The following is a 144,179-nucleotide window of genomic DNA, read 5'->3' on the forward strand; positions in this document are numbered from 1 at the left end:
ATAAAAGAAAACATTTACCCGAATTTCTAAAAAGGCAATGCAACAGTCAATGATAAATGGGATGCAGTACAGTCAACTAATGATAAAATGTGGATTTCAAATGTTAAGTGTTAGCAGACTAAAACATATATTAATTTTCAGTGTAACATCAGGAATGGCTAAATAACAGTGACTATCTCTTGTATACCTTAATATCAGCAACAGCTTGTGAAATTGGTTCTTTGGGATTTAAAAATGCAAAGGAACACACAGAACCGCTAAAATCAACAACACCAACAGTATCTTTCTGGCTGCAAGCTTTACAATATAGATGCATATTAAAATAGAAACTCAAAATGGAAGAAGCAATTCATGGAAAAAAAAAAGAACTTAACAGGAAAATTAATAATGCCTAAACAAACCTTCAGTATCTTTCATAAATGGTAGAAGCAACTCGACTTCATGCAGACCATCCGATGTGCATAGATCATCGTTAACAACCTAAAGTTGTATGCAAAACAGAGAAATCTGGATGAGAACTTGAAGCTAAAAGACTCAACAAGGGGATAGCACAATTCAAACACTCTGCTTTAAGCTGTAAATATGATTAATGATTTAGTCTGCATCAGTTAAAAAATGTAAAATTAACCACAAGGTTCAATCAAAATTGAATTTGTGCAGTATAGGCAATTTGAGAGGGACTTGATTACATATGTGATGTTGGTGTTGAAATTGGTTAGTATCGCATGCAAAAATTAAAAGGCAGAAACTCAGGGAAAATTGTAGCAAGCAAGCTTAACTCAAGGACGATAATAATTTACTCAAAAGGAAAGGTCATATTTTGTTTAAAAAAAGTTGAATCTATGACTAAAAGTGCACCACCTTAAGACACAGATCAAGGTTTTATTTATTAATTTTTTCTGCTGACTGCCTTTTGATGAATTTTTGTTTTATTTTTTCCACAGCTAGAATATGGTTAAATTCCTCATATTTAGATCTGTAATCATAGAGGTAGCAATAAAATTAAAAGAAAAAAGTTACTCCACAAACAAGAACGTGGGTTTCTAATATCACCTATAAAGGTTTAAATGATAACGAAAACTTTTAAGAGTCCGGCTGATTGCTTTAAATATAGTCCCTACTCCCTAGAGTAGCAAGAGAACACTAGTACACCTTGAATTTGTCTTCGAGCCAAATTAGGTTCACCTGAATAGAAGAAAAAAATATATAGGCTCGAACCTAGTGGTAACCAAGATTCTGTCAGCCTACTAGAGATATATTGAACCTCTGTGGCAATTGCATATATGTCAAAGCCAGGTCCAATAAAGCACACAGGAACTTTTTATCCGCAAAATGATGAATGTTTATTCATCACTTTGTGGATAAATTTGTGTTTATGATAAGTCTATTTGCTAATAGATGAAAATCGTCGTTAAAATCTGGCTTAAACCTAATTTTGAGAAGCACAAAACAAAATTCTAATATGACGAGCTGTATCAACTTTCTCACCTACAACGACTTGAAATAAACAAAACGTACCTTAAAAGTCTTGAGATATTATAGGTAACTTTCTACAGCACATTCCTACAGGCATCGCTACCAGATTTAGAATACTTCTATCAACTTGCAACGAAAACATCAAAGTTGAAAAGAAGAAGTTGCGCATGCAATGAAGACTGAGAAAACTTTTACTTTGGAATTTAAGACATATATGGTATACTATTACATCACAGATATCATCAACATACAAATCAATAGAACCAACCCATGGTAATCCAGAGCATTAACAAAGACTCCATCCAGTGCACTAGCTTACACACAAGAATCCAGCACATTAACAGGCATTCGAGGTACCACAGTTTTGCATATTAAAAAAATGTGCACAGTAATTTTCACTTTCAGAGGAACAAGTCAATGGCCTACTTACCAAATTTCCATCAAACATGGCTTTTGCACTTCTTAAATCTTTCGCATGAACTGAAATACCATGACAAAGGGCTTCACTAAAAGTTTGGAGATTTGATGAATTCTTGTGAAATATGGGCAATCTGGGAAAGAATAACTACCATGAGAAAACCCAAATACCACTATAGTACTAGTGTTGTAACAAAGCATCAATAACCAAAAATACTATTATTAAATTGGATAGACCACCAGTACTATGAGAATGCAATCTATCAAGTGGGAGAGGTAGAAGCTCAGTACAAGTTACATTCAATTTAGGATTAGGCATAACCGGACCTGCCATATCTCTCGTTATTTAATGCCAGAAGGTCAAGGAAGTGGGTGACCAAATGACAGGGGAGCCGGTGACCGAAGCCCCAGTGAACGGTGGAGCAAAATGAAGGTTGCATTCATGATAAAGATCTCTGGGGAAACCGCTAAAATAAAGATTGAACATGTGGGAGGATCGTAGCTTAGATCTGTGCCAAGGTTTTAAGAAAAGAAATTAGAATTGTGATCTAAATGTCGTCAGTTAACCAATTTTTTGGAAATTCTTTATTATGTGGATTCTGTCCAATCCATCTGAATGTCGTCTGTTAACCAGTTTTTTGGAAAGTCATTATATGTAGATTCACTCCAATCCAGGATAACTGTCAAAGTGCTTAAAAGAAGGGTTATACTGACATAGGTCTGCTTCTGGCCGGTTTAGCAATCTAAAGTCTTGAAAGCTCCTATGAATACTCGAGCGCCGCAAAAGGCAAAGGGTTTAGATTTAAGGTTCAACTTCAGTGTTGGCTTTGGATATGACTCAATAGTGGATAAGAAATCAACTGAGATGATAAATAAGGTATGCCACTAAGATAGCATCTTGGTTAGATATTGATAGTTTAATATACTTGACAGTTAGATAATCAGCTCACTGTTTGCTGTTGCTTGAACTGAGTTCATCGTTTACTTTATGTTTGACGGAATCTGTATCCTTTCATGTTCTTTTGATCAACAAAATTGGGTGTTTTCAAAATCAAAATAAATGGCATCGGTTGTTTTAAAATTTCAATCCATGATGAAAAGGGGATTTCAAAATTATCCTCAATTGGGCTACTGAAAGGAAAAGTAGATTAAAAAAAGGGTCCTAAATTTTAGGTGTGTGTGAAAATCACAGGAAAATTTATTTTGAAGTTTTAAGAGAATATAAATATAGCACAAGAGCACTCTGGTAGGCAGGACTTTCAACAACCTGAACTATTGAGAGGAAAAACAAATTCCTACATATTCAGAAGCCATAAATAAAAGAAATCCTCTACTTTCAGTTAAATAAAGATCATTAAATAAGAAAAGCTGACAGTACCTGATATCAAAGTTGTACATGCACCTAAAATGTTGAAGGGAATTTAGGACCCTTCCCATTTTGAAGTCACAAGGCCTTAGGCTACTTGACGTAATATTTGAAGCTACTGCACAATTTCGACATGTCCACCTACAGAAATAACCTCTTTAGTCAGCCTGAAATAAAATTTGACAATTTAAGAGGGAATAATTGGGACAATTCAGGTTGGAAGATACCTCCTTGGACTATAACAAATGTGAATAAGCAGTCTCTCATCCCAATCAATCTCTGAGAAGGGCGCTGCTTTGGCAACTCCCATTACAGTCTGCAAGGGCCTTTTCCATTAATAAATAAAAAAATCATTTTTTTTCCACAGATTTGCATATGTTAGCTACAAGTTTAAAATGAATATAGGCAGTCCTGTATTGATCATAGCTGACCCATTATAACCAGCCAAGATTTCTTTACTACTTGATTTATGATAACTGTAAAATTTCCACATGTTGTATAAGACCTAATTTCATGAATTCCAGCTTTACTTGATATGCCTAACGGATCGCATCAACATCCAACAGCCAAAAGCTCACTATGGAAACCAAGCCTTCACCAATCAATCTCATATTTATCCTTCCAACATATTTCACCGTGACTAAGCAGGGATTTACGCACAGTTAAACCCACCATCCTTTTGATGCGGAACCAAAGTGGAGTCTGGCCTAAATCAAAGGGTGTTTTAATCTTTTAATCTCTAGGCTTTTAGTATTTTAATATTTAGGGTTTTAGTCTTTTGATTTCCTAAAGAGTCAAAACCAGATATCTTTTATTTTTGTTTTAATTTCAGTTTTTGGCGTTTTCTCTTCCGCTACACTACCTAAATTCGCTGCCCAACTGTATCCTACATCACCTTCTACACACAACCAAGCTCAGAGAGCACAGTCCACAAAGTAATGCTTGATCAACATTTTAGCAACCAGAATCAAGCTCTACAAAGAAACATCCATATATCAAATAAGACCAATCGAATTCGGGACAAAAGAATACCTGGCAAAGCGTGATGTTCGAATTCTTAAAAGCGCTATCACTAGCCCAAATGTATATGCCAACCACTTTCATGCCACCCACTAACATTCTAGACACCTGAAACATCAAATAAATTGCGCCGTCACAACCCTTATTACAAATACACAAGCACAATGAGCAAAACCCAGAAACCAGATCAAATATTGTAAATTACACAAACGCACAACACAACACAACACACACACACAAATAGGAATATAAATATGCAAGCATAGATATATACAGGAACATTTTTTCTTATATGTTATTGTTTACCTGACGGGCATGTTCAGCGACCCAGTCCTTGTCAATGGAGAGAGAGAAGGAATCGGAGGGCTGAGATTTGGGTTTAGGCCCCTTTCTCTTGTCGTCCTTGGCAGGCTCGAGGACGGAGCAAGCAGGCGCTCCGGCGTCGTTCGGCGGCGTTGGGATCAAATCGAAGACGAAGCCTCGGTCTAGAGAGGAGCTGAGCTTGCCTATGAGGAGCCCCACCTGAATTTTCATAACCAACAAATCAAAAACCGTAAAACTCAGAAGCAACAATCTTTAGAGAGAGAGAGAGAGAGAGAGAAAGAAAGAGAACCTGCACGGGGGTGGAGGATTTCTCGAGGCGATCCTCGGCTAGTTTGAGCTGGGTTTCCTCGCCGACGACGGCTTTCACCATTGTTGCACGGACGCTGTGATTTTGTGGCCGAACCAATGAGCTTCATCGGACTCGGTACAGGAGTCGTTTGTTTTGTGTTAATGGCCGGGCCGGGCTTGCGAGTCGCGCAAGTTAGAGCATGATCACGGGTCGGCCCATTAAATCAAAACCAGGTGGTGACATAAGATTTTACTAAATAACATCAAGACCATTTTTCGTGTCAACCATGCAATAGTTGAATTAACTTACAAAATTATCATTTATATGCCAACAAAAAAGCTTCAACCGAAAGAAGAGTAAAGGCAACGCTATAACTCATTTTTACAAATGAAAAACACCAACAAATTTCAAGTATTGTTATTTAAAAATTTATACGTAGCTTTAGATAATATGAAGTGTAGTAAGTAATATATGGACAAGCGAATATGGACTATAAATCATGTTAAGTATGGGTTGACATGGGAGGCAAGGTACAACTAGCCCCAACAAACAAAAGATCGAGTTGAGATCGCGTTGTGTGCATATGAGTTTTTACTTCATTTTAACCAACCCAATTGAATTTAAAATAGAATTTGACATGGCGAGTTAAGTTGATCCAACCTAAACTACACCCCTAAGCGTACAAGATTTGCTCAAGCCTAAAAACTATTATGAGTGTGTATATATCAAAAAGGTTTTTTTGGAGCTTCTACCTATACCCAAATTCTATTTCTTCCTACTAAGCAAACTTTTGATGCTCAACAAAAGTTTAGGGCCTGTTTGGTATCCTATTTGAAATTCTTTATCATTTCTCAAAACATTTCTTAAGAACATTTCTTGAAAACAATTTTCTTTAAAACTTAAAAACTTGATTGGTTTGTGATTTAAAAATTTTAAATCTTATGACTTAAAATAGACAAAGAGATCTAAAAAGAGGGGTCGTAGGAGGGGGAGAAAGAGGAGAGAGGATGAAAGAAAGTAAGAGATGATTGAAGGAAAGAGAAAGAAGAGGGATGATCGGACGAGATAAAGAGGAAAAAGAGTGAGAGAAAAAACCGAAAGAATGAAGAGAGCGGATTGGGGAATAGACGAAAAAGGTAAAAAAAAGGAGAGATAAAGAAGAAAAGAGAGAGATATATAGATTTGGAGTGAGAGGGGAGGAGGGAGAGAAAAGAAAAATGTGAGTTTAAGTTAAAAAACTCTAAAAACTCACTTTTTATGTTTTTAGATAATAGACTATATTTTTTAGTTAGTCTTGAGTTCATTTTTTGAAAATAGTCCTACCAAACAAGTTTTTAAGGCTTAAAACTTGAAAATTGTTTTTTAGTTTAAAAAGTTGGATTCAAGTAGAGTACCAAACAAGCCCTTAATGTTTTAAAATTTTACACTTTTTATCTAACCACTCCTCTAAAACTACTCATAACATATCGCAAACCAAACTAAGGGGTGAAGTGTATTGAGATTTAGATGAACTTTTGTTGAGTTTTTTAGTGATAGACTCTCACAGATTTGATAGATTTTTACTCACCAGTAAAAGCTCTATAAAATTTCATACTTTTAATGATATACTTTTGTGAAAAAGAAAGAGTTAAATGATAGACTTTTGCAATATTTTTAAAGAGTTGCTTATGTTGTATTAAATTGATTGGTAATGTGGTTTTGTATTGGGATCAAATCAAATCAAGCAACTGAAATGAACAAAGTTTTGGTGATTGGAATTGGGGTTTTGGTTAGTTTACTACTCCATTGTGAAGAAGTTGATGCGGTAGAATATATAGTGGGGGTGAGAAAGGATGGAGCCCTCATGCTAGGGATGGCAATTTAATCCGTCAAACCCAATCTCCATAGGTAACCAACCCAAAAAGTTTGATTTCGGGGATCAAATATTGGGTTTTTTATGGTTATGGGTAACCGTTGGGTAAATTGTTCGGTTTCGGGTTCAATTATGGTTATAGGGGTATTCGCCCTGAACCCGTACCATAACCCGCCCCGTTTTCATTCTTTAATAAAAAATATAAATAGTTATTATTTATATTTTTTTTATAAAAGAATGAAATCCCCTTTTTTTTTTCTCCAGCAACTTTTATCATCAATTGAGGGATTCTGGGATACTCCAAAGGTCTTAAGCGTGCAAGACTTCAAGGGTCTATAACACTAACTTTATTCCAAAAATTGTAATGCTTTCAATCAATCATGGAATCTGGAAGAACTCAAAGGCCAGAAAAGATGGTTCAATACTTCAATTTTGGGGAGAAAAACCTATTTGTTTTCTCTTACAAATTAGCAGCCGCAGATATTGCTTCAAGAATCAAGCCTTCAACTTTTTGCAAATCTCGAAGTTTCTGAATCCATCAATATATATGTTTTCTTCAAATTATTCTTCTTTGGGGTTGAAAATTTCGTAGCGGAAAATTCTATGTTTTCTTCAAATTATTCTTCAAATAAAGGTCTGCCCGATTCTATGTCCCTTGATGAGGTAGCGGAAAAATCGGTGAATGACTTGCTTTCATCTAGCAACCTCGAGATAGCTTGCATGATGCATAAATTTAGTCATGTCCCTCGGATAGATCATCTTGAATATTAAAGTTTCATAACAAAAAAGTTATAGGTATAATCAACATACCTCAATTCTGAAAATAAGAGTTGCCTTCTCTGAGGAGAGGGCTTTAACCTAGTATAGGGTTTAGGTAACTAGACAAAACCTCTCACTTAAATGACCAAGGGAATTAAAAACAGGGTTCGAATGACAAACCTGGGCTTGTTTATGAATCAAATGGTCAGTCATCTAAGCAAACCTTCGCTTGAGCTCAATTTCTATATCTATTGGATCAAGTACTTTGAAAGTCATGGCATTCCTAATATTTGTGTACTTGTTAAAAACACTTGTGTACTTGTTTAATTAATTGGTTCTTTCTTGTTTAATTAATTGGTTCTTTCTTGTTTAATTAATTACTTTGTTGTTAATTTTTATTCTTTTAATTTTGTTTGCAGTAATCCATTATGACTAAAAGGAAATTTCGTTCTCAACAATCTGATCCAATTGATTCTAATCAAGAATCTCAACCAAATCCAATCGTTCAGATTCAAGAAGTACCAAATCACACTACTCAGCCCCAAAATATAGCAACTCCGAATGTGGTTGATACTCAAGATTTAGAAGGTTAGGGTGAGAAAATGGTTGAGGAACTTGGAGGTAAATGTAATACATCGAATCTCCGAAGTGAGGTATGGAAACATTTCACTAGACAACTTATTGATGGAAAAATGATGGCAATATGCATGTATTGTAAAAAGAAACTTGGTGGAGCAACCGTAAACTGCACCAACCATTTGCGAAATCATTTAAAGGTATGTGTGTATCATAAACAAAAAAGATTGAAGCAAACATTGACACAAAATAGAGGAGATTGAAAAGTAGAGCTCTATGCATTTGATCAAGACACTGCAATGAGAGAGCTTGCTATAATGATAATATTACATGAGTATCCTCTTTCCATGGTGGAGCATTTTGGATTTCGAAGGTTCATGACTGTTGTTCTACCATTGTTTAAGTTGGTGTCAAGAAACACAATCAAGAGTGATATTTTTAAAATTTTTTATTATGAGAGGTCCAAAACAATGCAATTGTTGGATAAGATAAAAGGCAGAGTTGATATAACTACTGATATGTGGATTACAAATAACTAGAAAAGGGGATACATGGTGATTACAACACATTTTATTGATGACTCTTGGTTGTTACAGAGCTAAATTATAAGGTAATTTTTTTTTTATTATTATCATGTTCATTTAACTTCTAATTTTAGGATTGTTTAGAGACAAAAAAAACAAAAACTTAGACTTTTAATTCCAGAAACATAAAACCATAAATTATAGGTAGATATAGTACAAAGTATCTAAAACAAAAATAAGTCCAAAGTTTGAAGAAAAAAATATTTCATATCTTTTTCCATCATCCTTGCCCAACGTACCAACACCTAATCTAAAACAACTAAACAACCTAGCCAATTTACTAAGATAGTGATAATTGTTGTACCATATTTCAGAGGGGTTCCCATGTCAAGATTGGTAGTTTCATAAGGTGTTTTTGAAATTTTTGTGTGATTGCAAGTCTGAAAGGTAGATGGCATAAAACTTGATTGGATTCTTTTTAATAATTATTTTTCTTGTAATTTTTTCGTCAGGTTTATCTATGTCGTTGTCCTCATACCGCTGAGACACTTACAAATGCTTTGATGGATTGCTTGCTAGATTAGAACCTTAATCGTAAGTTTTCTACCTTAATTGTTGATAATTGCACTACGAATGATTCCATGATCTAACAAATACTTGAAAAGCTTTCTACTAGTTCACGTTTGCTAGCTGGAAGAATTTTTCATATGCATTGTTTTGCACATATATTAAGTTTGATTGTTAAGGATGACTTGGAAATGATTGGTAGCGGTGTTGAGAGAATTCATGATCGTGTTGCTTATTGGTCAACAACACAAAAGAGAGGAAAAGATTGAAGAGGCAACACGTCAATTGAAAATTTCAACCACAAAGAAGTTGGTGCTTGATTGTAAGACTCAGTGGAATTCCACGTTTTTTATAATTCAAACTACCTTGATCTACAAAGATGTTTTTTATCGTTTAAAACAACAAGAATCACAATATAAGTGTTTACCGGAGGAGAAAGATTGATTGATGGGAAAGGAAACTTGTGAGAAGTTGTAATTGTTTTATAATATCTCAGAGTTGTTCTCTGGAACTAAATACCCCACTGCCAATCTTTATTTTCCAAAAATATGTGAGATTAGAATTTCATTGTCACGGTGGCTTAACTCTCCATATGATGAAATAAAACATATGGCTATAGCAACTGTTTTGGATCCCAGATTTATAATAAAGTTGATTGAGTATTTTTTTTCCTCTCATCTATGGAAGAAGTGCTTCAAGTGAAATTGAGAAAATTCGCAACATTTGTTATGAGTTGGTGAAAAAGTATGGGTCCAATCTCAACTCCAACGTGGGGTCTCAAACATTATTTGCTTCTTCATCACACTTGAATTTGTTTGAATTTGAAGATATTGATCTTTTAATGGACAATTATGATCGTTTTGTCTCTAGTACGACGACCACATATAATGTGAAGTCAGAACTTGACCACTAAAATGAGACTATTTTGCCTAGAACATCTGACTTAAACATTTTTTGTTGGTGGAAATCAAATGTCACTAAATGTCCAATCTTGAGCTCTTTGGCCAAAGATATTTTGGCTATTCCAATGTCTACAGTTGGGAGGTTTGTAAGTCCTCACCGTAATGAACTTCATCCAAAAACGTTAGAAGCCTTAATATGTGCTCAAGATTGGTTATGAAATGAAATTAAGGGTATTCAAACTCTTAATATTATCTGCATTGTATTATATTTTTTGTTCTTATATACTAAATCTACTTTATTAATATACTTTCAATTTATAAGCTAATGTAAGTTTGCTCTTTTATAAACAACTTCTTCTTCCGATGAGCATACTAGTTGCTGCTCCAACTTTGAGGATGTGGATGTGGATGAGGTAAGTATTGGTAATCATGCATATTATATTTTTGTTACTGAATAGTTACATACATTGGCTTATTTCTTTTTTCATAGTTATATACACCGAATTGTACATACATTGAATTATGCATATTAAATTTTTGTAACTGATTATTTTTTAAATCATGCTTATTTATTTTTCATTGTTTTCATTGAGTTATGTGAAGATGGTTGTGAGGGAGGAACTGGAACATCATGAATTATAGTTGCTTGTTTTGTGGACACAACAAAAATATTAGTTGTTATTATGTTATGTGAGCAAGGTATTAGGTGGAGCATTTTGGATTTCTTTTCTTTTTTGCAACTAAATTTCTTGTTTTTGCTGGAGTATATTGAATTATGATCAACTTTTCCAGAACATCTAAGTATTGTTGTTATGCTTTTAAGATTTCCATTTGAAAGTGGTTGATGTTTTGGATATGATCATTTTAGTATCCATTTTGTTTGTTTAAGAATCACCGTTTAATTAGTTAAATTTTAGCAAGTGTGTTGTAACACTTGCTTCATTTTTCATAACAAAGAAATATCATAAATTCATAATGGGAAAACTGTTATCCAATGAGTTCGGTTACGGTGAATACCTGTTCGGGTTTTTTATGGTTTCGGGTACTGGGAAAACAAATGGGTTCGGTTATGGGGATGGCACATCCGAACCCAATCCGCCCCGTTGCCATCCCTATCTCATGATGACTTGTCTTATTGGACTCAAGGCAAGAAGTTCAAGGCTAAAGATGTTCTGGATAACAAGACTTGTTTTCAATTTGTTTTCATGCATCATCAAGTTTATTAGTTGGTTTTACTCAATTTATTTTCTTTATTGTTTTTGGAATAGTTTTCAAATATACCGATCATAATCTCTATGTAGTTGCTATATTGAACGAAGATAGCTTCGAGCATTGTGACCAGTATGCTGGGCGGATGGATAGATATCATTCAAGAAACGATCATGTGGTGTTAAAGAAAGGCATAAATTATTTCATACCTAGTGCTAGTGGATCTTATTGTGAAAAGGGAAAGAAAATTTCAATTGATGCGGAGTGACTATGTAGTTATAAACACGATTGTTAATTGTTATGCTCCATGGCTAATTATCTTTACAAGATCATGCTATGTTGAAGTAATAATTGGAGTTATATTTTCAATCAAGTCGGTCATTTTTCATTTAATAAATTTTATATTTTCGAACAATCAAAAGAGAGTGGGTTCAACATCAGATTGAGAATATTAATAACACAAGGACACGGTTATTTAAATTCTCAAAGAACGATATAACCGGTGTAAGTTGACTCAACCTAAGTTGCACCCTTTAAGTGTACAAGGTTTGCTCAAAGCCTAAAAACTATTATGAGTGTGCGTATTTATCCAAAAAAAATGTTAGCTTGTATCTATACCCAAATTTTATTCCTTCCTACTGAACAATCTTCTGATGCTCAAGAAAAGTTAGTGCTTTAATATTTCTCTTTTTATCTAACCACTCTTCTAGAACTGCTCATCACATATCAGATCAAGTTTTACCTTCTATTATTCCTTGCCCAACAAATCCCAACCAAACTAGGGGTGTAGTGTATTGAGATTTATATTGACTTTTGTTTGAGTTTTATATGGACTTTTGTTTTCAATTTTAAAAGTGATTGACTTTCACGAATATGATAGATTTTTACATACTATTATAAGGAAGACTTTGGTTCCATTACTTGGTTGATCAAAATCTTAGATTGAATCATATTATTTTGAATACCTTACTTGAGGAACAAAATGTTAAATTTCAGTATTAGTAAAAAATTTAATAACAAAAATTAATAATTCCTTCTAAAAGCATGCAAAGATTAATACCAAAGGGGCTTTTAATTTTTCCCTCAATTTTAAGTTGTGTGAAATCTGATCAGATTTTTTTAGGAAAAATTACACATAGAGTATACTTTTAATACTTAATTTTATATTGAGATAACACTTTTTAACATTTCAAGGAGAGATAAGAAATAATAAATGTGAAAGATGACATCATTTGCTCTTTTTTTCTCTAGAGTTTAACTTACAAAAATACTTTTTATTTTTGGTATCTTTTCACATTTCTCTCTACATCATTGAAGTTGTTCGTGCCACCTAGGCGCCTTGTTTCTCGGGGTTCACACTTCAAAGAGATGATGTAGTATGTAGAGGTTGGGCATCTACACCTTTTTGCCGCAAGAAAGAGCTTCCCATCATTAGGTGAAGCTAACTAGTACAAAAGCTAAAACAATTATATTTACACTTAGGAATAAGACTTTAGAAAACCTAATTCAAATTTATTTGTTTCAGGTACATCAAATATGCCCTCCAACTTTTTAAAAGGATAAGAAAAATTGATCCAAGTGAACAAAATACCAAATTACAAAACAAGCATCAATCTTATATCCTTATACATTTGGACATCGTTCAATCAACTTTCAAAGGATTGAACACATGATGGAGCCTGCACAAGAGAAATTAAATTAATACACAATGATTAATTTAATTTGAAGGAGGATGTTACTTAACTTTGAAATTAATTTGATTGATAAAAAAGTAAATTCTTTGGAACTTACAAGTACCAAGTAAGAATCAATCTAACCCAACTCAACACAAACTAAGCTTCCCCTTTACTAATTCTTCTAAAACTATACAAATTGATTCTATTAAAAAATATATAAAACTGATTCAATTTCGTGCTCTACGATGCTCTTGATTCTTTTGTAACCTTCACCTCCCTTGCATGAGTAAGAAAGTTGCATATATATTTTTTAAGTATTAAAGTCAATTAAGTTGCATATATATATATATATATATATTTTTTTTAAGTAAAAACAGTATACAAAACTAATTTTACATGTATTTGAAATTAATTTTGCAAAAATGGTCGAAGACAATTTGAACTAGTTCTGCAACAATGGTCGATGACAGGTTAAATTGATTATGCAAATATGATCGAAGACAGGTTGAACTAATTCTGCAAAAAAGGTCGAGGATGGGTTGAACTGATTCTGCAAAAATGGTCGAAGATAAGTTGTTCTGATATTGCAAATGATCGATGATGGGTTGAACTGATTCTGCAAAAATAGTCGAAGACGGATTGAACTGATTCTGCAAAAATGGTATGGTCAAGGACTGGTTGAACTGATTCTGCAATAATTGTTGAAGACAGGTTGAACTGATTCTGCAAAAATGATTCAGGACTGATTGAACTGATTATAGTAATAAATGAACTAAACTCAAACTACTTATAGTTTCAAAACTTATTCTGCATCAATAGTCGAGGATTGGTTAAGCTTATGGCACATATTAATTTTGTTGGAGTTGTGAAGGCTGGGTTCTATTAAAAGCCTAAAATCTTAGGGGTATGGTTGGTATTTTAAAACATTGTTTTCATGTTTTTGGTAGGGCTTTAATTGTTTTGATACTTTTGTCTCTCCTTGACATGGTTAGAAACTAGTGGAGTTCCTTGAAATATAGTAAAAATTGTTACCTCTATATATAGCTTCCATTTTTTTATATTTTAAAATAAATTTTTTTTTGTTTTTAAATATGATACGTTTAAATTAAAATGGGTACGCTTTAAATTAAAAAAGGGTACATTTTTATTACAAAATATATGTATTTAATCGATAAAATAAGTGAATAGATTTTTCATAAAAAAAAAATACATTTTACCAAAAAAAAGTGATTATTATTTTATGAAATATGGGTACAATATAGATATATGAATGGGACCAATGGATACATTATAATTTATTGGTATAAAAAAAAATTATGTATGGGTACAAATAAAAGTTTAAAATATGGGCACAAAAGAAATTAAATATGTGGGTACAAGTTAAAACTAAAAACGAAATTGGTACAGATTAAAAAATTGTTACAAATTAAAAACAGAAATATATGTACACAATTTAGCCATAAATATATCAAATGTAACATTCTAACAATAAATGGATATACTTGAAATGGTTAAATAATTTTTAATTATAAAATATAAAATATGCTGACATGTAAATCTGTTATTAGTGGAATAATTGTGTGGATAAAAGTCAAGGGACCTTAATAAAAAAATGGAAAATGAATAAGGTTCCAATTAATGAAATAGAAAACTGAGGGATGAAAACCTAGTTTCTCCCTACTATAGACTCTATAAAATACTATAAACTTTAATGATAAACTTTTGTGGAAAACAAAAAAGTTTTTTTTTTTTAACAAACGATATTATCTACACTACAAGGTGGGTGAGTGGATTGAGCTTCATAATGGACTAGCAATGATTTGGTTCAAATTTGCTTTTGGCAAGAATCAAACCTAAGACCTCTCGCTTACAAATGAATAGGAATACCACTATAGCGTAGTATTAAGTGGCGTGGAAAAGAAAATAGTTGAACTTATAATGATATACTTTTGTGGAAAAGAAAAGAGTTAAATGATAGCCGTTTTGTAGAATTTTAGAGAGTTCAATGCTAGAATGTTTTTGTTTCCTCTAGACGTTTTTTTTTGTGCTCACGAATTTTAGTAGTGTGACTTTTTCCTCAAGTCACCTATGAATCTTGAAATTACAAGAATGCCCCGATGACGGAGCACACGTGATACACACTACGTTTGACAAAAATTCTCCATTTTGGGAATTTGAACCACATTATTACTAGTTCATTGTGAGGCTTAGTCCACTCTCCCACCCCTTAGTGTAGATAATATCGTTTGTTCAAAAAAAAAAAAAACCTCATTTTGGGTGGTTAATTGTCAAAAGAAATTGATTTCGATAATCCCTTCTTTTCTTGAACTTTGTTATTTTGGAAACTTTTAGGCCCATAAAATGGTGCAGGGTGGGTAAGAAGCCACAAAAAGCCCAAGGTAAAGTCAAAGTCCAAGGTCCAAGAGATTTAGGGGGTGTTTGTTTTCCCTCACTAAAGTTCACTGGACTGGACTAGACTAACTCTTAGTGTAGTCCAATGTTTGTTCCAAGCAGGGACTACTTTTAATGGTACTACGAGGGACTCGCCTCGACTAAAACCCTCGTTAGGTGGTCTTAGCGAGACCCCCCAAAAACATCCGGATTGCTAAGACCTGCTTCCTCTGCATCTGCTTCACTACTCTGCATCTGGTTAGCTCAATGACTCCGCCATTAAAGCCTTGACTTTCACGCTAACGGATTTGGGGCCTAGGAAGATGACAGCTATTTGATTTTTGATACCGTATCTGATAAAACCCAAATGACAAAACCGAAGTTATATTTTTTAAAAATGCTCGAATTGCATCAAACATGCTTCTGGTTTGGAATTTTAGCATCCAAAATGCTCGAATTGCCAGACCCAGATGAAAAAAAAGCTCTGAGAAATCCAGATGACAAAAACCCAACCAAAATATGATTTTGAATCATTTAGAGAGATCCTGAAGTTTCCACTACAAAGGGAAGATTGTGGAAAAATACAGAGGATTTTTTCTGAGAATGAATGAAAATGAATGGACTTTATTAATGAGGAAGAAAGTTAGAGAGATAGATAGAGAGGGAGTTCAACAGGAAGACAAGAGAAAGAGAGAGAAAGCATTAGGAGAGTGACAGAGAGTTCTAGAAAAAGAAAAAAATAGATTTGTTTGTTTGTTATTATTCTAGTTGATAGTCTGACACTGCATTAAACGCTTCACTAAGTCAGTCCAGCTTAGTGTAGTCTAAGCCAGTCTAACTTAGTCCCTGAAACTAGTCCAATCCGAGATAATCCGGTGCAACAAACACACCTTTAGAAGATAATACTTTCGTACGCTAAGAATCGACCATTGACTAGCTCAACCCAACTAGATTATGTAAAGTGCTTTCCGACCGGCAGAGGCACGTGGCAAACCTGATAACTTTATGGTGCAATGTTTCAGGAGCAAGTCTACTCAGACGTCAATCAGGCTCGTGGGCAACTCGCAATCAGAAGCAGAGGCCTATGATGGGACGCAAAAGTGGTTGTGTGTTGCTCAGAAAGGCAGGGTTGGATAACTAAGACCGAGCAAGTTGCTTGGCTGCATCACTATGAAAATGGGTGCCAACTCGACTAAGCATATGTCATTTCATTGCTGAATATCCTTTGAATAGGTGAAAATGTGTTAGTACTCTACTCTACATAGGTGGCACATTAAATGCCAGATTGGGGAAACCCAAGGCTTGGAAGTCCACTAAGAGCCTATATAAAGGGGTAAGAACCTTATGCAAGGGGGTCGAACAACTGAGAAAATAGAGAGCTCATGTAATTTGCCGAGCGTTATTTGTAGTCTTGAAATCCATACAATTCGAGCAACATAATGTTTATTGGATATGGATAATCAAATAAGTGATCCGAATAATTCAATCATAAATGAATTTGAATACGATTTAAGACTAATTTGTTTCCAACTTTTTTTTTTATATAACAAACGATATTATTTATACTTAAAAATAAAAAAAATCTTAAGTTCGATTCCCCTCGTATACTTATTCAAACTCAATATGTTTACGAGTTTATTTGTACACACCTCCAAAATGGATCTCGCAATTTTTCCAAATTAAAAAAAAAATCAGTGTCCTAATCTTGTGTTTCCAAAAAAATAAAAATAAAAAAATAAAAAAAATCAAGAATTGTATTGTGAAAATTAAAAGACAAATTCTCACCTCTACGTAAACCAACCAAATCACGCCCGAAAAGAAAATTCTTTCCATTTTTTCTGATTACTTTCAACCGAATCCAAAATCCCCCACCAAAAACCCTAACCCTTTTCATTTCCAATGGCTCCTTAATCCCCAACCCTAATTTGATTTCCTCGCTCCTCCGTGTTCTCCCTCCTTTCTCACTTTCCGATGGAGAACTACTCCAACTACTCCAACCACTCCTACCCGGACTCCCGCGACTCCTCCCCTCGCTCCCGTGAAATCGACTGCGACACCCCTTCATGGGACGACCAAGCCTCCTCCGCCACCTCCACCTACAAAGTCAAGTTCATGTGCAGCTACGGCGGCAAAATCCAGCCCCGCCCCCACGACCACCAGCTCGCCTACGTCGGCGGTGACACCAAAATCCTCACAGTCGATCGCAATATCAAGCTCTCCGCTTTCATCTCCAAGCTCTCCTCCCTCTGCGACACCTCTAACGATGCCGTTTGTTTCAAGTACCAGCTCCCCGGCGAAGATCTCGACGCTCTCATCTCCGTCACCAACGACGAGGACCTCGACCACATGATGGTCGAGTACGACCGGCTCTACCGCGCTTCAGCTAAGCCCGCCAGGCTCCGACTCTTTCTCTTCCCTCTTGACAGCAACACTTCCGCTAGCTTCGGCTCCAGCGAGACCAAGTCCGAGCGCCAGTGGTTCGTCGACGCTTTGAATTCGGTTCAGATCGGGTCTCCCGATGGATCCTCTCCGACGGCTCCGGTCACGGCCTCGCCGACAAACCCCGATTTCCTGTTCGGATTCGATAAGGGTTACACGGCTGTGCCGGTTGCGAAATTTCCCAACTCGGTCACTCCGCCGACGGTTCCCGATTTGCTTGTGAAAAGCACTCTGGTTGGATCTGGGGATCGCCACACCGGAGAACCGGTGATGTCTCAGGCGGAGATTCAGAGGCAGATCCAGGAGTTGCAGAGGATGCAAATCGTTGCTGGTCACGAGCCGACCACCATCTATCACCGGAAAAGCGACGAAATGGGAAACCCTATGGGTTACACCGGCGATTATTACACACAGAAACTGCCAGAGAACATTCAACCGGCGCAAGGGTCGTCTTCGGTGGGAATGCCACCACCTGTGCCATTTCCAACTGCGTATATGCCAGAGAGGCACATGAACACTGGGGGTTATCCGGTGACGACTGCCCCATCTGGACCGGAGCAGCCCGTTTATCTCATTTCTACTCCGACCGGTGTATACCAGGCTCCCGCCCCTAGACCGGCGACCGGTCCAGTTGGTCAGGCATACTATGGAGTACCGCAGAGGATGGCACCAGAGGTGTACCGGGACGCTCAGGTGTACAATACTGCCGTGGCAGCACAGCAAGCACAACAAGCTCAGCAGGCACAACAAATTCAGCAGGCACAGCAGGCTGCAGCTTATAGTGAAGGGTTTGCACAGGTTGGGTATGACGCCGTCGGGAGGCAGGTATACTACACTGCAGCAGGAGGTGTCGTTTCTTCATATCAGACGGTTGCTCCGGTGCCCGTAGATGGGAGACAAGCTGCTGCTGGTGTATTGAATCAAATTCAAGATGGTAAGGTTGTTGTTTCCATGGCACCCCAAGCGTCTGCTATGTGACAAATATAAATAATAAAATTCATATATAATGTGTTTGTTCTTTTGTTTTCTAATGGTTCTACAGTTTAAATAAGAAGAAATAAGAATTTAATTGTATGGGTTTGTGGTGGATGCGTCTCTGGTTTTGAAATTGAAAACCTTTATTGTTATGACAATTAACATTGTTTCTTGTGTATATGAGGAATTGTTTTAGTGCAAAGTATTGGGTTTCTTTGGATTTTAGTTGTTCCTGAATCGAAAGTAGTAGTGAAACACTGAAAATACTTGATACAGATATTGTGATTGAGCCTTTTGCGTGAAATGTAGCTGCTGTAGTTACCCAGAAACGTGACAAGAGCCTCGATAAAGATTGTAGCAGCGTTTTCTCCTGATATGTTAGCAGCTTTCGTTACCTGAAAAGTTGATTAGTATATCGATATAACTGTCATTCAGAACGTATGGCATCTGTTCATAATTAATCTGCAGTTTTGGTGTAACTTCTGTGTTTGCTCTCTTTTCTATATTGCTCTTAAATTGGTAGTAGAAGAATACAAACACATGAATGTTGTTATTGAGCTTTTTGATTACCATGCTGCTACTTTGGGTACAAAGAATGGTGACAAGAACAAGGATAAATATGGTGGAAATATTTTAGATGTTAAAGTGAGTAGTCGTAGTTCGGGTTATGATGCATATATGTGTAGACCATGTGGCGGGATCTGCATCAAAAATATTTTTTGACCTCAAACGAGATATCGCTTGATAGTTTGTTTATATTAACTTAATGTGAGGTCTAGTCTACTTTATATTGTAATAAAATGCAGTAATGTGTGCTATGATGTATTAACTTAATACAAATGAAGTAATTGTTGATTCTTCTTATCCAGCCTGGTTATCATGTGTATCCGAGGAATTTTTCTAGTGTATTTATTTCGTCAGTTTTCGGTTTGTTGGTCTTGAGTTGAGGATTGAGATCCAATCTCCGTGTCCGGGGCACGTGGAGGAGGAGATCTGAACTGTTCAAGAGAGAAAGGGATGTGAGTTTATGAAGTTTTTAGATTTTTGTGAAGTGGGTCAGTGGAATGGGCTAACAAGGCGCGTATGGTTGAAATGGAGTTGTCCGAAATTCTTGATCCGCCTGTTCCGGACACAGATTCAGAGTGGATCTCGATCCTTCATTTGAATGCTGACTTCATGGATTAACTACAATAATGTGTGGATCATGGGAAATTGGATAAGAGTGCGGCGTGGGTTTGGTGGAATCTGTCTGCATCATATTTTATATGCAGTTAATTATTGGTGAGTGTTAATTATTGGTGTTTGTTTTTTGTTTATTGTTGGTCTTTGAATTGGAAGTGGTGTTGTAAAGGCTTAAAAACACATGAATTGTGTGATTTAGTTTTTCGAGTGAAACAAGTTGTTGATTTGGTTATTAAGAATGGTGACAAAATACAAGGATTAAGGACAATACCATTGTTGTTAAGTTTAATATTTGTAGCTCGATTATGATTTATGTCGCGCGGTGGCTGAGGCGGGCGTATTCTTGCAAGCACGTGTATAGCACTCACGTGACCAGCCAAGTTGTTGCCATTGTGGTGGATGTAACTACTTTATTTTTGGCCTTTCCGTTGCAAATTGCAACCAAAAGGAGCTGCAACTTACACGTTATTGTAAAGAGTTTTAACAAAATATTTTTGGTATTGTTCATTTTTAACGAAAATAATATTTTTACTTTAAAAAGTCATTAATGGTATTATTTACTTACAATACCTTTTTGCTATTTTGATTAAAATTCAAAGTTTTCAAATTTCTTTCATTAGTTTTTCTTTTAAATAAGGGAACTTTAACGAAAAACATCCGGTACTGTTCACTTTAACGAAAAATCACATTTTTACACTAAAAAGTCAATCTTGGTATTATTCACTTTACCATTTATTTTGTCCTTATCATTAAAACTCAAAGTTTTCAAGCTCTTTTCATTAGTTTTCCTTTTAAATAATTGTTGTTGGTTTGTTCTTTTCCAGCCTGGTTTTTGCACTTTTGATTCTGTCAGCCATTGTTTTGTTATCCAAGTGGACTATTATTATATTCATCATCATTATTATCATTCTAGATGTGGAACTAGATTCTTTAATATGAGATGGACTGATTTAAATAATACGAGTATATTGGTATCGTATTTTACATGTTCTTATTTTATTGACACTGAAGACAAGGGCAGAGATATGTGGAGCTTTCGTTTGTTTATAGCACAGCCCAAAATTTGGTAAAAATGATATAATAAAAGGTCGTTTGATTGTTTTATTATTATTGTTTTTAATAAAATGTATTATCTACAATAAAGGAGCAGAGTTGGGCTTACTCTCGTAATGGATTAGTAATAAGGCGGTTCAACTTTGCATTTAGCGAGAATCTAATATAAGATCTCTCACTTACAAGTGATGGAATATCATTAGACCGTAATATTAAGTACCAAAAAGGCTTGGGTTGTTAAGTTTAGGAAAACATAACTGTAAATATTTTGACTTAAGCTAAAATTAACATTTGACGAGCCACTTAGTATTACGATCTAGTAGTATTTCTCTTCACTAGTAAGTGAAAGATTTTTTGTTCGATTCTCACTAAAGAAGAATTTAAACTATATTATTATGGCTAGCCTATCCCCTTAATATAAATAATATAATTTGTTCAACAAAAAATTAATATTTGATGGGACATTACGTGGTAGTGTACATTGTCATGTAAGTTAGTGGTGCGTATCTGCATCCAAAAGTTGGTCAACAAAGATGGGACGGAAGAATATAAGAAAGGGAAATGAAATGGTTCTCAAAAAAAAAAAAAAAGGGAAATGAAATGATGAAGAATTTGGTTTTGGTTTTTATTTTAATTTTTTTTTACCTATATTCTCCCTTTTGTTTTGGCTAGTGATTTCTAAGTATTAAAATAAGAGTGTTTCCCCCTCGGCAAGCAGAGTGACCTCTTCCGGTAAAACTTTTCAGTCAAAACTAGTCAGGGCTCTGGAGAGGAAGAATCTGAATCGCGAATCATTCCTTAGTGCAAGCACTGAGTAAGCAATTTTACTACGTCAGTCTCAGTTTTGGTTCGAGAAAGGAGTTTGTTTGATAAAAATAAATAAATAAATAAATAAAAAGAGTTTGGGAATGCGCTGCTTAGTTAACAAACATCTGAGTTTGGAGTTAGGGCAGCATGGGTACAAGACTATTGAAGTGAATTTGGAAAAGTTTTGGTTTTCTACGTTCATATTACAAAATTGGAGACTCCACCAAGGCCTTCCAGCAATTCGACGCGCCCCATAAGCTTGAGTTTCTTTTGATTTGTTGAATTGAATTGCTAAATAAGAGGGGTGTGTGGGATGAGAAAATTGGTGTCCACAAATTATTACACTTTGTTTTCTTAGCATTAGGATCAAATAATCAAAGAAGAATTAAGGTACATAAACAAAGAGACGATAGACACTGAAGGTGGGAGGAATCAAATCTAGGACTTCACATGCACGAGTAAATACCTATAACCACTTGAGTTACAACGTTTTAATTCCAATACTCCGATGCTAGAAAAGGAAGTTTTAAACTGAGGAAATGCATTCGGTTCGGTTACAGGAGGCGCAGTCTTGATCATCAAAGTTGAAAAAGCCCGACTGCAACCTGACATTGAGAGCAAGAAACTGGAATTAACAATGTGCCTTCCGGTAGGGGGCTAATGGTTCCGATTCGACGGAAGTTATGTGAAAATGGTGGAAGCTTGGAGTACAAGAAACAGAACACAAAGAATAAAAGTCTTGGAGAAGAAATCGTTTATTGAAAGCTTGTCATTTTCTGATACATATGCATTACAGAAACTAGATTCAAGAGTGAAAATACAAACATTATTTTTGCTAAAGACTGACGCAAGTGTAGGAGGAGGTCTTCACTACCATAGCTGCCGTCCATTGGCTTTTCCATCCACCACCTCCAGTAGCACACCATGACCCAATTTCTCCGAGGCACTGAATTGGTTGGCTATTTTCCTTTCTCATTGAACTGAACTAGATCTTCCTTCAAATCATTCTCCATCGATTCCTTTTTCCTCTCTACATTGGTACCGAAACCACCATACCCCTCCTTTGTCAACTTATCAGCAAGTATAAAAGCCAAGGTGATCCCAGGCAGTATCAGCCACCCTTCCTTGATCTGTTCATCAAACAACCTTAGAATCGAGCATAGCTACCGCTTTCCCATAGGGATGTTCTGCAGAGAATTCGATAGCTGTCATAAAGTTCTGTTCATTTTTCTGCTTAGAGCAGTTCTTAGTTTCATACTCTAGTTTTTTGCCTGGAAGTGAAAGTACCTGCACCACCAACATTCATGAGTTAGTGATTAATGTATATGAATTTCAATAACGGTTCACTAAATTCATTTTACTATCAAAGATAACGCAGATACTCACCTTTCGGTTACCAATGAGTTCAAAGCTGTGGTCTTCTTCATCAAACTTATCCCGGAGCTGAAAGAACTAGTCGTTGTTCATCAAAGACCATCCAGTTCCAACAAACTCAGCTAGCACATGGGTTGCACCTGGGGGAGTAATGCCAATTACTTCCTTTCCGGGGAGATGATTCGTTCTTGTTTCTGCTACCATTGGCTCCCTGTCATGCATAATTTCAGGATCCTGACTATGGATCATAAAGATCGAAGTTCCATGAGTCATTCATATTTGTAAGATAAAGGGGAGCATCCTCATTTGCATGCTCATCCACAAAACATGTCCAGCTTTTAAAATTTTGTATCCTTCCAGGGAGTGAATTAGCAAGACTTTGAGAACGGACCGTCTGAACCATGTGCAGTGCATATGGCAATGGAATCGGAGTAGTTGAAGTGAGAGCAATGCGTATGGTGACAGGCTTTGAACCCAGAACTGCAGACGTGGGAGTCAACTCAAACCATTTCCCCACTTGCAGTTTAGAAGCTGCGTTGAGGAGGTGCTCTAAACTGAATGTTGAAGTTCCCAACAGTATAGGAGTCTTTGACATTGACAGAATCGAAGGGGAATACGACATAAGGAAGCACACAGCCAAGGCGTTTAAATTACAACCAACCAATCTCCAGAGGCACTTGAATACGGACTTTGCCACCCTGCTGGATCGACATGCTCGAACTACTTTGGAATATCACTTCCACCGAAAAAAGGCTCACCAAATAAACAAATACGATGTATGAAATAAACAAATTCAATGTAAGAAATTAACAAATTCATTTAGCTACCAAAGAATACAGAACCCCTTTCCTAAGAAAATACCAATGCAATTCATCTGAATTAATGCAGATTTAAAGAGAATATTAATTTGAATAATTATTGTGCATATATATATATATATATATAGACATACACACACCATGTATGAAGATCATATCCATCACACAACAACAAAATCAAAAGAAAATGGTTGGAGCTTCTTGGCCTCATTACCCACCTTGCGTCAGCGAAGGCTGTACAAATGCTGCATGTTGTGGTCAAGGTTTCATATTTCTCTTTCTCCACTACTTCTATATTTTATTTATTTATTTATTTTATATATCAAATACGCACCTACAAATTTGAATGTTGATAATTTTTACTATTTTCATAATTCAAATATGTTTGGCCGGAACTAGTTGGAAAGCCTGGGTCGGAGGCTGCAGCCATAATCGAGAAGAGCAACCCATCAGTTACAGTTCTCATCTTAAAGCCTGGATTGATTAGATTGGACAATTTTTGTTGCAACCGTGTGTATGTTTTCAGTGATCAAAAGGGCAGAGTCTCGGCGGTACCTACAGTCGGGTAGATACTAGAGAATGATCCAGCGATGCAGACTTCACCAATAATATCTCAATCATCTCAATGTATTCATAATAATTGTGGAAAATTCTACTACATCCACTTACGTTTACTTATTTTCAAGCTTTCTTTCAAGATGGGACTTATGATGTACTTTGTCTCATGTTCTTCCTTATTTTGAATAAAAGGATTAGAATTCCAAAAGATTATGGATATGATTTCTTAGCCTTCCTAACTGAGGCAGGGCCATAAACATTTGAAGGGCCATCCAGGTGAGAGTGTTTCCCCTGGCAAGGGGGTGAGGGACTAGTCACACACTATTCATGGCATTTCAAGATCAAGGGGTCCCAACGTAAAAGTTAAAAAAAAAAATAGATTAATTTTGTTCCATATCACTGTAGACATCGAAATTTCGGTAAATAAATGTTGACCGATAAATCAAAGTGTCAACGCTCATGTATTGCATAAATTTTACACGTAGCATGTGACTCAACGAAAATTGAAATGAGTTGGAAAAGTCATCAAATAAGACACGTGTCAACACCTGGCAGAAACGACTTATTTCATCTGGGATATTATATTCAAAATTAGGCCTTGGAAAATTCTATAAATACAAGCCCATTTCATTCATTTGGAGGGGGGAATTCATATTACACCTTGAAGCTCTGAAGCTCTGAAACTCCGAAGCTTTCAAGCATCCAGGTTCTCGAAGAATCAAGAAAGCCTTCTTCGTTCTTCGTTCATCGTTCTTCTAAGATCAAGCCCCGACGGCCCTTTGGATCAACAATCATCCACCTTCAAGCCCAAGCCTCAACGGCCCATTGAAGAAAGCGTTCATCGTTCATCGTTCATCAACTGTTCATCCTCAAGGATCAAGCCCCAACGGCCCCTTTGGATCGACAACATCAACGAATCCGCTCATCCGCTGTTCATCAAGCCCAAGCCTCGACGGCCCTTGAAGAAAGCGTTCATCGTTCATCGTTCATCAACTGTTCATCCTCAAGATCAAGCCCCAACGGCTCCTTGAAGATCCGCTCAAATCCACCTTCAAAGATCAAGCCCACGGCCCCTTTGAAGAAACTTCCAACTGTTCATCCAAGATCAAGCCTTGACGCCCCTTGGATCAACGAAACACCTACCAATCAACACCTTACGGAGATGGAATCAGAGGATAAATTTGAGAGAGATTGTAACCCAAAATCATCAAATACAAATATTTGTTTGTGCACGTTTGTTCTTGTCTCTTTCGTTTCAGGAATTTTCCGTGTTCACAATCACTATTTTCTATTGAATTTTGGGTCATTGAATAAATCAAGATTAATCTTAATGGTAATAAAACTAACAAATTCTCCTCAGCAATATAACACAATTAGTGACTACAAAGATAGAATTTGACACGCCCCGATTCCGATATTCCCTGAATACCAAGATAGGCACGTGCTGGCCGACACCCGAGGGTGACGAAAGCCATTAATTGATACAAAAGCTAAGAATAAGAAATAAATAAGAGTTAGAAATTTAAAATACAATGAATTAATAATTTAGGAACGTGTTCAGAGCATACAACTAAACATAATCACTAAAAAGAATTAAGATAAAATTGAATGAATAAAGAAGTGGGTCCTACATCGAGAGGATTCAAAGATGCTGCTGCGGAAGTGTCTTGACGTTGGGATTGTATGCCTTGATCCTAAGTCCTGAATGGGGGCGCAAAACAAAGGTGAGTGGACCAAGTTCATATATACAATAATAATAAAACAGTTATCAATGTACTTACCCCCACAATTTATATATAATGAAAACTACTAGCATAAAAAGTGATGGATTTAATAAAAATCCTAGAATGGCAAAAATATCTCAAAAGTCATATCGCGGAATAATATCGCAGAAATCAAAACAATAAACGTCTCATAGATCGTCTCGTAAACGTGGTATGCTGCTAGAAAGATCACTGAATAAATATAACTCCCGGCCCAATGCCTGCTCCGTGGTCTCTGCGCCCGTAGCCAGATATTACCAACTCCCGGCCTAATGCCTGCTCCATGTCCGTCAGCCCGTAGCTAGGGATTATTTCTCCCGGCCTATCTGCCAACACCAGATCCTCGCTGCAGGCGGCATAGTGTCCACTAGGTACGCACAAATAGTTGCGCATCTCATAAATAACAATTTCATAGTATAAAGTCATCCATCATCTATACTATAAAGAGGGGTTTCTAAAACATGTTCTAGCATCCTATCGTCATCCATCAGATAGTCTACCAGTTCATGGTTTTTATAGAAAATACGATATATTAAAATATAGCTCAATATAGGCCAACAATTAATTCCTCACCAAAAACACAAGACGAAATCAACATATTTAATAAACATGCTTATCATAAAATCAAATCATAAACTCGTAAGGCATGCTATTCATTTATGCAATTGAACTATAAAATCATGTAATTTTAGAAGGGGTCCACTCACAGTACTTAGCCGCCGAAGAGCCACGCAAACTAAAGGAGACAGAATGCCATAATAATTGCCTCTAAGCACATAAATGGTACATTTAGTCAAACTCTACTCAAATGACTGAATTTGAGAAAATGGACTTCAAAAACGGATCCAAGACGTCGAATTACCCTAAGAAGGGTCCAGTTAAATTTCATAAACGTCGATAGCATATTCCTAGAATATTCCCTGACAGAATATTCCCTTACAAAATATTTCCCATAAAGGGTTTGGACCGGCTAGAGTTAAGGGTTTAGGGTAATGGGGTTTCAAGGGTTGGCTTAGGATGTACGGGCCTAAGGCCCTAAAGGAAAATGGCTTAAAGGCCTTTAGTTTAGTAAATAAAAATAAAAACAACTTAAAGTAAAGAGTTTTTGGGCTTTAAGGAGGACGGGCCTAAGGCCCTGATTTAAAATGGCCCAAGGGCCTTTTACATTAAAACAATATTTAAAATAAATAATAATAACTTAAATGGGTTTTGGGTTGGGCTCGGCAGGAAAGGCCCAAAGGCCTTGGGTTTGGTGGGTCGCCGGACCCAATGGGAGAGAAAGCCGGAAATTCGGCCGGAAAGTTCTCTAACTTTATACTTTGATAACTTTATCAATACTTAACAAAATCAAGTGATTCAAAAACGAAAGTTGTAGCCCTCGAAGAGACGAAGAGATGGTACCTCACATGACGTCTAACTCGCTGTGGTTTGGCCGGAAAATGCCTCGAAATTTGTTAGACTCACCGGAAACTGGGTAAGATTCAAATGAGTATAACTTCTTAAATACTCAACGAAATTGGGTGAAACAAAGAGAAAAGTTGTAGTACTCAGGGAGACAAAGAGATTGATACCTTAAGACCGGCCAACTCGTCGTGGTTTGGCCGAAAATGGCCTCGAAAGGGGCGGTGCTTGCCGGAGGCTCCTGGGATTTCATCGTCCTTTATACAACGGGAGAGAGAAAACTGCATAGGTTTTGATGGTGATGTCTTTAGCAAATGGCATGGCTGAGTGTGTTGCTCGGGGAAAAGGAGTTGCAACGAGGGAGAGAGATGAGGTCCGAAAGAGAGATGAGGTCCGAAAGAGAGACACGGGAGAGTTGGAGAAGAGAAGAGAGAGAGAGAGAGACCCGGGAAAAACAAAAAAAATCATAAGGTGGGCCCCACGTGGCTCACCATTTAAGAACTAAAATTATTTTTAAAATATAAAAGGGGGTTAGGGTGTTTCAGAATTTGTTAGAGTAAACTGTCGATTTGCCCCCCTAAACTTTCACCTAGCTTTCGATTTACCCCCTGAACTTTTCGATTGGAAAATTAAGGAGTCAAACTAATTTTTTTACCCAATTTGCCCCCTACTGATAGTTTTTCAAACATTCCATCCATATTTCTGTTAAGTGAGACCATATGCATAACATATGAGGGTAGTTAAGTCATTTCACTCTTAAAAATGATTAAAAAACTGAAAATAAATTTAAGATAAAAAAACTTTCCCTCTATTTTTCCCTCTAATTCCTATCCTCAATTTTATTTTTCACTCATTCCTAAGCATGAGAAATAACATATGGTGTTATTGTCTTCAAAAGTATCTAAGTTAGTCTTTTTCTTGAAGCATGTACTACCATTTTTATTTTCTCTAACAAATTAATAATTTGACAAATGCTCATGGTGTTATTGTCTCCAAAGCAGTGCATTAATATAAGCATGTTACATGTTGTGCTTCATTTTAGAGACATTAAGACTTTACTAGTAGAAGAGTTAGAAGAGTTATAAAAATAGTTTCCAACATTTAACATGTCTGCCATCTAGTAAATACTACAACAAGTCAAAGAAAAAAACTACTCCAATAACTAGCATCAAAACTCCAAAGATCTGTTAACTGCACTAATCCTAACTATTCCTCCAATTTTCTAACAATAGTATCCAACCAAATCACAAAAAAAATGCATATCATACCCACGCAGTTCCACAAAGCTTTGCTTGCCTCCTCAAAGTACAATGTTTTCAACTAATAAATTAATTACTATAAAAGAGAAGAAAGTGTACAACTCAACTTAGAATGATGGATATTTCAATTGCATTCTTGCACATTTAAGAGCATTTGTCAAATTATTAATTTGTTAGAGAAAATAAAAATGGCAATACAGGCTTAAAAAAAAGACTAACTTGGATACTTTTGAAGACAATAACACCGTATGTCATTTCTCATGCATAGGAATGAGTGAAAAATAAAATTGAGGACAGGAATTAGAGGGAAAAAATAGAGGGAAAGTTTTTTTTTTAAATTTATGTTCAGTTTTTTAATCATTTTAAGAGTGAAATGACTTAACTACCCTCGCATGTTGTGCACATGGTCTCACTTAACAGAAATATGGATAGAATGTTTGAAAAACTAACGGTAGGGGGCAAATTGGCTAAAAAAATTAGTTTGAGTCCTTAATGTTCCAATCGAAAAGTTTAGGGGGGAAATCGAAAGCTAGGTGAAAGTTTAGGGGGCAAATCAACAGTTTACTCAATTTGTTAATGTAACATATATATATATATATATATATTATTAATTGGGAGTTGGGACTAGAGTCTAGGATTAAAAAACTTATATGCATTTGGAAGAAATAAAATTAGGCAGCTAAAGGTGGTAGAACGGCAAATGGTGGTGGGGAATAGGGTAACTTGGGTTTAAAGTTGGAAGGTTACGACGATTGGGGCCGGGATAATTTGGGGATACTGGAAAAGATTGAAGTTCTTGGGCTCTATAGAGAAAACAGAAATATTTTAGTTTTTAAATTTTTTATAATGACTTGGCTCAAAAACATTGTATTTTTGGCTAGGTCTTTTAAAACAAAAATTAAAAATCTCCTCTTCTTCTTTGTTATAAGCACTGCTGCTTGCACATCCATGGAGGAAACAAGCCTCTCCAATGCACCTGCCCAAATTGTTGGAGGGTCCCAAAAGTTGATCACAAGTGTTTCTTCGGGCTTCCGAAGGGTTCTGAAACCCCCTGGGTCCCTATATGGATCCTCCAGTATCTCCACCCATTTAAGAGTTGCCTAGACATCACTATTCACGATTTTTTTTTTAAAAATCATAATTAAAGGAAATACAACCTTAAACGTGGTGTAAATAGTCTTAAATTGGGATTGCTTTGGATCAGATGGACTCAACTACAATGTAGGTCATGACGATGACGGGATTGTTCTGCATTGTTAGATTAACAATTAGACGGTGATCAGATTTGGATGAGTTGATTTAAGAAAGTCCACGGAAGGTAAATTTGAAACTTCAGATAAGAAAATTAGCAATTTTTCGTTTACAACATGGTAGAAGTTTCGGATGTCTTTGAATGCTCTTCATAATTATGCAAGCTCTTATTTGTCATTTGGATCTGAACTGGTTCTATATTGAAGTGATCCATCTTTTCTTGGCTCCGACGGAATATGTACCACCACGGGTTCTTTCATTGTACTGCCAACGAGTTTCTGTGCTTTTTCATACTTTCAATTCATGTTAAAAACCAACTTGTCAGTCTATACATTTTATCATTATAACGAATTTGCTCAGGAATTAACTCAATAACAAGAAGAAATCAAAGAAACATCTTATATATAAATAAGAAAGAAATTACAATCTGTCGTGATCAAAACTGCGCTTCTGCACACCGTCAGAATTAGACAGCCGTAGTCACCTATACGTCTCCTCTACTGATCATTGAACACAATTGCCCAACCACAAACAGTTGTTCCAACAGTTCATCCCATCTAACGGCAAAGGCACTTGAGTTTCGTCAATTCGAGGGCAGCTCCTCTTGCGACCATGCAGATTCACAAATCTAATGGTGCAAACAAATCGTCGAGGTCAAAAAACATTTCTTCACCGTTCTCAAAAAGAAAGTCTTCATCTTTCAAAAGCGGCTCACCACCTTCGCTGACCAAGCTTATCGGCACATAATCATGGTCAGAAAAATTTGCGGGCATCGTACTACAGTCCATGTTGCTTATGCACTGCTGATCATCGTTAGTAGCATCACTAATCATCTTATAATTGCTTTCATCGATTGTATGGGCGATCACACTAGTAGTATTTTGTGATCCCACGTCGTTTCTTGCCTTTGTTTTCGCCGGCTTCTCGTTCGCTTCTTTTCTTGCTCTCTTTTTCACCGGCTTCTCCTTGACTTCTTTTCTTGCTCTCTTTTTTGCCCGCTCCTCGTTCACATGTTGGGTTGCATTCGAACAATTCTTCTTGTTTCCACTCCTAGAATTCTTTTTAAGTCGGCAGAGAACCACCTTTCCAACTTCGTGATCGGAGTCATCACTGCCACCAACTACACTAGGAAGCATACTGTACTCTTCCAAGAGCCATTCACCGTTGTGCTCACACCCTTCCTTCTCATACCTCAAATTCCTCTTTTTCCCAATAGGTTTTTCATTCTGAAAATCCTTAACAGGCTTTGAGTTGGATTCGCTCCACGTTCCTCCGGCGTCAATTTCACGTTTGATGCGCGCCTCGCTTCTATTCTTGAGTTGGCAAAAGAAGAACAAATCTTGACCGTCAAGGCACGGTCCGCCAAAGTTCTCCCAAACCACCCAGGGTGGAGTCTTGCCGAAGAGGTCGAACTCATAGATAAGCTTAAAATTGTTGCAGTACGCCGTTAACGACTCTCTGTGGAGGACTCTGTGATAAAGGAAGAAACTGATCAAATCCTGATCGGTCGGATGAAACCGAAAACCCAGCGGCATACCGTTAGAACCCAGTAGCGGATTTTCATAGAAACCCAGCGGCACAATACCACCATAACCCTCCTCCTCCATTGTTAAGACGTCGTTATTAGGTTTTCTACTCATGATCGAGTTAGGGTTTCTCGAATTAAAGTGGAAGAAATTAGGGTTTGATGAGGACAAGGACCTTCTTTGTTTTGGTGCGAAATAGTATGAGATCTTTCCTTACAGGAGTAGGTGATTATATACTTTTTCTTCCCAAGCCTCTGCCGTTGGATCTAATGTCATCCAACAGCTGGGCGCGTTTCACATAAGTAGCCGTTGGGTGAGCAAAATAGTCACGTTGTTAGGGATTCAAAAGAATTTGATATATCCCACACTGGATAGGAAAAGTATATCTATATTTCTCCCGCGTTGTTGTTCGCAAGCGCCGCCTCCCTCCCGCCACTGGAAGTCGGAAACCGATTCGGATAATAAAATCAGGCGGGGTATTACACAAACTCACACTCTCTCTCTCTCTCTCTCTCTCTCAGGAATGCTAGTGCACTGCAGTCTGCTGAAATGGTAATAATTATCAGTTTTTGCTACCGAAGAATTTATGAAATTAACAAATTCATTTATCTACCGAAGAATACAGGACCCCTTTTCCAAGAAAATGCCAATGCAATTCATCTGAATTAATGCAAATTTAAAGAGAATATTTGAATGATTATTCTGCATATATATATACACTCAGCATGTATGAAGGTCATATATATGCATCAAACCAGAACAAAATCAAAAGAAAATGGTTGGAGCTTCTTGGCCTCATTACCCACCTTGCGCCAGCGAAGGTTGTGGGATGCTTTGGTGATATGTAGGTGAAGGAAGAGAAAAAAAAAAGTAGAAAAAAATTGTGCAAAATACTTTAATGGCCATGATTTTCTTTTTAATCTTTTTATTGAATTGTGAATAAAGGACCAAATCATCTTTTTACTCTTTTTTGGTTGACAAATAATGTCTTTTTTGGTTGACAAATAATGTTTTTTTTTTTTGACAAATGATAGATTTTGTTAGATTAGCCACTGACGGAGTTCGAACTCACACTGTCATGCAAGAGTTCAACACATTTTCATCACTATGGTAAAGGGTTACTTGCACAAATAATGTTTTGTTAATAGAGCATTTTGATCTAGATGCTTTATTTTTTTTAATTTCTTGGACCAAACAACTTAGACATTTAGGGTGCGTTTGTTGCACCGGACTGTCTTAGACTGGACTAGCTTCAGGGACTAAGCTGGATTGGCTTGGCCTGGACTAAGCAGTACTAGAATTGTGAAGTGTTTGGTGCAGTGCCGGACTAGCTAGGACTAAATTTTTATTTTTTATTTTTTTATATTTAATTATGAAAACTTCCACTTTCTTGTCTAATTTTTTTTTTTAAGATATAAAAGATGCTTTATTGAAAATATTATTCATCTCATAAACAAAATGGGGAAAGGATTTTGCTTTACATGAAAGAGTACATATATTTTTCACCATCAGCTATCAATACATTTACAAGTTGCGACTACTTGTGCTTAAACTTGAGTTCCTTCACATATTCTTCAATGCCCTTCAACTACGTACATCTAACTACATCATTGGAATTTAAATCAATTCTAAGAAATCATACACGAGCAATTGTACCTCTCATAGAGCTATAGAACAATGTCCCTGCAAAATTCAGTGATTCATGAGATGCAGGTGATACTAAATGCCATCAAATACATGCAAGACTGACAAGTTCAACCAATTTGCTTAATCCAAAATCTCTAAACACAAAATACCCAATCGATTAAGCAAACACCATGAATAACAACAAAAAACACAGGGATAATAATTTCCACTGAAAGATTCTTGCACCATCTCAAAAACCTAGAAATCAAAAGCTTCAGATAATAAAAATTTACATTCACTTCCTCATGCTTTGAATTGACGAAAACATGGAAACCCACCAAGAATCCCTTCAGACTTCCAATGCCAAAACCAATGATTCCAAAACAATTGAAACTCCCATTTTTTTCTCTACTGCTTCAAGAATCTGCAGACAAAAAAAAAGAACAATAATTGAATTTTAATATCCAATACGATTTATCCAAACTAACATAAATTTATCAAACCCATTAACGAGATTTATCCAAATTAACAAAATTTAACCCAAATTAACATAAATTCATCAAACCCCATTAACACAAACCTAATTAATAGGCTGTTGGGGTTGGAGAATCGGTCGGTGCGGGGGGCCTTTGGATGCGAACGCAGTGCTTATCCACCCACTCGAGGAGGCCTTTGGTGGCGAACGCAGAGTACGCGGTTGGAAACTGACAAAGGAGCAGAAGAAGAGAGGGCGATGGTGCGACGAGGAAGAAGATGAAAGGGCGATGGTGCGACGAGGAAGAAGATGAAAGGGCGAAAGGGCGAAAGGTGCGAAGGAGAAGGGAGAGGGCGGGACTAGCAGTCCGCTTGTTCTGGGGGTTCTTCGCCAAGACCTTTTAGCGAAGGTTTTAGTCGACGCGAGTCTCTATTAATTCCATTAAACGTAGTCCTGGTTGCTATCAAACACAGGACTGGACTAACTGTTAGTCTAGTCCAGTCCAGTGAGGGCTAGTGAAGGGAAACAAACACACCCTTATAGATTTGAACAAACCACTTTCAACAATTTAAATTAATTTTGGCAAAAAAAAAAATAAATTAAATTAAAAAAAAGACAACACACTCCTAAAATCTTGTAAAAGAAAATTTTGTTACTTTATGTCCCATTAATTCAATATATTTCAAAAAAAAAAACCAATAAAATTTCTGTAATAACGAAAAACAAAAAAGCATTTTAATGTGATATTTTAAACGTACCAATGTATTGCATTATTCCAAATGATATTACACACATGGTGTGAGCATATATATGCATGCGCGTGCGTGTGCGCACACACACACACATATATATATATATATATATATATATATATATTAAACGTAACGTAAGAAGAAATGTACCAATTTGCTATATTTTTGGTATGTTATGTAATCAAAAATTGTGTACAAATTAGTATTTTGGTACATTATGTAATTTTAGTTTAGATACATACCAAGCTACTCGTATGTTGTATTATCATATAATTTGGTATGTAAAAAGCTAACAACACGTTATGTGTAACCCTAAAAGAAATTTATGTTAATACAATTTATATATTACATCAATTCTTAATAGGAAGCTTTACCTATAGAGATAAAAGCACAAAATACATTTCATAGAACTTCACTAGTTTTGAATCATATCAAGGAGACGCAAAAACTCAAATCCCAATTAATTATTGACATAATGACTCATATTTGTTTTAAGAAGGAAAAAAAGGAGAAGGAGATTATTTTCCATGAAATGGATGTAGGTCATTGTGAACACGGAAAATTCCTGAAACGAAAGAGACAAGAACAACGTGCACAAAATAATATTTTGGTGTTAATGGATTTGTTGGGTTACGATCTCTTTTAACTTGATCCTCTGATTCGATATCCGTAAGATATGTATTTGTAGATGTGCGATTGATCCAAAGGGCCGTTGGGCTTGATCTAAGGATGAACGTTCTTCAAGGGCTGTGGCTTGATCTTGAATGTGGATTTGAGCGGATCTTCAAAGAGCCGTTGGGGCTTGATCTTGAGGATGAGCGTTTCTTCAAGAGCTGTTGAGGCTTGATCTTGAATAACGGTGATGAACGGGTCTTCAAGGGCTTTTGGGCTTGATCTTGAAGATGGATGATTGTTGATCCAAGGGTCGTCGGGGCTTGATATTGGGATGAACAGTTGTGTGGATTTATTGATGTTGTTGATCCAAAGGGCCGTTAGGGCTTGATCTTAAAATGAACAGTTGTGTGGATTTGTTGATGTTGTTGATCCAAAGGGCCATTGGGGCTTGATCTTAGGATGAACAGTTATGTGGATTTGGTGATGTTGTTGATCCAAAAGGGCCGTCGGGGCTTGATCTTAGGATGAACAGTTGTGTGGATTTGTTGAACACTTTCTTTAAGGGTCGTCGAGGCTTGATCTTGAATTGGTGGAAGTTCTTCAAGGGCCGTTGGGGCTTGATCTTGAAGGAGAAATTTCTTCAAGGACCGTTAGGGCTTGATCTTGAAGGAGGATTTGACGAAGAACGAAGAGGGCTTTCTTGATCCTTCGGGATTTGCTTGAATTTGGGAGGTTGGATGCTTGAAAGCTTTAGAGTTTCAAAGCTTCAAGGATTTTGGATGTGTGGGGAGTATTCTCTTCCATTTTGGGAGTAGAAAAATGTATTTGTGAATTGGTTGATGATACCTTGATGTAGAAGCCTATTTATAGGCTTTGAGAATGAATCACCACCACAAAATATTTTTTTCTTTTCCAAGCACCATTGCCTAATTTCCCACTTAATACAATTTTAAACTTGAAGTGGTAATTTTATGGCCTAATTTTCCACTTAATATCATTTTAAACTTGATATGTGCATGCTTTGTCATTGCCCAAAATGAGAAGAAAACCTTGTTTTGATCTTCAATGGATTGAAATGTGCTTGCCTTGTCATTGCCCAAAATGAGAAGAAAAACTTGTGTAATCCTCCAAGGGTATTTCTTTTTATTTTGTTGAGTCACACACCATGTGTACAATTTGTATGACACGTGGCATATGCCATGTATGCCTTGACACGTCAAAATTTTAATGCATTGGTGAACATTTATTTCACCACAATTTCGATGTCTACAGTCATGTTTCCGAAAAAAATTAAACTCTTAGATTCTCGTTAAATACGAAGTTAAACTACATTATTATAAAATAAAATAAAAAACTCTTAATTTTTTAAAATGCATATAAAATATTTAATTGGAAATTAAGAAAAACACATAAATAAAGGTAAAGTAGTTTGATCAAAATTTAGACCTCTTTACTAAAAAATTCAAATCCAATTAATTTAAACTATATATGAATAAAACTTTGTTTGTCAATCAAAAGATAATGAAAGTATTATTACATTATCATGTATTCAAACGCACACGTACAACTTTTATCTAGTGTTTAATTTATAAAATGTTGAATCTGAGCGATTGAATTTAATTATTTTTCAATTTAAAGGTAATATCGATAAGAAAATGTAAATGAAACAAGAAAAACATCATGTAATTACTAACTGACCCTGGATTTGAACCGTTTGGGTAGATTGTTGCTTGTCCTTATTCAATTAAGGGACCGCCTTCGAGCGCGTTATTTCTCCCGTCAGCGCCCGCTTTGCATTTCAAAATCCCATCTCCCTCTCTCTCTAAAAGTCCCAACGGTCGAAAAAAAGTGATCCGACTCTCTCAACGATCAATACATCAATTAAAGGGCAGCGAAAGGAACAGACGGCCACTTTTCTCATCTGAAATCTGATCGGTGTTTGCAATTCGAATCTCTCACTCTCATCTGAAATCTGATCGCTATTTGCATTTCGGATCTCTCTCTCTCTCTCTCTCTCTCTCTCTCTCTCCCTCTCTCTCTCCAATTGCTTGAAGATACCCAGTTTTCAATCGTTCGAAGGTATTTTCTGTATCGCTCTGGTTAATTGGCAATTTTAATCGCTACGTGTTGTGCAGGAAGGGGACGACCCCAAACGCAGTGGCGATTTCTAGGGTTTCTGAATTTTGTGATTTCTAGGGTTTGTGGTTTATAAATTTGCAATCTTTCTTATTACATTCAATTTTCTCCGTTTGTTTGTTGGGTTTCTTGATTTGAATCGTACACACTGATTAGTCATTAACAAAAATGACCCACTTTAAGTCTTTAAGTGTGATCATGAAGCAGGGTTCCGGTACTTACAGTTTCAGTTCAGTTGTCCTTACTCTCTGTTCTCCCAATGCCCCTCCTCTAAAGCCTATGCGCATCACCGTCCCCAAAACACCAACTGCCGGCCGCCGCGGGCAAAAGAGGAAACAAGAAGCAGCCCCACGAGAGCAAGGACGTCAAAAGAAGCACAGATCGAAGAAGGTGGTTCCTGAAAAGGAGGAGGAGGATCCTTACAAGGAGCTGGGTCCAATTCCCGACCTTGACCAGTTGATGTACGACTTGGCCGGTAATAATCATCTTTGGATTAATTTGGTTGACGGAATGTTGGGGGATGATTTCTTTGATGGATTGCCGGAGGACTGAGGACGATCGTTCAATGACTGGTGACTACTGTTAGCGCACTCTTTTATGCAGATTCTTTGGGTTTCTTAATCAATATATCTAGTTGATTGACCTGTATTCTTTATACGATGTAAATGTTGAAAGGTTGGATAATAAGAATTGTAAAACTGTTGTGTTAGCTCTTCAAGGGAATCAAATGAAATGCACATTTTATCGTTCACTCGTTGTTTCCCTCTTTCTGATCATCAATTCTGTGCATCCAGTTTTCGCTGTGCATCCAGTTCACTCGTTAAATCATGAAATACATGTAGTTACATGAAAAGATTTAACTGCTGGGAAATATGAAATACATGTAGTTACATCATTGTTCTTGCGCTTCCCGTCTGTTGGCATTCTGACATTTGTAGCTTCCTATGCGTTGGGAATAGGTACGATAATTGCAGAACAAAAGCCTTGTTAAATTGGATAATGCATCTTTCGCTTTTTTTAAAATGATGGGATGGGGTTAGAATGTTTTGCGAACACTTGCTGCAGGCCATTCTTCTACTGAGAGTTCTGAACATGGAAAGGAAGGACAAGGCAGCAACCGTGCCAAAGTTACTTGGAGTGAAGGTTGAATAAATTTTGTTGTAAGATTTAATTCCCTTTAATTATCATTAATTAGTACTGTAATTCTTATTCTTATGATTACTATTAGATTTGAAGAATCATATATGTAATCTTGTTTGTTTCATGGAGAGGACTTTAAGAAGGAGCCTGATCATCTTAACGATGCTGATATCAGGTAAAGAATGCATATATAGTGCGGTGGACTCAAACATCAAATGATGCACTAGTTCTTCGTTGCATCGAAACTGGAGGAATGCATATCCGTACTCTCGTGATCATTGTTTTCCACAGAATGGAACGGAGGAGGGAGAACCTACGCATTGAGCATTTGGACGCATACTCAATGGTTTGACTTCATATCTGTTATATGCGTATAGATGTCGTACCACGATCATTGTTTTCCTTATCATACTTTTGAACCCAACGGATCAAATCTATTGTCTCTCTCTTTGGTGTGCATAAGCGAATCGTTTTAGTACTTATTGTCATCGCACTTGTGGAGTTGATGGTAAACTGTGGTCCCTTAACTTTAACCCAATTGGAGCAATGGTTCCTCAACTAAAAATCCATTACCATTGATCCCTTAACTCATCAAAACGTGTAACTATGGTCCCTCAACTAAAAATTCATTACCATTGATCCCTCAACTTTAATTCAACTGGAGAAATGGCCCCTTAACTTTAATCCAATTGTAGCAATGGTCCTTCCAATATAACTTGTTTTGACAAAAATTTTGACATAGTTGACAAAAATGACCATAATTACACACTTTGATGAGTTGAGAAACTCTAATTATATAAATGATTATTCTAACATAACTTATTTTGACAAAATTTTGACAAAATTGATGAAAATAACCATATCTACACATTTTGATAAGTTGAGGGACCAATGGTAATGGATTTTTAGTTGAGGGACCATTGCTCCAATTTGATTAAAATTGAGGGACCATTGCTACAATTTACTCTTGTTTTTCCAGAAATATTCAGACTGGAAGATAGAGTTGAGTATAACCGAAAAAGCATCAAAAGTTACCTACTTCAACCCTAGAACACATGCAATTTGAAAACAAGAACATAGTATCAACTCATATCTTACAATGTACATGTATGCATTTCAAAACTAAAAAAGAAAATAGTTTCAAGAGTGTTTGATCTCAAAAATGTATTTCTCTGCGGATAAATTATGATCCTCGGTTCCAGTAAGTTGCCACTTATGGCTCAACCTTTATTTTCTGTCATCGAGGTGTTACTCTTAAAGCGCCACTAGTACATTGAACTAAGATTCAGTTGATGATGCAGCATCATCTTTGTGCTTAACCATACCAGAATCCACAAGAACAGGAATCTCTGCTGCAAGCCATGGTGCAAGACCCAAACAAAGTGCATGTGCTATACCAAATCTTGGACTGCATAACATGAGAAAGATCATAAGTACTACTAGCCGATAACTCCAAACATGTTTAATTAAACAAATGAGCACGCTGTTTGTTTGCATTAATGCTTTCCAGAAGAGATTAGAGTAAGTTCCTTGTTGGAGATTAAAGGAAGACCAACACTTTCATGGTAATCAATTACCATGTGAATGCCATGAAAAGCAAAAGTTCCACAGACGGATGTTTCTCACTACAATTCAAATTTAAGGAAAAAGAAAATGCGTTGCGCAAGTTTTACACAAATTATTTTCCATCCACAGAAAAGAATACAAACATAATTCTTCCACAAAGAAAATGCAAGGTAAGTCATGTTATGCGAAAAGAAATTCCTCTCGCAGAGGCAAAGATACTTAATCTAAATACATAAATTGGTTTCAGAAACAGAAGACTAACATATTGAAATATACAAACCATGCATCCTAATTTTCTGCTCGAAGCAAATAATCAAAAAGCCAAACAAATTTCGAGTTTTCCTTATCAGTTGCAACAACATTTGAGTTTTTATTGTTCTGTTATGTCATATCTTCTAAAGCGAATTAAGAGCCGAGTTCACAGCTGATTTCGAAATCCCAAGTAAACCCAAATATTACAAATTTCCCCAAAAAAAAGAAAAAAAGCTTTCCTTTCATTTCTTATAATTTCTCAGTGACCAAACAGATAAAAAATTCACGATAATTCAACACATACAACAAATTAAAGGCAGCAAGATAGAAAAATCACCAGTTCTTGGCCCAAAGCGGTTTGAAATGCACCGTCAAGCAGATCTTCCCCCCTCTATACATCTGAACCAATCCAGAATTAACCAGAAATTAATGGACTTAAATTACAATCAGAAAACAAAAATGGGGGAAGAGGGAAAATCGTAAAATCAAAATAAGGCCGACCTTTTGGGTCTTGCCGTCTAGTTGAGGGAGCTCGAGTTCCGGTGCGGTGGCGGGGTAGGTGATGGGGATATCGAACTGGAGATCGAACTCGTACTTGAGGAGGTTGTAGACGTACCAGCACTTGCCAGTCCACCGTGTACCCTCGGGATTGGCGGCGGAGATTCGGAACCAATCGTTGTCGTTGGACTTGTTCATCTGGGTGTATGCGATCAGCGCCTTGTACTCCTCCTTCAGCCGCTGCGTCCACGCCGCCCCATCTCTGGGACCGGCCTTCGTCGTCAAGAGTGGGATCTGGGTCAGCGTCGACTTGGTGTTCGGGTCCCAACCCTCCATTTTTGATCTTCCACAGAGCAAAACCCTAACCCCCAATTTAATTCGACTCGCTCCGTTTCTGTCCCCGATAAAAAAAATTGTGGCCTTATTATTCCGGGAAAAGGGCTTCAGTTATTCACCAATGAACTTAATTATTTGTTCTCCAAAAAAAAATGAACTTAATTTTTTTTTTTTTTTACTACATCAATATTTTAGTTGAATATACGCAATGAACAAGACTACAAAATAAGAATATTATTAAATAAAAGAAAATGCCGAAACGGCTACAAAATCTTAAGATGCTACATTCTGAATGACTTATTCTCAAATTAAATTACAAGCTCTATTTACAGAGAACCAAACCTAAGAAACCCTAAATCAGATGGGTTAGGCCCAAATCCTAAACTAACAAACAAAACTCAAATACTAAAATAAACCTAAATTCTAATATTTTCCAACACCCCCCGTCAAACTCATGGCGGTACACGACATGAGTTTGCCAACAAGCAGATATGGATGCAAGCTTCCAAATTACAGTGCCAATGCCGATGCTGATGTCAATGCAAACTCCAACTTCCAAACAAACTTGAACAAAAAACAAAAAATCTAACTTTCGCAACGTCACTCGAGTGATCACCAGTCCAAGCACTCGAGCAATCATTACGGTCAACAATTACATGCTCCAAACACATGCCTAATATCAAATGTGGGCCCAAAGAAAAAACCAAAAACCAATAATTTCTTCTCGTTGCCCGTGTGGACCAAACCAAACTGTCTTTTGTCCTTTTCCATCTTTCTCTTTCTTTTCTTCAATTCACGCAAAACTAGCACAGGTGCAAATACGGGGTTCAAGTTGCAAACAACGGGTGTGTGGTGCGGAACAGAAACAGATGCAGGTTTACAGGACTTTAAGGGGAGACGAACTCGATCCAAGTGGTTCTTGGATATGGGTTTTGTTGGGAACGAATACTAATCGTAGGAATGGTGTAGAAGATCAGTGAGACGGAGATGGATCCAGGAGTGAGTGTAGATGATTGTGGGTGTGGTGTGATGGCGAGAATGAATAAATTGCAGCAACGGGTGCATGCAGATGTGGATGGTGGTTCAACGGGGCAGAGCTCCAGATGCGGTTTAGACTACCAACAACTAATATCGAAATCCAAAAACAAACAAACTGATACCAACAAACAGAAGCAGATTAAATCTCGAAGGATCAAACTTGCTCTGATACCAAATTGAATATCAGAGTACGCAATGAACAAGACTACAAAATAAGAATATTATTAAACAAAAGAGAATGCCGAAATGGCTACAAAACCTTAAGATGCTACATTGTGAATGACTTATTCTCAAACTAAATTACAAGCTCTATTTATAGATAACCAAATCTAAGAAATCCTAACTCAGATGGGATAGGCCCAAATCCTAAACTAACAAGCAAAACCCAAATACTAAAATAAACCTAAATACTAAAATTTTCCAACAATTTTTAAATTAAGAAGATGAAGAGTTCAACTAAGTTACATAATGGGTAATCTAATTTGGTATCGAATTCGTCATCTAAGAGATTTGAACCTCAAACATCTCACTTCCAAGTGAAGAGACCAAAAACGAAAAAAAAACTAATAAAAAAGACTTGAAAATTTTGAGTTTTAACGATAAAGATAAAATAAATGGTAAAGTGAATAGTATCATGATTGACTTTTTAGTGTAAAAATATGGTTTTTCGTTAAAGTGAACAGTATCATGAGCTTTTCACTAAAGGTCCCATAAAAAAAACTTTAACAAAATGAAGAATAATTAAAAAAAACCAAGTGGTTTCAAAATGACCAAACATTTAATTAAATGAATACCCAATCCAATAATTGCCCCATTTTGTGGGGTTAGAGGATGGGGAATGTAACATATTTTTCAAACTTTTCACCTCAATCATTTAAATGGAAGAAATCTTTGTTGGGTCAACTTAACGACTTCAGAATCTCCTTTACAAGCATCAAGAGTTAACTAAACAGCCAACAACTTCTTTTGAGAAGACATAACAAGCTGGCATGAAGAATAGTAACCAAGGCAAAGTTATCTTCCCTTCCAATAAGCTCTCAAGGCCCATAAACGCCACCCACATAAGCGCCACCATTATCCACCTTTCCAGACGACAGACCTCCCACAGCTCACTCTAGGCTAATACAGTCTCCTTCATCTCAACCAAAGTGGAGTCCAAGTTGATACCGCCGAACTCGAAAGGTATCCATCGCATTCCAGCTTCACCCATATCACTTTTTGTAGGTTATGAAATTTTTGTAGTGTAATTCCCATTTTTTGACTTTGTAATTGCCCACCATGACCTTCTCTTCAGCTTTCTTTAGAGCAACAGCCTTAAGCTTCATAAGGCGCGAACTAATCGAAGATTTTGGCTTGGCGAAGTCCAACTTTCGCAACACCAGCAGACGATGGATCATCACTTGGGAGATCATGCAAATACAATGCCTTTTTTTATGAATGATAACTCTCTTTTTGGGAGCCAAGGGTTGCAAATGTGAATAACAACAACAAGGGAAAATTCATCTCTCCCTATAGAAACATATTGATAGTTGAAACAGCTTTTTCATCGCGATTTAAAGATATAGTAACTGGCACAAAACCTTCTTTCCTGCTTAATGCATGGAGTAGCGGCGACCTTCTCACTCGTTTAATGCTAACACCGGCAACTGTTTCCTCTACCCTTCCTCAAGATGTGGAAGACTTTGAAGACACAAATATAGACCTCTCTGTTATTATCCAAGTCATCCTCATTACCAAAATCGTGTTTACCATAGGGATCGCAACTTGTTGACGTGAAGATTCAATAACTTGTGCATGATTGTCATCTTTGATTGTTCGTCACCACCAAGACTGCTTGCTTGACTCTTCTCCAGCCTTACACTTCACAAGGCCAAGTCGCAAACCAATAAAAAGTCCAACATTGCATCCTCGTTCATCTCATAACGAAACAAAGAAAAGACGATCAACAATCAACAACAATATACTAACACAAGGTGCATAACTTAGGATGCAGAGCACAAAGATTAACAAGTGCAGACTCAACATGAACCTGCAGACTTGACGGTTCATTGTTTTCCCAATTCTCGGTAATATTTGGGATGTCGTAGCAGTAGACCTTCCCTGTTTGCACAGAAAGAGGGCAACCATCAGACTTCGTGCGCACAAAACCCAATAACTATCCACATCCATGAAGATCCTCCAATGAAATCATTGCTCTTAATAGCTTGACATCATCCTTCGAGTTCCGAGCTCACTTTAGCAAACCAGTAACTGCGCCTACGCCCTTTGCAGACAACATGTCGACATTCTGCCTAGACATGCCATGATAGTAAAGCTGCTCATTTAGTCTGTTCATAAGAAGAAGGTGGTCATATGCTCATAATGTTCGTTGAGCATACGTATATCCCACTGGACAAAACACATCCTTGATTAACCGAGCAATTAGAAGCTTGAAGTAAAAAGAGATGAAATGAATTAGATGGTCATCTACTAGCCTCACGCCAACTTTCGAAAGGAAAGCCACATCATTGCCTCACATGTTAGCCTTAAAACCTATTTTTTTCGTATGTAGCCGCAGCAGCCTTAGAACAAATTTTCCTACTTTGGATAACGTTTCAATCATTCTTGTACTTTGGAACCTCGATGCAACTTGCAACCTTTTTTGAAGATGGCATTGCACTCTGACTCTGTCGCGAACACCTGTCAAAGTAACGAATAAGTCTTAAGAATATAGTCACAAGTTTTTAATTTAATTTGTTGCCACTTTTATTGATAGCAAAGTTGTACACGAATTGGCTTATTGAATTAGCAAGAATGGTGAGACACAAGAAATTTTGCAGATAAATAAGCCATGTCCTCAACCTGCGTCACATTCTGCATTGCAACCTTCTCCGAGTCACGCCCACTTTGCTCACCACGCCAGTCGGCCCCCTCGAAACACTTTGCCTATTTCTTTTGAATCCTGACCCAGTTCTAAAACATAAAGACTCTCGAAATCTAAAGGACTTGATGTATATGTACAAATGAATAATAAAATAAGTAATAAGAACGTAATAAGGATAAGTTTTGACATGAAATGGATGTACCCCTTGCATGCTTGGGGTAGCATTAGGCCAAGCCCTTTTGGGCCAAACAATGTTTTAGCCCAATTGCATCACAGACTTACAACTCTTGGGTAGCCCAACGACAACATCTTATGTGTAGCTAACTCAAAGTTACCAGGGGTGCCGCTCTATTGCCCCATTATGTGTGAAGATAAGGATGGAGGAAGCAGTGAAAATATCATACTTATAATTTTTCTTTGTGAATTCTCTACTCAAATCCTAAATTTACTAAGCAAGGAATTTGCGAGAATTCAACCAAGGGTAATCTTCTATTTATATTAAGTCCTTGTGGGAAAAGAAAAGTAAACATTTTCCTTCTAAGACTTGAAAACCTACCTTGTCTTGGAAGAAAATCCTACGCATTTAGGAAGTCCTATTCAAAAAAAGAAGTACATCTCCTTTTGTTTTCTACTTAAACACAAGATGTGGAGCATTTGTGAAGACATAAATTAGTCACACTCAATAGGAGAAGAACATGTGGACAACATGCTCAATATGACGGTTTTATGCTTGACGTCATGAGTAGACCACAAAATTACCTAAAGGGAGTTTATCTTACAGTAATTGGGCTTTTATGCCACTAACGGACCATAGGCATTTCGAGCCGCATATGGTGCTAGTCATAGGCTATTCGGACCGCCCATCCCTATACCGGTCGAATGATAACAGGGCACCGACTCTCTAAAGTCTCTCTTTGGGTGTCCATCGCATTCACACTCTTACCAACATGGACCTTGAAAATTGCTAGCTGGAAGGTTGCGGAGACTAGCCTACATCATCAAGGACTGCCTAGTATGCTCTGTTGCCTCCATTCTAATTGCCTGCTAGTGTTTTTCCTTATAAATAGGCAAGTCAAATAGAGAAAACTGTGTTCGCCACTTACTACTTAGAATTCCTTCAAGTTCTCTTTTATCTCCACTACTTTTCTGATTTAGGGATTAAAGGCTATTTAGTGGACACCATCCTTTTTTCTTTTTTCTTTCAGGGTGTACAATGTTTTTTTTTCTTTTTCGTAGGTGTTATTTTGTCAAATCAACCATATACGAAATCTGCATCTGGATATTGCATCAATGGTATTGACATTATTTCCATACTATTATCATAGGAAAAATTACGAATATCATATGCACATAATCACACTACAATATTTATTACAATGGATATTGTACCTATGATATTGACGCTATTTCAATACTATGTATATTATCACACTTCTATATTTATTACGTATTTATATCATATCAATGGTATTGTCATTATTTTAATACTATACCAACACTATTTACACTATCTAAATATTATATCCTTTAGGCTGCTTAGACAATTCACTTGTTGCACCTATATCAATTATGTCATTCACAACGTATCATGTGAATCCTTTTATTTTAACAAATACATTTGTAATGTTTCTAGAATGACCAATTTCTCAATAAAGTATTATTTTATTTGCACTTTTGTTGAGCAAATTTTAGGGGTGGGTTCAAAAAACCGAAAATCGAACACCAAACCGAGATCGAAAAAACTGAACTGAACGAAAAAATCGAACCGAACCAAACCGAATTCTTTTGGTTCAGTTTCGGTTTCAGTGGTCTAGAAACTGAAATGAATTAATTAAATTAATATATTTTTTATATATTTTATTTATTTAATTATCTGGCCATTGGTATTGCAACCAGAGCTGTTCGTTTATTAGAAGGTGCTAGTGCCTTTGCAATTGAGTTGTTCTTAACAAAGGATGATCAGGTAACAATTCTACCTCTTTTAACAACTTTGCGTTATGGTTATTTATTGGGTAAATTACACAGTAGCCCCTCAGGTTTGAGGTCTATTACAACCCCATACAACGTCTTTAAAACATTTCACTTTCATACATCATGTACCATTTTATTTTTATTTCAAAATAATACCTCTGTTAGATTTTCCGTCCATTAATTTGTTAAATGATGACGTGGCAGCCACATTTGTGCTGATGTGGCTGCCATGTGGTAATTTTTTTTATACATTAAAAATATTATAATATAAACCCAATTAAAAAAAAAACAGAAAAACCCGAACCCTGATCCCCCTTCTTCCCCCCTCTCCTATATGAAACTCCCATTTACAACATCCCTTCCCACTATCCCTCACCCATCCCCTCATCGACCTCACCCCCCCCCCCCCCCAAGCGACCCATATACCTGTAACAACAAAAAGAAGAAGAAGAAGAAGAAGAAGAAGAAGAAGAAGAAGAAGAGGGAGGAAGAAGAAAAAAAAGAAAACCCCAAACCCAATTCGTCCCCCACCAACAAAAAACAAAAAGAAGAAGAAGAAGAAGCAGCGACCCACCTCATTTCCCCTCGCTCTGCCGTGACACCTGACCCACCTCCCTTCCCCCCCTCGGGGACCTTCTGGAGACCTTCTCGCGAACTGGGGCTTTTTTTTTTCTTTTTTTTTTCTCTCCCTCTTCTTCTTCTTCTTGTTGTAGGTTTTGGGGGGACGAACTGGGGCTTTTTTTTTCCTCCCTCTTCTTCTTGCAGATTTTTGGGTTCTAGGTTAGGGATAGGGATGTGGGTCGCTTGGGGGAGGTCACTAGGGGGTGGGTGAGGGATAGTGGGAAGGGATTTTGTAAATGGGAGTTGCAGAGAGGAGAGGGGGAAGAAAGGGGATCTGGGTTTGGGTTTTTATGTTTGTTTTTTTTAATTGGGTTAATATTATAATATTTTTAATGTATAAAAAATATATTTTTTACCACGTGACAGCTACATAAGCACAAATGTGGCAGCCTTGTCAAATCTAACGGAGGTATTATTTTGAAATAAAATGGTACATGATGTATGAAAGTGAAATATTTTAAAGACGTTGTATGGGGTTGTAATAGACCTCAAACCTGAGGGGCTACTATGTAATTTACCCTTATTTATTCATGATCGATTAATTGACGCATTTGATTTCTCTTATAAAAGTCTGCTGCGTTCAACTAAGTTATGCTTGTATTTACTTCTTGTCAGATTTTGCTAAATGAAGTAACTCCTAGACCTCACAATAGCAGACATCACACAACAGAGTCTTGCTACACTTCACAGTATGAACAACATTTGAGGGCTATTCTTGGTCTTCCACTTGGTGATCCATCAATGAAAACTCCAGTTGCGATTATGTACAATTTACTTGGTGAAGAAGATGTGAGGTTCTATTCATTTATGTGGAGATCTCCATCTGTCAGCATTTATCTTTTGATTTTAGTTCTATAAGATGTATAGCTTTCACCGTGCTCTTGGAAGATAAATCAATGAATCAAATGCTTGAATTTTACTGTAAAAAACCGAATCGGACCCAAAAAAACTGAACTGAACAGTAACTTCGGTTTGGTTTCCGATTTTGGCCAAAAACCAAACTGAATGAAACCGAACCCACCCCTAGAAAATTTTGTATTTTTAGACTTCGTTTGGTATTGTTTTTTTTTTTTCACCAAAAGCAATTAAGTACTAAAAAAGTTATAGGTAAAAAACATATCTATAAAAAAAATATCTTACTTATTTTAAAAATAATGATCTTCACACAATAACTTTTAGAGCCAACATGTAGGTTGCTTTTAAAAACTGCTTTCATAAAAAGCAGAGTTAAGCCTTTAATACATATTTTTAATTTCTTTAATACCCTTATTTGTTTTTGAAAATGACATTATTTATCTTTTTACGCCTTTTATCCATGGAAAACAAAGTGACTGCCACACCTACCACTACAAATATTAACCTTACACTGCCATCGCCATTAGCACCACCATTGTTGTTGCCATTGCCAGTCTGCCACCACCATCGTTGCCGTTGTTGCCACCACCACTTCACCACCACAATCACAACTGTGAAATTACCACCATAACCACAACCATCACTACCACTAGCGTCGCTGTGGCCACCCTACCACCATTATTACCTTTACCACCCTACTACTATTGTTACCTTTGCACCTCAACCGCTACGCTTCATTATTGGCAGCATCACCATACCCCTACCATTACTGCTACCATCACTGCCATCACTGCCCCAGTGCCCCACCACCAACATCACTGCCCCGCAACCGCTATTGTCATCACACCCCACTACCATGTCCATTTTTGTCATTATATACAATTTTATCACTTTTACGTTACTAGACATGCCTTTCATATCACAACATTTATAAAATATAATTTATCAAATACTCAACTACTTTAGAAACAATTTTTTTTAAGAACACATAAAATCCCAAAACTATACATTTTTATAAACAAACGATATTACATGCGCTCTAAAAATGTGAGAGAATGAGCAAACCTCGTAATAAACTAGCAATCCCAAAACCGTACCTCGCTCACAGGAATACCACGACTCTCAAAATCCCGTTACCAAAATCACCATCAACCGAACCCAACCCACCCAAAATCCACATCAACCGAACCCAACCCACCCAAAATCCACATCAACCGAATCCAACCCATCCAAAATCCCCTCTCCCTCTAATTTCCTCCAATAAAAAAAACCGCCACCTTCACGGCCTTCAATTTCATCCCATGCTGCTCCATCAAAACCCCCTCTCCCCCTTTTCAAAACCCTAACACCCCCAATTCGATTTTCCCACCCTCTTCCACTCCAACCGCTCACAGCCGCTTTCAATGGCCGGAGCAGCTTCCAACAACGACCAGGCTCTCTCTCTCCTCGCCACCGTCAACAACCACGGCGATTTGGCCGTCAAGCTTTCGTCTTTGAAGCAGGCCAAGGATCTTTTGCTGTCCCTCGAGCCCTCTGTGGCTGCCGACGTCTTCCCCTACTTGGTCGAGCTCCAGTCCTCCCCCGAAAGCCTCGTCCGCTTGTCTCTCCTCGAGTGAGTTCCCCAAACCCTCAATTCTACAATTCGCAAGTGCCATACGTTGATTGCGAAAGAAAAGCATGTTATAGTTGCTTTTGAACTTTGTAGGTTTATTTGTTCTTTTGAATTATAGGGAATTCAAACTTTTTAATTGTGTTCGTGATATTTCCGGCCTGCATTGTGTTTCCCCATCAGGTCCTGGTCCTGCTGAGTTGGTTTCGTAGGTGACCTTTTTTATATACAACATTGGGTCAGGAAACTTTGGCTCTGCGAGTTTTGTGAAATTACAGTTTGGATCTTGATTCTGTTAATATACCCAATTATACCAAAATTTGGTAGCATCTTTCTTTCTTGGGATTGATGAGTATTTTCACTCAGTGAAAGGATTTATATTTAGCTATTCATCTTTGCAATTCATATAAACTTAGATTAGAAGAGAACTGTGACCTCCATTGTACCGTGATTATTTTGTGGACTGTATGTTTTCATCTTTTAAATGTTTTAGCTATCTATTGATGCTTTTTTTTGTAGGAATGTGTAGACATGGGAATACTCACTGCGCATTTCAGGTTTTATTTTTTGGGGTTGAACTTAATCATGTTCTGTTGTTCTTTTGGCTGGCAGGGTCATTGAGGAGGTTGGAATGAAGGCAATGGAGGAATCTTCTGTACTAATGTCTGTCTTATTGGCATTTTTAAAAGACAGTGACTCTATTATTGCAAGGCAATCTATAGTTAGTGGAACAAATTTCTTTGTCACCGTCTTGGAGGAGATGACGTTGCAGGTATCTTCTGTCTGTGTCTGTACACACATCTCATTCACATGCACAAAAGTATGTCGTACCCAGTGCACAAGGCTCCCGCTTTACCCAATGTACACACATCTCATTCACATGCACAAAAGTATAAATGCATATAAACATATCCCTTTCTACATATTCTAGAAGAATACTGTTTTGCTTTCCATAAACACAATAAGAGCGAAGGCTTCTTTCTTCTAGATAATGAAATAAGTGCTCAGGACTCTCAAAGGTTCAAGTTAGTACCGGACAAGGTATAGATATTTTAATTAGCAGGGCTTTTGTCTCCAAATAAATAAACCAATTCAATTTTACCAGAAAACATATAAAGAACATGTGTCCAGATTTTATGTATTCTTAAGAAGTAAAAGGACATGCTTGCTGGTAAAAAGTAATCCATGACCTCACGCAAGTGTATGATATATGTTCAAACACTATCTAATGTACAGTTTAACTCTCATTTCTCTCTTCCCTTTTCTGAATCATATTGTCTAATTTGCATGAATACGATGGGTTTTAATTAGTTTCACCGGCGTGGTAAAGTTGAGATATGGCTTGAAGAACTTTGGTCGTGGATGTCCAAGTTTAAGGATGCCATTTTCGCTATTGCAGTAGAGGTAGGTGGTAACTTCCTTATGTTTGTCTGTATTTTATCCTTTTCTAGGATCACGGATGCCATTGTTGACATTGTATTATTATTAAGGTAGGTGGTAACTTTGCTTCTCTCCGACCATCCTTAAACTTCCTAAGTGTGTCTGTATTTTTTTTCCTGTTCTAACATTTGTAATGTATCTGTTGGCAATAAAATGCTTTATATCCCCTTTCGTTTTTCTAAGTGTGTCTATATATATATATATGCATCAAGGACATTTCAAGAATTTGATTGTCAGGATATTCATCATCAAACATGCCTACTCCTTGGATACATGCAACAGTATCCATACTTCATTAAAATGCATATACCTTTTTAAAATTGAAAAACTTGCATATACCTTTTTAAATTTTAAATTTTAAGTTGAATCCAAAAATAAGTATTAAATTTACTGCTGATGCTAGAATGCATTTCTATGGCATTGTGATGTAACTGTATAGTGAGAAGTAGTCTACTGCATATCTTGGATAGGATACAACTTGATGATGCTTATGTGTTGTAATTTTTTATTTCATTTGATAAGAAGCAGAACGTCTCTCAAAAAAGAAAACATACAAAGATATTGAACACAACCATAATGCATATATGCTTATATGATGCTTATCTTGCCTTGGTGCATTTTATGATCAATTTTTTTTTTCGAAAATTTGTCCGCCCTGAAATTTGCTTTGATTTGATATTGTAGCCTGGATCTGTGGGGACAAGGTTGCTTGCTTTGAAATTTTTGGAAACATATATTTTGCTTTTCACATCTGAAGGCAATGATTCTGGAAAACCTGTCATAGAAGGTACTGCTTGTCAGTATTAAAGGTCTTTTGCTTTATTTTCTCAAATAAATTGAACACAGAATAGTCTTACACTGTCGCCAGAAAGAAAGAACTGTCTTATGCCTTTTTGCCTAATTTCTTTTCCAGAATCTTATGAATAATGAGCTTTCACTAATTTTTAAGTTTGATTTGGGTGTTAATTTGGTTTTAGATACAGCATCAAGTAGAAGGGATTTTAACATTTCGTGGCTTGTTGGTGGACACCCTATTCTTGACCCGTACATGCTAATGTCAGAAGCAAATAGGACTCTTGACATTCTATTAAATTTGTTGAGGTCATCTAGTAGTCTCCCTGGTTCGGTGACAATTGCCGTTGTCAATAGGTGAGTGCTCACTTGCTGGTAGTAAGATTTTTTTTGTAATCATTTTGTTTATTGCTATGTATTTTGTGTAATTACATAATTTTGTGGTTAGAAAGATCTTTTCCTTTTCTTGTCGTGGAAAAACATATAGGAATTAAGTAAAATGACACGTCATATGAAAAAATAGGATTAAACATGTGGCATCTAAAGATTAAGGTTTGTTGAGTGTGACCTGGACTGCTTTCTGCATTTTCCTGTTGTATATCTCATGTTCTTGATCAGCAAGGTAGGAATTGATTAACATTCGGGGTACCTAAACCTTCATCCTAAGTGGCAATTTATATTTGTTGGACTTTTATGTATTACCTAGCGCAGGAACACAAGATAGCCGTGGGTTTGTGTAATTTTTATTATGGATTTTTATTTCTAATTGAGATTGAAAAACTTATAAAATCTTTATTCTGGATAACACGCTCTCTACATGTGCATTGGTGTTATCCATACAAAGCTGAATAGAACTTAAATTTACAATATTTTTGGATGCCTATGGTTGCTGGTCACTGAATGTCATCAAGCATGTATTGCTTTAACATGATAAAAGGGAACAGAAATGCATATACTCATGCACACTTTGGTTCTTGATTGTAGCTTTACTCCCTCCCCTCTATCTCTATTTTGTCCAGAACTTATAGCTGATAGAATCCAAATTTATTCTAGTTTAATCCTTCATCTTTCCATGAAAAAGTGATTAACCACTGGAAGTTTCTGTATTAATGTATTTGGTTGTAATTTAAGGTGATTTTATCATGTCTCTTCACCATTACTGATTCCGTTTAATATCTTCAGACTAACGGAGGCCTTAAATATTTAACATATAGACGGTAAACACTTTTGTCATCTGTTTAACCATCTTGAAATATATGGAGGGACCACTGAAGCATGGGAACAGCTTTAGTACAAGTTCAATGGCTTGTTTGTGATATTATTGCAGCATGCTGACCAGCTCTTTTATGAGGAGGTAATGGCATTGGGTACTGCTGCATTGGTGGTTCGGATAATGGGAGTTACAGGGCTAGACATGTTAAACTGCAATTTTTTTGGGTACTGTGGAGCACCATTGGCCGGTGATAAGATTGGATAACTGATGGATAAAATGGTCATCATATGTGCTGAGGGAAACATGGTGGTCAAGCAACGCAGTTTATGGTTGTAAACTGTTAAGAGAGACCATTTCCTTTACCATTGTTTAGTTTATATGCTGTATGCGCATACAGCTAATATTGTGTGAGCTATTTGAAAATGTATTGATTATTTTATAACAGCTGATACACATACTACAAATTTAATAATCAAAATTTCTTCTTAATCCAGGATTGCTATTCAGTATATTTCTTGTTTATTCTCCATCGCACATTCTGAGTTCTTTGTAACACTGGAATATTTGCATGGAGTTATAACAGATTTATTTAGAGTTTTTATGTGATCAACAGTAAGTTCACAACAGTATAACTCCACTGAGTCTTGAACTGTTTTATATTGCAATTGCAAATAAAATGTGTTATAATATCAAATGTTTCTGGAAATTTAGGTGATGCAGACCTGGTTCCTTAAGATTGAATGACCTTTCAGACCATCAAATTGGTCTTGAAACCTTGAATGATTCTGTTAACTTTTCTATTGCTAATTTATCAAGCGGTTATTTGGTGAAGACTGAAAGAGGCTTAACAGTAGAAATTATTCACTTAATGCTTGTGAGTCCAAATCATTGTTCTGAGGATTATGTAATTGAGCAATTTAGAGATGCAGTTTGAAGTAGAGTAGTTGATTGCGTTGTCGACTCTCAAAAATTCTTTGTCAGTTACAATCAATAAAATGGCTAAAGTTTCAGTGGAAACATGTTGAATTTTTGTATTTTATAGGAATTTCAGTTGAATTTAAAAAGAAAAAGTGTTCGATGTAGAACAAGTTTTCCATCATGCATCATTTTCTATTTCATGTCTTTGCCAACAAAGCTTTTGTCTCAGCAGTTGGGTTGTTTCCATTCATTTTCATGAAGCTATTCCTATAATTTACATCTAATATAGATAGGAATTATGTTCTATGTTTGTTTTCTGGCTACGTAGTTGAAGTTTCTGCTATATAGTTGAGTTTCTACTATATTGTTGAATCTCTTGAAGCATTAAAATAGAAAAACTTTGGCAAAAAACCAAGAAAATATTTATGACAGGATTGCACAGGGAAGGTGGGTTATTGGCAAAATTATGTTTAGATGTGATTTGTGTAGTGATTTTGTCTAGGAAGTAAGGTGCTAATATGTTGGTATTTTTTGATGTATGACAACTTGAAACACTCTGCTTAATTGTTGAAAGTTGTGTACATGTTGGAAACAGTGCCCATGTTGGTAGTCATCTATAGCGAGTATTTTATCTGCACCTTTTTACAAGTAACAACACAAAACCAAATAGAATTGCACATGTGTACTTGTTTTATCTAGTGATATGTTGGTTATCCTACCATGCTTTCAGTGAGTAGGTTTATTGAAATCACATCTTGTGAATATTGTCAGACTGCAAAAATCAAAATACTTGCAAATGTTATTATCAGTTTTTTGTATGATGAATTTTTTATCTGCACCCTTCTCAGCCAGTGTTTTGACTGTTATTTTGGGAACTGGATGGTAGTACTAGCGTGCTATAGCATTTATTCTTTATGTCAGATTTGTCTCCTGAGTTAAGCTGAGGCTTTTGTGATCAAGGTGCTTGTGGCTGAAGTGTGATGACAGTGGTTGTTGGTATAGATAATTCATCAGGATCCTTAGAAATTGGTTTTTCATTTCTTATGTGACTTGGTCCATTTTTTGGCCACTGAATTCTCTTAGGTTAGAAAATAGAAATGTGCAGAGAGGCTCCAGTTGGTGGGAGCTGTGTCTGCTTGCCCTTGGTTGTCTTGCTGCTTGTCCATGTCAACCTATTTCTGTATGACTTTTATACGTTCGAAGTTTGGATTAGGACTTAGTGGCAGTGATATGCAGTTGTGGCTGTCAACTTTAGTAATAACCATATGATTGCATGATGACTATCTGTTATCCCCTTTGGTTTGCTTGTGTCCTTGTAACACAACTCCTGTTGTACTGTAGACAGGCTGAGGAAGGTTGAGTCGTACTGTTTTATCAAGCAACTAAGCGGCATATGTTGATCAATTATCTTGGTTTTGACAAGTTATTTGATTGGATCTTTTCCCTCATTTGCTTCTCCATAGTTCTTATTGACTCTGGAAAGCATATACAAATACTCCTCTTCTGCTGTGATTTTGACATTTAGGTTCGAGTTTGTTAGTTTGCGTGTTTTTCTCTTGGCAGACACGATCCTCATGCTATGAGATTTGGATTTTTCTGTGCTTGAATAATTATATTAGTCTAAATAATGCAGGGAACTAAGTTTTATGTTTAAAAATATTAAAATAGACGATATTTGTGACCTTGAGACATTTTAGGAGCAAAAGCATGGTTGAACAAGGCCATTTATATTTGTAGGTTTATAGGGATCCAAGAAGGAAATTTGTTAATCAAGGCATGGTTAAATAGAATGAGAGAGGGATGTGGTAGAGGACTGGTCCTTACAAGATCTACAAAACATAATGTCTGTTGACATCTGAAGGGTGTAGAGGGTTCTAACTGTGTATCTGGGCTGACATGGATTTACTGGAAATGGGGATCTTGAGGACTTTGGGTCAAGGAGATTCTCGTGTAATATGGAGAATCCTCCTTTAACATATTTATCTATGTTTGGCGCAATTTCTTTTGAGGTTTCCTAGGTGGGCACCTCATATTGTAGTACCATGTTGACAGTCATGTTAATGTTCTTGCTCTCTGTATCAATGGGCTTGCTTAGCAGTTTAGTGTTTGTAATCCTGAGAAGTTATCTTTCCCAAAATGAAACCTATGAAACTTGAGTCTTGTCAAATTTATTGGAGTTTTTCTTAGTCCCTGTGCACTCATAATTAAATTTTAAGTTTCTTTGATCATATGGAGCTAGTGTGTTAAAGAGTGTAGTTGATCAGTTTTATTTCGGCCTTCTGCATGTTTTGTTCCTTGTGTTTGCCTTGTGTGCTTAGGGTTTATGTAGATGCCGTGTTCTGAAAACTTAATTTCATCTGAAAGAGCTTGAACTTATTTTGTCAATGAAGTTGTCATTTCTTACTGTTTTAGTTTGAATACAACTCTTTGTATTCCCCTAGTGTTCTGCGTTTGCTAAATGTTTTCATGTTGGTCTTCTTAAGGAGTTAATTACCTTTCTTCTTTCTCTTAGTACTTCTTATTATTAAGTATTTTTCCTCTGACTTGTTTCTTTTGGTTCAGTCTTGCAGCCATAGCACGGAAGAGGCCAATTCACTATAATACCATTCTTTCTGCACTGTTAGATTTTGATCCAAACTTTGAGATAGTGAAAGGACGCCATGTGGCCAGTATCCAGTATTCTTTAAGAACTGCATTCTTGGGATTCCTTAGGTGTACTAACCCGGCCTTGGTAGAGGTAACATTTTATATTTTTTAAGTTTTTGGTTTGTTGTGGTTATTATCAAGTCATCACTGTTATTGCATCCCTTAAGATTGCATTTTTTACGGTGGAATTTCTTATTTGTTGTTATTATGGATTTTCTGATTTAATCAGATAAGTTATTGCGGTCTTACAAGTAATGGAGTACCTAATGCTTTTAGCTTTTCCACTTTCGTATCATGTAGCATATGCACATGCAGCAAATGAGTTTGTTTCTGTTGATTGATATGGCCTTTACAGTTTGTTTTGGTGGAGAGAGGCGGAGATAAACATGACCAAGCTTAGAGAGAAGTAAAGATAGGAGAAAATAATTGTTTGAGTCTAGTTTATTCTCATAGCCCATTTTCATTCTCTTCTGCTCTCACAAAGTTGAGAGTTTTGGAGAGAAATAAGATTAGGGAGTTTATTTAGATGCTCCAAAGGAGAGAAATTATAGTATCTCCTTTCTTCTTTTCTTGCACATATTTTCTCCACTTTTATTCACAGATTTTTCTTCTAACTAGAATTTCAAAATGAACTTAAAAATGAGAATTTCTATTTTGTTTCTTTTAGGGCCTATATTAGATTCGTCTTAAAATCTTTTGTCATTATGTCACAATAGAGCCAGAATCATATCTTGATATGCGATAAAAAGCTTCCCTCTATTTTGGGTTTTTTTTTTTTTTTTTTTAATTTATACTTTGGAAGTGGATCATCTTGTTTTCATCTTAAAAAAATAATTTTGGCATATAATGAGAATGGGCATGGAGATGTGGTCACATTCAGTTAGGAAATGTGGACATTCTTCATTCAAAATATAGACTTCTGTTATTCACGTTATTAGTTAAAACCTTGGTGTGTTTCATTTATAGAACTCTGGATTTTGGCGCACAATCCTCCAGGGTAGATTCCTCATAACGGGGAAAACAGCCGAACTCTAGAAAATGACAGTAGGCTCTTATGGGCATTTGTTTTTTTTTTTTTTTTTCTAAATTGCGGAAAGCATGAGGCCTGTTAAGCATTAAATCATAATGCAAGTTCTAAAATATTTGTGTTTACCATCTGGTATGGTGCATGATAAGTTCGTCCCTGTTACATTTCAGTCAAGAGATAGACTGCTGAGAGCTCTACGAGCTATGAATGCTGGGGATGCGGCTGATCAAGTAATCCGTCAAGTTGAAAAAATGTTAAGAAATGCTGAGCGTGCTTCACGTGATGCTCGGTTGGCCAAGGTAAAATAAATTCAATTTTTTTCTTCTGATATATAGAATCCAATAGCTGAAGCTTTTTTTTTTTTTAATTGCCTCACACTTTGAAATTCCTATCATCAGGATGATCAACAACCTAGCCAGTTGCCTGTCCCAGTGGACGTGTTAAAGAAGAGACCTCCACCTCTGGATGTTGAAGAGTCATCCAATAATCATGAAATGCCGTCCAAGAGAATTCGTTATGGTCCCGACTCCTATTCGACTTTGCCATTTCAAATGAATTCTTCTGGGTGGGACGCCACTTCTGTCAACGGAGTATCCTCTGACCTTCCTATGTTAGATGGTGAATCGACTCCTGTGGAGCAAATGATTGCTGTGATTGGTGCTTTGATTGCTGAAGGAGAAAGAGGTGCTCAATCCCTTGAAATTCTTATTTCAAATATCCATCCTGATCTATTGGCTGACATCGTCATAACTAACATGAGGCATTTGCCTAAGATGCCCCCACCCTTGACAAGGCTTGGGAACTTGCCGGTTCCCCAGCAGATAGGATCTCCAACATCTTCTGTGCAGTCTCCAGTTCCCACTGTTCAAATGCCTTTTTTTGCTGCAACTGTAACCAGTTTATCAGTTTCTGATATGTCCAATGTGAATAGTCTTCCCACTGATTCCAAGAGAGATCCACGGAGGGTAAACTTCAATAAATCTTAATGTCTTCATGTGATATTTATTATAATTTTAGGATGTTTAAATGCATTCATTTAATTCTTGGTTGCAATTTCAGGATCCCCGTCGCCTGGATCCACGGTATGTAGCAGTGTCTTCTGGACTGGCATCCACACCCACTGCGGAAGATAGTACTACTATGCATTCTGACTTTGATGGCTCAAATTCTTTAAATAAGCTTGATCCGCTGCCCAATGTGACGACTGTCGAGACTCCTTTAGCGACTCCCATGATCAAAATGGAAATCGATGAAAGGATTTTGGATAGTCAATTGGTTACTGGAACTGGCCCACTAACTCCTAAGGGGGAGGTTCTGCATAGACCTGTTGAAATTGATGCTGATCCGGAGGTCAATTTATCTTCAGATCTCACAGATTCTTCTGTGCAAACAGTTGATGAGGACCTTGTTGCAGTGAAGCTGTCAGATAGTGAAGTGAAAGATCAGGTTGAGGACCTTGATACCTCATCTTTTCTAGAATCTGATCAACATTCTCCGGTTCTTTCAAACACATCTGCATCGGAAGATACTTATGAGGATTTGCCTCAGGTTCCCATATATGTTGAGCTTACCCAAGAACAGGAAAGAAATGTGAGAAAATTAGCAATTGAGCGAATTATTGAGTCATACAAGTATTTGCATGGCACAGATTACAGTCAGATGCGCCTGGCCTTACTTGCTCGGTTGGTTGCTCAGGTAGTGATGAATCTTATGATTGTTTGAACTCCAATTCAAATTGGCATTTCTTTTTCTCTGAGCAGATCGAATTAAATAGTTGAATATAATTGTTGAGTGATGAAATCTTAACATTACTGCCTTACTTTTGTGTCTTGAAATGAGTGGCTTAAAAACTTTCGTGAAGAATCTGGATGTTTGAACTTCAAATCATCAGTCAATAACTAAATAAACACCCACACAAGTGGTTGCTTTAGTTTTGGCCTTAAACTATGCATCTTCCTAATTTGGAACATCCTTTTTAATGTGCATTGTCGAATTAGGTCTGAAAATTTTCTGCTGGAGATATATTGGTAAATTTGGCATGTATTGCTGATATATAGGCTATTGTGTATCTGTTGTATGAACTCATACGGCATACTCTTTTTTACTGTGTGATTAATGAAATAGAATAAGGAGGTAATTTGAAATAATGTTAAACCTATGCATCTTTAATTCTTTTAATCCTTACCTCTATGATTCTTTGGAACTGGTTTACCCTTCTTGAATAAAATTTGGTGGGTGTCTTTTATGAACCTCTAGTGCAGCATGATTTATAAATGTAATGCATTATATAACAAAGTATATAACGAAGAAACATAGTATTGATTCTCGGTAATAAACAAGTAACTTATTTAATCATGACAAGAAGGTTCACACACGTACACAAAACATATAGACAAGTTAAATAGAGGTTTAATATTCTAAGTAGCATACTAAGATGCATAGCATGTCTTCTTTGCCCACTCGAACAAAATACTAAGAACTAGCACCTTCGACTAAATGAATGGATCTTCATCTTCTTCAGATTCTCTATTGTTTTTATCTAACTATGAAGACCACAAATGTTCAAGGAGCTGCTTGCTGAACTTGTTCTGTTTATAAAGAACAAATTTACCATGCCATCCAAATAGAGAATCAAATAATCAATTGAACTTGGTAGGATTCAAGAGATCCTGAATGAAGATATAATTAAATCCCATAGCTTTTATGCCAAAATCTGCTCTCTAATTATTGAATTTTCACAGCAGAATCTTTTACAGTAATCTTTTTTTTTTTTTAATATTTCATTTTTATAATTTTTATCATCTGCTTGTCATTTATAGAATATGCTAAATAAGCTGTAAATATTTTGATGTCACAGATTGATGCAGATGATGAAATTGTTGTAATGCTGCATAAGCATATCATTGTGGATTACCAACAGAAAAAGGTAACTATTACTTGAATGTTGCACCTCCTTTTGTATGTTTAAACTTTAATCCAGTAACGTTCTTGAACTTTTTTCCTTAAGTACTACATGGTTGATGGGGCTAGATACATCGTATTTCAAAATTTTTGTTAAACTTTTGTTTTAGAATTTTGTAACTAGTAACAGATTGGAAAGAGTGTGCTTAACCTTGGTTAGGTGATTTGAGAAACTAAGAGTTGGTTTTGCAAATTATTTCCATTGTTCCCATAATGTCTTGAGTGGACATGAATATTTTAAAAGGATTTTACTTTTGAACCAGGCATGTGTGAATAATGTTGTTCAACAGAAAACCATTTTCAACCCTCTGTATGTCATGATTGCAATTGTGAACTTTTTATCCCTTGGTGAGCATCGCAAGAAAACTTTTAATTACCCGATATGATATGCAAAAGATTTCTATTTGAATATGCATGCATATCCAGGAAACATGTCCCTGAGGAAGGTAGTGTGGTGGCATAGCTTTGAATTTTGATGTTATGTCCTCAGAAAACATGTTTCTAGTTGGTTGACTGATCTTCTCAAATATTACCAGCCATTCACTTTGGTTAAAGCAGATTAATTCTTGCTGTTATGTCGTGGTGGCTATTTTTCCACTGATATTACTGGTTTATTTTTTATAAAAAGGTCGTACCCAGTGCACAAGGCACCCGCTTCATTTTTCAAAATAAATAAAAAATTACATTTAACAATGAACAGATAGGTTTGTTTTTTATTTATTAATAGTATTCTGATATGTAAGAATTGATATCAGGGCCATGAGCTAGTACTGCATGTCTTGTACCATCTGCATGCTTTGAGAATGTCTGATTCAGTTGAAAACCGTACATTTGCTACTGCCGTATACGAAAAGTTCCTCTTGAAAGTGGTAGGCACCTATTTTTCTGTTTCCACTTTGTTTTAATTTGTGTGAGAAGTGGATATATTATGTCTTTTAATTGCAGGCTAAGTCTTTGCTGGAATCCTTTCCTGCCTCAGACAAGTCGTTTAGTAGACTTCTTGGTGAAGTTCCAATTTTGCCCGACTCCACCTTGAAACTACTTGATGATTTATGCTATTCTGATGTTATTGATCAACATGGGAAAGATGTTCGTGACGTTGAGCGCGTCACTCAGGGCCTTGGGGCTGTTTGGAGTTTAATTTTGGGAAGGCCACATTATCGACAAAGCTTTTTAGATATCACTTTGAAGGTAACTTGGATTGAACTTTGAATACAACAACAACAACAACAACAACAAAGCCTTTTCCCACTAAGTGGGGTCGGCTATTGGATTGAACTTTGAATAATCGAATTTATTAAATTTTTCGATTTATCTGTAGGTATTGTTTGTTTGTTGGGTGTGCTTCTCTCTTAAAAAAACAGTATAGAGGTGGGGAAAATGTCCCAAAAAGAACTTTTGTTTTAATCCAGGTGATCAGGGGAATAAAGAATTACTGTTTACTGATGTTTTGTGAAATGGCTAGTGAATCTATAATGTTTTACCTTTGTTCATATATGGATGTATGGGGTATGAAAGAAATTTTATGAACCAGACCAAGAATTTCTTGCATTCAAAGGGAATAATATCATTATGTATGAGGATGTATGGCTAGATTGTCTGTAGAGATGACAGTGTTGGAGGTTTAGCAATTTAGAATCCAGTATCAGGGAAGTTTTAAAAATGACCTATGGTCCTCTACAAAGTTAGGTGTAATTGTGTAATAGTGATTATTTTAGGGAATTGTTATTAGCACTCCAAAAATCTCATTCTACACTCCTCACAAGTGTATTTTTCTTTCTAATTATAGAAAGTTTGGAGTGTAAAATGAAATTTTTGGAGTGCTAATAACAATTCCCTTATTTTATTATATTATCAAGAATGAGTTCTCTCTCTCTCTCTCTCTCTCTCTCTCTCTCTCTCTCTCTCTCTCTCAGACACACACACGCACAAGTACACACACATACATACAAGTGAAACTTCATAGCTGGCGTTCTTATATGCTAGCCTGCTGCATCATAAAACCAGCAACTGTATTCTACTTCAAGGTTCCATCTAGCCTGCTGGCAACCAAAGACTAGGAAGTTATGATTGATTTCTGTACTAGTCATTAGCATGGAGTTAGTATGGGTACATGGTCAGTTTTCGTTTGTGTATTCTTTAAGTACTAAAAGATATGCAAAAGGAATAAGATACTTGCATCCAAAATTTTTTGTTTCTTCATAGCTAGAAGAAAAAGAAACGTTCCACAACAAGGTTCTTTGGAGTGTTGTAATTTTGTGATGTTTTCTCATGTTGATGTATTACATATATGAAATTTTTCACAGTAACGGGTAGTCTGGGTTTAGTCTTATTTTGATGTGCTTGTCTTCTATATGAAAACTGTTTCTACTCATGTAGTCTGCTTCTTGAGCTATTTAATACATAACTCAAATCTGTGTTTTTTTTTATAATTTTTTTATGAAAGAGTGCATAACTCAAATATATATTTTCTGCAGTGTTCTGTTCATCCACAAGATGAGATCCGAGCTAAATCTATCCGGCTGGTATGGGATTTACTTTTCAAATGATATCTGAAGTCTTCTAATGGCCTGGTTTCAAGAAATTGGCTGGGTCCCTTTTTTCACTTAATTTTCGCCTGACTTGAAAAGCAATATATGTAGTCAGTTTTCTATTTTCTGATAATGCATCAAGTCATTTTTTTTTTGTTTCTGTCCAACAGGTGGCAAACAAACTCTATAAGTTGAGTTACTTATCAGAAATGATTGAGAAATTTGCGACAAATATGTTGATGTCAGCTGTTGAACAATCTCCTTCGGGTATAGAGCATTCACAATCCGAGTCCACAGGACAAAAAGTTGAAGGAATGGTAAGCTTCTTTCATTTGCTTCTCTATTTCCTTTCTTGTCCATGCAACTGCATGTTGCAACCAGCTGTGAGAGATCTTGTATGGTGAACACAGTCTCTTTCTTTTTATCTACTCGGTCACCATTCTTTGGTAAATGCCACAAGCAATATAGCAGTAACAGCATATCAATTGGCTAGACTGAAATTTTACATTTGAAATTCCGTTGGTATTTTAAGCTTAAATGATTTTGATACCTAATAAGCCAAAATTTCTGAGTTGCCTTCTCTCATGTTTTATGGCTTTGGTTTCTAAAGGCAGTGATATCTTTATGAATCATTGGATAGCATGGTCATGTCCTGATTTTATTTGATGGTTGCTCTTATTATCTTCATAGTTCCTGGGGATTCCCATACTAAATGTCTCTCATTTAAGTTGCCATTTTGTACTCGGTGATATTAGCTTCTTCAGTTATTTGTGGGGGATAGCTTCTACGTTTAGCATACCACGCGCAATTAAAGTAGTATCTGCCTTGAACGTCGCTAACATCTCTCACCCCCAATCCTTTTCAGGTTGGAAGCCAAGAAACATCGATTGGTGATTTTGAAACTTTGGAGTCTGGAAATACTGAAAATGATTCCACCAGAAAGTATCAACCAGTATCAGCCATGTCATTTCCTGAAGTTCAACGACTCATTTCTTTGTTTTTTGCTTTATGTACAAAGGTTTGTCTATGATTTCTCATGACTGGTATAGACTAGCAACTTGTCATAATTGTTTTTTTCCTTGCGACACTAATGTGGGTTCTTTTCATTTCTATTTTAACACTTGCAGAAACCTAGTCTTATTGAACTTGTATTTAATACTTATGGACATGCCCCAAAAGCTGTAAAGCAGGTGAGACTCTCGTTGGTTCTGTTTATATAAATATTTGTAGTAATTGGTAGCATGTTAGATGAGCTAATATGTTTAGTGTATTACTTTCCATAGTTGGCAACTACTTAATGCATATACTTTGTTATAGATCTACAAAATCTGAGTTCGGGTTACACTGTTGTGCTTAGTTCACCCAGCCAAAATTAAACTATTAAAAGTAAACATTCGGAAAAACATGAGAAAGAAAGGTACCAGTCAAATTAATTATTACATGATGGGTCCCCACCTCAATTCCCTCACGCTCTTACCTCATTCTCAACACTCACCAGTTCCTGACGACCTGTATGTTGAGAGTGAATCCCACGTTGGGGACAAGAGGGACCAGGTTATTGGGATACTTCCATATTGACAATTGGTTTAATGGTGGAACCTCAATTTTCTTCATGGTATAAGAGCAGGTTGTCCTTGTGAACCCCAACAGCCACATGTCCTTCACGTTACCCGATTTGTGTTGCACACGTGTTAGGCTTGAAAATTCGCCACACGTGAGGGGGCGTGTTGAGAGTGAATCCCACATTGGGTAAAGGAGGGACCTTGCATGTGCTTATAAGTAATTAGGCTACGCCCCATATTGGCAATTGGTTTTATGGTGGAACCTCAACTTTCTTCACTTTATTGCCACCGTCGCTAACACCAGCTCCAAGCCACTTAACTGAAACAAATGCTCAGGGCAACCGAAATTGACCTTACCCCTTCTCTTGGTAATTGCTTCTTGGATGTCCAACATAGGACTCATAGGACTCCAACTTACCACCACCTTCATTATCATCATCTTTCACAAAGCCTCCAAGCTCAGATTTGTTTTGACTGGCTCACCCACAATAATTAGTTACCTTTGTTTGTTATCAAATGCCATATTTGAGCTACTGCACCTTATCTTCTTGAATCTATCTGCTGTCTTACTACATGTTTTAAGACAGCAGTTAGATTACAAACAAATCATCTAACATCTAAGTCAGTGCACTTGGTACACCTCTTGCGCCAAAGAAAATCACAAAATTTGAGCTACTGCTCGTATTCTTCCTAATAGGTTATCATGTAGTAAGAGTGTCTGCCATGCTGAGATAAGTGGGAAAGCCATTCATTTTAAGGACCGGGAATTGATAGTATCTTTGTGCTGATTTGGGTCAGCATATTTCAATTGTGCTGTAGTCATGATCGTTTGAGTTGGGCTGTTAGGGAAATCGACTCTACATGTGGTGCATCATTATGATTGCATGACTGAATTAAAAATTCAAAAGCTTAAATTGATAGAATTCTGGCCCAATAATGTCACCCTAAGCTCAAACAAGGACACCACTATTTCTTGCATATTTCATAGCATCAGATTTAGTTGATTCTTATGCTGATTAACAGAAGCAGGGGGCCTACACTGTGAAACTTATTTGCATTTGATGGTGGATATTAGTTGTACAGAGGAATTGGAAACTTTTGTGGTCCTCTGAGTTTGCTATTGGATTTCCACGTGCTGCATATTGTAAAGAAATTATATCTTGTTACCAGTAAATTAGGCTCATGTGAGAAACAATCTTATATGCTACTTATCCTCGTCAAATTAATTGCTAATGCTCTACATCTAATTCTTATGTGTGCTTTCTGAATGCTGCAGGCATTTCATCGCCATATTCCAGTCCTTATAAGGGCCCTAGGGTCATCTTATTCTGAATTGCTAAAAATTATCTCTGATCCACCTCAAGGAAGTGAAAATCTTTTGATGCTGGTGGGTGTCGTATTTCCTGTTTTAGTATTAGTGTTTCTAATCTTGAATACTGTTTGTATTTTGTATTTTGTTATTTTCTTTTGCTTTATTCATAGATTTTTTGGACATTGGTGATACTTATCATTTTGTTTATTAACTTATTTTCTAAATGACAAGGTGCTGCAAATATTGACTCAAGAGACATCGCCTTCAGCTGATCTGATAGCCACTGTTAAACATTTGTATGAAACAAAATTAAAGGTTTTTTCTATTAACTAAAGCTTCTTCTTTTGAATTGTACTTAAATCTCTTGCTATTTCCATGTTCAAAACTGAGTTGGATAAGTATTGGCTGCAGGATGTCACAATTCTTATTCCAATGCTGTCTGCACTTTCTAAAAATGAGGTTTGTTTCATAGGTTCTGCGTCTCATTCTCTAGTACCATTTTGTCAAGTTATATTGGTTTAAAACTAGTTCCTAAAATCTAAGCTGTTATAACGGCGGCAATAATTGTTTTGTAGTCTAGCATGCTTGTGTTTTTAGTATAGCATGCTTGTGTTATTGAAACCAAAGCATGATGGATAACCTTTTAACTTAGTTAAATTACAAAATTACGCTCGCTAACATGTTTAAACATGATTCACAGTGGACATTGATCTCATCTAACAATTAAATATAACGTCTTATTGATGTATTAGTTGCAAACACAATGGGTGCACACTAGAGCTTTCCATTTTTTTCTGTATTCATGTCTATAGAATCTTGCTAGGCCTAGTTTGGCCCAACCATTGGAAAATTCGAATCCGTGTGATTCAATGTAAAAATGAATTGCAATCTCAGGAATTTGAACTAAGGATCTCCCTTTATGAAACCATGTTAAATTGGCACCACGTGGGATTTTATTGTTCAGCAGCAAGGTTAAGAATACCCACTGTGAAACTTATATTATCAACATAACCCCTCCAGTGTAGGCCCCCTGAGGCCAAAAAATGGATCACTCAGGTTGATGATTTGGAGTACCGAATAGTGAATCTGGCCTTGCACATGAATGGATGACTTCTCCTGTACTAGTTGGGAGTGTTCATCCCAAAACCAGTAGGCAATCATGAAGTACCTAGGATTTAAATATATAAGATGGAAGCTGCTCACTAGCTCAACTGATTCTCAAGTGACACAAATGTCAAATTGAGTTTATAATCAAGTGAGACTAATGTCAAATCAACATAATTTTTAGGCCTTAAATTGTGCAAAATCTTCTGGGGAGAGCACGCTTCAATAGCTGAACAAAGGCCCTTCCCCTTTCTTTTTTTAGGATGTGGGCCATATCTATGTAAGTTGTATATCTCCGGGCAGAAGTTCAGTTGAGCAGCTTAGAAGCATAATTAGCTTATCTATAAACTTTTCAACTTGAGTGGAGCACTTAATGAGTCACTTTTGGTAGTTTTTGAGCTTCACTTACGGGCCTAGTTGTGTTAATAACAAACTATACTATACCATGTCCTTGCTTGTAACAAGTAACAAAAATAAACGAACTCCAATTGTGTTTTTGTTCATGAGGAGGTACAAGCAAAGGTGAAGGCTAAGAAGGAATGTTGTAAAGCCTTATACAAGGATAGGACCGATGAAAATGGTGAAAGGTATAGAAAAGCGAAGCAAGAGGCGAAGAAAGCTGTGAGAGAAGCTAAGTTAGCGGCTTATGACGATATGTATAAGCGACTAGATACCAAAGAAGGAGAGTTGGATATCTATAAACTAGCTAGAGCAAGGGAAAAGAAGACAAAGGACCTAAACCAAGTGAGGTGCATCAAGGATGAGGATGGAAAGGTTCTTGCTACAGAGAACGCGGTTAAAAACAGATGGAAAGGTTATTTTCATAATCTTTTCAATGAAGGACATGAAAGGAGTGCTTCTTTAGGGGAGTTGAGTAACTCAGAAGAGTGTAGAAACTACTCTTTTTATCGTAGAATCCGGAAGGAAGAAGTGGGTGTAGCTTTGAAGAAGATGAAGCATAGAAAAGCAGTAGGCCCAGACGATATACCAATCGAAGTGTGGAAAGTTTTGGGAGAGACAGGTATAACATGGCTCACTGACCTTTTCAATAGGATTTTGAAAACGAAGAAGATGCCGAATGAGTGGCGAATGAGCACTTTGGTGCCTATCTACAAGAATAAGGGCGATGTACAAAATTGCATGAACTATAGGGGAATTAAGCTAATGAGTCATACAATGAAGCTCTGGGAGAGAGTCATTGAGCATAGATTGAGGCAAGAGACACGGGTTTCGGACAACCAATTCGGGTTCATGCCAGGGCGCTCAACCATGGAGGCAATCTATCTCTTACGAAGATTGATGGAAAGATATAGAGATGGGAAAAAGGATTTACACATGGTCTTTATAGATTTGGAAAAAGCGTATGATAGGGTCCCAAGAGACATTCTTTGGAGGATTTTAGAGAAGAAAGGAGTACGAGTAGCATATATCCAAGCTATACAAGATATGTATGAAGGAGCAAAGACTGCCGTAAGAACTCATGAAGGACAAACCGAAAGCTTTCCCATAACTGTAGGATTACATCAAGGCTCATCCTTAAGTCCTTACCTTTTTGCGTTGGTAATGGATGAGTTAACAGGACATATTCAAGGTGATATTCCTTGGTGTATGCTTTTCGCAGACGATATAGTGTTGATAGATGAAACTCAGGAAAGGGTAAATGCAAAGCTTAACCTTTGGAGAGAAGTGTTGGAATCTAAAGGTCTTCGCCTAAGCCGATCAAAGACAGAATATATGGAGTGCAAGTTCAGTGCAAATGGAGGCCAAAACGAGTTAGGGGTGAGGATCGGAGATCAAGAAATACCAAAGAGCGACCGTTTTCGTTACCTAGGATCTATCTTGCAAAAGAACGGAGAATTAGATGGAGATCTCAACCATAGAATACAAGCTGGATGGATGAAGTGGAAGAGTGCATCCGGCGTGTTGTGTGACCGCCGTATGCCACTGAAGCTCAAGGGAAAATTTTATAGGACGGCAATAAGGCCGGCGATGCTGTATGGCACAGAATGTTGGGCGGTGAAGCATCAATACGTACACAAAATGGGTGTAGCGGAGATGAGGATGCTTCGTTGGATGTGTGGGCACACGAGAAAGGATAAGATTAGGAATGAGGATATCCGGGGTAAAGTAGGAGTAGCCGAAATTGAAGGAAAGATGAGAGAAAATCGGTTACGGTGGTTTGGACATGTGCAAAGAAGGCCTACTGACGCTCCGATTAGAAGATGCGACTATGGGACAGAGGTTCAGGGCCGAAGGGGCAGAGGAAGACCTAGGAAAACTTTGGAAGAGACCCTAAGAAAAGACTTAGAGTACTTGGATCTAACGGAGGACATGACACAGGACAGAACACAATGGCGTTCTAAGATTCATATAGCCGATCCCACTCAGTGACTTGGATTTTCCAAGTCTCCAACCGAGAAGTTTTCCTCACTCGGGAAATTAAGGGAACACTACCTCAACCTATATGCTCCACTCACAAAGCTTCAACATACAAGCTTCAACAAAAGAAAATTCAATGAACTTAGCGAAGAAGGCTTTGGTGTATTTAACACAATACGTTGAAATGAAGGAAAACTTATTTATTGATATCCCCGATAAGTTACAAATATGTACATATACTTGAGTCAAAATAAACAAACAAGAGGGAGCCTTCACAAAGGTTGCTTAGGAGAAGTCTCAGCAGTCGGTAGAGCCCCAGAAAGAGAAGGCACCGGAGGGGGATCATTCGGAGCCTCAGTATTGGACAAAACCCTAGAAGGAGGAGGCATCAGAGATTGATCATTTGGAGCTTCATTACGCGGTACAGCCCCAGAAGACGAAGGCAATAAATGCCTTTGGAACAAACCCACAAATCTCTGATGATCAAGTAAAACTTGACCATCAGATTCCTTCATCTGGTCAAGCTTCCTCTTCATGTTTGTAGCATAGTCATGTGCGAGCCGGTGCAACTGTTTATTCTCATGCTTGAGCCCTCTAATCTCCTGTTTGAGACTCATCACTTCAGCCGCCAATGATTCAACTTGGCGGGTTCGAGCAAATAGGCGTTGGGCCATATTAGACACAGAACCTGCACACTGAACACTGAGAGCCAGAGAATCCTTAACAGACAACTCATCAGACCGTTTGGAAAGTAGTCTGTTATCTTTGGGAGTGAGAAGGTTCCTGGCCACTACCGCAGCGGTCATATCATTCTTCATCACGGAATCCCCAACGGTAAGAGGACCAGTAGGGGAGACGAAGGATGGGCGCCATATGTTGTCTGGAGAAGGCGGGGCTGCCTCTTCAACAAGGTTCAAGTCAAAACGACGGTCGGAGGGGCCAGACATTTTCAAAGGTGTTGAAGAGAGAAGAGGTCGGACAAATCAAGATCTTAGAAGTGCAAGAATGGAGCTTCTACTGGTGGATATTCAAGTGTGCTTTGGAACTTAATGTCAGCCCCTATAAAAATCTGCACTCGACGAAGCTTCAGAAATCGAAGAGGCGCCTGCTCAGAAATCGAAGAGGCGTTTGCTTTCTCAAAAGCTGGGCTGCTTAGAGATTTTCAAAAGCTGGGCTGCTCAAAGACCACAAAGGCCGATCTCAGAAATCGAAGAGGCTTGCTTTCTCAAAAGCTGGACTGCTCAGAGATCACGAGGGCCGATTTCAGAAATCGAAGAGGCACCTACTTTTCCAGCCTTGTCAGCACCTGTCACACGCACACTCAGCTTTGCGGAAATTATGGGCATTCTATCGAAGATTTCTGGCGAAGTAGAAAGCACATGAATCGTACTGTTCAATCACCCACTTCCCACACGCAACAGTAGCTCATGGGTACCACAGATAACTTTGCCAAAGTCCTCTGACAAAGTTGAGACACGTGAAGCTTGCAGCTCCCACTACATCGCTCTGACCAAGAAGGGTAAAAGAATTGCAAAGAAACAACACTAACAAAGTTTAGACACATAAATTTTGAAGGTCTAGCTACCATATTATTACCCACAAGGGTAAAGGAACAGTACCACTGCTGGATAATTGGAAAGTCCCGGTGTGTCAACCTCTGTGCTTCGTGGCAAGGTAGACTAGCAAACATGCCCAACCTTTACTCACATTCGAGAAAACACTCCTAACAAGATTGCTTGCTCCAAAATCGAAGAGGCACCGCCCTCCGAATCTCGAGAGCCAGACTCCCAACATGATTACTTTCTCAAAAATCGAAGAGAGGGTAAAGGAACAGTACCACTGCTGGATAATTGGAAAGTCCCTGTGTGTCAACCTCTGTGCTTCGTGGCAAGGTAGACTAGCAAACATGCCCAACCTTTACTCTCATTCGAGAAAACACTCCCAACAAGATTGCTTGCTCCAAAATCGAAGAGGCACCGCCCTTCGAATCTCGAGAGCCAGACTCCCAACATGATTACTTTCTCAAAAATCGAAGAGACACCGCTCTCCGAATCTCGAGAGCCAGACCCCCAGCAGGATTGCTTTCTCAAAAATCGAAGAGGCATCGTTCTCCGAATCTCGAGAGCCAGACCCCCGACAGGTCTGTAATCTTCACACGCAACATCAGCTTTCCAGATACCACAAACCACTTTTTCAAAGTGCTCTGACAGAGTTAAAACATGTGAAGCTGGCAGCTCCCACTACCGTGCTATAACCAAGCAGGGTAAAGGAATAGCATTATTACTTGATGTTAGGGAGACTCCTATATATGTCGACTTCCATCCCTAACGGACAGGCAGACCTGCAAAAATGCTCAACCCTTCCTCTTATCTGAGAGGGCACTCCCAACAAAGCCTTTCGAAATATTCAGCTTTTTTTCCCCCCGATAATACCTCTGTAAACAAGCTATACTAGAGCAAGAATATCTCATATCATCAGGGTTAAAAGCAAGAGTATCCCATATCATGCTTTTTCCCTGTCTTTTCCTTTGGCCTTGTTCTTACCTGCAAGACAAGGAGAAAGAGAGCAATCAGTCAGCACTTGGAATCAAGCTTCCAGCCAGGAACTGACTGCCTGGAACCCCTTACCTGATTACTTACCTGGCATTGCTCTCGAGTACTCATCTTCAACATCTTATGCTTCCAGGGAAGATACCGCATCTGCCTGAGGAACAGATAGGGCAAGTGAGAAGGATACAAGGAAGCATGTGGAGACAAGCGTAACAGCACACGTGCCAATACATCCACTACTCTATCAAAAGCAAAAGTATCCCATATCAGCAGGGTCGAACGTACTCTAGATTTGATGGACTTGTTTTGACCCTCAAATTCTTCAGTCGGCCTTATACTCTGGAGGAAACCAGAAAACCCTCCAGCCCAGTTCAAGAATAAGCCTGTGGAAAGTTACTTCTTCAAAAGCAAAAGTATCCCATATCATCTCTCCTCATTTTTCTTCTCTTTATCCTTCATGCTGCCTGCAAGATAGGGAGAATGTGAACAATCAGCCGGAGCTCTGATTGCTTACCTTGTCTGTCACCTCTTTCAGCAGATCCCCCAGCTCGGCGACTTGGGGGACTCCTACTACATGGTTTGTATCTCGCTTGACCAAGCATGAAACTACAAGTAAGCTTCAAGTGAAATTGATACATTACCTTGTGCATCTCCACCAGTTACAGATACCACCCTTGGATGGAGGAAGAGTACTTCCAGAGAAGATGCCACATCTACCTATGAGACAGATAAGGCAAGTCAAGACGATACCACACTCCGGTACTTAGAAGTTTCGTGGCTACGAGATCATTCTCCCACAATTTTTCCTAATGTCATTTGTACTAAATCATTCACTTGTACTCACTAAAGGAGAGCTTGAACCTATGTACTTGTGTAAACCCTTCACAATTAATGAGAACTCTTCTATTCCGTGGACGTAGCCAATCTGGGTGAACCACGTACATCTTGTGTTTGCTTTCCTATCTCTATCCATTTATATACTTATCCACACTAATGACCGGAGCAATCTAGCGAAGATCACAAAAAGTGACCGTTTTCGCTACCTAGGATCTATCTTGCAAGAGAACGGAGAATTAGATGGAGATCTCAACCATAGAATACAAGCTGGATGGATGAAGTGTAAGAGTGCATCCGGCGTGTTGTGTGACCGTCGTAGGCCACTGAAGCTCAAGGGAAAATTTTATAGGACGGCAATAAGGCCAGCGATGTTGTATGGCACAGAATGTTGGGCGGTGAAGCATCAACGTACACAAAATGGGTGTAGCGGAGATGAGGATGCTTCGTGGGATGTATGGGCACACGAGAAAGGATAAGATTGAGAATTAGGATATCCGAGGTAAAGTAGGAGTAGCCAAAATTGAAGGAAATATGAGAGAAAATCGGTCCCGGTGGTTTGGACATGTGCAAAGAAGGCCTACTGACGCTCCGGTTCGAAAATGTGACTACGGGACAGAGGTTCGGGGCCGAAGGAGTAGAGGAAGACCTAGGAAAACTTTGGAAGAGACCCTAAGAAAAGACTTGAGTACTTGGATCTAACGGAGGACATGACACAAATGAGCGCAATGGTGTTCTAGGATTCATATAGCCGACCCCACTTAGTGGGAAAAGGCTTTGTTGTTGTTGTTGTTGTTGTGGTTTATTAAGTAATACCCATGAAACAGTATCACATATTTTGTGTTAATTTTTGTTAATGCGAAGTAGAAATTATTATGATTTTAGTTTCACATGGATTTTCTCTATTTCCATGTAACCATTTTATTTTCTCTATTTCCATGTAACCATTTTATGGCCCCAGGTTTTACCTATATTCCCTCGGCTTGTCGCTCTTCCATTGGAAAAGTTCCAGACAGCACTTGCTCACATACTGCAGGTACATACGTTTTCCATTGTCTGATTTTCACAATAATGCTACTCTCTCTCTCTCTCTCTCTCTCTATGCGTGTCAATAATAACGTTTATCAGTCTAGAAAAATATTGCGATTTCCATTTTTTTTCAACCTTTCTTTTACCTCCTAGACAACAAGTTCCATGAACGAAAATACCGATATGTTTGCCATTGTCTTAAAGAAAAACACTTCATATTGGAGAAATATACGATACAAAGTTTGACAAAACCTGAGTCAATAATTTGCTAAGATTTATATCCTTTCGATTGCAGGGCTCAGCTCATACAGGCCCAGCTTTAACACCCGCAGAAGTGTTGGTTTCCATCCATGGTATTGTCCCTGAGAAAGATGGACTCCCACTTAAGAAGGCATGTACTTGGTGAATATATTTCTTTTATACAAGCCTTATCAAGTAGATGGTATTGATTTATGAACTGCCGCTTATTATGCTCACACTGCATTGCCATCCCGTCCTATCTTCTATCCAATATTTTACAAGTGGTTATGTGCCTAAAATTTAGATAATATAATGGTTTTAGTAATTTGACATTGTAAGTATTGATCAATGTGGACAAATAAGGGTGTTGAGTGGAATTTGGACATTTAGCATTAGATAGGGCAATCCAGAACCATCTCAACATTTTGAAGTTTCCTGCATGCAAAATAGGTCTGCCCAAAGTTACGTTGGTGTTGTACTCTACTTATTAATCATCTTTGCTTTATACAAGGAGGACTTGCTTATCTAAGAAATACAACTCGGACTGATTAAACCCTGAAACATATTGGGATGATCAGTTTGTCCTGGCAAGGTGCAACTAATTTTGACTTGTCAAGGTGCAACTAAATCTGACTGAAGTTCAACTAATTTTGACTTGCTTTTGCCAAGGCCCATCCCTAATCAATTTGTCCTGGCAAGGTGCATCCACCTGTTGGGTTTGATTTTTTGTCTTGTCAAGGTGCATCCCTCATCAATAATAAATGGTCTTGCTATTGTGGCATGGATCTTAGTGTATTTGTACAACTCAATGAAGGCTCCCCTAAATTTCTTTATGCACTTTACATGGTGCACTTTGTATGGTGATCGTATGGTTGCTCTCTCTGTAACATGTGCCTTGTATCATTATTAACAGTTTTGTCTGCTTCTCTTGTTTGCAGATAACGGATGCTTGCTCAGCCTGTTTTGAGCAACGCACAGTTTTTACACAGCAGGTCTTGGCAAAGGCCCTGAATCAGATGGTATGTATGTATTTTCCATAAATCTTTGTCCAGTACATAGTATTTAGTTGTTTCAAGCAACGGTTTTGTTTTCAGGTTGACCAGACTCCTCTTCCTCTTCTCTTTATGAGAACAGTTATTCAGGCAATAGATGCTTTTCCTTCACTGGTAGCTGCTCTCGTTCCTTTTCCTTTTCCACTTATTACCCTTTTCTTTTCGAACGGTGTCCCGGTTTCCTTATTCATGTCATATATGGTTTCATGCTTTTGTTCTATCCAGGTTGATTTTGTAATGGAAATACTTTCCAAACTTGTCAGCAAACAGGTACGCGTGTCCTCTTCGTCTGCTATTTGGTGCTGTGCACTCTTTCAGGTCGACGTGTCAGTATTGGTTATTAACATGGCTAGGGGTCTTATGTATTGACTGCAGGTGTGGAGAATGCCAAAACTGTGGTTTGGATTCTTGAAATGTGCGTCACAGACACAGCCGCATTCTTTCCCTGTATTGTTACAGGTATCACATCATTGTCTATTTATAAAGAGAACTTCCCACTTGCTTTCAACTGGTGATTTTAGTTTACAGCTTGCTTCCTATTTCATTTCCTTGCAGTTACCACCCCCGCAACTTGAAGGCGCTCTGAACAAATATGCGAACCTCAGAGGTCCCCTTGCCACCTATGCTAGCCAGCCTAGTGTAAAAGCTTCACTCCCTAGGTATACTATTGTGCATCTCGTTGACCATCAACTTTATCTCATGGAAGTTAATTTACAATGTTTGAGGCTAATTATAGATAGAAGTTCAAAGAACAGAGTCTACGGATTTTTTTAATCACACTCGACCTCCTTCTCTAACACGTTTGTGTTATAAACTTTTAGAAGTAAAATTCTTTGACTACAAGAAATGTGATCTCTGTTTGACTACGTATTACAATTGCTTTAAATGATTCAGCAATTTACATGACATCACAATCGTCTTATTTCTCCGATAACTTTGTAGGTGGTTGAGTGTCCTTCATTCTACGTTTTCTGTTGAACATGACTATATTGTTCCAGTTTTTACCACAATCGACATATATAGCAGTTTTTATCTTCTATTTAAACTCACTGCATGTGTTTTGGCAGACCAACACTAGCCGTCCTTGGTCTAGCAAATGAAACGCATTCGCAGCAACCGCATTTGCCATCATCCTTTCACCCTGCAGACACAAGCTCATCAGTACATGGAGCAACTCCAACGTGATAATTAGAAAGCGTTCGGACATTGAGAAGTGACCAGCTATGTACAGTACAAATTGGGACATCTGATAATTTGAGAGCCACAAATCCACAAATGTCGGGAAGGAAGATATAGAGTGACCACGTATATGGCGGCTGATTGCTTAGGGGTATTTGATCGCCGATTGGTGGAACCTAAAGATAAAATCAGTCCGGCTGCATATGGAAATATCAGTTCTTGGGAAATATTTCAGGCAAGAAAGAACCGGAAAAAACAAGAATTTCTGTGTGCCATAAAATGGAGTTTGAAATATATGTGTCTGTATTTTATCCTTCTGAATTTTGATTCATTTAACCTAATCCTCAGGCAGGTTTAAATTTTGAGTCATTAAATTATAGGCTCCTGTAAATTATAGTTGTATTTTAGCTTTAGTTAGTTCATATTCTTTTGAATTTTCGTTCCTTTCTTTCTCCAGAGTTATAATTATTTCTTCCATTTTTTATCTAACATTAAACATGTTTTGATGAAAGACTGAAAATCATCAGACAAAACGACCCTAGTTTTGATCTAACATTAACATTAAACATGTTTGTCAACCTTATCATGTACTGACACTCAAAGTATACCTAGTTTGCACATCTACTATGTCAAGCATTATATCTACATGCCACATAAATATTACTTGAAAACACGAGTTTTAATTATTACATAAAAAATGAAAAAGGAAAGAGGTTCATTAAAACACATCACTCTTCACAACAAATTAGTATTTTTACAAAATAATAAATGTTGGAAGGCAGATACGAGTATCTAAGAGACCCAAAGCTCGTTTGAGAAGTGTTTTTCAATGGATGAAAATGTAGTTTAAAAAATGTTTTTGTCACCAATCTTTAGTAAAAATTGAAGTTAATCATAAAACCCCACTTGAAAGCACTACAAGTGCTTTTGGAATTCAAAAATATTTTCTCTAAAAACGTTTTCAGTTATTTAAAAGCACTTCTCAGTATCAGACAAGGCCTCAAAGAAGAGAGAGCTAGCCAGGGCTTTCTTGAGTAAAATTATCCAGAATCATCCGTCTTAGCACGTTGATATGGGTCAACGTGAGTAACACCCAACCATACAACACGTTTGCTGCATGTTTTGGATTATGCAACTCGCAATGAAAATTTTGGGATTACTTGTAAGTTCGTGCATCAGAGAGAGCCAAGAAGAAATCAGGAGCACGTGCTTTCTATTTGTTTGTGTGGAGATTGCACATGGCCTGCAGCGGTTGTTGAATTTGAATATGTCAGTGTCTTTCAGGAGAAGTCGCCATTTTGCTTTACTTGATTGGAATATGTCAGGTCTACATCACGGAGCATGGGATCCGTAACAAACCTAACTAACTCCCACCTATTTCGGCGTGAGCTGTGCTAACCGTTCGAGCATTAAGCAATTTAAAAGAACAATCAAACGACACCAAACCCCGGGAGATGTACAACAAACAAAAATTTCGTTTCTGTAAAAAGAATATCAGGCAGAGAACAACACAATTCGACAACCACGAACCTTCGGTTTGTTTGCCATCACCAGCTGAGTTTTTTCAGGCTTGTTGGTGCTTCGATTGTACCACAATCAAGCAACGATCCGTTCAGCGAGCGGTGAAGCACCAACATGAAAGTCAAGAACTGTCATAAAACAAAGGATATATATGTTAGATCGTTTTCTCTACTGGGGTAAAAGGTTTTTAGGTCGTAAAATATAACCACACGCCCACTGCCAAAAAGAGGGTCAAAACGGTTTAATTTGTTACAGTTATAGTTAATTTGAGTTTGATTTAGAACTCTAGGGAATGGTCAATCTATTCAACATACAAAGTTCAAATACAAGAGTTCATGGTGCTTGTATGCAGAGAATAATTTCATACCTTTCTCAAGCTATAAGCATCAAAACTGCACGGCTAGTGAGTTCTATCGTTCAATGGGGAGAACAACATCAAGGTTCTTCGCAAGTTGCCAGCCTTTGGGATAAACAAGACTATGAGCTTCCAAATGAAGATGCCAGTTCATTACTTTTGAACAGCCGGCTGGGGTACCTTCCATTTGACTCTCATCTTCCACAACTTGTTCTATAAAAGTGGTCTCCTGAAGATGAAGGGGGAGAGAAATGTCAGTGCTTGAAGATACAATAAAACATTGCCAATCACAGGTACAGGAAAATTTCGGATGATATGGACTGTACTTGGAAACCCTCCTTCACTGTATCTAATTGTCGAATTGGAGCAGAAGTGGGGCGGTGCCATCTCTTTGGATCCCATAATACTGTGCTATTAAATGCAAACCCTGACATATCAACATGAAACCTACGAAGTCTTTTGCTTTTCTCATTTGTGTGCCATCCGACTACTTGGCTCCGATTGCATACTGGACCTTCCAATATCGCCTTGTTTTTGCTTTGAGCTAACATAGCAACAGGCCAAGTTCCAAATCGGCTTCAAAACAAATAAAACACAAATTAGCTACAAAGAACAAAGGGCAGGCAGGGTAGGATGGAATCCATAATGACAGAAGTACACAATTATCAAACTCTGCAGACACATCAAGTCAATAACAGCACAACAGCACAACAGCACAACGGCACAACAGCACATAGAGAAGCCAACTTTTAGACTTGGAGAATAACAAAATGGCGGTCATGAAAACCTATATTTGACCCTTTCATAAATAGACAAAACAAAAGTAATCAAGTAATTGGTATTCACTCTCTTAGACAGAATAGTCCGAAGACAGAAATTTCTGGGGTTTCTCTACGAGCCTATTAAACTAGTGTGATAAATGAAACTACATTCACATCTTTCCAGCTGAATGACTTAATTTAGTAAAAGGGACCGAAATTTGGATGAAAGAAGTGGCCATTATGATCGACCAGATGACAAACAAACAGACAAATGTACTTGAAACTGGTGAGCTGTATATGTTCCACTAGGACCACTACCTAAAGTGAGTAATACTGGCAAATCGTACATCTTCGCTTGAAGACGAGAATAACCAAATTTAAACTGGGAACAATATTCTAAGCCATTTGATTATGTAAATCTATCAACAAATGAGAATTCCAACCAAATGCAGTTTAGTGAAGTGAAAGAGTTGCCAAGCTATGATTTTGAATGTATGAAAATATTTGGGCACAATCGAATCCGAGGATCAACAAGGAAGACATGGCATCTAAAATGCAAGCAGAACCAAGTAGCTCTAATTGTTAAAATTGAAATAGGAGACACATTCAGAACAGAAATCTCGAGAAAACCATCATTCTAAAACAAGCATATGAATCGAAAACAAACACCAACAACAGAAAATGTGACTGAAATGAAGCCCAATTTCGAAGATAGATTAGATACCTAATGTCTCTCAAGCGATCAAACAAGTCGAGGGAGTATATATTATCGTCGTCTGCAAAGTAAACAATGCCATCAAGCCTATGCCGCTCAATGTGCTCCAAAGCAGTGTTTCTCTGATAAACACCCCGGTCCTTGGCCCTAGTCGAATTGTTGCCGCACACCAAATGCCTATACATCACGCCGCTCTTCCTCAAAATCTCCGCTGTCTCCATCGACGCAGCGTTGGTCTCCACCACAATCCAAAGCAGTGGCCGAGGTACAAGCCCCAGCAGCTGCCCCAACCTGTTTAAGAAGTAGGCCTGCAGTGCACGGTTGTACGTCGGCGTCACAATAATCAGCAGCTTCCTCGGCACCAAATCCACCCTCCTCTCCACGACGCCGAGCCTCACGTCGACGAGATCTTCCCTCCGTTTCACTGTGCGATCCGCGTTGTCGGTGTCGAACTGGACATTCCTCCGTTTCTCTGCGCGATCCGCGTTGTCGGTGTTGAACTGCACATTCATCCGTTTCACTGCGCGATCCGCGTTGTCGGTGTCGAGCTGGACATTGACGTGTGGCGGCTTGATGTCGAAATTGAAGCTCCGACCTCGAATCTCGTCGTCGTCAACGTGGCCGAACGGCAATAGGCCGAGTAAAAACCCTAAGAAGAAGAAGAGCAAGCACCTGTAGAATCCTCGACGCCATTGCTGACCTTTGCGATTAGGTCGGTGAAAGAGAACTCCCGCGACGAAGCTCCGGACGGAGACGGAGAAGGCGAGAATCGCCGACGGAAAAGGCGGCGAGTATCTGGAGCTGGAGAGAAGCTTCTGCGACGGCGATGGCACTGAAAATGGAGAGCCGCCTCCGTTCAAGTACTGCCGGTCTTGGAAGGCCGGCGATAGAGTTCTCCGGATTGACGCCATTGATCGATCTACGATAAAAAAATCCTCAAGGTTTCCACGACATGATCGAAATCGTAATCCCTCCCCCAAAATCCACAGAATACGATTCGACACTCGAAAAATTGAAGAAAAAAGTTCAAAAATTGGGGAAAGTAAAATCGGGTCGGACTTTTGTCAAGAAATGGTAATCGGATCTTATGCGGTGGACAGAGAGAGTGTGCAGGCGGGGGAGGACCGGAATGTCAATCGTGCATATGTGAGGATTCTGAAATAATTTGGACTTGAGAAGAAGCACTTTTTGCAGAAACAGGAGCTGGGTTTTGGTTGAGCACTTTTGAAGCAGTAGTAGTGAGAAAGAGGTTCTGGACAGTGGACCCCAATTTCTTTTAGTTTAAGCGACGCGTTGGGCCGCCATTGAGGAGTCAACACGTGTCCAGCTGTGGTCCAATGTGGCCACACATGCACAATTTTCCTCCTTTTCTTGAATTGTTGTGGTTTGATGGTATTTACCCATAACAATTGGTGGTACACTAGTATTTCAATTTAATCCCATATATATATATGTATATATATATATATATATATATATATGTATATGGATATTTACTCTAAGGTCCGGAGCGGATCCAATTCCTTTTATCTCTACACCCTATAACTCTAAAATTGGCACACCAGTGCATTCCTCCATTATTTCAGGCAAAACCCACCCAAATAACAGCAAAATATTATGTCGAGTTCATCAACGAGTTAGCTTGCTAGAAACCCTTATCAGCCCTCATTTATAATTTCAGCGTCGGTTTTCAGCTGATATGTTTGCTTGTTTGAACCATTATCTGGGAGTTGGCTACTTGCATAAATTATTAAAACTAACAAGTAAGATTGCTAGAAACCCTTGTTGCTATCTCTTCTAAATAGACACTGACATGGAAGCTTTTTTCCCATATTGCAGGAATTTGTTTCATGTCCAATGAATTGGTAAGAAGTTTTCTCCGTTGAAATTATAAATGAGAGCCGCTAAGGGTTTCATGCAACAAGGGTTTCTGGCAAGCTTACTTCTTATTTATTTAAGGGCAAACTTTAAACTTTAGTATAATTTTTTTTTATAGTTGGATGTAGAGATAGGATAGCTAGGTCCAAATAAAATTTCTCTTTCCTGAATTGTTGTCGTTTGATGGTATTTACCCATAGCAATTGGTGGTACACTAGTATTTCAATTTAATCCCAAATATAAATAAATAAATAAATATATATATATATATATAATATACTTTTTGAAAAAAATATTAAAAGCATCACTCTAAATAATTAAATCAAAATGCTGTCACAGTAACATATTCATTGTAATTAATGGAAAAGGATCCTAGAAATCTTGCGATTAAGATCGTTCATCTTACATCGTCTGATCAGTTTTTGTTAGGTACTATTTATATTTAATTTTAAATTTTGAAATGATTTTTTATTACACGATATACGATGAACGGTCACGATTACGAGATCCCTAGGATTGCCAGGAAAAGGATCTGATGAGGATCTTTTTTCGTAATTAATTAATCTCATTTGTAGAATAATTGGTATAAAGACTATTTAACAAGTTTCTAAAAGACACTAGACGCTAGTCGGACGGCGGGTTGGAGCTTAGCACCTAGGCGGCTAGGCGGGGCCTAGGTGGATTATGTAAATCTATTATATTTCATGTAAATAAGTGTCAGTTTATACTCAAAATATAAACAATTTCATCATAAACTACAAAATAGAATGACATATATATTATGAAGTATTGGAACATATTGGAAATATAGGGAACAAACATATAATGTGTGTTCATTTAAGTCTACAACAAGTCTTTTACAATCTATTGAAAATAAAATAAAATGTAAAATGAAAGTTATTTATTTTTTGTCTAAGTGAGTCGCGACCTAGGCGGGTCTAGGCAGGTGCCTCAGCAGGTCTAGGCCCAATTTCTTAATTTTCAAACAGCATTAATCGGGACTGTGGCCAGCCGCTTAACGCTTAGGCGGGGCCTAAGCGGCGCTAGACGGAGATTTTTAGATTAGTGCTATTTAATACTCCTAACCGAATTTTGTTTGTTAAGGGGAAATCTACAAGTTTGATTTTCTTTCCTTGAAGAAGGGAAATTAGATTCTATTTAGTGGAAACAATTTCCTTTTGTTACATATCTCTATTAATTAATAAAACCCTCTTTGTCAACCAAAAGAGGGTGAAAAGATAACTTAGTCTTCTATTACACAAAAAAATGATTGGCAATAATGTAATTTCACAGGTTCAAATTTTACTGTTTTTTATTGAAGTCTCACCAACATGTGATGTTAAAATATCTCTAATATTTAAAATTACAAAAAAAAAACCAAAAAAAAAAAAAAAACCTCCCACTCCCCCCCCCCCCACACTCTCTCTCCCTCTATCCTTCTCATTTTCTAAACAAATGTGTTCATACATACAAAGTGTGTAGACAAATGCTAGTAAAATTTAATAAAAGGTTTGGTCTTGATAGTGTGATTTACTCGCATTGATTCATCTGTTGGACGTTTTGATTTAAATAATGAATCATGATTCTCGCCGGATCCTCTTTGTGAGGATCTCGATGATCCGTTTATAGTACATCGTGCGGTTAAAATTTATTTATTAAAAATTAAAAATAAATAGTACCTGAGAAAAATTGACTGCAATGTGTATGGTGAACGAACACGATTCACGAATTCGAAAATGATCCTGTTAGTAAATAATGACTAGCCTCTTGCCACATGTGTACGCATGTGGCAATTAGCTCTTTTTATTTTTTATTTGAAAAAAACAAAAAACAGAAAAAATAAAATAATAATATATCTCAAAAAATTATAAAGTTTGTTACAAACCACGTTGGTTTTTTTTTTTTTTTTTGAAAATTTAATGGGAGAGAGCAATTTTGGAATTATGAATGTTTCACCATTTCTGCCATTTCCCTTTATATGTATAGATACTAATATACACCCATTTTTCGGTAATAAGAGATATTTATGTTTGTGGATCACCATCATTAATTAAGTTGATTCTTGTTTAAAAAAAATTAATCTAGATTTGTAATTTGACAACATAAATATTGACGCAACATGAGCGTAAGGTTACAAACGTATGCCCTCAAAGAACTAAGTTTTTTTGGAGTCCAATTGAGTTGAGAGAAAACCCAAAAGGATAATAGACTAATTTTGAATTGATCATTACAATAGCAATCATGAGGCTTAAATAGGCTTAACCTAACCCTCGGGGAAATTAAGGGGAGTATTAGGAAATGTAAAAGAAGTTTTAGGAAAGAGTAATGTTAAGTAGACTAAATTTACAAACTAAATATGTCACTAATAAGAAATAAGCACGTTAATTAGCACTTGAGTAATAATCCAATCATCATCTTCCATGGTATTTAGTTTACAAAATTTTGTTGATAAATTTAACCTCCATAGTATTACCTTTAGGAAATGTAGAGAAGTGAATTCGACGTTAAATGAAAAGTTTGATTTTTATTATACATGACCTTGGATGATTAACATCATTGGCCCACAACGGACCATCTATTCTACATCAAATAATTATGTGATGAATATTACTTTGCCAATAGAAGAACACCCTTTTGAAGTTAAAATTGGTGCTGCAATGTCTGTTCCAATGGAGTTGTAAGTCTGATCCGAATTCGAGTATAAAGATGCGAGAGGAGTATTAGAAGCAAACCTTTGATGGGGCGCTGATCCGTGCCAAGGAAGGAGGACGAGATAAACTGGAAAGCTGAAAGTACGGTTCAATGGCTAAATGTGGGCATACTACTGAAGAACCCTACGAAATGGAAACACAGTCTTGTGCTCGTCCCAAAAGTGATGAACCTTACGAAAGTACGTCCTATCTCTTTGTGTAATGTTAATATGTGTAAGATTATTTCGAAATAGGTTTTTGTCACAAATAGTCTCTGAAATTAACCTATCCTATCAAGATGATCATTGAAATTTTGAAAATTGATCAATGTAGTCCCTGAAATTAAACACCGCAAATCAATGTGATAATTCCATCACAGTTTCATTAAATTTTTTTAAGTGCTGATGTGTCAAGTAATTGGGTCCCACATGTTTAATTAAATATTATTATATAAATTAAAAATATTTAAATAATGAAAAAATAATTTTTATTTCTATATAATTATAAGCTTGAAAAAAAGAAAAGAAGATGATTTCCCCTTCCACCCCAACAACCACCACCCCACAACGCCCACCCCACCTCGTCGCATCGACAACACCAGAGGTTTCAATTTGGATTTATCGCCACCAGTAAGAACGAGGACGCAGGAACGGGGTGCGACAATGACGTTTCAAGGGGAGGAGAGCCCCCACCCCACCATGTCGCTTGCACCTCCTGGTTAAGCAAAACCGGAAAGGTTTCGATTCGGATTAACGGCGTCGGTGAGTGCGAGGACCGCGGGAACGGGGATGCGACAGGGGGTTGAGCAACACCGGGAATGTTTCAATTCACATTAAATTATTATTGTGGTTAACATTTGATTTGGTAATTAACTCATTCAACTAATCGAGTTTGCTGGTTTAGTACCGTATTCTTGGCCTCTAGTTGCCAAAATGAGTGGGCTTCTGTCGACCATGCCAGATAGAAACTCTAGAGCTTTCCCCTCCATATCATTTTCTTTGGGAAATATTTGAGAGAGCAAGGGTCGCTGTATCTCCATCGGCACCCGGATGCAGTGTTAAATGAGCAAGGGGGCCATAGAAACTTCTTTTCGAACGACTCCACTCAAAGTTGTTTGGGAGCATATGCTCCTATCAACTTTACCCGGGACACACAAAAGAAGTACTTTGATCCTATTAGACGGGGGAGGGTGAAGAAGCTAGGACAGAAGGGTAGAGTTCAAGAGAGCAAAATGCGTTTAGGAACGTGGAATATAGGAACCTTAACGGGAAAATCTATGGAAGTAGTGGAAGTTATGGTGAGGAGAAGGATAAATATTATGTGCCTACAAGAAACTAAGTGGGTTGGTAGTAAGGCAAAGGATCTAGAAAACTCAGGGTTTAAACTTTGGTATTCGGGCACAAATAGAACGAGAAACGGTGTTGGCATCATCGTGGACAAGACCTTGGTACAAGATGTTGTAGATGTCAAGAGGGTAGGAGATAGAATCATGGCAATCAAGATTGTAATAGGACAAGAACTTATCAATGTGATTAGTGCGTACGCACCTCAAGTAGGGTTGGATACGAGTTCGAAGGAGAAATTTTGGGAAGATCTTGGAGACTTGGTGCAAGGAATTGCTCAGACGGAGAAGTTATTTATAGGAGGAGATTTAAATGGACACGTGGGCAGGGAGACAGGCAACTATGGAGGTTTTCATGGTGGCCATGGTTTTGGGGAGAGAAACGAGGATGGGGAAGCTATCTTGGATTTTGCAATGGCATATGATCTCTTCTTAGCCAACACCTTCTTTAAGAAGAGAGAAGAACATGTGATCACCTACAAGAGTGGGTCGTCAAAAACACAAATAGATTTTCTTCTAATGAGGAAAGGGGATCGTATAACTTGTAAGGATTGCAAAGTTATACCAGGAGAGAGCGTGGCTAATCAACATCGCTTGTTGGTGATGGATGTACATATCAAAAGAGTAAGACAAAAGAACAAGACTTGGAAGTGCCCAATGACTAGATGGTGGAATCTAAAAGAAGAAAAACAAGCCATTTTCAAAGAGAAGGTAATCACCCAATGTGTGTGGGATAGAGAGGGGGAAGCTAGCCAAATGTGGGATTCCATGGCTAGTTGTATCCGAAAAGTAGCAAAAGAGGTATTAGGAGAGTCCAAGGGCTTTGCCCCACACCAAAAGGAATCTTGGTGGTGGAATGAGGAGGTACAAACAAAGGTGAAGGCTAAGAAGGAATGTTGTAAAGCCTTATACAAGGAGAGGACTGATGAAAATGGTGAAAGGTATAGAAAAGCGAAGCAAGAGGCGAAGAAAGCTGTCAGAGAAGCTAAGTTAGCGGCTTACGACGATATGTATAAACGACTAGATACCAAAGAAGGAGAGTTGGATATCTATAAACTATCTAGAGCAAGGGAAAAGAAGACAAGGGACCTAAACCAAGTGAGGTGCATCAAGGATGAGGATGGAAAGGTTCTTGCTACAGAGAACGCGGTTAAAGACAGATGGAGAGGTTATTTTCATAATCTTTTCAATGAAGGACATGAAATGAGTGCTTCTTTAGGGGAGTTGAGTAACTCAGAAGAGTGTAGAAACTACTCTTTTTATCGTCGAATCCGGAAGGAAGAAGTGGTTGTAGCTTTGAAGAAGATGAAGCATAAAAAAGCAATAGGCCCAGACGATATACCAATCGAAGTGTGGAAAGTTTTGGGAGAGACAGGTATAACATGGCTCACTGACCTTTTCAATAGGATTTTGAAAACGAAGAAGATGCCAAATGAGTGGCGAATGAGCACTTTGGTGCCTATCTACAAGAATAAGGGCGACGTACAAAATTGCATGAACTATAGGGGTATTAAGCTAATGAGTCATACAATGAAGCTCTGGGAGAGAGTCATTGAGCATAGATTGAGGCAAGAGACACGGGTTTCGGACAACCAATTCGGGTTCATGCCAGGGCGCTCAACCATGGAGGCAATCTATCTCTTACGAAGATTGATGGAAAGATATAGAGATGGGAAAAAGGATTTACACATGGTCTTTATAGATTTGGAAAAAGCGTATGATAGGGTCCCAAGAGACATTCTTTGGAGGATTTTAGAGAAGAAAGGAGTACTAGTAGCATATATCCAAGCTATAAAGGATATGTATGAAGGAGCAAAGACTGCCGTAAGAACTCATGAAGGACAAACCGAAAGCTTTCCCATAACTGTAGGATTACATCAAGGCTCATCCTTAAGTCCTTACCTTTTTGCGTTGGTAATGGATGAGTTAACACGACATATTCAAGATGATATTCCTTGGTGTATGCTTTTCGCAGACGATATAGTGTTGATAGATGAAACTCAGGAAGGGGTAAATGCAAAGCTTAACCTTTGGAGAGAAGTGTTGGAATCTAAAGGTCTTCGCCTAAGCCGATCAAAGACAGAATATATGGAGTGCAAGTTCAGTGCAAATGGAGGCCAAAACGAGTTAGGGGTGAGGATCGGAGATCAAGAAATACCAAAGAGCGACCGTTTTCGTTACCTAGGATCTATCTTGCAAAAGAACGGAGAATTAGATGGAGATCTCAACCATAGAATACAAGCTGGATGGATGAAGTGGAAGAGTGCATCCGGCGTGTTGTGTGACCGCCGTATGCCACTGAAGCTCAAGGGAAAATTTTATAGGACGGCAATAAGGCCGGCGATGCTGTATGGCACAGAATGTTGGGCGGTGAAACATCAACACGTACACAAAATGGGTGTAGCGGAGATGAGGATGCTTCGTTGGATGTGTGGGCACACGAGAAAGGATAAGATTAGGAATGAGGATATCCGGGGTAAAGTAGGAGTAGCCGAAATTGAAGGAAAGATGAGAGAAAATCGGTTACGGTGGTTTGGACATGTGCAAAGAAGGCCTACTGACGTTCCGATTAGAAGATGCGACTATGGGACAGAGGTTCAGGGCCGAAGGGGTAGAGGAAGACCTAGGAAAACTTTGGAAGAGACTCTAAGAAAAGACCTAGAGTACTTAGATCTAACGAAGGACATGACACAGGATCGAGCACAATGGCGTTCTAAGATTCATATAGCCGATCCCACTCAGTGACTTGGATTTTCCAAGTCTCCAACTGAGAAGTTTTCCTCACTCGGAAAATTAAGGGAACACTACCCCAACCTACATGCTCCACTCAGAAAGCTTCAACATACAAGCTTTAACAAAAGAAAATTCAAAGAACTTAGCGAAGAAGGCTTTGGTGTATTTAACACAATACGTTGAAATGAAGGAAAGCTTATTTATTGATATCCCCGATAAGCTACAAATATGTACATATACATGAGTCAAAATAAGCACACAAGAGGGAGCCTTCACAAAGGTTGCTTTGGAGAAGTCTCAGCAGTCGGTAGAGCCCCAGAAAGAGAAGGCACTGGAGGGGGATCATTTGGAGCCTCAGTACTGGACAGAACCCTAGAAGGAGGAGGCATCAGAGGTTGATCATTTGGAGCTTCATTACGCGGTACAGCCCCAGAAGACGAAGGCAATAAATGCCTTTGGAACAAACCCACTAATCTCTGATGATCAAGTAAAACCTGACCATCAGTTTCCTTCATCTGGTCAAGCTTCCTCTTCATGTTTGTAGCATAGTCATGTGCGAGCCGGTGCAACTGTTTATTCTCATGCTTGAGCCCTCTAATCTCCTGTTTGAGACTCATCACTTCAGCCGCCAATGATTCAACTTGGCGGGTTCGAGCAAATAGGCGTTGGGCCATATTAGACACAGAACCTGCACACTGAACACTGAGAGCCAGCGAATTCTTAACAGTTAACTCATCAGACCGTTTGGAAAGTAGTCTGTTATCTTTGGGAGTGAGAATGTTCCTGGCCACCACCGCAGCGGTCATATCATTCTTCATCACGGAATCCCCAACGGTAAGAGGACCAGTAGGGGAGACGAAGGATGGGCGCCATATGTTGTCTGGAGAAGGCGGGGCTGCCTCTTCAACAAGGTTCAAGTCAAAACGACGGTCGGAGGGGCCAGACATTTTCAAAGGTGTTGAAGAGAGAAGAGGTCGGACAAATCAAGATCTTAGAAGTGCAAGAATGAAGCTTCTACTGGTGGAGATTCAAGTGTGCTTTGGAACTTAATGCCAGCCCCTATAAAAATCTGCACTCGACGAAGCTTCAGAAATCGAAGAGGCGCCTGCTCAGAAATCGAAGAGGCGTTTGCTTTCTCAAAAGCTGGGCTGCTTAGAGATCACGAGGGTTGATCTCAGAAATCGAAGAGGCGTTTGCTTTCTCAAAAGTTGGGCTGCTCAAAGACCACGAAGGCCGATCTCAAAAATCGAAGAGGCGCTCGCTTTCTTAAAAGCTGGGCTCCCCAGAGACCACGAGGGCCGATCTCAGAAATCGAAGAGGCACCTACTTTTCAAGCCTTTTCCAGCCTTGTCAGCACCTGTCACACGCACACTCAGTTTTGCGGAAATTATGGGCATTCTGTCAAAGACTTCTGGGGAAGTAGAAAACACATGAATCTTACTGTTCAATCACCCACTTCCCACACGCAACAATAGCTCATGGGTACCACAGATAACTTTGCCAAAGTTCTCTGCCAAAGTTGAGCACGTGAAGCTTGCAGCTCCCACTACATCGCTCTGACCAAGAAGGGTAAAAGAATAGCAAAGAAACAGCACTAACAAAGTTTAGACCCATAAATTTTGAAGGTCTAGCTACCATATTATTACCCACAAGGGTAAAGGAACAGTACCACTGCTGGATAATTGGAAAGTCCCTGTGTGTCAACCTCTGTGCTTCGTGGCAAGGTAGACTAGCAAACATGCCCAACCTTTACTCACATTCGAGAAAACACTCCCAATAAGATTGCTTGCTCCAAAATCGAAGAGGCACCGTCCTCCGAATCTCGAGAGCCAGACTCCCAACATGACTACTTTCTTAAAAATTGAAGAGAGGGTAAAGGAACAGTACCATTGCTGGATAATTGGAAAGTCCCTATGTGTCAACCTCTGTGCTTCGTGGCAAGGTAGACTAGCAAACATGCCCAACCTTTACTCACATTCGAGAAAACACTCCCAACAAGATTGCTTACTCCAAAATCGAAGAGGCACCGCCCTCCGAATCTCGAGAGCCAGACTCCCAACATGATTACTTTCTCAAAAATCGAAGAGACACTGCTCCCTGAATCTCGAGAGCCAGACCCCCAGCATGATTGCTTTCTCAAAAATCGATGAGGCATCGTTCTCCGAATCAATCGAAGAGGCACTCGCTTTCTCAAAAGCTGGGCTGCTCAGAGACCACGAGGGCCGATATCAGAAATCGAAGAGGCACCTACTTTTCTAGCCTTGTCAGCACCTGTCACACGCACACTCAGCTTTGCAGAAATTATGGGCATTCTGTCGAAGACTTCTGGTGAAGTAGAAAGCACATGAATCTTAATGTTCAATCACCCACTTCCCACACGCAACAATAGCTCATGGGTACCACAAATAACTTTGCCAAAGTTCTCTGCCAAAGTTGAGCACGTGAAGCTTGCAGCTCCCACTACATCGCTCTGACCAAGAAAGGTAAAAGAATAGCAAAGAAACAGCACTAACAAAAGTTTAGACACATAAATTTTGATGGTCTAGCTACCATATTATTACCCACAACTGTAAAGGAACAGTACCACTGCTGGATAATTGGAAAGTCCCTGTGTGTCAACCTCTGTGCTTCGTGGCAAGGTAGACTAGCAAACATGCCCAACCTTTACTCACATTCGAGAAAACACTCCCAATAAGATTGCTTGCTCCAAAATCGAAGAGGCACCGTCCTCCGAATCTCGAGAGCCAGACTCCCAACATAACTACTTTCTCAAAATCGAAGAGAGGGTAAAGGAACAGTACCATTGCTGGATAATTGGAAAGTCCCTGTGTGTCAACCTTTGTGCTTTGTGGCAAGGTAGACTAGCAAACATGCCCAACCTTTACTCACATTCGAGACAACACTCCCAACAAGATTGCTTGCTCCAAAATCGAAGAGGCACCGCCCTCCGAATCTCGAGAGCCAGACTCCCAACATGATTACTTCCTCAAAAATCGAAGAGACACTGCTCTCCGAATCTCGAGAGTCATACCCCCAGCATGATTGCTTTCTCAAAAATCGAAGAGGCATCGTTCTCCGAATCTCGAGAGCCAGATACCACAGACCACTTTTTCAAAGTGCTCTGACAGAGTTAAAACATGTGAAACTGGCAGCTCCCACTACTGTGCTATGACCAAGCAGGGTAAAGGAATAGCATTACTACTTGTTGTTAGGGAGACTCCTATATATGTCGACCTCCATCCCCAACGGACAGGCAGACCTGCAAAAATGCTCAACCCTTCATCATATCTGAGAGGGCACTCCCAACGAAGCCTTTCGAAATATTCAGCTTTCTTTCCCCCCGATAATACCTCTGCAAACAAGCTATACTAGAGCAAGAATATCTCATATCATCAGGGTTAAAAGCAAGAGTATCCCATATCATGCTTTTTCCCTGTCTTTTCTTTTGGCCTTGTTTTTACCTGCAAGACAAGGAGAAAGAGAGCAATCAGTCAGCACTTGGAATCAAGCTTCCAGCCAGGAACTGACTGCCTGGAACCCCTTACCTGATTACTTACCTGGCATTGCTCTCGAGTACTCATCTTCAACATCTTATGTTTCCAGGGAAGATTCCGCATCTGCTTGAGGAACAGATAGGGCAAGTGCGAAGGATACAAGGAAGCATGTGGAGATAAGCGTAATAGCACACGTGCCGATACATTCATTACTCTGTCAAAAGCAAAAGTATCCCATATCAGCAGGGTGGAACGTACTCTAGATTTGATGGACTTGTTTTGACCCTCAAATTCTTCAGTCGGCCTTATACTCTGGAGGAAACCAGAAAACCCTCCAGCTCAGTTCAAGAATAAGCCTGTGGAAAGTTACTTCTTCAAAAGCAAAAGTATCTCATATCATCTCTTCTCATTTTTCTTCTCTTTATCCTTCATGCTGCTGCAAGATGGGGAGAAGGTGAACAATCAGTCGGAGCTCTGATTGCTTACCTTGTCTATCACCTCTTTCAGCAGACCCCCTAGCTCGGCGACTTGGGGGACTCCTACTACATGGTTTGTATCGCGCTTGACCAAGCCTGAAACTACAAGTAAGCTTCAAGTGAAATTGATACATTACCTTGTGCATCTCCACCAGTTAAAGATACCACCCCTGGATGGAGGAAGAGTACTTCCAGAGAAGATGCCACATCTACCTATGAGACAGATAAGGCAAGTCAAGACGACACCACACTCCGATACTTAGAAGTTTCGTGACTACGAGATCATTCTCCCACAATATTTCCTAATGTCATTTGTACTAAATCATTCACTTGTACTCACTAAATGAGAGCTTGAACCTATGTACTTGTGTAAACCCTTCACAATTAATGAGAACTCTTCTATTCCGTGGACGTAGCCAATCTGGGTGAACCACGTACATCTTGTGTTTGCTTTCCTATCTCTATCCATTTATATACTTATCCACACTAATGACCGGAGCAATCTAGCGAAGATCACAAAAAGCAATCGTTTTCGCTACCTAGGATCTATCTTGCAAGAGAACGGAGAATTAGATGGAGATCTCAACCATAGAATACGAGCTGGATGGAAAGAGTGCATCCGGCGTGTTGTGTGACCGTCGTAGGCCACCGAAGCTCAAGGGAAAATTTTATAGGACGGCAATAAGGCTAGCGATGTTGTATGGCACAGAATGTTGGGTGGTGAAGCATCAACACGTACACAAAATGGGTGTAGCGGAGATGAGGATGCTTCGTGGGATGTGTGGGCACACGAGAAAGGATAAGATTGGGAATGAGGATATCCGAGGTAAAGTAGGAGTAGCCGAAATTGTAGGAAATATGAGAGAAAATCGGCTCCGGTGATTTTGAACATGTGCAAAGAAGGCCGACTGACGCTCCGGTTCGAAGATGTGACTACGGGACAGAGGTTCAGGGCCGAAGGGGTAGAGGAAGACCTAGGACAACTTTGGAAGAGACTCTAAGAAAAGACTTAGAGTACTTGGATCTAACGGAGGACATGACACAAAACCGAGCGCAATGGCGTTCTAGGATTCATATAGCCGACCCCACTTAGTGGGAAAAGGCTTTGTTGTTGTTGTTGTTGTTGTTGTTGTTGTTGTTGTAGTAGTTGTTTTAGAATTTTCTTTTCTTATGTAGGCGACAGGGTGGGATGGGGGCTAGGTGTTGCTCTGATGGGGTGGGGGAGAAGATGAAAGGACTTGGATTGTCTGCCTTCTAATTTTGGTACCCTCCCGTGCCCTCCTGTTTTTGTGGTCACGGTTAAGCCACGTCAATATTTTATATTACTATTTTTTTTTGTTTTATTATTTTTATAAAAAAATAATATAAAATATTAACGTGGCTTAACCGTGACCACACAAAACAGGAGGGCACGGGAAGGGCACCAAAATGGGAGGGCAGACAATCCAAGTCCGAAGATGAAAAACATTCATCTTCTTTTGTACTTTTCTTAAATTTATAACTATATGTCTTTTTATCAAAGATGGAACTTAAGATTTGCATAATACATAACTTTAGTCCCTAAGATTGAAAATCAATAAAAATGGTCATTCAGATTGTCCACCATCCATTATTTTGGTCATTCCATTAAATACTCTGTTAAATGTCGCAGAGGTCTTGGCCGAAAGTTTGGGCAGTTTTCAAAGCTTCGTAACTCAATCGTTTCTTAACTAAATTCGACCCATAATATATCAAAATGAAGATAGAAAAGTGTAGAACAAGACCTATTTGGAAGCCTAATGGTTGCTGGAGATGGTAGGAAAATAGCCTGAAAGGTGACTGGTCCGCGGGAAAACTGGAAAACTCGTTGGAAACTGGGTAAACTTTAAACGTTCATAACTTCTTCAATACTCAATGAAATTGAGTGATTCAAAAATGAAAATCATACTTCTCAACGAGACAAAGAGAGTGGTACCTTTTTGAAGACTAATTCGTCATGGTTTGGCTGGAAAATAACTCGAAAGTTGCTAAGTCGAGACCAAGACAGCCACTTTCGAGCTGTTTCGGGCAAACCATGGCGAGTTAGCAGTCGAGAAAGGTTCCATTCTCTTTGTCTCGTCGAGAAATATGATTCTCATTTTTGAATCACTTAATTTCATTGTGTATTAAAGAAGTTATGAATGTTTAAAGTTTACCCAGTTTCCAGCAAGTTTTTCAGTTTTCCCATGGACTAGTCACCTTTCAGGCTATTTTCCGGCCATCTCCGGCAACCATTGGGCTTCCAAATAGGTATAATCTTGTTCTACACTTTCCTATCTTCATTTTGATATATTATGGGTGGAATTTTGTTAAGAAACAATTGAGTTACGAAACTTTGAAAATCGCCCAAACTTTCGGCCAAGAGCTCCGAAACACTTAACGGAGTTTTTAACGAAAGGACTAAAATAACGGATGGTGGACAATCTCAGGGACCATTTCTATTATTTTCAATCTCAGGGACCAAAATGATGTGTTATGCAAATCTCAGAGACCATTTTGGATATAAAGCCTAATTATATAGAAATAAAAATTATTTTTTATCATTTAAATATTCTTAATTCAATATAATAGGGTTTAGGGAAAATAATATTGAATAAATATTTTTATTTCTATAGAGAAAAAATAAATTTAATAAATAATATTCTTAATTATGTTAGAGAAAAAATTAAGAATATAAAAATATTAAATTTAATAAAAATAATATTAAATTAACAAAAAATAAATTTAATAAATAATATTCTCTATATAAATAAATTTATTTTTTCTCTCTAAATTTAAATATTCTCTATAAAAATATTAAGTTTATAGGAAAATAAATTTATTTTTTTATAGAGAATATAAATTTATAGAGAAAAAAATAATATTATAAATTTATTATTTTCTCTATAAATTTATTATGTTTATAGAGAAAAAATAAATTTAATAAATAATATTGTCTATAAAATTATTAGGAAAAAAATAAATTTAATAAATAATATTCTCTATAAAAATAAATTTAATAAATAATATTCTTAATTTAATAAATTTATATAAAAATAATATTCAATCAGTTATTTATTAAATATTCTTAATTATTTTTTATCATTTAATTATATAGAAATAAAAGTTATTTTTTTATCATTTAATTAAACTTGTGGGACCCAAGTATGTGGCACATCAACACTTACAGAATTTTTTACAGAATTGTGATGGAAGTACCACATTGATTTGTGACATTCATTTATAAGGACTAAATTAATCGATTTTCAAGTTCAAGGACCATCTGGATGGGATGGGTCAACTTCAGGAACCATTTGTGGCAAAATTCTTCCGAAATTGTCGACTAGTTGGTCTAGACTCCAAACACAATTTGGGAGAGTTTGCACTTCACATAACACAAACAGAGTCATCACACCAAATGAATGGGAATCAGTAAACAATTAAGAGCCTAAAACTCATTCTCTTGGTAATCTATGAATTTATTATTACTAGACTTCATGTTTTAAATCACGGCGTGCTACTCGCGACTTCTATGTTTTAAATGTATTTATATGCGTAAATTGACAAAAGGAAAGTCAAATATTTGAAGTAAATGAATAATTTTAGATCATGCTAGAAGAAATCCCTCATAAATCAATTAAAGCAGCTGAATTAACATAATAAAATCGGTCTCTATAGAATTTATATTAAGAATAGAGAAAATAATATTTAATAAACAATTGATTGAATCATATTATTGCTAACCTATTGTGAGGCTAAGCTCACCCCTCCATCTTAGTGTAGATAATATCGTTTATTTAAAAAAAAAATCATCGGACAATTAATTTAATCACATTATTATCCGTGTGCGAAATACCTTTTTTATAACCGGTATTACACGCCTCTTAAGAAACGTGTTTAAAAATAGAGAAAATAATATTTAATAAATAATTGATTGAATCACATTATGTTAGCCCATTATGAGGCTAAGCCCACCCCCTCCCCCTTAGTATAGATAATATCGTTTTTTTAAACAATCATTTGATAACTTTTAATTACATTGTTATCCGCACGTGAAAAACTTTTTTTATAACCTGCATTACACGCCTCTTAAGATATTTTGAACGTGTTTAAAAATAAAGAAATTGAATTATATTATTGTTAGCTTATTGTGAGGTACTAATTATAAAAAAAAAGCACTAAAAAGTAAATTATTAAAGAAATACTGTTAAAATGACAAAAATGCCCCTACCTTATTTGATGTATTATTTTGGAATGCCTTTGAAATTTTTTGTTTTAGGGGCATTTTTGTTTTTGTTGAATCACGGTGACACCAAATCACTATTCATATTTTCCATTCTCTTTGTATATATTAGCCTATTGTGAGGCTAAACCCATCCCCTCCCCCTTAGTGTATATAATATCGCTTATTTAAAAAAAAATTGACAATTAATTTAATCACATTATTATCGGTGTGCGAAAGAAAGACATTTTTTTTTATAACCAGCATTATACACCTCTTAAGATGTTTTAAACGTGTTTAAAAATAGAGAAAATAATATTTAATAAATAACTGATTGAATCACATTATTGCTTGCCTATTATGAGGCTAAGTTGTAACGACCCGTTCCTAATTATTATGAGTTTTATAATTTTAAAAAGTGAATTTACAAAAATGCCCTTCGAGATAAAGCGTTGACTTTTGTTGATTGCCTTGTCATTTCACGTAAAACTCATTTTCTTGGCATATCTTCTTAGTACTCGTCTCTACGAGCGCGTGGGCGCAAACGGGTCGTGATTTTGAGTTATAATGAAGGAGATATTAACGTTTAAAGTTGGGGGCATTTTAGTAAATTGGTTATTTTCTAGAAAGCTCCAGATTTTTGGAGCAAAATCTGAAAAGCCACGTGTGTGGCCTAGATTTAAAGACAGAAAAGATGGGCGGTGGAGATGAAGTATAAAGGAGAGAAATGACGGGTGGGACGCCCAATTAGAAAGAAGAGAAAAAGAGAGTGACCAATGGGGGAGAAAAGAAGGAAGGGGAAAGGAGAAGGGTGAGAAGCACGGGATCATGGATCCCCTACCGGTTCTCTACGACTCGACCCACAGAAACTGTGAAACCCGATGGGTTTCGATGGTTGTTCCGGCCAATTTTCGACGATTTACGACAAGTTATCACCTGGGAACTTCTCACCAGCCTTTCCTCTTCGATTTTCCACACAAATTAGACAAGATTTGGTCTTGGTTTCATGGGAATGGCACCGGCGGCACCATGGTGTTCTTGGTGGCAATTCGCCAATTTTTGAAGCAAAGTCCTTTGATCTCTACCACCATTAAATTCTCCTTGAACCCAGAAGCAAAGCCCAATCAACCTTGGAGGCGTCAGAGCTTGTTTGAAGTTGAGTCAAGAACACCAAATTTATAGGTTTCCGACGAGTTTTAGTGGAATTGGGGCTTTTTTTCGGGCCAAATTGGCCTTAGTCATAGGTATGAAAGTTGCTTTAATCATTGAGATCTTCATTCTTGTAAAATCTAAGAATTTTAAAAAATATTTGGATTTTTCGACGAGTCGGGACGGCCAACCGCCACTTGCGGCGGCGAGTGGGCCGAGACGTTCCCTGACCTTCCTAGGTTAAATTTGAATACCCTGATTCCATTGATGAATTTCCGTCATTTGAACGTAGTTTATAGCAATCGACAATCCAACCATTGGATCGTCAGCAAACTTTGATACGTTATAATACGTAATATTTGAGGATATTAGAAACTTACGGATCGAGAATCTAACGTACGGATTTTCCCAAATAGGATATGTAAGTTATATGTTCTATTGATAAGAATTCTAAGACATGATTTGATAATTGTTCTAGGTGCCAATCGTTCGTGACGCCTTGATGTTTGTGTTAGGGAGTTGTAGTACAGACTCCAGGTGAGTGGACTTTTGGTTTTCTATATATACGTATATATGTTTTCTATTTTCCCAAAAATTGTTTTAAATGGATTTATGTTTTTAAATGCCATGTCAATTGCATTACATTTTAGTATATGCATTAGTATAGATATGCATATTATTGCATGACGCTACGGACACCCATGTAAGCTTCAGGTGAGTACATGTTGATGATAGTGATTGTAGTGTGTATGGTTATGTTTAGATTCATTTAGTGTTCATTATCCTGCACCTCGATGTTAGTGCTCCGCTCGAGGCCAGGGTCAGCCTTCACGTGATCGTTCACCTTCTGCACCACACGCTCACCTTGGTTCTAAGGCAGGTGCCAACCTGTCGTACATACCATATTAGGTGGTTTCGACTCGTAGGTGACTTGTGATATTTCGCACAGCCTTCACGTGATCGTAGCACTTAAGCGTACTTATTTACACCTAGCCTGTCATACAGACCACATTAGATGGTTTCGACTCATGTGCATGAATTGGTTAATGAGCTATAGGTTCAGTCGTACATGTCATGTTAGGTGACTTCTACTGGCATATCATTTTATATTGATTTATTTCACATGGCTTCCTTATTTCATTGCTGAGATACTTGACATGGCATATACTCGGTTTTCACTACTCTTGAGCATGATTTTTTATATACTTATGTATTATTATTGTTTGGAAAATTATACGGGTTTTACGGCGAAGGGTTATATAACGTTTTCAAAAGGTTTTATTAAAACTTTATTTTCAAGTCCAGGTTTTAGCTGCTAAAAGTCCGTATCGACGAGGATTTGTGGCGAATCTCAGTATAGGTGACTACTTCTGAGGGTATGATCCTTACCCACACTATTGTACTTTACTTATGCTTTGACGTTGTGTGTGAAATGAGTTCATTCCCGCTCACAACGCACTCTTGTCTTTAGGCACTTTTAGGTTCAAATTTATTCACATTTTCCACATCACTATACTTTATGGCTTTGTCATCTTCCAAGTGTCGGCCAACATAGCTTGATTCGGAGTCCTAGTGGACATTCCGAGTCAGGGTGTGTCATAAGCTCACTCTCTCCCCTTTAGTGTAGATAATATCGTTTGTTAAAAAAAACAATAATTTGATAAGTTATTTAATCACATTGTTATCCGCCTGCGAAATTTTTTTATTTTTATAACCGACATTACACGCCTCTTAAAATGTTTTAAATGTGTTTAAAAATAAAGAAATTGAATCACATTATTGCTAACTTATTGCGAGGTACTAATTATAAAAAAAAAAGCACCAAAAAGTAAATTATTAAAGAAATATTGTTAAAATGATGAAAATGCCCCTACCTTATTTGATGTATTATTTTGGAATGCCTTTGAAGTTTTTTGTTTTAGGGGCATTTTTGTCCAATTTTTTTTGTTGAATCATGGTGACACCAAATCACTATTCACCTTTATATTCTCTTTATATATAACCAGCATTACACGTCTCTTAAGATATTTTGAACATGTTTAGAAATAGATAAATTGAATCAAATTATTGCTACCCTATTGTGAGATACTAATTAAAAAAAAAAACTACAAAATAATTTAATTATTAAAAAAATACTATTAAAATGATGAAAATGCCCCTGCCTTATTTGATGCGTTATTTTGGAATGCCTTTGAAGTTTTTTGTTTTGAGGGCATTGTTGTCCAATTTTTTTTGTTGAAACTTGGTGACACCAAAACACTATTCACATTTTTGTCTCTCTTTATTTATAACTAGCCTTCATGTACGAGTGTGAAGACATTTTTTGAATCACGGCTTGCTATTCGTGACTTACACGTTTTAAATGTATTTATATGAGTAAACTAACAAAGGGAAGGTCAAATATTTGAAGTTAATGAATAATTTTAGATTATGCTAGAAGAAACCTCTCATAAACCAATTAAAGTAGCCGAATTCACATAATAAAATCGGTCTCTATAGAATTTATATTAAGAATAGAGAAAATAATATTTAATAAACAATTGATTGACTCACATTATTGCTAGCCCATTGTGAGGTTAAGCCCACCCTTTCTCCCTTAGTGTAGATAATATCTTTTGTTAAAAAAAAAAAAATCATTTGACAACTAATTTAATCATATTATTATCCGCGTGCGGAAAAACCTTTTTTATAACTGACATTACATGCATATTAAGATGTTTCGAACGTGTTTAAAAATAAAGAAATTGAATCACATTATTGCTAACATATTGTGAGATACTAATTATTAAAAAACAAAAAAAAAGCACCAAAAAATTAATTATTAGAAAAAAAACACAGTTAAAATTACAAAATTACCCTTGGATTATTTTATGCATTATTTTTTGCTGCTTTTGATTTTTTTGGTTGAGGGGCATTTTGGCCATATTATTTTTTGTCGAAGCCGTGACCCAAAGTGTATATATATATGGACGAATTAGCTGAAAACACCAAAAAAACCATTCATCTTTCTTCTCTTTCGCATCACATGTGATAACAGAAGAATATAGCTGAAATGGTCATCTTCATTCCAACTCCTTTGTTTTATCTCTTGGATGCAGACATCTGATAAGCAAACAAAAATCATGGAGATATTGGAAAGAACATATTTTGTTACGCAGGAGTTCATATTGAGTCCATTACAGTTCGGTGTACCCTATTCTAAACCACGGTATTTTTGCATGGTACCCTCCTCTCTCTCGTTATCTAGGTCATTCAAATTTCATGTTCTTCTTTCCAAAAGTTTTAACACATTTATTTATCTTGCAGGCAAAGAGGGAACTTTGAACCTTTCACAATCAAGTTTTCCGTATTCAGCTTCTTTGCTCACTAGGGCCATTATTCTTCATTCTGCATGTCTGCCAAAGGATATTTGAGGCTAAAGTTTAACACTACTCAATTTGGGTTTTTTTGTGTGTTTTTGCACCAGTGGTTGCATGGGAGGCCGGGAAGCCGTTGGTGATGGAGAGGGTGGAGGTTGCTCCACCTCAGGCCATGGAAATGAAGGTCAAGGTCAAATATACTTCACTTTGTCACATTGATCTCTACTTCTGGGAAGCCAAGGTCAGCAGCAATACATACTACATACATACTTTGAAATTTGTAGAATTGTAAACTATGAGTAGAGTTTTCCAGCCAATTTAGCCATTTCTTTAATTGACAATGGATAATTAAGGTTTTAAATCGAAAAGTAAATTGCAAATGTCATTTGTGATGATAAAGTTACACGATCAGTAGTTCTTAGTATATGTGAGCTTTGACAACAAATTTGTGAACCATGTGTGAATTTTAACCACAAAGTGCAATTGTACTCGAAACTAAAAGATTGGCATTTAATTGTTCTTCGATTGATAACTTTCTTGGCACATCTATCTTAAGTGAATCAAGCTTTCGTAGCTTCTTTATCTTTTGAGCAACGGGCAGTTGAAAACTGCTAATCTTTTGATAACTATGAAATTATGTACATAAATCTAGCTTTATTAGCATCCCTATGTTTTGAACAATGAGTAATTGAACACAGTCAATCTCTTGACAACGATGAACTTATGTATATATTTTCAAAACATTTGAGACACCCGCAATATCGCATGGGCACTTTTACTAATTTTACCTAAAGATTAGGTATGTATGGCATCTGCCATTTTTTGGATTCGTGTAAGTTGGATCTACTGTAGGTATATTTGCTAGTTGCCGCTCAAAGTACGATTTTAGCGACATCAAAATCTCTTTGTAATATTACAGAGAAATATGCTCACTAATATCCATATATAAAGCCCATCATTCCTCTTCAACTCCTGCATAAGACAAACCTTTTAGCCTAAGTTTCCAATTTGAAATCACATAACCATTTCTCTTCCATTTCATAAAAAACAAAAATCCATTTCTTACAAATAATATGTTTATCCAAGATTTTATTCAAGATAAACGCAAGGATCAGGAACCTTAGGGAGGAGAGTATTGAGAAATTAAAATTTCCAATAAAAAATTTGTGCCCTTTATTTTTCGTTCACCCTAATCCTTTCTGTATTCAAACAATTGTAAGAAAAATTGGTAGCGCCTGTCAGACTTGGGGATTCTTTCAAGTTATGAATCATAGGTTCCAATTTCAAAACTAGAAAACGTTCGATACACATTCATAAGTTTTTTTCATGATACATACCGAGGAGAAGAGAAAATATAATAAAGTTGTCAAAAAGCATATTTTTGGATACTTTGACAATGAATTGACGCACAATGTCAAAGATTGGAAACAATCATTTGACTACACGGTCGATCAGCCAACAACATTCCCTATTTCTGGTGACCCATCAGATAAGAGATTAACCAAGTGAAAAAATAACTGCCATTCTTAGCTACGATAAGCCAATGAAAACTTAATTCTTTGTGTTGCAACCTCATAATTATTAAAAACTTGGTTTATCATATAAAAGACTATTTTATTTTGACTAGTGATGTATGTGAAGATTATGCTAAGAAAATGAAAAAACTAACATTTCAATTGATGGAGCTAATTGGCTTGAGCTTGGTGTTGCCAACCAATAGGTTTGAGAGCTATTCTCAAGACCATACAAGTTACCTACAATTTAATTCGTATCCCCCTTATCCTTTTGCAGACTTAGCTCTTGGGGTATTCAATCATAAGGACGCATACGATCTTGTGATTTTATGATAAGAACAGGTAGAAGGTTTGGAAATGAAAAGAAAAAGTGATGAAAAATGGGTTAAGGTTAAATCGATCCCCAATTCTTTCATAATCAATATCGGGAATAATATTTACGTACCACCCTTCAAACTATTTCAAAGCTTCTAAACAAATTCCTTCTCTGTCCTTCATGAGGTAGAAAAAGACATAGGATCTTGTACAATGATTTGTTTGGTGTATGTACCTTGTATTTGGTCTTTTGTATCTTGTACAATGATCTCCAATGCAGTATATGGTTGTACAAGATACAGACACCAAACAAATCCAGGATATAGACACCAAATAAATCGTTGTACAAGATCCTTGCCTTCTTCTACCTCGTGATACATACCCAATTTTTTTCACATAAATCACGATGCCATATGTTGATGCTCAAAATTAGCGAGGACTTTGGTACAACAGAAAATGTTTAGTTTGTGACATTCGCTAGATTGCTCCGGTCACTAGTGTGGATAAGTAAGTAAATTGATAGGGACAGAGAAGCAAACACAAGATGTACGTGGTTCACCCAGATTGGCTATGTCCACGGAGTAGAGGAGTTCTCATTAATTGTGAAGGGTTTACACAAGTACATAGGTTCAAGCTCTCCTTTAGTGAGTACTAGTGAATGATTTAGTACAAATGACATTAGGAAATATTGTGAGAGAATGATCTCTATTTATAGAAGAGAGTTTCTAGTTTCACTCTGACATTGACACGTGTCATGTTATGATTGGCTTCTGATGTTGACACGTGTCATGTTGTGATTGGCTTCTGATGTTGACACGTGTCGCACTATGATTAGCTTCTGATGTCAACACGTGTCACGTTGTGATTGGCCTCCTGGTTGAAGGGAAACTCTTCTAGGTCCTTGACGGTATAACGTTGACTGGTGCTCAGTAGTTTCGGGATTGGTCAAGTATGGTACAAACAGTGCTCCCCTAAGTTCCCGAGTGAGGGAAGCTCATCGGTTGGGGACTTGCAAGATCAAGGCTATTGAGTAATCACGAAACTTCTAAGTACCGAAGTGTGATATCATTTTCACTTGCCTTATCTGTCTCATATGTAGATGTGGCATCTTTTCTAGAAGTACTTTTCCTCTATCCAGAGGTGGTATCTTTAACCGATGAAGATGCGCAAGGTAACGTATTAATTTCACTTGAAGCTTACTTGTAGTTTCGGGCTTGGTCAAGTGCGATACAAATCCTATAATAGGAGTCCCCCAAGTCGCCGAGTTAGGAGATTTGCTGAAGGAGGTAACAGACAAGGTAAGCAATCAGACTTCCAAGCAAGCAACCTGGATCAGAAGTTCGACTTCGGTTTCCGGTTGATTGTTCTCATTCTTCTTATGTCGTAAACAACAACAAGGATAAGGAGAAGCAAATGAAGAAGAGATGATATGAGATACTTTTTCTTTTGAAGAAGTAACTTTGCACATGCTTATTCTTGAACTGGGCTGGAGGGGTTTTTGGTTTCCTCCAAAGTATAAGGCCGACTCAAGAATTTGAGGGTCAAAACAAGTCCATCAAATCTAGAGTACGTTCGACCCTGATGATATGGGATACTTTTGTTGTTGACAAAGTAGTGGATGTATCAGCACATGTTCTGTTACGCTTATCTCCACATGCTTCCTTGTATCCTTCTCACTTGCCCTATCTGTTCCTCAGGCAGATGTGCTATTTTCTCAGGAAGCATAAGACGTTGAAGATGAGTACTCGAAAGCAATGCCAGGTAAGTAATCAGGGAAGGGGTTCCAGGCAGTCAGTTCCTGACTGGAAGCTTGATTCTAAGTGCTGACTGATTGCTCTCTTTCTCCTTATCTTGCAGGTAAGAACAAGGCCAAAGGAAAAGACAGGGAAAAAACATGATATGAGATACTCTTGCTTTTAACCCTGATGATATGAGATACTCTTGCTATGGTGTCGCTTGTTTGCAGATGTATTATCGGGAGGAAAAGAAGCTGAGTATTTCGAGAGACTCTGCTGAGAGTGCCCTCTCGGATGTGAAGAAAAGTTGAGCATTTTTTTTATTTGCAGGTCTGCCTAGCTGTGGAGGATGGAGGTCGACATATATAGGAGTTTCCCTAAAAACAAGTAGTAGTGATATTCCTTTACCCTTCTTGGTCATAGTAATGTAGTAGGAGCTGCAAGTTTCACGTGTTTTAACTTTGTAGAGCACTTTGAAAAAGTGGTCTATGGTATCTGGAAAGCTGATGTTGCATGTCAAGATTGCAGACAAGCTTTATCCAAGGAAATCTGGCTCTCAAAGTTCGGATAGCAGTGCCTTTTCGATTTTCGAACAAGCAATCTTGTCGGGATCTGGCTTTCGAGATTCAAAGAACAGTGCCTCTTTGATTTTTGAGAAAGCAATCCTGTTGGGAGTCTGACTCTTGAGATTCGAAGAGTAGTGTCTCTTCGATTTTTGAGAAAGTAATCTTTTTGGGAGTCTGGCTCTCGAGATTCGAAAGGCGGTGCCTCTTCGATTTTTGAGCACGTAATCCTGTTAGAAGCCTGGCTTTCGAGATTCGGAGAGCGGTGCCTCTTCGATTTTTTAGAAAGCAATCTTGTTGGGAGTCTGACTCTTGAGATTCGAAGAGCAGTGTCTTTTCGATTTTTGAGCAAGCAATCTTGTTGGGAGTGTTTTCTCGAATGTGAGTAAAGGTTGGACATTTTTACCAGTCTGCCTTGCCACAGAGCACAGAGGTTGACACATATTGGGACTTTCAAGTTATCAAGCAATGGTGTTGTTCCTTTACCCTTGTGGGTAATAGTAGGGTAGATGGACCTTCAAAATTTATGTGTCTAAACTTTGTTAGAGATCTTTGGGAAAGTTATATGTGGTACCCGAGGAGCTGATGTTGCGTGTGGAAAGTGGTGCCTCTTCGAAATCCGAAGAGTGGTGCTTCTTCGATTTTTGAACAAACGGCCCTGTTGCCCTTTCTTTTATAAAGGCACCAATTGTGTGCAAGAAGTACATTCAGAGAGTTATTACTTGTAGGAATTTTCCCCTTACTTCAGAGATTTATTGCACCTCATTTCTCCTTCATCATTTCTGAGACTGTCTGGCCCATCCGACCGTCGTTTTGACTTAAACTTTGGTGAAGAGGCAGCCATGCCTTCTCAAGACAACATATGGCGTCCATCCTTCTTATCCCCTACTGGTCATTTGACTGTTGGGGGCTCTGTGATGAAGAATGATATGACCGCTGTGGTGGTGGCCAGGAACCTCCTCACTCCCAAAGATAACAGACTACTTTCCAAACGGTCTGATGAGTTGGCTGTTAAGGATTCTCTGGCTCTCAATGTTCAGTGTGTAGGTTTCGTGCCTAATATGGCCCAACGCCTATTTGCTCGAACCCGTCAAGTTGAATCATTGGCGACTGAAGTGATAAGTTTCATACAGGAGATCAGAGGGCTCAAGCATGAAAATAAACAGTTACACATGCTCGCACATGACTATGCTACAAACATGAAGAGGAAGCTCGACCAGCTGCAGGAATCTGATGGTTAGATTTTACTTGATCATTAGAGGTTTGTGGGGACATTTATTGCCTTTGTTTTTTGGGGCTGTACCGCGTAATGAAGCTCCAAATGATCAACCTTCGGTGCCTCCTCCTTCTGGGGTTCTGCCTAGTACTGAGGCTCTAAATAATCACTCTCAGGTGCCTTCTCTTTCTGGGGCTCTGCCTACTGCTGAGACTTTTCCTGAGAAACCTTTGTGAAAGCTCCCTCTTGTTTGTTTATTTTGATTCATGTATATGTACATAATTGTAACTTATCGGAGATATCAATAAACAAGCTTTGCTTCATTTCAACGTATTGTGTTAAATACAACAAGGCCTTCTTCACTGAGTTCTTTGAATTTTTCCTTTTGTTGAAGCTTGTATGTTGAAGCTTTGTGAGTGAAGCATGTAGGTTGAGATAGTGCTCCCTTAATTTCTGGAGTGGGGAAAACTTCTCGTTTAGAGACTTGAAAAATCCAAGTCACTGAGTGGTCGTGAGACTTCCGAGTATCAAGGTGCAGTAGCATATGGTAGGAATCCCCCAAGTCTTTGGTCGAGGGAGTTGACGAATGAGGCATTTCCTTTCTAAGTGGTAGCCCAAAGAACAGGAGGCCTAGGCAATTTTTTTATTTTGAATTTTTTTTTTGAATTTTTTTTTTCGAAATTTCGAATTTCCGAATTTCTGAATTTTTGAATTTTCGAATATTTGAATTTTTGAATTTCTAAATATATATATATATATATATATATATATATATATATATATATATATTTTAAAGCTTTGTAGGTGAAGCTTTGTTGGGTACCATGAATTGATTTTGCTTCACACTATCTTGATCAAGATAGTGTGAAGCTTTTGTGTTGAAGCTTTGTAGGTGAAGCTTTTGTGGGTGAAGTTTTTGTGATGGGGGAAGCTTTTATGGGTGAAGCTTTTGTGGGTGAAGCTTTTATTGGTGAAGCTTTATGGGTGAAGCTTTGTTGGGTACCACGAATTGATTTTGCTTCACACTATCTTGATTAAGATAGTGTGAAGATTTTGAGAATTTGTATTTGTCCTCCATTAATGAAGCTTTTGTTGGTGAAGCTTTGGAGTTGAAGCTTTTGTTGGGTACTATGAATTGATTTTGTTTCACACTATCTTGATCAAGATAGTGTGAAGCTTTTGAGAATTTGTAGTTGTCTTCCATTGATGTAGCTTTGTTGAATTTCCCTTTTTTTTTTTTGGGAAATTAGAAATTTGAAAATGTGGGAGAGACAACATATACAAATTTTGCTTCCACACTGTTGAGCGAGAGATTGTGATGCAAGCCACACCTTGTAGTAGTCGAAGGTTTGGATGAACCATATAAATTGAATTTGCTTCGAACAGTCTTGAATTTACTTTGAAGGTTTGAGAATTGTAGTTGCCCTCCATTGATGAAGCTTTTGTTGGCACCATAAATTGGTTTTGCTTCACACTATCTTGATCAAGAGTGTGTGAAGCTTTTGAGAATTGTGGTTGAACTCCTTTGATGAAGCTTTTGTTGGCACCATAAATTGGTTTTGCTTCACACTGTCTTGATCAAGAGTGTGTGAAGCGTTTGAGAATTGTGGTTGCCCTCCATTGATGAAGCTCTTGTTGGCACCATAAATTGGTTTTGCTTCACATTGTCTTGATCAAGAGTATGTGAAGCTTTTGAGAATTGTGGTTGAACTCCTTTGATGAAGCTCTTGTTGGCATCATAAATTTGTTTTGCTTCACACTGTCTTGATTAAGAGTGTGTGAAGCTTTTGAGAATTGTGGTTGCCCTCCATTGATGAAGCTCTTGTTGGCACCATAAATTGGTTTTGTTTCAAACTGTCTTGATCAAGAGTGTGTGAAGCTTTCTACGAGTTGTAGTGTTTACATTGTTACAGAGGGGAAATGTCTGAAGCAGATGCAAAATGGCTGAATAGCTTGATCTTCATATGCCATGCACTGAAGTTGTTGTTGGTTTGCAATAAGACTCTGTTGGTGACTATAACTCTTGTTGGGCATAAGTGCTCCCCTAGTTGAGTTGTCAAGTTTGAGGGTTTTTGATTATTTGTGAATGTTAGGAGTTCACATGTACAAGTTGTACCACTCGTCTTCTGGTAGGTGGAATGAATGGTGAGTTTCTTTCATCACTTAGTTGGTGGTACGAAGGTGAGTTCCTTCATCACCTTTCATCATATTTCATCACCTGGTTGGTGGCACGATAATGAGTTCCTTCTTCACTTGGTTGGTGGCATGAATGGTAAGTTGCCAAATGATATTAGAGTACGGGTTGTACATTTTCATCACGTGGTTGGTGGCATGAAGAAGAGTACGAGTTGTACATTTCATCACCTGGTTGGTGGCATGAAGATGAGTTCCTTCTTCACCTAGTTGGTGGCATGAGTGGCAAGTTGCCAAATGATATTAGAGTACGGGTTGTACATTTCATCACCTGGTTGGTGGCATGAATGAGAGTACGGGTTGTACATTTCATCACCTGGTTGGTGGCATAAAGATGAGTTCTTTCTTCACATTTCATCACCTGGTTGGTGAGAATAAGGGCAAGGTGTCGAGGCACATTGTAGCAAGTGTCAAAGACACAAAGTATGTGGAACCCTTTTAAAGCACAGTTGGCTTATGTATGGATGTGTTGGAATGTATGATGTTTATGTATGAATGTGTTGGAATGTATAATGTTTATGTTGATTGATATAAGTGATGCTTATGAATGTTTTGCTATGCATGAAGGGATCCATGCTTTTGATATGTGAACCATGTTGGTTATAACACTTAGTATCACATACTTTGTGTCAAAGTACGCATGTTAAAGCTATGAGTTGAAGTATAAGGGTACGTCAGCGTAGACCAAGTGTTCCAATGCTAGGAAAGCAAAAGACTCAGAAGAAGTTGTATGAATTCCCTTTTCTTTAAATATTTGCCGAATGACTTGTGTGATAAAAGATCTCAAGCGGTTGAGAGTCAAAACATTTGTAATGTGTATGCCTTCTTATAATAGCATTTCCTTCAGTACCTAGTCCTCCACTTTGAAAGACTGAAGCTTAGCCCCATAGTTATAATAGTCGACGGTACGTTCATCCTTGGTTGTCTTAATACAAACTTTTATCTCTCTTGTTGTAATGGGCTTGCTGAGACTAAAAATCCTTCCTCTTACCAAGAGACAGATACGTTTGGTGACTTAGCGAATAGCTAGATGAGACAAGAGATGATGCAATGGGTGTTTGAATGGCCAATATCTCCTCACTTGGTAGAACTTGACTTCCACTTCCCACTTGTTGATAGGGGTTAACCATATGGGGGTTCCTTTGGTATGTCATTCCTTCGGCGGAGGCGTGGTTGTAAGCCTGTGCCATCACCTTAGAGTAAGTCTTCCAAGTGTTGGCATTGATCATGTACTTGAAGAAACAATCACGTAGACATGCCGTGATGGCCTTGAGGGCGGTCTTGTCATCTGCCTCAGCGTAGTGAGAATACTTATGGCTGAAACGACCGTCATACTTTGTAGTGACTCGTCCGGCTTCTGGTGAATAATGTACAAGTCATCTGCAGAATGCAAGCGATCGGTCTAGAAGATGTGTTGAGAGACAAACAGTTTCCTCAGTTCCTTAAATGAGTCTACTGTCTCAGGTGGAAGACAGCAATACCAGTTTAGAGCTCCGCCAGAGCGGGTGGAGGGAAAGAGAAGACATCGCTCTTCGTCGGTGCATCCGATATGCCATGGTGGACTTAAAGAGCTTAAGGTGTTCAATTGGGTCATCCCTTCCAGTATAGATTTGTAAACCAAACTTTTGTTTTGTTTTTGCTTGAAGGGGGTGTCGATGATCCTTTTTGTGAGAGAGCCAGGCTTGGATTGGTTCCAGTCAGGTATCTCGGCCTGACGTTCAGCCTTCAACTTTTTTACTTCCTCAAGGAGCTGTAGGACAAGGGGGTTCTGAGTGGAGTCATGTACCACTGGAATTTTCTTTTGTAAGTCTCTATCGCTTCTTGGAAGTAGGAAAGTTTGAGCAAAGGCGTGTGGTTTTTTCTTGGACTCGCCGTATTGACTTCTAGTGTGAGTCTGTCGGAATACCTCAGAGTCCTCTGTACCTTGATGTTCCTCTGGGACCTGTCGCTCCTTCTTTAGATTGGCAGCTGACCTGGGTCGTGAGAGGGGACCGAGTCTTTCATAAACCCTTGGGTCATTGATCTTCGAGCATATGTGGATGGGATTCTCTTGACGTTGCTTTAGGAAGTCTCGGCAGTCACGATAAACGGCTTTAGATTCTTTCAACCCTTCTGCAAGGAGGTGTCTTCCTCCACTTCTTCTGCTTTGGGTCGAAGCATCTGGGTTGAGAGAAGTCTCATGTTGATCAATGTTTTGATGATTAGCTCGCTCCTCATCAGGGATACCCATGTCGAAGGGAGGTGACCCTCCGTGTTGGGGGACACCCAGATGATGGTTGATGTCCGCATGGGCAACGAGCTCGCATGTTTAAGTACGCCTAGTTTTGTGGAGCGTCTCAAAGAGCTTCTCATACTGCTCTTGGAGGACTTCATTCTTCATTGCTATCTAGTTATTCTGATCTTTTAACTCATCGACTTTAGCTTGAAGAACAACCCTCTTTCCTTCCTTCTTTCATTACTTCGCACTAGGTGCAAGAGGGGTGTCATTCTGTGTGCTGTGGCTTCCTTCACTCCTCATGTTGGAAAGTAATGCCTGGTCAAAAGAGAGTGTATGAATGGTGGAAACCAGCTTAACAAAGCTGAAGAGAGTGGGAATAAGTGTCGTTCCCACAGACGGCGCCAAATGTTGATGCTCAAAATTAGCGATGACTTTGGTACAACAGAAAGTGTTAAGTTTGTGACATTCGCAAGATTGCTCCGGTCACTAGTGTGGATAAGTAAATAAATGGATAGGGACAGGGAAGCAAACACAAGATGTACGTGGTTCACCCAGATTGGCTACGTCCATGGAGTAGAGGAGTTCTCATTAATTGTGAAGGGTTTACACAAGTACATAGGTTAAAGCTCTCCTTTAGTGAGTACTAGTGAATGATTTAGTACAAATGACATTAGGAAATATTGTGAGAGAATGAAATCTATTTATAGAAGAGAGTTTCTAGTTTCACTCTGACATTGACACGTGTCATGTTGTGATTGGCTTCTGATGTTGACACGTGTCGCGCTATGATTAGCTTCTGATGTCGACACGTGTCGCGTTGTGATTGGCCTCCTGGTTGGAGGGAAACTCTTCTAGGTCCTTGACGGTATAACGGTGACTGGTGCTCAGTAGTTTCGGGATTGGTCAAGTATGGTACAAACACCATACATACCCAATTTGTTTGGTGTTTGTATCTTGTACAACAATATAGTGCATTGGGGATTGTTGTATAAGATACAGAAGACCAAATCCAAGATACGTACACCAAATAAAATGTTTGACAAGTTCTTTGTCTTCTTCTACCTCGTGAACGGAGAAGGAAGTTGGTCAGAAGCTTTGAAATAGTTTGAAGGGTGGTACACCAAATAAATCGTTGTACAAGATCCTATGTCTTCTTCTACCTTGTGAAGGATGGAGAAGGAGTTTGGACAGAAGTTTTGAAATAGTTTGAAGGGTGGTACGTGAATATTATTTCCGATATTGATTATGAAAGCATTGGGGATCGATTTAACCTTAACCCATTTTTATCACTTTTTCTTTTCATTTCCAAACCTTCTATCTGGTCTTATCATAAAATCACAAGATCGTATGTGTCCTTATGACCAACTACCCCAAGAGCTAAGTCTGCAAAAGGACAAGGGGGATACAAAATAAATTGTAGGTAACTTGGATGCTCTTGAGAATAGCTTGAAAACCTATTGGTTGACAACACGAGGCTCAAGCCAATTAGCTCCATCAATCTAAATGTTAGTTTTTTCATTTTCTTAGCATAATCTTCATACATCACTAGTCAAAATAAAATAGTCTTTTATATGATAAACCAAGTTTTTAATAATTATGAGGTTGCAACACAAAGAATTAAGTTTCATTGGCTTACCGTAGTTAAGGAGGGCAGTTATTTTTCCACTTGGTCAATCCCTTATCCGATGGGTCACTAGAAGTAGGGAATGTTATTGGCTCATTGACCATGTAGTCAAATGATTGTTTCCAATCTTTGACATTGTGCGTCAATTCATTGTCGAAGTATCCAAAAAGATGTTTTTTTACAACTTTATTATATTTTCTCTTCTCCTCGTATGTATCAAGAAAAAACTTATGAATATGTGCCGAACGTCTTCTAGTTTTGAAATTGGAACCTATGATTTATAACTTGGAAGAATCCCCAAGTCCGACAGGCACTACCGATTCCCTTACAATTGTTTGTATATAAAAAGGATTAGGATCAACAAAAAATAAATGCCTCAATTTTTTATTGGAAATTTTAATTTCTCAATTAACTACTGTCTCTAAGGGCAACTCCAGCGGATGCTGGTTGCTCGGGCGACAGGGGAGGAGAAAGGGCCTGAGGGCCGGTGGGAGCAGCTCCAGCGGGGAAGGGCTCGAGTGAGGGTGGGAGCCCGAGTGAAGGGGGGGGTGGGGAGTCAACGGGCCTGTGGCCCGAGGGCTTTGCAATTTTTTATTTTTTTTGTGTTAGAGAGAGAGAGAGAGAGAGAGAGAGAGAGAGAGAGAGAGAGAGAGAGAGAGGGTTTTTTATTATTTAAACAAACAAAAAAAACTATTATTTTAATTGCTTATTGTCAGGGGGGAGGGTTCCAAGGGTGGAGATGTAAATGACAATTACTGTTCATTAATGGTATTTACTATTCATTTAAGGCAGTTACTGTTTAATAGGGTGGATTGAATAGTGGATTGCCAGGGGGAAGGGCTCCATGGGTGGAATTGCTCTAAGGTCCCTGATCTAGTTATTACGTTGATCTTGAATAGACATTATTTTTAGCTCTGAATTGAAGATAAATGGTTTATTATTTCTTGAAATGGGAAAGAAATGGTTATGTGATTTGAGATTAGAAGCTTAGGCTTAAAGGTTTGTTTATGCAAGAATTGAAGAGGAATGGTGGGTTTATATGAGGATATTATTGAAAGTATCTTTGTAATATTACAAAGAGATTTTCATTGTTGCTAGAATCGTACTTTTGAGCTGCAACTAGCAATACTTTTAGCATGCTGCAAGAAATAGAGATTAAAAGTGGATAAGTTCCAATTACACGAATCCAGAAAATCTCTGATGCCATAATGTATGCCAAATCTTTATGTAAAATGTCACCGTAAAAAATGATATAAATCGCTATATTCAGTTTGTGTGTGTATTTTCTTTCCAAGAGAGAAGACACATTATTCACACATGAAATTAAAATAGTGTGGAAGACTCTCACATGAAAGTAATCGGAACTAAACAAGTCTAAGGTGATAAAAGAGTCTCACGTGAAAGCACATAAGAATATATATAGATATATATATGTATGTATATGTATATATGTATATATGTACCTGGGTATTTGTCAGTGAGAGAGAAACTAGTCCGAACCTTTCAACGGCACGCATAAGCTGCATGCACCAAAGAGACTCGTCCAGCACATTCAAAGTAACCGTCTGCAGTCAGAATTTGATCCAACAAATAAATTGACAGAAGAACATAATCACAAAAAATCAAAGATGTGAAAAGGAAGCTTTAGTTACAGCATAAGTTTGAAACCATGATTCTAGGCTCATAAGTTTGAAATGTATTACATGAAGAACTAAGGAACTAACTGAACAATGGATAGATACCGTGATGATGGAAAAGGAGAAAATGCAGAATATCAGCAACCTGATAGTTGACACTCAATATCACAACAGAAGCAGTTCTAGGAAATAATTAATTTAAACACAAGACAGACGAAGACTATTGAAAACGTTAATGAGATAAATTTGTGAGTGAATAGGGACTGATATTTTGAATTAACATAAACAAAAAGATGCGACAACAAAAATAATATAAAAATATGGTATAATATCCTAATGGATAGGGTATTGAATTTCTATTAATGTGTCAGGTTTTGAAACTCCCCCTTTCTATTAAAATAGTTTCGAACTCTCTTATTTCTCCTTATTAATAATAAATTTATAAAGAAAAAGAAAATGGTAAAAGGAGTGTGGTACCGGTGAGCTCGAGCTCAACAAGGTGCCCAGGGAACAAGGCCTGGTTCTTGGCCTCGATCATCTACACCCAGCGAACAAGTTTGTTGTTCTGAGAAATCAAACTTGAGAGAGAGAGAGAGAGAGAGAGAGAGAGAGAGAGAGAGAGAGAGAGAGAGAGAGTTGGGCGTCTGATTTGGTAATGGATGGGCAGGTAACGTTTATATAGAAAGGTGTTCAAGTTGTTAGGTCGCCTAGTTTTTAGGATTTGTTTTAATAATGGTGAATAATCCCTATTCTTGAGGGACACGTTTATTACATTATCTGTTTAAGACTTAGTCATATACCACGATTCTACGATCCTAGGGTTGTAAATCGTGGGCTGTTATTTCCTTTCAGTTTATTTTTGTAAAGCTATTATATAGCCACTGCAACTCTTTGAATTCATTAAGAAAGTTCTCCTTGCATTTGAGTGTTATCAAGCTATTGTTTTGCAAGTTCTTTGTCGCTCATCTTGGTTCTAACAAATGGGACTTGGTAAAAACATTCATAAAAATTCATAATTTTAATTTGCAGACGCGCGTCATCTGAAGATGATGGGAAACCAACCCAACAAACAAGATTCCAGTTGTATGATCACAGAAAGATAGTGCACATGGATGTGTGTCATCATTTTTCATTAATTGAACCACAAATTAAAGTCTCTTTTTTCATTTCCAATTCGAGGATACACAAATGTAGGAAAAAGACGATTCCATGTTAAGGTCATGTTTGGTTACACGCTACATCAATTATTGTTCAACTTTTATACGACTTTTTCCAACTAGTAACTAAAGGGTTTTAAGTTTTTTACAGTCTACAGAGAGATTTAATAGTAATATTTTTCACTTGTAAATGAGATATTTTAAGTTCAAATCTTGTGAATGCTCGATACCATTTTTTCCTGTTTCATTCATCATTACCAAAAGATGAAAATTGCATTCGCCTAAATAACATGTTTGGTGGGAAATATATACAATCAATGTTAAGGGGTGGGAGGGTGGTATAAAAAAATGGGACCGAACCCAACAAAAACTGAAAACACCAAGTTGACAAACAAAAAACCGAAGACCAAAAATCAATCTTAACCCATGTAACCAGTTTTGATTTCCGTCTCTCTTTAAACGTTAAACTAAACCAAACCGGATTGATTTGTTTATAAATATAATTTCATGGTGTATTATTGGACCTCACCTGAATCCCAACTTCAAAACCCAACCCTTTTGTGTAGGCCCAAACCTCAACTCTCCCTCTCTGTCTATTACAGTCCTCTTTCTGTTTTTGTTGGCATTTTTCTTTTTTGGACGAAAATTTGAGGTTGAAAAAAAAAAATTAAATGGGAAAAGTTAAACCAATAACCGGTAGAATTGAACAGGAATCGAGCCGAGTAAAGCCGAACCGAGTAAAGCCTTCGGTTTGGCTCACATTTTAGAATAAGCCAGTCTGACCCGAATCAAGCCCACCCATAAGCTTATTGCAAGCATTAGATTATTTAACGGTTGAAACTCTATGACTTATTCTAACACATTACACCCGAATAAGATCGCGCTTAGGCTAAGTGGAAGTTCAATTCAAAATTATTGCAGACATTAGTTTAATTGATGCATTAGTAATTGGTATTACATTTCCTAAAGTTTAGTTCAAATTATCGAGTTTTCATCTATGCATAATTATGATAATTCATGTCCCATTAGATTGGTTAATTGTTCTGCTGAATTTAGTGTTGAAAATGTTATCACTAATTCTTCCACGCAAGTTGAAAATGATACATATATTGTCTGGAAGATGCTTGATTGGGCATTAATGCAGCTGATCACTGTTACCTTATCTTTTATCGCTGTTTCTTGTGCAATTGGTAGCACTAATGCTCAAAATTTGTGGACAAGACTGAAAAAACAGTTTTCTACTATCTCTCGAACAAGTATTTTTCAGATGAAATCCAACCTTCAAACTACTAAAAATGGGTTAGATTCCATGTCATAGTACCTTCAAAGAATCAAAGAAGCTTGAGACTATCTCTCAGCTGCTGGTGTACACTTTGCTGATAAAGACATTGTGATTCTTGCCTTGAATGGCTTACCATCTGAGTGCAACACTTTTAGGACACTTATAAGGGGGGCGTGAAAGTGTTATTTCTCTTAAAGATTTCTGGTCTCAACTCCTAGCTGAGGAGTTGGTTGTTGAAACAAGTGTGCAGTCACAGTTTCTTTCTGCAATGGTAGGGAACAATGCTTCCACTGAGACAAAAACTACCAATATGCAACCTCAACACCAGTTTCATAACAACTATGGACCGTCTACTGGCCAATCCTCTTACTTCTCTGGTGGCTATAAACAGTCTAATCACAACAAGTAGAAGGAAAGGGCAAATTCAATCAAGGGCCTCGATTTCCTAGATGGTTATACATTGTGTATCCCACTTTTGCATATGGTGTACTTGGTAGTTCTAAAAGTGGTGGATCTTTTTCTGCTTCAGTCATTTGCCAATTGTGTAATATATTTTGTTGATACATAAAACCTGAGAGATCTTGGAACAACGTAAATCCGACCGTGAATCTGCAAGAAAGTAAATAACACAAGATGTATTGTGGTTCATCCCAAGGTTTAGGCTACGTCCACACTGATATTGTATTTCTGAGAGGTAAGGGAGAGAACCTCTATAATGTGAGAGGGGATGTGAGGAGGCTTAGGAAAATGGCCTCTGAGGGTGAGAATGAGCCTCCCCTAATTGTGAGGGTGATGGGTCCTTTTTACATATTTGCCCTTTCCTTTATCACATAATTACATTTAAGTCCTCCAAGTACTTGTAAGAGATCTAAATACGAGGCCCTACATATGGTATAAACAGTAGTCCCCCATTTGTACGAGATCTAAATACGAGGCCCTAAATATGGTATAAACACATTTGGTCATTCTGCTACCTTTTGTGGAACTAAACCACCACCAAGACAAGGCTGTAATATCTGTGGCAAACTTAATTACTCCACATGGTTTTGTTTCTACAATGAAAATGGTCCTAATTACATTGCTGCACCTCAGTTTTCTCAATGTCATGTGTCCTATGCTCCATTTGCGCCTATGGATGGCTATCCTTATGCTTCCACATCTTCTACTTCACATACTCCAATGCATGCCATGAACATTGCTCTCTCAATCATCTCAGTTTATCTCTCCCTAAGCTACACCTTAATTTTGGCTTGCTAAGGTTTGAAAGTGTCTCACATTGGTAGTAGTATTATCAAACCTTTAGTTCATCCACTTAAACTCAATTCCATACTATATATCCCACAATTACCTCATAACTTGCTCTTAGTTCACAAGATTTGTCTTGACAATAATTGCTGGCTCATTTTCAATGCTTATTGTTTTTGGATTCAGGACAAAGCCACATGGAGGATCTTGTACAAAGGACATTGCAGTAATGGTCTCCATCATATCCCTTCACTTGCTTGATCATAGATAACCATGCATCAAGCTATTGCATGTTTTGGAAAACTTGTCAAATCTAATCCTTGGCATAGTCGTTTAGGTCATCCATCTAACTCTAATGTCTCTTTAGTACTTCGAAATGCAGCTATATCTTATGCTAAAGATGTTAATCCTGCACTATGTACTAGTTGTTTAGAAGGCTAGATCACTAAGCTTCCATTTGAATCTAGGTCTCATCAGTCCATTCTTCCCTTTAAGGTTGTTCACAGTGACTTATAGGGTCCTACACCATGTACTTCAATGGATGGTTTTAAGTACTATGTTACCCTTATTGATGAATATACTAGATTCTGTTGGTTATTTCCTCTTGTTAATAAATCCAACTTCTTTGCGTCATTTGTTTCCTTCTGTGCATTTGTTCAAACTCAGTTCTCAACTTCTGTTAAAATTTTGCAAACTAATGGAGTTGGAGAGTACGTCAATCATTAATTACACCAATTCATGCAAACTAAGGGCATTATTCATCACAAGTCATGTCCCTATACCCCTGAACAAAATGGTCTAGTTGAGAGGAAACATAGACATATTGTTGAAACTGCCATAACCTTGCTCCAACATGCCAAACTTCATTCCCAGTTTTGGTCATTTTCTTGTCAAACTGCTATGTATCTTATTAACCGATTGCCTTCATTATTTTTACACAACAAATCTCCATTTCAATTATTGTTTGACAAACTACCAGTTGTATCTCATCTAAAAGTATTTGGTTGTTCATGCTTTCCTTTACTGCAACCTTACAACATTTCTAAACTGCAAGCTAACACTACTAAATGTGTGTTTCTTGGTAATACATCTCAATATAAAGAATATATATGTTTTGATGTTCTCAAACACAAGGTGTATATTTCTAGACATATGTTTTTCAATGAACTAGAGTTTCCTTATTCTAGTTTGTTAAACCAGTCTACACATGTCTCTACTACTCCTATCCCTAGTGTTACTCTTTCGCCACCATTAGTTTCAACTCTTTACAATATTCTAGTGTCTCATTCTTCAACACTAGTGCCTTCACATTCATCATAGAATCTGTCAAGTCCTTATGTTAACCCTAGTTCACAACCCATGTCTATTCCTTCACCATCCCATAGTTCTGTACCTTTTGATATTCCTGAGTCCATTACTGGCACTGTAAGTGAATCTTCCTCACTCCCTGTGGATCCTTTGTTTGATCTTGAAAGCCTTCAAGTGGTTTTCCCCATTGCTCCACTCAACATGCATCCTATGCAAACTAGAGTAAGTCTGGCATTATGAAGAAAAATGTCTTATTGATAGTTCTAGATGAATATGTGGTTGTGGATTTGTCTACAGTTAAACCTACTTCGTACAAGGTTGCACTTAAGAGCAAGTCTACCCCTAAAAAAATGCGCCAGCATTCAGCCCATTTAATCCACTCAGTGACCAATGATAGACCCTAATGAACAGTAATAGGCCAAATGCATCTCCACCCCTAAAACTAAATAGCCTAGTTAATTTTATTAAAATATTATTAATTTTTATTATAAAATAATTTGATTTTTAATTTCTGACTTCACAGTTTCTAAACTCCCAAAAAATGCTTCTCCAATAAAGCAGATTAGAGCATGCCAACCCACCACCCATGCTGTTAATCCCCACTCATTTCTACCATTCTCCTCCCTTACCACCGGCACCTTCATCATCATCACCGCCACTATCCTCTTCGCTATTATACCACCACCAACTCATGCCTTCAGTTCCGACTCCACCTTGTTGTTATGTCCGCCTTCGGCACCATCTGCGATGTCGTGGCTCAAAATTTGACAAACTTATTCACTTGTTTGAGCAGCTGCTTCTATTTCATTCCATGTACCAAACCACATTTTCAATTGTATGCTTTTTAATTCAGTTCATATTCTACCTGGAACACTCACTCTTTCGATGTCTCGAGTCTCCAGCCTCGATTCAAAAGACGTTCGGATTGGAAATTCTAGTAGGTTAGAAGATCAGTCGGATGTGGTGGCAAAGACTGAGGCAGCCCATCGTCTGCTACCGCCGCAGACATACAGTCGCAGTCGAGCTCAACATCTCATTCTCCGCAAAAAAAAAAAAAAAAAAAAAAAAGATTTCAAATGGCTGACGTCAGCTGGTGTCATGTAGGCTGGTCTCTAGCTCAGCACATTTTGGGCCGGCCTATGGACTGGCTTGGGTTGGGTGCCAGTTTATTTGGATAGGTTGGAGGGTTTTTAAGGGGTGCCATCCTATTTTTCCCACTTTGGACCATCCTATGTGCTTAGGGTGGAGTTGCTCTAAGGTTCTAGTTTGGCTTAAAGTAATGCATGAAGAAATTGAGGCCCTTTATTCTTAGGGTACTTGGTCTTTGGTGTCATTTCCTTCACAAAAGAACTTAGTTGGATGCAAGTAGGTCTTTAAAATCAAGAAAAACTCAAATGGGACTATTACCAAACATAAAGCTAGGTTGGTAGCCAAAGGTTTAGTCGAGAACTAGGATTGGATTATGGAGAAACCTTTAGCCCAGTGGTTAAACCTATTACTGTTTGATTGGTTTTGGCTTTAGCTGCTCATCATGGTTGGAAACTAGACAACTCGATGTGAAAAAATGCATTCTTGCATGGCTTGTTGCAGGAGTAAGTGTACATGTCTCAACCACCTGGTTTTGAAGATGCATAGAATCCTCACTTGGTTTGTAAACTTCATAAGTCTCCATATGGTTTGAAGCAAGCTCTACGTTCCTGGAATGAGAGGTTCACTGCCTTCCTGCCTACAATTGGGTTTCAATCAACCTACTCAGATTCTTCTTTATTTGTGAAGAGAGTTGGTAGTGATATTGTGATTTTACTTCTTTAAGTAGATGACATTATAATCACAGGGAGCTCTTCAAGTGTCATTCGCAATGTTATTCAATCTCTCACATTTGAGTTCGTTATTAAGGACTTAGGGGATTTGCATTATTTTCTTGGTATTCAAATTAGCTTCACTCAATTTGGATTGTTCTTGTCTCGGTCTAAGTATGTAGAGGATTTGCTGCACACAACTGAGATGTATGATTATAAAAGTTGTGAGACACATTGCTTACCCTACAATAGACTTCTCAAAGATGATAAAGTTCCTTACAACAATCCTACTTCATATCGCAACATTGTAGGTGCTCTCTAATATCTCACATTCACACGGCCTGATATTGCTTTTTCAGTGCACCAAGTATGTCAGTTCATGCAGAACCCAATGGTGTCATACTACATTACTATCAAATGCATACTTAGATACCTAAAGGGTATGATACATCATGGGATTACTTATTCCAAAAGAGAGTTAGTCTTAAAAGCCTTCAATGATGTTGATTGGCTGGAGACCCGAATGATCGTAGGTTGACAATAGGCCTGGCTGTGTTTCGTGGATCCAATTCGATTTCCTAGTCCTCTAAGAAACAACAAATGGTTTCACATTCATCCATAGAGGCAGAATATCGTGCAATGTCCACTACTTCAGCTAAGCTTGATTGGATTCAACAACTACTTTTATTTATGCAGATTTAGACAATTGCACCACCTGTGTTGTTTTGTGAAAACTTGTCTGCGATTGCACTCTCTTTTAACCCTGTGCAACATTAGAAAACCAAGCATATTGAAGTTGATGTGCATTTTATTCGAGAATGAGTTGCCAAGAAACAACTTGGAGTGCAGTTTGTGTCCTCTCGGGAGCAGTTTGCAGATATCATTACTAAGGGTCTTAGTGCACCTTTGTTTCGAACTCATTGCAGCAATCTCATGCTTGGTATCCCTAACCATGATCTTGAGGGGGGATGTTAAGAAAAATTCAATGGTTAGAGATTAGGACACTTGTCATTCATATGGAGAGTTGGTTAGAGAATGTTGTTAGGATTTGTTGCTTATAAATACAAGTGTGTTGTAATAACTTGGAGGTTAAGTAATACAAGAAATATCTCCTTCTTTCTCTCTCTCTTCGAATCTTCTTCTTCCTCACAAATACATAATCAAGGTCAGCTATGGTGGTTAACACTACTCATATTGGTTTTAGTAATTAATCCATTAGCATCGAAACCTTTTCTTCTTCTTTTTTTTGTTTTTTTGTTTTTTGTTTTTTTTGTTTGTTTTTGTTTTATTAAAGAAGAATGTCTTAGAAATTCATCTTTCTTTTATCCTCTTCAACTTTTTGCATCCTGAGTTCAAACCATTCGCTTCGTGTACACTAGCAGAGTTAAAGCTCCCTTAGGCTATAATATTGAGAGAGTTTTGGTTCTTTTAAGCTTAAAAATATTAACCTTTTCGACTATATTATGATTTTTAATTGTCATATTCCACTTAGCAAATGGAAATTTTGAATCTTAAGGCTGCTTTTTCAGGAAAAAAAGAGCTAATAAATATTAACCAAACTCATCAATTTAACCAATATTATAATTTAATAGTAATAAATTAAAACTTCCATACCACAAATGGTTCCTTATTTTATTCACTTGAAAGTTTTGAAGGCTAGAAGTCAATAGTAAGTGAGAGGTCTTAGGTTTGATTCTCGCCAAAGACGAATTTAAATTACATTATTGCTAGCTCATTGTGAGGTTTAGCTCACTCTCTCACCCCCCCCCTTTTTTATTGTAAATAATATCGATTGTTCAAAACAAATAAAATTACTATTTTAGGCAATAAAAGATTAAAATTTGATTTCGTAGTAGGTTTAACTTATCCCACCCACCAAATAATTCCTAACTACACCATTGTTGATGTACAATTGTTTTTGCTAAAAGCAAGTCTACCCCTAAAAATGCATTGGCATCCAGCCCATTTAATCCACTCAAATGAATAGTGATTGACCCCAATGAACAGTAATTGGCCAAATGCATCTCCACCCCTAAAAAATGTCTTGGCACAAAGTCTACAAAAATGTGCTGGCACAAATGCATCTCCACCCCTCAAAAATACGTTGGCACCTAGACCATTAAAATATTATTAATTTTTTTTATAAAATAAAAATAAAAATTTAGTTTTAATTTCGAATAGGATTTTTAACCAATCTTGTCACGCCTTGTGTCATTATCCGAAAGTACTATTTTGTGAATAGATTTCTGAAAACATTTTCATCCAATCCCGACGTGCCACGTGTCACTATCTGTTTACAATAATTTAGCCAAGATTTCAACAATATTTTCAACCAATCTTGTCATGCCACGTGTCATTATCTGAAAGTACTATTTTGTGGATTGTTTTCCGATAAGATTTTCAACCAATCTCGACGCACCACATGTCACGATCTATTTACAATAATTTAACCTAAATTTCAATAAGATTTTCAACCAATCACGTAGTGCCATGTGGCATTATGCAGAACCTCATCCTTTTTTTTGTTGTCCATATAAACCCTACATCCATCATAATTCATACACCAAACTCAATCCTTTAGCCTAGAATCCTTCTTCATCGTTTTTAAATCTTGAGTTCTTACAATGTCTTCTTCAAGGAGATTGTATGAAATCGAATAGCAACATAAAAAATTGTTGGCAAGACATGAAGAATTGTTCAATCTCGAGGATGGTGGAGATGAGGCTTTTGCAATGGAAGAGGATGAGGATGATGAACATAGAAGGTAGAGAGTCTCACATTCCTGTCGTGCCATGAAAGTTGTGGGTCAGATATCCAAACCCAGACGTGCCGTACACTTGGATAGAAAGAATGAAAGATGAGGTAAAGATCTCTTGGAAGACTATTTTATCCCTAATAGTTTATTCCTTGATCATATTTTTAGACGTCGTTTTAGAATGTAACGAAGTATGTTCAACAAAATCATGATTGCTATTTGCAACCATGATCCGTACTTTGTGCAAAAAATGATGCTTTTCATGTTCTATGTCTTCTTCCTGTGTAAAAAATTATTGTTGCTTTGCGGATGCTTGCATATGTAACATCTGTAGATTAAGTGGATGAGATAGCGAGGATGGGAAAATCAACTGTTCTGGAGTCCTTAATGAGGTTTTGCTCTACAATCGAAGCCTTGTACAACAATGAGTACCTCTAGAAACCTATGACAATGGACCTACGAAGGCTTTTGAAAAAGGGTGAGATGCGAGGCTTTCCTAGCATGATTGGAAGCATCGACTGTATGCACTGGACCTGGAAAAATTGTCCAAGTGCGTGGCAAAGAGTTTATAACGATAGAAAAGGAGCCAAAGTATCATTTTGGAAACGGTGGCTTCATTTGATACATGGATTTGACATGTTTTTTTTTGTGTTTGAGGAGCTCAAAATGACTTTCATGTCTTTGCCCAATCTTTAGTGTTCGACAAGATGCTGCAAGGAAAAACACAAAAAGTCACACATTGGGTCAATGACGATAAATATGAAGGAGCATACTACCTAGTAGACTGCATTTACCCAAGGTGGACAACGTTTGTCAAAACAGTGCCACATCCACAAAGTGAAAAAGAAAAACACTTTGCAAAATGTCAAGAGGGGTGTAGGAAGGATGTGGAGAGTTGTTTTGGTATCCTGCAAGCTCGTTGGGCGATTGTCAAGGCTATTGCCATAATGTTTGATGTCAAGGCTCTTCAATCCATCATGATGACATGTATCATTGTCCACAACATGATTGTGGAAGATGAGTATGATTATGATGCCATCAATGAATACGTGTCGGACATGATGGCCAACTCCAGAACACATATTTATTGTGCTTATGACCGCACCGAAGATCCCGTACAACACGAGCCATTGGAAATAGATGGACATTAAAATCAATTGATCATTGATTGATACACTGCAATGCAACGATCATACATGCACTTAAGCCGTCAAAGTGACTTGATTGAGCACCAGTGAGGATTGAAACAAGGTGAAGAAACTTAAAAGGAGCTTGTGGGCGAAGAATAAAGTTCTTAGTTTATTTGTTGTGTTTATGTATGTTTTATTTGATGAGTTTATGTAATTTTATTTGGTTTGTTTTTTTTAAGTTTATTTGGTTTTTTTTTAAGTTTATTTGGTGAGGTTATGTAATTTTATTTGTTGTGTTTTTGTGAGTTTATTTGGTGTGTTTATGTAATTTTATTTGGTGTGTTTATGTAATTTTATTTTGATGTGTTTATGTAATTTAATTTGGTGTGTTTAAATAAAGTACTAAAAATAAATAAGAAATTATATAAAGAACTAAAAGTAAATACGAAACTACATAAAGTACTACAAATAAATAAGAAATTACATAAAGTACTAAAAATAAATACGAAACTACATAAAGTACAAAAATAAATTAGAAATTATATAAAAAATCTAAGGAGCTAGGATATGTGGTGCTAAGATCTTGGTTGCTAGGATTTGTGTAGCTAGAACCCGCTCCACTTGTTCCCTCATTTCTTGCATGCCTCATTTGCACCACGTCATCTTTTCCCTATGTCCAAAAAAATTTAGAATTTGGAGACATTCCTTCTAGAGGCTTGTTCAAAGTGTCACGATCTGCTTGAGCCATCATTTCTTCTCTAAGCATCTCCATTTATTGATTAAGTATTTCTCTTTGTCTCTCATCAGCTGCATCACGTCTCTGAGTAGCTATTAAAATTGCTTGCATAGTAGCAACTTTTGCCTCATTTCTAGCCGCTTCCCGTGCCATGCTCAGTTCACCTTGACGAGCAAGTTCGTCCATATATTTTGTGTAGTCTCTTGGAAGAACTCCCTTTTTTTTTACCGCCTTTTTACCTTGAAGCCTTAGGAACCGACGAGTCAGCTTCAACATTTTTTCAAGCGTTCATTCCCGCTCTTCAAATGTGTCGCCTTCCTGTTCGGTTGGGTCTTATTCTAGTGAACTATGTAGAGGGATGCTGTGCATGATAACTTCTGGACTAGTTGGCACAAGTTTGTATTTGGGACCGACTAGTCGGCTCCGGCAGTTTTTCAGGCGTCCCTTCCCACTCTTCAAATGTGTCGCCTTCCTATTCTGCCGGGTTTACTTCTGGCGAACTGTGTAAAGGGAAGCCGTGCACGACAACTTCTGGACCGGTTGGCACACGTTTGTATTTGGGACAATCTTTGACAACATCCCAACATTCTCATCTGGTGAATGATTTGTTGTTGTTGTTCGCATTGTAGAATGCTTGTGCTTGTAGTATCTATAAAATGTGGGATAAGACAATATTATAAAATGCGGGTGTAATACAAATAAATAAATTAAAATATTGATACAGGTGGAATACATATAAATAAATAAATATATTGTTACATGATCCGCTAAACTTCTTCCACTACTTAGATTAGTGGAAGCATGAGAGAGAGTGTTTTTCCAACAAGTAAGCGAGTTGTTGAGTTTTTCCCAACGACCTTGAAGACCTTGACTACTTCTTGTGTCTTTTCCAAGCCTATCGCAAAATGTTGTAGTAATTTTACTCCACAGTTCTCGCAACTGCATCTCATTACTTGTAATCGGGTCATGAGTAATTTGAACCCAACATTGACATAACGTAACATCTTCGATGAGCTTCCACGTAGCCATTTTTTTCACAGAAAAGTATATGAAAGCTTTGGTTGAAAGTGTTGAAAATATTGAAATGTGGTGTAAGGTGGAAGATGATGGTTAGGTATTTATAAGAAAAAAATAATAATTTTTTTCTTTTTTCGTATTTTTAAACAATTGTTTTGTAATTTTTTATTAATTTTTATTAAGTTAATTAATCTGGACCATTGGATTTGAAAAAGATTGAAATCCAACAACCCAAATTTGGACACGTGGCCAATAGTCATAATTCTAACCGTTTGCTTTCTTTCTTTTTATTTATTTATTGTTTTTTGGCTGAAAATAATGGACCGTTGATCTAGGAATCGGATGGCTTAGAACGCACCACGTCACTAGCCATTGGGTTTGAATTTCAAATTTTTTTTACCGTTGGAAATCCACCAGTTCAGAAAACTAGTCGTTAGAAATCCAACGGCCGAAGAGGCGCCACATGTCATCTCCCCGCTCCACTTTATTGCTCTGAAACGACGGACCCCGCTGTCTTTTTTCTGTCAGGAACGAGCACTTGACACTAAAAAAAATCAGTAGGTTTATGCGATGCCATGTTGACGCCAGCGTGATGCCACATAGACCGAGACATTGCTCAGCACTTTTTGGACCGACCTATAAACTGACTTGGGCTGGGTGCCAACCTATTCGGCTCGGCTGGAGTGGATTTTGGTGGTGCCAGCCTATTTTTCAAGCTTTGGACCAACCATTCGAATATGACAACATAAATATCAAATGTTAGAAGAAAAAAGCTCATCTACCACGGTGGATGCCCGTGATAAATTGCAATTTACCACGGGCACTGTGCCCGTTAGTATTCTGGATATGGTAAAAAGTCTTTGTTTCTACCATGAGCTATGCCCGTTGTCAAATGCAGTATAACCACGAATTATACCCGTGATAGATAGAGAGCTAAGACCACGTGCTATGGCCATTGTGGATTACAAATTGATCACAGCTAGTGTCCGTTATTAAAAAAATTCAAAAAATTAAAAAATTAAAAAATATTTAATAAATATATAAATATATATATATAAAATAAAGATATTTATTTACAAAATTGCACATTTACACAAAATCATTGAGTTTTACTTTACATTTATGTACCAACACATGCATAGACTTTGTTTCACACTCCAAAACAAAACTGATCAAGCCCTGGTTCCAACCTTGATCCTCCAATGATATTTGTCTTCTCTACAATCGTTTCTTCAAGAAGACACACATCTCCAGCATGCCAATCACACTTCAAATTTGCAGGTACTTGTAAATGTAGTAGTTGATATGAGTTATAAACCCTCATGAATTAGAACTACCAACCACCTATGAGACACAAAGGAAAAATATCAAGCTTAGAAATCAAAACTTATCACTCAAGGACATCATATACAAAAAAAAATTAAATCCACAAAATCAATTACACGAAGGCCCAAGCAATCATGGTCCAGTTGAGTACATGGTGCCTATAAAAAATAAATGATCGCTAGAATTCAAGGCTCCTTTTTTATTTCAAACCAACTGTCATAGATTGACTTTCTTACTAGAAGAGTATTGTGACATGAAAAACAATAGTGAAAATCTAGAAAGAGAGACACAAAGAGACCTCATGTATTAGTATCAAGCATATGAATACCAATTTGCATGCTTTCCTCTGTGTGTGTGAGAGAGCGAGAGAGGAGAGATAACAGTTTTCCATGGGGCTTACATTACAATAATTAAGCAGGGGCCATTTACATGCATCGGTTTTATATGTCCATAATTTCCCTTAATTTTGCATGAGATGGACTAATTATTAAAGAAAAGGTAACAAATATAAATTGTATTGTAGAAAGATTCTACACAACAATTGTACGACCTTTACATTATGAGACGCAACTCTTGCTAATTCCAAGAGATAAAAAAATTGCTATGGAATTCATTTGAGATCTCCTTCTGCATTGCTTTGGAATTTAGCATATCTTATCGCAATACCTGATTATCAAACGTTTGTTGAAAAGGACTTTTGTCAGCATTTAACTACAAAAACAGAAAAGAAAGGAAAATAAATATGACAATTAGTAGATACTAAAATTAGAACTATATTGCGTATTCATTCATTAGTTGCAGGACGAATTAAGGAAACGAAAAACCAAGGAATTTAAATAATTCATACAAAATTAGAACTATATTGTATATTCATTAATAAGTTGCTAATTCATCATGACCTTAAAACGTTGTGTGACTACAGATCACATGTATATTTGTAAAAAATGAAGAAAAAAAATGAATGAAGGCAAATCGAACAATAACATTCAAAATAGAAGGCAAATCGAACAATCCTAGATTCCTAAATCCCCTCTTATTGAATGAACCTGGTGAACTCACAACAAAGACAGTGAACAAAAGAAATTCAAATAAGTCATTCTTAATTTGACTTGTAAAAAATCAAATGAAAAACCTATTTTTACCCAAACCATTCGAAATTCGAAGTAAGAGGAAGGCCCTTCCTGGAAGGGGAAAGCAAACTTCTTCCTTTCTTCTCTAGTGCTGGATTTGTGAATTCCTCAATGTGATTGATATAATCCTGAACTAACGCAAAAAAGAAAAAAAATCATATTAATAATGATCGCATAAACTATGCGCCACAATAATTAATAAGGGAATTTGTGAATGCATTGCACAACAAATGAGTTAAACCACCAAATGAAGCCAAAGAATGCACATTATAACCATTTTTCTTGGGTCCGGCATATTGTGGAATTTGTTGAAATGTGAATATTCATTTTTCCCTATTCTATGAAGATTCTGCCTAAAACCGAACGTAACGCATCCAATATTAAAATTCACACATGCATAAAAACAGAGAGAGAGGAGGGAACAATTCAATACCAATCCAATTCCAGACTTTTGGATTCATGAATTTCCTGGCATGCAATTTGATATTTTTGTTTGGGAAAATTGAAGCAAGAAACAGAAGACTTCATCCTAAGTGGGGTGTAGTGCTGGTGATTTGGCGAAGTATAAAGAACGGTTTCATTTGTATCAGGAGGAAAAATAGTTTCTTTCGGGGAAGTGGTAGTGTGGGTGCAGTTGGAGGTTCATCACGTCTTCATCCCCTCTCCATTTTTGTCTTTTTTTTTTTTTTTTTTTTTTAACTTTTCCAACATTTACTTTTTAATTTCTAGCTTTTCAAATTTTTATGACAAAATTATCCCTGCGAATTTGTTTTCATTATTTTCGGTCAGTTTTAGTTTTTTTTTTTTGTTTGAGGGGTGATTTTGTCCAAAACATTTTGGTGAAACTTTTATTATGTTAGTTGTTTTACAATTATGTCATCATTGGGACTCTCTTATAGCCATAAAACTAAAAGTATATTGGATGTTATAGGATTTAAAAGTTAAACAGAAGTGTAGTATTTCAAATATAGTAATAAATAATAAATTATGAAAAAAATATTTTGTTGTAATCAATAATCAATATAGTAATAAATAATAAGTAATATAATGACTCTAACTATATTAAAAAAAAACATAAAAACATCCACCATGGGCCGATGGCGTGGTGAATTTTCAAAAGGCGGTGTGGTCATTTGAAGTAAGCACTACGAGCATATCGCGTGGTGGTTTTGATATTTCATCACGGGATTAAAAACCGTTGTAGATTATTCACTTTTAACAACGGGCTGGAATCTGACTGTGGTGGATTAATATTATCTATCACGAGCTACACTTGACCTTGGTAATTGAATAGTTTCTACCACGAGCTGTTGATGCCCGTGATGGAATTGACGTGATAAATATGTTGTTATATACTAGTTTCATTATCAGTCAGGTTCCCAGTTGGATAGTGGGTTGGGCCAGCAAATTCACCCAAGCATAGTCCAGTTCTATGAACTAAAATCCCTGACCCTTACTTCCCTCGTAGTTTCAGTTTGGAGTTCATTGGGTTGGCTTAACGACCACTTTATCCTTTGAATTCTGCCCACAATTCTTCAACTCTTATCTTGCTGCAAAATAATTTCACTTCTTTCATGCTTATTGGTGTTGGATATTCAAGCTTGTAAGCAAGTACAACCATGTTTTTTTTGTTTTTTGTTTTACAACGATATTCTATTATAAGAGAAGGAGATTTTCTACTCTAAGGGAATGAAAGATTTGGCTGGCTCACACAATGGCCAGAACATATTGAAGTGTCTAACTCAACATAAATATAAAATGCTAGTGTTATCAATGTTAAACCTGAGGCTTTTCACTTACGAGTGAAGAAGTATATTACTAGACGGTGATAAGCTTCGATTATTCCCTTGTTTTTAATATGATTGGAGAGTACGTTCGTGAGCAACTTAACATGCACATAGATATTTACGTATCTATATCTCTTGTTGGCTTCTACCATTCAAACTCTCAGATTTACTAGAACACTGCCAATGCGCATGCTTCCGTGCTGCAAATTGCTTAGACTAATTGATGCATGTTTCTATAGGCTCAAATCCATGTCATTGTCTAAGATGTCCTTGCCGGTATTGTTAGCGTTTTTGAACAAATATTTGAGGTCTTGTGTTTTGACTCAAGCACTAGGGTTAATCATCACCGTCCATCCTCAAGTTAATGTCTAATGTTTTTTTTAACAAACGATATTATTTATTATTTATAGTTGAGGACGCGTTGGGGGGGGGGGAGGAGGCTAAGCCTCACAATGGGCTAACAATAATGTGGTACAAATTTGTCTTTGCGCAAGAATCGAACTTAAGACCTCTCACTTAAGTGAAGAGGAATATCATTAAATCGTAGTGTTAAGTGACAAGTTAATGTCTAATGTTAGTTTCCCTATCAATTGATGTAGTTTGAGTATTGACCTAGACAACCATCCAAAATAATACAAAGAAAGTAATTATCTTTTTCTCTACTCCAATTAAGATATTATAGCTTGTTGGACTTCTTTTCCACCTCCCCCTCTTATGACTTTCTCATTAGTTGGTTGTTCAATTAAGAATGTACCAATTTTAATTGGAGGAGAGACCCAATTAACTAAGCCTCCCAGTCAAACCACAAAATATATTCAAAACGAGTAAAAAACAAATGTCAACCCACTAATAAGTTGGAGAAAGTGGCATCTATTATTTGCTTTGCATTCACTTCAAGATCAAAGATACTTTGCAATGGAGCATGATGAGGGTTCTTCTGCTTTCTATAGCCCCCTATCATCGACGTGTTGTGCATAAAAGCAAGACTATTGCTGTATCTTCATTTCATACACATACAATACATACATCATATGAAACGAGTTTTTAATATTAAGTATCAATATACAGTATTGGATACATTATCGATGACAGTTGAGCTAATAATTTATTTATATCATGTTCATTGTAATGTGAGCATAGTATTGACAATCAATGGCGGACCTATTTGATGGCAAAAGTGGCAACTGCTCACTCCGACCTTGAAAAATCTCCTTACTAGATCAGATGTCCCAGTAGCAAAAATCAGGGTGGCGCAAGACTGTGATGGACAGCAGCAGCAGCTGCATATGCACGAGCATAAGGAAGGTGGGAGAAAAACTTTCTTCAAAAACCCTTGGAATTGCAGATCTTTTTTAATACGAAATCAGTAAAAACAAAAAAAAAAGGTCTTTTTCTCCTGCATTTTATGCTAATTTCATCCCGATTCACCTACTTCGCTCCAATTTGTCAAATTTCTATATGATTGATAATAGTAATGTTTAATTTAAAGAGTATATATTTTTTTGAGTAAGGTTATTCATATCATGTTTTTGTACCACATTTTTATACCACCTTAGATGGCATCTGATGTGGACAACCACATCATTTGAAAAATTTGCAAACCTAAGGAAATGAAAGAGAAAGACTCCTCGTATACCACACATCATTTAAAAAATTTGCAAAATCCAAAAAAATGAAGGAAAAATATATAAAAATATGGTATGAATAACATATTTTAACTCTCTAGAAACATATTTTAACTCTCTTTTTAGGGTCTTTGCCTTTCACCATCGTATGGTAGTGGCAAAGTGCAGTGCGGCGTGGCTCATCTTCTATCACTACTAGTACGTCTTATCACCGTTTTGTAGATTTGACTTCGTTATAAATGTTGTGATGTTATGATATTATGGTATAGTGATAGGGAAGAAAAACAATACATAAAGTGGCCAACAATTTTTGGGAGTTATTGAAACATTCCAAAATAATGGGTCGGTTCTTTCACGGAGAAAGTGCAAAATACCATCATCTATAAAAGACAAAGAGCCTCCACACCCTTAATCTTTCAAACTTCCGTTCCAGGGTCCCGTAGATCACAATATTTGCCCTACAAATGACTATATTTGTTCCCTTTTAAGTTGTATATCATGACCCACTAGAACAAAACCCTACAACTTGTAAGTACCCTGGTGGATGTTCCGAGTGAAAAATAAAAATAAAAATGGTCCATGCAGAGCACCATGCATGCAGGGGACCCCTATGGTAAAGCCACTACGGCACTGCAGCCTGTCCTTGTGAGAGAGACTGTATGCACGACACTCGATTGGTATCTTTGAATGGTTGCATGATCGATTTTTTTTTTTTTTTCTCTTTCGATACTAGTAGGGTACTTCTGGTCAGCACGGAAATGCTATTGTGCTAGTCTATCAAAAGATATGAGTCGTATTTATATGGACTAGGGTTGTGGGTGATATTTGCACTCTTCCACAGGAAGAGAGTGGAGAGTGCACGGGTGGGGCTCCACTTCATCCCTTTTTATTTATTGGAACTTTTCATTTTTTCACTTTTTAAATATAAAGATATATAGGTCATTTTGAATAATGGATGCTAATTTGTAAACAACTTATATGAAATGAATTCAAAATTATCATGGTGTTTTAATATAATAATGTAAAGTCATATAGAGAGTCTTACACATGCATATCCTTGTTTGTTATCTTATTAACCTACAATATCACGGTAACAATGAACATATTTTCTTTCATAGAGATGCCTTTCATCATCACCTCCAAATAATATGTAGCATTTTCTCACTAATTAATCATCATTTTAAATATGTACCATTCTCCTAAAATTTATAATAAACTTGGATCGATAATTGGCTGATTTTTCTGTAAGTGTTTTCAATTAAGAATCTAAAGCAATTAAATACAAGTAACTACAATTAATATCATAATCATATATATATAATTGGTTCTATGAAAACAATCAGTAAAACTTACTTGAAGAATTCATCATTCCAAGTTAGAGTCAACCTTCTCCTCTCTACAATCTCGTGTTCAGTTTTAATAGGACAAACTTTTCAATTTGAACGATAGATCATGAGAGGAGAGATCAAAACATATATATCGACAACAGTTAAAAATTTCCACCTATTAAGGAAACTATCATCCACGATGTGATTGGTTTAAAACTACTCATTCAGAGTTCTATTCCCACTAAAATATAAATAACATAATATTATTTATTTCCTAATACATGTATAATTCTATTTCTTATTTAATATAAGACAAATATGATGTGCAAACACACTCACGTGAGGCAATCTTACATTTTCTTCATGAAATCTTTTCTAAAATTTACAAAGATAAAAAAATATTAACTCTTTCTTTATAAGCTTGATTTACTTTGCCTATTCTATAAGAACTTAAATCTTTTAGACCAGTAGTTGTCTGTCCAACATCGTTTCATATCTTCTTTGCACGAGATTAAATACTAATTCTTCACTTTGATTTAATACTAATTCTTCACTTTCGTTTTTGGTTTACAGATTTCGTAGTGAAGTTGCACCTATATGTTTGTTTGTCTCTCCATGTACTAGATGCACATTGTAGCTCCCGACCAGCTTATAGTTTTGGAGTTGATCAGTTCTTGTCTATATGATTAAGGCAAAAATTAATTGATCTAGTTCAGAAGGAACAAGCTAAGCACCTTACTCTAAAAGTATCAAAAACAGACAACAACAATGGCAATGAATGTATCCATACAAGTTAAAGGTGGCTTCGGCTGCGACCACAGTACATTTGTCAATGGATAAGAATCAGGATAGCTAAAGGTACACAAAGTTCTACTGTAAATCACGAGTTTCCGGAAGTGTTTTCCAGGTGGAGACATAAACTGCGGGGTCGGGGTGGGTCATCCTCATCGATGCATGGGGACCACTTAATACAACACAACATACCATTTATATATTTTGCTCCCATATCTAGTCACTTTTGTGTTGTAGGCTGAAGTTTTTTTGTTATTCGACAGACACTTAAAGAGATTCTAAAATTTTATTTTATTTAGGGTTTTAAAAAAAGCGATCAATGTGTGTAGGAATATTTGATCAATTGTCCATGATTATTAACGGATCAGTTATCAGCACGTACTCCCAATCCGACATATCACCACTCATGTATAGGTTAAAGGTTGCCCTTTTTAGAAATAGAGTATACCGAGGATTCTCGTTGTAATTTATTTTCAGTGTAAAAATAGATTTATTTTGTTTGTTCATATTGGCCTACAAGAAGCAAATATAAAAATAAAAAATACATATATAAAAAAGGAGAAAAATGGAATCAACATACGTACCGTATGAATTGGTGTTTACAGACTTTAAAGCCATTCTTTTGCATGCCTTGCTTTGCCTAGAGCAGAAGGTCAGGTCCTCATTCCTCAATACTAGTTTTGATAAAGGCATATGCATCAATGCATGCACAATGGCCACCAACTGCATCATATATGCACTCGTCTGTCGCTATGGAAGAGATAAGGGCCACCATTACCAACTGCAATGCATGCCCTCTCTTTCTCTTTTTCTATCTGTTTATGGGAGCAGGATGGTTTTTGATAAGACGTTACAGGGAGGGAATTTTGCCACATTTAGCCACCCCTCTGGCTGGAGACTTAATTAAGCATATTATATATCTTTACTTAATCTATGTTTATACCAACTTTTTGGTGTTACTTTTTTTTTTTTTTGGCGAACTTTTTTGGTGTTACTTTTTGTTGAATTAGTTCTTTGTTGTAATGCAAACCCTACCACTAATTTCACCAATTGGGGCGGTGCGAGTTTGCCATTTTTCTCAAGTCTTTTTAAAACCCCATTGAAAAATGGTTCTTTTAGCGCATAATATGATGCACCATTGGTGGATTACATATTTAAGTTAATTAAAGTAGTTTTGAGATGACACACACGTGTCAAATCCTCAGCGTGACACAACACGTGGCATGAATTTGTTCGATTCCAACTTCCACGTTAATTAGGAGAGGCAGGGGACAATGATGGTTTTGATTGATATATTTGTTGCAGCTTCCACGTTAAACCAGCAAATAAATTTGTTGCGAAAAAAACCAATAACTATTTTCAAAGGGAATTGTTATTGACATTCTAAAAATCTCATTCTACATTTCAAATTTTTTATATTTGAAAAAAAAATATCATTATAAGGAATGTATAATGAGATTTTTAGAGTGCTAATAACACTTCCATTTTCAAAAGGTTTAAAAGATAGATATCGAGTGTTCATTTTATTGAGGAACACGTGCATGCTTGTTGAAGATAATACTAGTTTAAGGAAAGCACAAAACTTAATCCTTCCGTTTTGTACAGTGATCAATATTGTATGTAATGACGGTGAAAACTTGTTCAGCTGATGTGGCAATCTAGATGATGAGGATAAGAAGACCTAAATTTTATGTTTGAGAAAACTAATGTAAACTTCGGATGAAAAGTATGAAAGTTAGAAAACCTAAAATTTTGATCATTTGACAAGTTTAAAAGAGAAATCTCGTTGCATAGGATTCAGGAGATGACTGGATGACCGGATGACTGTTTTATGTTGTATAACCTTAATTGCCTTGTTAGCCATGATCTCTGTGGCTCCATTTTTTATTTGTAAGTCAAAACTAGTCTAAGATAATGGATCTAGCTAGGCTTACTCTGAATCTTCAAATTAGCGAAACACGCAACCACGCGTACCTTAATTAATCATTTTCAAGTTTAAACTTGTCACTATATTAAGGCATGATATTATTGTCCATATAGAGGTAATCGTTTCATGACCAAGAAACCCTAGAACTTGCTTATGCATCTGGAAACCGAGTTTCAAAGAGTCATTTACGTACCTCTCTTTATCTTTAGTCGTCAAATTAAATAAATCAAACAAAAACAATGAAAAAAAAAAATTAAACATAAGCATGTAGGAAGAGAAGAAAGTGTGTATGTCTATCATTTCCCTATTCATTCCCTTCACTACGTCAGAAATCACTTGGCTCACACCATACCGATGTTACAAGGATTAACCTTAAAGAAAGTTGACTTTGGGTATAACACTAAAAGTTAAAAGTAGGATCCGCACCTTTCGAAGCTACAAATATTATATTTAACTTTAAAATTGATTTGTCATTTAGTGCTACGTACAATTTAGTAGTTTTCTTCTTCACTTGTAAGTGAGAGGTCTTAGGTTAAATTGAACCACATTATTGCTAACCTATTGTGAGGCTAATCTCACCTCTTCCCTTTAGTGTAGATAATATCATTTGTTCAAAAAAAAAAAACTCTAAAATTGATTTAATCCCTCTGTAATGCATGAGAGTTAAAAATTCAAATTTGACTCTGTAAGCATTAAAGATATTACAACCTGCACCGCCACAATTGAAGTCACATATTGTGGATGCAAATTTCGTACACGGTTGATTTGACGAAATTCCACCTACAAGAGAACAAACACCATTAGCCTAATAAACAAATACCCTGAAAAAAAAAAGTGGAGGGTGTCCACCAAAGGACCCCTAGTGCCTAAATCAGAAAAGTAGCAGAGAGAACAATAGAACTTGAGAGAGTTCTGAGTAGTTAGTGACGATTATGGTTTCCTTTATTTGACCTGGCTATAAGCCAAAAAAAAAAAACCCTAGCAAACAGTTAGGAGGAGAGGTTGCAAAGCATATGTATTAGGTAGTCCTTGATGATGCAGGTGCAGTCCTACCAGCAAGCAATTTTGAATGTCCATGTTGGTAAGAGCACATATGCGCCTGACATCTCAGGGGGATCGCTGAGAGTCGGTGCCCTGCTACCATTAGACCGGTATGGCTTGATGGCAAGACATATTATGGGCATCCCCAGAAGCCCATAATATATGTCATAGGAGGCTCAGAAATCCATGACCCATACCATGGACTGCCCGAAGAGCTCATGACTTATTACTAGTATAAAAGCTCATTACCTTGGGCAGACTACGTCTTATTCCTTTTAGGTAATTTTGTACGCTCTACTCACGACGTCGAGAGTAAAACTATCATATTGAGCGTATTATTCACGTTTCCTTCAATTGGATGTGGTTAATTTATATCTCCACGCATGTAACTCTAACTTTTACCTTGTAGATTGGAGATAGCCATAGAAATAATGTAAAGAATTGTATGTCAATTTTTAGGCTTCAAAATGCAGTATCACCCAAAATTTTAAAATAGATTTTTTGGCATCTTCTTATTCGTTATATAAGGGGTTCAACTTTAATGCGGCCAAAGTGAGATAACAAAAATATGAAAAATAATGAAATTCTAATAGATCCTACAAATGACTATGTATTAATTATTTGGAGCATTACTTCTTTTTTTTCTTTTTTTGAAAAATGATATTTTTTACGCTAAGTAGGAGGAGGTGGATTTAGCCTCACAATGAGCTAACAATAAAGTAGAAGGGGGTGAATTTAGCCTCACAATGGGCTAACAATAAGGTGATTCAAATTTGCTTTTGGCAATAATCGAATCTAAGACTTCTCACTTACAAGTGAAGAGGAGTACCACTAAATATTGTACTAAATGGCATTGGGAGCATTATTTAAGAAAAAAAAATCCCGAAATAAGAGTAATTTTTGTACATTAATTGAAAACTTATTTCTTGCTATAGCTGTTAGCTCTCGAAAAATATTATCATGCATTATTTTCGCATGACAAATTAGTCATTTATGTCTTTGGAATCCTATCTAGTTATAAAGAAAAGAAAAGAAATAAAATAAAATAAAGTAAAGTAAATTAAAAACAAGATTTGTCAGAAGTGGGATTTGAACCCACGCCCTCGTTAGAGGACCAGAACTTGAGTCTGGCGCCTTAGACCACTCGGCCATCCTGACTATTTTATGTTTATGTTATCAGACCCATATCCAGTATATAATCTCAGATGGACATAAATTCTACTTTCCGTTTCTATACTATCAGGTACTTGTATCTCCATTCCACTTAGCACAAGAATTTCAATCGTTAAATTTCTTCTCGAAGAGATTTGGCTTTTCGCCGAATCCCACGCAATCAATCTTTGCTTCATAGTTTTATTTGACCTTGATAACGTGCGCTCAAATCTCGTACATTCAATGAATTGAAACGCCTGCAACAAAACATCCACATATTTATGAGATTGATTTTCGTTGAAGACCAAGTCTTCCACCTAATCAAAGATCAACGCATGAAATATTCTTGGAGATTGATCAGTATCTAAATATACCTACTTTTGGTTTTGGAAAGAGAGTTGCAAGTCGTGGGAATGGTTTAATCACTTGAGTTCCAAACCCGCTGCTAGTCTCTTTTATTTATGTACCTACTTTAGTTTTCGTCTTTTCATATTTTTTTAATGCAATTTACTCCCCACTATTTCATATAACATTTTAATAAAATTGAATCATGGTTGTTAGCTACCGAATATAGGTAGAACACTTTTAAAGACTTTACCAAGTTTACGAGGGTATCATCCACCAAAACCTAAAAAATTCAAGTTTAATTAGGTGTCCGAGGAACGGTGCATGTAATTTTTTTTTTCCTTTTTTTTTTTTAAAGTTCGTATAGCTATTCAACTTTTAGGATTGATTCCAAATTGATCTTAACTTTAATTTTAAAATATTTCAAATAATTACTTAACATTTTGAAAGTAGATATTTGTTAAGTTCACTAGCGTTAAGTGATGACATGGACAATTATTAAATCCAGTTTTTACCCTCAAGGCATTTATGGTGTTTTCAATCTCCAAATCGACGCATTTTAGATAAGCAAATTTATGTCTTAACTTGACTAAAAGAAGGAGTCTATTTGGGAAATTAGAGCTCCAAAGATGACGATTAGTTAAGAGCAACTTTAGTATTGGTCCACCTCATCATTTAGTGCTAGAAACATTACTTAATGTTGATAAAGTCATCACTTAACACCGGTGACCTAATAAATGTCTAATTTGTAAAACATTACATAGTTATTTGAAATATTTTAAAAGGTTAAGACTAATTTGAAATCACTCAAAATAAAATTTCGTGTTACATTTAAAATAAAGAAAAAGACAGAATAAAATAATTATGAGCTTGTAAGTTGCAACATAACACAACCTGTAATGGTAACCCAATTGGAATGTAGGGTAATCTAGGAAATATGGATACATGGTATACTAGTACCACCCGTTATAAAGACAATTATTTGCCACAAATGCATGGTGTTCATAGAGTAGTGCTAGGATGGCTAGATAGAGATATGTAGATATTATATATCAATTGGATCACAAAAAGAAGATAAGGAAAGCTGATGAGAGGAGAAGTGGGCTTCAAGCACTACGTCCAGGAAATTTGAATATGCAAAAGCTAAAAGAGTAAATATAAAAATAAATATACATATATATACATACATATATATATATATATATATATTTAAGTATCAACTAGTGACTTCGTCACAATAGTCCATCATTTTAGGAGTGAAAGATTCATAAAGGTTGTTCAATCTCTTCCTGACTATCATCGTGTAATGCACTAGCACCAGGAATCAAACCTAGAACATGTGTGGAATATGAGCTTGAAATTCGTTCCCGACCACTAGGCCACCCTTGGTGGTTTACATATATAATTTGGGAAATCATTTATATAACACTTAGGTAGCATTTATATAAATATAATTAGTGTTTCAGTCTGCACTATAATAAGACGTGTATGATGTAATTATCAACATGGGTAAAGTAATGCAATCACGTCTAAGAATAATAACTTATCTTCACAGTGTCATTGGACGGAGGCAGATTCTCTGCCCTCCCATTTCCTGTGTCCTCCTGTTTTGTGTGGTCATGGTTAAGCCACATCAACATTTTATATTTTTTTTTATAGAGATAATAAAATAAAAAGGAATAGTAATATAAAATGTTGACGTGACTTAACCGTGACCACACAAATAGGAGGGTACGGGAGGGCACGGGAAGTGGGAGGGTAGAGAATGTACCTCCGTCATTGGACATCTACAACATAACTACCAACCATTTTTTTAATACATTCTATATTATCTACACTAATTAAGGGGTGTGGGAATAGGTTAAACTTCACAATAGGCTGACCATAATAATTTGTTTCAAATGCACATTTGGCTAGAATCTAATCTAAAACCTCTCACTTACAAGAAAAGAAGAATAACACTATACTATAGTACTAAGTGGCAACCTGTAATCATAACTACCAACCATGTTACAGTAATAACTACATCATTTGTATTTCTAATTATAACCATAACTATAATCATATTATACTGTAAACGTAAGATATTATATTTAGATGCGATTGCATTGTATACATTGCCAACGTTAAATTAAATGATAACAATACTCTCTTTTTTTTAATTAAAAGGTACTGTAGAGTTTTCCTTTAAATACATCGCTACTTAAAATTGTCATCAAACGGTGGCGATGAAGGAGAGTTGCTCAAAAGAGATAACTAGTGGATGTTTTGCTCTTGGTGCTTGCTATGAAACTAATATTGTTGTTAACCATTTAGCTCGTTTTGCTTGGCATCGTATGGTTCGAAGAATCTCATGATTTTATCCAAATTTTTTTGTTTTAATCCAATTCCAATTAATCAAATTAAAAATCAACTATTTTGTAAATAATAATAATAATAATTGTTTGTAGTTTGTACCATACTTCACCAATTCTGTAACTACCGAGCACCAGTCAACTTTATACATTCAGAAACCCACACGAAGGATTCATGTTAAGGAACCTTTGCCGAAGCATAAGAGTTTCTCTTCAACTAGAAGACAAATCATAATGCGACACATGTCAACATTAGAATAAAGCTCTTAGAGTCTCACATCGACCGCGAACGAAAGCGTGTGACTCTCCTCAACTATAAAAGGAAATCATTCTCCTAAAATTATTCCCAAATGCCGTTATTGTACTTCATTCATTATTAGAACTCACTAATGATGATTATGCTTAAACCTCTCTATCATGTACACTTTACATTATTAATGAGTGCTCATCTACCCTTGTGGATGTAGCCTAACTTAGGGTGAACCACCATCTTATGGTTGCTTTCTTATCTTTATACCTCTACATATTGACCTACACTTAATGATATTTCCCTATCTCTATCCTGGATAGCCTCGCATACTCTTGGTCACAAGTGTGCGAAGCAAAATCATATTATATGGTTTATTGATGCACGAAACCGGAGGGGTCTTCGAACAACGTAAATCCGACCGTGAATCTGCAAGAAAGTAATGAACACAAGATGTATCGTGGTTCACCCCAATGTTCGAGCTACGTCCACATTGATTATTGTATTTCTCTGAGATGTTGAAGAGGGAGAGAGCCTCTGTAATGAATATCAAAGGCTTTGAGAGGGTGAGAGTCAAGCCTAAGAATTGGCCTCCTCTAATAAGGAGAGTGAGGGGTCCTTTTATAGAATAAGGGCTCCTCACTTATTACATATTTGCCCCTTCCTTTATTACATAATTACATTTAAGTCCCCCGAGTATTTATACGAGATCTAAATGTGGAGGCCCTAAATATGGTACAAACAGTAGTCTCCCAAGTCTTCAATCAAGAAAGTCTTTTGGCTGGAGACTTGAAATTCAGTCCATGTGTGGGCCGAAGTAACTAGATGTCGTCTTGAACTGATACTTGATATGAGGCGGTGCTTAAAGTGAAATAATGCTCAACTAGAAGTAGCACATGTTGCGAGGCTGCTCTGCTTGTGGCTTATGTTTCCTTGGTTGGCTCGACTTATGGCGTTGATGGTGAGGGAGTCCCTTTTATAGAATAAGGGTTCGCTCCTCAATACATAAATAATGGGCTAGAGTTGATGCTCGCGGCGAGGCGGTTGCTCAGTAGGCGGCGATGCTCACTAATGATGGTGAGTGAGTCCCTTTTATAGAATAAGGGCTCGCTCCTTAATACATGAAATAATGAGTGCTCTCTAATGAAAGTTAGGGAGTCCCTTTTATAGAATAAGGGATCACTCCTCAATACATAAATAATGGGCTAAGTCCCCCAAGTATTTTTCATGAGACCTAGTTGAGGCTCAATATATGGTACATAATGTAATCCCCCAAGTCTTTAGTCAATAGAGTCTGTTGGCTGGAGACTTCAAATTGAATCCATGTATGGGCCGAAGTGGCGGTTGTTCGGAGGCGGTATTTTGTATACCCAGCACTGAAGCTTTGTAGGTGAAGCTTTGCAAGTGAAGCTTTTGAAGTTGGAGCTTTTGTAGATGAAGCTTTGAAAGCTGGAGCTCTGTAAATGAAGTTTTCGAAGCTCAAGCTCTGTAAATGAAGCTTTCGAAGCTGATTGACATGAGTGATGTTCATGAATGTTTATGTTGATTGACATGAGTGATGCTCATGGATGTTGACATGAGTGATGCTTATGAATGTTTATGTATGATTGACATGAGTGATGCTCATGTATAATTTTGAAGTACTGGACATACTTTTGATCACCTGGTTGGTGATAATAGCGGTAGGTTGCCGAATAATTTTGGAGTACTGGGCGTACTTTTGATCACCTGGTTGGTGGTAATAGCAGCAGGCTGCCGAATAATTTTGGAGTACTGGGCGTACTTTTGATCACCTGGTTGGTGATAATAGCAGCAGGCTGCCAAATAATTTTGGAGTACTGGGCGTACTTTTGATCACCTAGTTGGTGGTAATAGCGGCAGGCTGCCGAATAATTTTTTATAGTACTGGACGTACTTTTGATCACCTGGTTGGTGATAATAGCAGTAGGCTGCTGAATAATTTTTTGTAGTATTGGACGTACTTTTGATCACCTGGTTGGTGATAATAGAGGGCCTGACTCTATTGGGCATATGGGACTTCGCCATCCACATAACATTCCAGCCCATTATTTTGGGCTTGCCGTTTTTTTTTTAATTACCCTCTGATGGGGTT

General features: G+C 37.3%; 6 protein-coding genes, 3 long non-coding RNA genes and 1 other non-coding gene across 16 annotated transcripts in view; 3 read left to right on the plus strand and 7 right to left on the minus strand.

Moving 5' to 3' along the window:
* LOC126601779 (uncharacterized) overlaps positions 1 to 5,057 on the minus strand; it is a 6,978-nt gene extending 1,921 nt beyond the window's left edge. The window contains exons 1-8 of the mRNA XM_050268535.1: positions 4,893 to 5,057; positions 4,586 to 4,801; positions 4,292 to 4,387; positions 3,487 to 3,575; positions 3,272 to 3,400; positions 1,907 to 2,027; positions 402 to 480; positions 188 to 297 (exon numbers count right to left, since the gene is read on the minus strand). Coding sequence (XP_050124492.1) covers positions 188 to 297; positions 402 to 480; positions 1,907 to 2,027; positions 3,272 to 3,400; positions 3,487 to 3,575; positions 4,292 to 4,387; positions 4,586 to 4,801; positions 4,893 to 4,973 — 921 coding nt within the window. The 5' untranslated portion in view covers positions 4,974 to 5,057. The remainder of the gene's footprint in view (positions 1 to 187; positions 298 to 401; positions 481 to 1,906; positions 2,028 to 3,271; positions 3,401 to 3,486; positions 3,576 to 4,291; positions 4,388 to 4,585; positions 4,802 to 4,892) is intronic.
* Positions 5,058 to 17,130: 12,073 nt separating this feature from the next.
* LOC126601781 (uncharacterized) lies at positions 17,131 to 20,214 on the plus strand. Of its 2 annotated transcripts, none has more exons than XM_050268537.1 (2): positions 17,131 to 18,721; positions 19,632 to 20,214. In XM_050268537.1, exons 1-2 carry the CDS (start codon positions 17,320 to 17,322, stop codon positions 19,664 to 19,666), a joined length of 1,437 nt encoding a protein of 478 aa, XP_050124494.1. In that variant the 5' UTR covers positions 17,131 to 17,319; the 3' UTR covers positions 19,667 to 20,214. The 2 variants fall into 2 exon arrangements, with proteins under 2 accessions (XP_050124494.1, XP_050124495.1); XM_050268538.1 differs by lacking the exon at positions 19,632 to 20,214 and adding an exon at positions 19,039 to 19,630.
* Positions 20,215 to 30,848: 10,634 nt separating this feature from the next.
* LOC126603050 (NAC domain-containing protein 105-like) lies at positions 30,849 to 31,920 on the minus strand. The gene has a single exon (XM_050269812.1). The coding sequence runs from the start codon at positions 31,866 to 31,868 to the stop codon at positions 30,849 to 30,851; it is 1,020 nt and encodes a 339-aa protein (XP_050125769.1). The 5' UTR covers positions 31,869 to 31,920.
* Positions 31,921 to 33,576: 1,656 nt separating this feature from the next.
* Positions 33,577 to 34,189, minus strand: LOC126601782 (uncharacterized). Its single transcript, XR_007615812.1, has 2 exons — positions 33,961 to 34,189; positions 33,577 to 33,804 (listed from the first exon to the last, which is right to left on the minus strand). It is a non-coding gene; the product is annotated as an uncharacterized LOC126601782 (long non-coding RNA).
* A 5,370-nt stretch (positions 34,190 to 39,559) lies between these two features.
* LOC126601783 (ubiquitin-fold modifier-conjugating enzyme 1-like) lies at positions 39,560 to 41,253 on the minus strand. Its single transcript, XM_050268539.1, has 3 exons — positions 40,818 to 41,253; positions 40,654 to 40,715; positions 39,560 to 39,906 (listed from the first exon to the last, which is right to left on the minus strand). Exons 1-3 carry the CDS (start codon positions 41,148 to 41,150, stop codon positions 39,777 to 39,779), a joined length of 525 nt encoding a protein of 174 aa, XP_050124496.1. The 5' UTR covers positions 41,151 to 41,253; the 3' UTR covers positions 39,560 to 39,776.
* An 8,369-nt stretch (positions 41,254 to 49,622) lies between these two features.
* LOC126601784 (uncharacterized) lies at positions 49,623 to 77,313 on the plus strand. Of its 6 annotated transcripts, none has more exons than XM_050268541.1 (27): positions 49,627 to 50,110; positions 50,720 to 50,879; positions 51,419 to 51,511; positions 52,232 to 52,334; positions 52,531 to 52,696; positions 57,033 to 57,207; positions 58,314 to 58,442; positions 58,542 to 59,108; positions 59,203 to 59,838; positions 61,001 to 61,069; positions 61,860 to 61,973; positions 62,050 to 62,295; positions 63,582 to 63,629; positions 63,806 to 63,952; positions 64,501 to 64,653; positions 64,763 to 64,825; positions 66,474 to 66,584; positions 66,741 to 66,824; positions 66,921 to 66,968; positions 74,337 to 74,411; positions 74,700 to 74,795; positions 75,583 to 75,663; positions 75,739 to 75,810; positions 75,922 to 75,966; positions 76,072 to 76,155; positions 76,252 to 76,355; positions 76,764 to 77,313. In XM_050268541.1, the coding sequence occupies exons 1-27, from the start codon at positions 49,902 to 49,904 to the stop codon at positions 76,879 to 76,881; spliced, it is 3,996 nt and encodes a 1,331-aa protein (XP_050124498.1). In that variant the 5' UTR covers positions 49,627 to 49,901; the 3' UTR covers positions 76,882 to 77,313. The 6 variants fall into 6 exon arrangements, with proteins under 6 accessions (XP_050124499.1, XP_050124498.1, XP_050124497.1 ...); XM_050268540.1 differs by having other exon boundaries at positions 49,631 to 50,110; positions 52,525 to 52,696; XM_050268542.1 differs by lacking the exons at positions 75,739 to 75,810; positions 75,922 to 75,966; positions 76,072 to 76,155; positions 76,252 to 76,355; positions 76,764 to 77,313 and having other exon boundaries at positions 49,623 to 50,110; positions 52,525 to 52,696; positions 74,700 to 74,806.
* Positions 77,314 to 78,153: 840 nt separating this feature from the next.
* On the minus strand, positions 78,154 to 81,485 carry LOC126601785 (probable beta-1,4-xylosyltransferase IRX9H). Its single transcript, XM_050268546.1, has 4 exons — positions 80,237 to 81,485; positions 79,078 to 79,327; positions 78,764 to 78,980; positions 78,154 to 78,524 (listed from the first exon to the last, which is right to left on the minus strand). The coding sequence occupies exons 1-3, from the start codon at positions 81,136 to 81,138 to the stop codon at positions 78,807 to 78,809; spliced, it is 1,326 nt and encodes a 441-aa protein (XP_050124503.1). The 5' UTR covers positions 81,139 to 81,485; the 3' UTR covers positions 78,154 to 78,524; positions 78,764 to 78,806.
* Positions 81,486 to 91,131: 9,646 nt separating this feature from the next.
* On the plus strand, positions 91,132 to 93,514 carry LOC126601786 (uncharacterized). Its single transcript, XR_007615813.1, has 2 exons — positions 91,132 to 91,509; positions 91,727 to 93,514. It is a non-coding gene; the product is annotated as an uncharacterized LOC126601786 (long non-coding RNA).
* A 20,054-nt stretch (positions 93,515 to 113,568) lies between these two features.
* LOC126601787 (uncharacterized) lies at positions 113,569 to 115,218 on the minus strand. The gene is made up of 3 exons (XR_007615814.1): positions 115,061 to 115,218; positions 114,410 to 114,511; positions 113,569 to 114,085 (listed from the first exon to the last, which is right to left on the minus strand). It is a non-coding gene; the product is annotated as an uncharacterized LOC126601787 (long non-coding RNA).
* A 23,824-nt stretch (positions 115,219 to 139,042) lies between these two features.
* On the minus strand, positions 139,043 to 139,126 carry TRNAL-CAA (transfer RNA leucine (anticodon CAA)). Its single transcript has one exon. It is a non-coding gene; the product is annotated as a tRNA-Leu (tRNA).
* Positions 139,127 to 144,179: the final 5,053 nt, after the last annotated feature.

This window comes from Malus sylvestris, chromosome 15 (genome assembly GCF_916048215.2).
Source record: "Malus sylvestris chromosome 15, drMalSylv7.2, whole genome shotgun sequence".
NCBI lineage: Eukaryota > Viridiplantae > Streptophyta > Magnoliopsida > Rosales > Rosaceae > Malus > Malus sylvestris.

Coding starts and splice junctions, on each gene's coding strand:
- LOC126601783 (XM_050268539.1), bottom strand. CDS start 41,150: ATGGAGGGTTGGGACCCGAACACCAAGTCGACGCTGACCCAGATCCCA. Junction 40,716..40,817: donor TAGACGGCAAGACCCAAAAG/GTCGGCCTTATT, acceptor GGATTGGTTCAG/ATGTATAGAGGGGGGAAGAT. Junction 39,907..40,653: donor CCGCTTTGGGCCAAGAACTG/GTGATTTTTCTA, acceptor CATGTTATGCAG/TCCAAGATTTGGTATAGCAC.
- LOC126601784 (XM_050268540.1), top strand. CDS start 49,902: ATGGCCGGAGCAGCTTCCAACAACGACCAGGCTCTCTCTCTCCTCGCC. Junction 50,880..51,418: donor TGGAGGAGATGACGTTGCAG/GTATCTTCTGTC, acceptor GGTTTTAATTAG/TTTCACCGGCGTGGTAAAGT. Junction 52,697..57,032: donor ACAATTGCCGTTGTCAATAG/GTGAGTGCTCAC, acceptor CTTTTGGTTCAG/TCTTGCAGCCATAGCACGGA.
- LOC126603050 (XM_050269812.1), bottom strand. CDS start 31,868: ATGAGTAGAAAACCTAATAACGACGTCTTAACAATGGAGGAGGAGGGT.
- LOC126601781 (XM_050268537.1), top strand. CDS start 17,320: ATGGAGAACTACTCCAACTACTCCAACCACTCCTACCCGGACTCCCGC. Junction 18,722..19,631: donor ATTGAATCAAATTCAAGATG/GTAAGGTTGTTG, acceptor CTTCTTATCCAG/CCTGGTTATCATGTGTATCC.
- LOC126601785 (XM_050268546.1), bottom strand. CDS start 81,138: ATGGCGTCAATCCGGAGAACTCTATCGCCGGCCTTCCAAGACCGGCAG. Junction 79,328..80,236: donor GATCGCTTGAGAGACATTAG/GTATCTAATCTA, acceptor TTTGTTTTGAAG/CCGATTTGGAACTTGGCCTG. Junction 78,981..79,077: donor CAGTGAAGGAGGGTTTCCAA/GTACAGTCCATA, acceptor CTTCATCTTCAG/GAGACCACTTTTATAGAACA.